The sequence below is a fragment of the Suncus etruscus genome, chromosome 19 (genome assembly GCF_024139225.1).
Source record: "Suncus etruscus isolate mSunEtr1 chromosome 19, mSunEtr1.pri.cur, whole genome shotgun sequence".
Taxonomy (NCBI): Eukaryota; Metazoa; Chordata; class Mammalia; order Eulipotyphla; family Soricidae; genus Suncus; species Suncus etruscus.
This window is the reverse complement of record NC_064866.1, coordinates 10,068,340-10,211,924: the sequence shown is the minus strand read 5'-3', so window position 1 is coordinate 10,211,924 and position 143,585 is coordinate 10,068,340. Positions and strand designations below refer to the sequence as shown.

General features: G+C 42.8%; 3 protein-coding genes, 2 non-coding genes and 1 pseudogene across 6 annotated transcripts; 4 read left to right on the top strand and 2 right to left on the bottom strand.

The window, feature by feature from the left end:
* Positions 1 to 651: 651 nt before the first annotated feature.
* On the top strand, positions 652 to 8,094 carry DCLRE1B (DNA cross-link repair 1B). The gene is made up of 4 exons (XM_049765715.1): positions 652 to 904; positions 3,198 to 3,363; positions 4,161 to 4,343; positions 6,870 to 8,094. Exons 1-4 carry the CDS (start codon positions 716 to 718, stop codon positions 7,979 to 7,981), a joined length of 1,650 nt encoding a protein of 549 aa, XP_049621672.1. The 5' UTR covers positions 652 to 715; the 3' UTR covers positions 7,982 to 8,094.
* Positions 8,095 to 8,747: 653 nt separating this feature from the next.
* On the bottom strand, positions 8,748 to 8,960 carry LOC125997859 (small nucleolar RNA U3). Its single transcript, XR_007491858.1, has one exon. It is a non-coding gene; the product is annotated as a small nucleolar RNA U3 (small nucleolar RNA).
* A 4,376-nt stretch (positions 8,961 to 13,336) lies between these two features.
* Positions 13,337 to 13,494, top strand: LOC125997845 (U1 spliceosomal RNA). Its single transcript, XR_007491848.1, has one exon. It is a non-coding gene; the product is annotated as a U1 spliceosomal RNA (small nuclear RNA).
* A 16,090-nt stretch (positions 13,495 to 29,584) lies between these two features.
* HIPK1 (homeodomain interacting protein kinase 1) lies at positions 29,585 to 92,967 on the top strand. Of its 2 annotated transcripts, none has more exons than XM_049765659.1 (16): positions 29,585 to 29,748; positions 49,242 to 50,319; positions 58,891 to 59,014; positions 66,200 to 66,319; positions 68,323 to 68,409; positions 71,089 to 71,273; positions 71,561 to 71,723; positions 73,648 to 73,873; positions 78,619 to 78,740; positions 79,628 to 79,762; positions 82,538 to 82,680; positions 83,047 to 83,229; positions 83,703 to 83,909; positions 88,223 to 88,461; positions 91,247 to 91,377; positions 92,700 to 92,967. In XM_049765659.1, the coding sequence occupies exons 2-16, from the start codon at positions 49,244 to 49,246 to the stop codon at positions 92,922 to 92,924; spliced, it is 3,366 nt and encodes a 1,121-aa protein (XP_049621616.1). In that variant the 5' UTR covers positions 29,585 to 29,748; positions 49,242 to 49,243; the 3' UTR covers positions 92,925 to 92,967. The 2 variants fall into 2 exon arrangements, with proteins under 2 accessions (XP_049621616.1, XP_049621615.1); XM_049765658.1 differs by having other exon boundaries at positions 29,586 to 29,748; positions 92,433 to 92,967.
* On the bottom strand, positions 46,123 to 46,242 carry LOC125997839 (uncharacterized; annotated as a pseudogene).
* Positions 92,968 to 100,045: 7,078 nt separating the features above from the next.
* On the top strand, positions 100,046 to 102,308 carry OLFML3 (olfactomedin like 3). Its single transcript, XM_049765849.1, has 3 exons — positions 100,046 to 100,159; positions 100,790 to 101,078; positions 101,475 to 102,308. Exons 1-3 carry the CDS (start codon positions 100,046 to 100,048, stop codon positions 102,293 to 102,295), a joined length of 1,224 nt encoding a protein of 407 aa, XP_049621806.1. The 3' UTR covers positions 102,296 to 102,308.
* Positions 102,309 to 143,585: the final 41,277 nt, after the last annotated feature.

Sequence of the window (143,585 nt, the reverse complement as noted above, 5' to 3'; positions counted from 1 at the left end):
GGCTCATGAGCTCACTCTCGCCGGAAGTCCCGCCTTCATCTCGCCGGAAGTCCCGCTTTATTCAGAGTAGATGACAATTTATAAACTCAAAGCACACTCTTGCCGGAAATCCGCCTTTATTCTTGGTGAAGAACACTCATAGGTCCAAATTTTACTGTAGTCGGAAGTCCCGTCTGCTTCCGGTTTGGTAAACGCAGAAACCTTGGATCTGATTTTCGCCAGAAGTCCCGCCTCTGGGATATCTCATAGGCCCGAATGTCACTCTCGCCGGAAGTCCCGCCTTTATTCCGGGCGGGAGCCGCAAATTCCACCCTTGCTGGAAGTCCCGCCTTCACCCAGAATGGCGATACCCCATTGGCCCAAAAACCTCACCTTCGCCGGAAGCCCCGCCTTCATTCCGTGCGGGAGCCGCTGCCGCTCGCGAGGAGCGCCGAGCCGAGCCTGGCCCTGACCTTCGTGCCTGCCCTTCCCCCCACGTTCCCTTCCCATCAGCTCATTCGCGCTCTCGTCTCGGCAATCGGCTAGTCGCGCCTGACTCCGTCCACTCTGGCGTCCGCGCCGCTTTTCTGAACGTCGCGCTGCCCGACTTCCGCCCGCTTCGGGGCGTCGCCAAGCTGCGCGCGCAGCTGTCATCCGGTTTTCCGCGCTCCGCTCACTGAGCCATTGACCTAATGTCGGAGCCTTGTACTACGAGTCCTACGACCCCGCTGTCAACATGAACGGGGTCCTGATCCCGCACACGCCCATCGCAGTGGACTTCTGGAGCCTGCGCCGGGCCGGATCGGCTCGGCTCTTCTTCTTGACCCACATGCATTCGGATCACACGGTGGGCCTGTCCAGCACCTGGGCCAGGCCTCTCTATTGCTCCCCAATCAGTGCTCACCTCTTGCATCGACACCTGCAGGTACGGGATGCTCCAGCAGGCCTCTGAGAGCTGGTGCAGGCAGAGGCAGAGGAGTCCAGCCACAGACTTGCTGGGGTCCCCTGGAATCCTCAGGGGAGCTCGACTGGCTTGCATGGGTTCGATCCCCAGCACCCCGCATGCGACAGAGCCAGAAGATGCTTCTAAGCACCGGCTGGGAGTACACCAAAACGCAAAAATAAAGAACAAAAATAGTTGGCTTAGTTGTACCAACTGTCATTTGCATTCATTCATTCAGTTCCCACAGACTGGAACTCTTTTTGGAATTCAGTTTTGTTTGGTTTTATTTGGGGGGGTCACACTCCTGGCTCTGCACTCAGAAATTGCTCCTGGTTGATTGTCTACTTGCACCAACTGTCATTTGCATTCATTCAGTTCACGAAGATTGGAAGTCTTTTTGGAATTCAGTTTGGTTTGGTATTGGTTTTTTGGGGGAGTCACACTCCTGGCTCTGCACTCAGAAATCGCTCCTGGTTGGTTGTCTACTTGTACCAACTGTCATTTGCATTCATGCATTCATTCAGTTCACACAGATGAAACTCCTGTTGGAATTCAGTTTGGTTTGGTTTTGGGTTTTTTGGAGGCGTCACATTCCTGGCTCTGCACTCAGAAATCGCTCCTGGCAGGCTTTGGGGAACCATATGGGATGCCAGGGATCAAACCCGGAACCATTCCGATCAGCAGTGTATAAGGCAAACGCCCTACTGCTCTGGCCCCTGAAATTCAGTTTTTGTTTGTTTGTTTGTTTTTTATCCCCAGCTCCGTTTTGAATGATTTCCCATAATTTACAATGCTGTCAATAGTTTTATGCAGATATTGTTCATTTGGGGTTTTTTCTGTTTAGGTTCTTTTTGGGGGTGGGTGGGCATACGTTGAAATGCTCAGTGGTTGTTACTCCTAGCTTATCACTCATAAGCCACTCCAGACCAGGGTTTGGGAGACCGGAACACAAGTTGCCTCCCTGCAAAGAAAGTGCCCTACCTACTCTATAGCTCTTGCCTTTCATCTGGGATTGTTTGTTTGTTTGTTTGTTTTTGGGTCACACCCAGCAGTGCCAGGGGTTCCTCCTGGCTCAGAAATTGCTCCTGGCAGTCTCGGGGGACCATATGGGATGCCGGAATTCGAACCACTATCCTGCATACAAGACAAATATGCTATCTCTCCGGCCCCCATCTGGGATTTTTTTTTTTTTTTTTTTTTTTTGGTTTTTGGATCACATCTGGCAGCACTCAGAGGTTACTCCTGGCTCTACACTCAGAGGTCGCTCCTGGCAGGCACAGGGGACCATATGGGATGCTGGGATTTGAACCACCGTCCTTCTGTATGCAAGGCAAATGTCTACCCTCCAAGCTATATTTTCGGCCCCTCATCTGGGATTTTAATGTTGATTTATTTTCACTTTGTTGGAATGTTTTTTTTGTTTTTTGTTTTTTTTTTTTTTTGGGGGGGGGGTCACACCCTGTGGTGCTCGTTACTCCAGGTTCTGCACTCAGAAATCGCTCCTGGCAGGCTCAGGGGATCATATGAGATGGCAAAGATCGAACCAGGGTAGGCCATCTACAAGGCAAACTGCCTTACCAACTGTACTATCACTTAGTCCCTGGTCAGAATTTTTTTCTTTTTTAACTGAACTGCTATTCTCCCCTCCTCCTATCCCTACACCCCTATTGTCCTTATTCAAGGAAGTTTGATAATGACTGACCAGGCTCTTCTTTTAAAAGTATATTGATGGGGCCAGAGAGATAGCATGGAGGTAAGGTGTTTGCCTTTCATGCAGACGGATGGTGGTTCGAATCCGGGCATCCCATATGGTCCCCTGTGCCTGCCAGGGGCAATTTCTGAGCATAGAGACAGGAGTTGCCCCTGAGTGCTGCCGGGTGTGACCCAAAAAACAAACAAACAAAAAAAAGTATATTGATGGGCTGGAGTGATAACACAGTGGTAGGGCATTTGCATTGCATGAGGCTGACCCAGGATGGACCCCAGTTCGATCCCTGGCATCCCATATGGTCCCCCCAAGCCTACCAGGAGAAATTTCTGAGCCTAGAGCCAGGAGTAACCCCTGAGCACCGCCGGGTGTGACTCAAAAGTCAAAAAAAAAAAAAAAATTATATTGAGGGTGGAATTGGGAGGAGGAAGGGTAGTCGTTTGGGGGTCCCCATTTGATAGCAGCTACAAAAGTGGCTCTGGGTTTGACCTTTATTGCTATTTTGGGAAGGGACGATTGAGTGGGAACCTAGAGTCTGTGAGTAAACTTTACTGGGTATTTTTTCAGGTCTCCAAACAGTGGATTCACGCCCTGGAGGTTGGTGAGAGTCATGTCCTGCCTCTAGATGAATTGGGCCGAGAGACCATGACTGTCACCCTCATGGATGCCAATCACTGCCCAGGTTCTGTCATGTTTCTCTTTGAGGGCTACTTTGGAACCATCCTTTATACAGGTAGGCTCTCTCATGGCTTCCTGCCATCTTCCTAGCCCAGATAGCTGGTCTGTTTTTTATTTTTTTCATTTTGGTTTTGGGCCACACCTGATGCTGCTCAGTTCTTACTTAGTCCTGAGGGTTCAGGGACCATGTAGAGTGCTGAAATCAAATCTGACCCAATGGCTGCAAGGCAAGCACTGTACTAACCACTGTACTATCTCTCTGGTCCCCTAGACACTGTTTATGAACAGCTTTAAGTGGTCTTAGAAGTCTGGAGGCCTCCTAACTGTGACGAGGGCCCTGATGCTCTTTCAAATGGGTTCCTTTCTTCTTTCTTTCTTTTGTTTTTGTTTGTTTGTTTGTTTTTTGGGTCATACCCAGCAGCGTTCAGGGGTTACTCCTGACTCTATGCTCAGAAATCACTCCTGGCAGGTTAGGGGGACCATATGGGATGCCGGGGATCGAACCTGGGTCCATCCTGGGTTGGCCTCATGCAAGGCCGTATGGGACCATATGGGATGCCAGGATTTTAACCACCATCCTTTTTTATGCAAGGCAAACACCCTACCTCCATGCTATCTTTCCAGCCCCCACGGGTTCCTTCTTTCTAAGCCTCTTAATCTTCTAAAGAATGATCTAGAAAATCAAGAACAGGATAAAGATATTTCCACAGAGAAGCAATATTACTACCTTGTTCAATGCCAGACTCCATGATTATTTTTCCACCCCATGGCTATCTTTTTAAAATGGTCAAGTCCTACTTCTATCCTTTTATCTCTCTCACCCTCTGTACCTTCCCATATATTCTTTTCTAGGTGATTTCCGGTATACGCCATCCATGCTCAAGGAGCCAGCACTGGCAGTGGGGAAACAGATTGATATTTTATATCTAGACAACACCAATTGCAACCCAGCCCTGGTTCTGCCATCCCAAGAAGAAGCTGCCCACCAGATTGTCGAACTAATTCGAAAGCACCCACGGCATACTGTAAAGATTGGTGAGTGAGTGTCCGGAGAGGTGGCGTTTGTCTTGCACACACTAACCCAGGACGGACTGCAGTTTGATCCCCTGGCATCCCATTTGGTCCCTTAAGCTGGGAGCAATTTCTGAGCATATAGCCAGGAGTAACCCCTAAGCGTCACCAGGTGTGGCCCAAAAATCATAAATAAAATAGAATAAAATAAAACCATGATTGGATCTGGGGGCAGAGAGAGTACAAAGGACTGAGCACATGCTTTGTACATAGTAGGCCAAGGTTCGATCCTTGGCATGCATAGTTCCTCAAAATCTCCAAGAGTGTCTCCACAGGGGCCAGAGAGATAGCATGGAGGTAGGGCGTTTGTCTTGCATGCAGAAGGACGGTGGTTCGAATCCCGGCATCCCATATGGTCCCCTGAGCCTGCCAGGAGCGATTTCTGAGCATAGAGCCAGGAGTGGCCCCTGAGTGCTGCCGGGTGTGACCCCCCCCAAATAAAAACAAAAACAAAAGTATCTTTATAAAGCACTGAACTTGAAGTAACCCCGAGCACCACTAGGAAATGTCAGTTATGATGGGAAATGGCTCAGAGGATTCAAATGCATGTTTTGCATGTGGGAAGCCCTGGTTAGACCATCACTTCATGGCCCCCTGCACACTGCTTCGGTGTGGCCAAAATATATTAGTCCTGGGCCAGCAAGTTGGGCTAAAAAACATAATGTAATTCACAGGACCTAGAGAAGGTTGGAAAGAAGAAAGGAATGGATAGAATTGGAAATTTGGAGGGACCAGAGAGAGCACAGAGGTAGGGTGTTTGCCTTGCATGCGGCCAACCTAGGACGGACCTAGGTTTGATTCCCCGCATCCCAGATGGTCCCCCGAGCCTGTCCCTGAGCACTGCTGGGTGTGCCCCCCCCCAAAAAAATAGAATTGGAAAGAAGGATAGAGAGATAGTATAGTTGATAGGCCCGTTGCTTTCATGCAACAAACTTCAGTTTATTCTGGTACCTATATGGTCCCGTGAACACTTGTTCCAGGAGTAATCCCTGAGCACTGTGGAAAATGGCTCAAAAATGCAGAACATAGAGGCCGGAGAGTTAGCACAGCAGTTGGGCGTTTGCCTTGCATGTGGCCCACCCAGGAGGGACCCGGTTTGATTCTTGGCACTCATATGGTCCCCCAGCCTGCCAGGGGCGGTCTTTTTTATTTTTTTTTCCCCAGGGGTGATTCTGAGTGCAGAGCCAAGAGTGACCCCTGAGAGTCGATGGGTGTAGTCCAACAACCAATCAATCAATCAATCAATCAATAAAGTTTTAAAAAAAAATGGCAGACCATAAAAACAAGAAAAAGGAACTGGCAGGAGAGATGGTTCAGGGGTCAAGGTACTTGTCAAGTACGTGGTCAACCTCAGGTTGATCCCTGCCAGTCAGGAATGACCACTGAAGACATCTAGCTGTGTGTGACCTATCCCGCACCCCCACAAAGTGTCCAGGGAGAATTACTACCAGTAGTAATTCCTGTTCAGAGAGCCAAGAGTAAGTAACCCCTTAGCATCACCAGGTGTGGCCCTTAAAGAAAAGATTCTCAGCTATCTACTTCCCATGACAGTTGAACTCACACCTGAACTTTAAAATAATTGGCTCAGTTGTATTTTCAGGAAACTGTTTCCTAATTCCATCAACGAAGAGATCCTTTTTCCTTTTTGGTTTTGGGTCACACCTGATGATGCTCAGGGCTTATTCCTGGCTCTTTTCTCAGGAATCACTCCTGGTGGGTTCAGGGGATCATATTGGATGCTGGGGATTGAACCCAGTTTGGCCTTCTGCGAGGCAAATATACTACCCAGTGTACTATCTCTCTGGACACAGAGACCCTTTAGAATGCTCACCTGGAGCCAGAGAGATAGCACAACGGTAAGGCATTTGCCTTGCACGCGGCCAACCCAGGACAAATCTGGGTTTGATTTCCAGCATCCCGTATGGTTCCCTGAGCCTGCCATGGGTGATTTCTGAGCGCAGAGCCAGGAGTAACCCCTGAGTGCCGCCGGCTGTGACCCAAAGACAAACAGACACAAAATAAACTTAAGAAAAATAGAATGCTCACCTAAAGAATATAATCTGAGATTTTGTTTTCTCAGTGCCTAGCACTTGGTAGTTGGTCTCTATTGTACTGGATGGATGGGTGGATGGATGGATGGATGGATGGATGGATGGATGGATGGATGGATGGATGGATGGATGGATTCTCTGTCACCCCTCTCCTCATTCTCTATATAATTTTTTTGCAAATATTACTTACTCACTGCAATCCCCCTTATTTTGGGAATTTGTTTTTATTTACTTATTTAGGTTTGGGGCCACACCCAGCAGTGATCAAGGATGACTCCTGGCTCTGCTCAAGGAGCTCTGGGAATCAACTATGGTGCCAAGGATTGAACCTTTGGGGTCAACACTGTCTGAGCCCAATTTTGTGCATTTTTGTTAAACATGTAGTTGATGTAGCTTCCTGTAGCTTCCTTTATTCATTTCTTTCACTGTCCCATTTCAGGGCTCTATAGCCTGGGGAAAGAAGTGCTGCTTGAACGCCTGGCCTTCGAGTTCCAAACCTGGGTGGTGTTGACCCCTCGGCGTCTGGAGGTGGTACAACTGCTGGGCCTGGCCAATGTGTTCACCGCGGAGCCAGAGGCAGGCCGCATCCATGCTGTGGACCACATGGACATAAACCACTCAACCATGCTCTGCTGGAACCATATCCACCCCACCATTGCCATCCTTCCCACCAGTCGCAAGATCCGCCGTTCGCACCCCGATATCCACGTCGTCCCTTACTCTGACCATTCTTCCTACTCGGAACTCCATGCCTTTGTCACGGCCTTGAAGCCCAGTCGAGTAGTACCCATTGTGCAGCGACAGCCCTTTCAGGATTACTTCAGCGACAGCCTGAGCCCCAAGTTCTCGGTCCCTCAGATTCCTGACTCTGTGCTGCAATGCATGAGTTCCTCCTCTTCCCAGAAACCAGACTTCCTCTGCTCCTGGTTAGAAAAGAGGCTGAAGAGGCCAAGGACTCCCGGGGTCATATTTGAGTCCCTGGAGGAAGCTGCTGAACAATCTGAAACCCACAACAACCCCCAGGAGGCCAAAACTGTGCAGAAGAACTTCTGTGAGTACCTAGAAATGCAGTTCTCCTTTCTTCCCAGGCAAATCCAGAAGCAAGTGTCATCCAACTGCTGCAACAGAGAATTAGGGGATGCCCCTCCTTCTTCCAAATGCCAGAAAATAAGTTCTGTCCGGATTTCCCCCTTGGTACAGGACGTTTCGGAACACATCAAGTCTACAGATGAGGGATTGGGCACTCTGGAAACCAAAGAGGAAACTAGTGCTAAACCTCCCTTGGGATTTAGGGGAGACATTGATGGCCCTGGAGTCTCAAGAAGCCATAGAGCTTGGTTGGGCCAGAATTCTTGGCTATTTCATGAAAAGTGTGCCCCTGTTCTGAGTTCTGAGTTCCAGGGCCTGGCATTGAAATACCTCCTGACTCCAGCGAATGATTTCCAGGCAAGGTTCTGTTCCAGGGAGTTTGACCAGCAAGTTCAAAAGTACCATGAATCTTTGCTGAAGTGCAGCCAAGAGAGAACTGAACTGACATCTTGTTTGACTTAACACTGCACTATGGGAGAGAATGACTGATGGCTGATCAGTGGTTTTGTTGGGGGCTTTACATTCCTGTCTTTTTAATTTTCTCATGGGCTCATCCCAGCTTCATTCATTCATTCCTCAATTCATTCATTGATAGCCTACTGCCAGGAAATCCTTAGTGTCTTTTATGATTAATTAATTTATTATTTTTTCTTTAATACATATCTTTATTTAAGAGTCATGATTACAAACATGTTTGTACTTGGGTTTCAATTATATTAAAAATAAAAAAGGTCTTCACCAGTGCATCTTTCCCACCACCAATGCTCTCCATCTCTCTCCTCCCACACCTCTTGCCTGCATTCAAGACAGACATTCTATTTCTCTCACTCACTACCATTGTCCTGGTAGTTCTCAGCGTACTTATTTCTCTAACTGAACTCACCACTCTTGGTGGTAAGCTTTGTATCATGGGCCAGACCTTCCAACCCTCATCTCTATTATTACAATAATGTTTTTTACTTTCTTAAAATCCATAGATGAGAGAGACTATTCTGTGTCTATCTCTCTCCTTACGACTTATTTCACTCAGCATAATAGATTCTATGTCCAACCAAGAATAAGAAAATTTCATGACCTCATCACTTCTGACGGCTACATAATATTCCATTGTGTAAATGTACCACAGTTTCTTTAGCCACTCATCTGTTATCGGGCATTGAATTCTTAGTGTCTTATTGTGTTTATGAACTGCTTTTCACTATAGACTTTTTTTTTTCCCTTAAAATCTTCTTCTCTTCTGCATCCTCTCCCTCTACCCCTTCCAAAGGAAGGGAAGAACGATCATCAGTGGCAAAAGGCAGTCGCAGAAGCGACACCTAGAGCCGGCTTCACGCTCAGGAGAGGACGCTCTGACTCCTCCTCATGGCTTCGGGTGCTCTACACGATCAGAGAAACTTCTCTAGTCACATACTATAGAAATGATCCCTGAAAGTATAGTCTTCACTATAGACCTTCCCAGTATTTTTTTAGTTTGGTTTATTTTTTATTCTTGTGTTGGAGCCACACCCATCCATGCTCGATGGTTGTTTCTGGCTCTACACTCAAGAATCACTCCTGGGGGCTGGGTAGGTGGCACTGGAGGTAAGGTGTCTGCCTTGCAAGCGCTAGCCAAGGAAGGACCGCGGTTCGATCCCCCGGCGTCCCATATGGTCCCCCCAAGCCAGGGGCGATTTCTGAGCACATAGCCAGGAGTAACCCCTGAGCGTCAAACGGGTGTGGCCCAAAAACAAAAAAAAAAAAAAAAAAAAAAAAAGAATCACTCCTGGTGGTAGAAAGGAGAAGAGATGGGATGCCAGGGATTGAACCCAGGTCAGCTGTGTGAAAGACAAAGGCCCTGCTTGCTCTAGCCTCTCTTCCCAATATTAAGTATAATAAAGGCTATTGTTATACTACTAATAATACAGCTAGTCCCAAAGATGGAGCTCTGCAGCGAGGAAGACACTTGAATGTTGGAGGCCCAGGGTTCTACCCCTAGCACTGAAAAGATATGGGGAGAGGACCCAAAGGGGTGAATTTGATACTGATTGGAGATGTGACTCAGGTGGCAGATCACTTCCCTTGCAAGAAGCTAGGGAGATCATTCAGAGGATTGAATGCAACACACATATATTGCATGCTGAAAGCCCAGACTTGATTTCAGAGCCCTACCTGATCCCCTGAGCACCAGCAGGTATGGCCCCAAAGCAAAGAAACTAGAGTATTCTTTTATTTTGGGTTTTGGGCCACAACCCGGCAGTGCTCAGCGGTTACTCCTGGCTCTGTGCTCAGAAATTGCTCCAGGTAGGCTCGGGGGACCATATGGGATGCCAGGGGTTGAACCGTGTCCATCCTGGGTCAGCCACGTGAAGACAAACACCCTACCGATGTACTATCGCTCTGGCCTCAGAGTATTTTTATCTTCAGCACTAGCATGGCCCCTAAGACCACCCCCACAAAATCATTCTGATAAGTCTTAGAGTAATCTTTTTAGCTATGCTCAACCCAATTTTGAACATACAATTATGTGTTTTGTATATCTACTATCTATATATATTTTTTTTTCTTTTTCTGATAGACTACTAGCTTTTTACTTGTTTACTGGAGCTATTTTGGAATTGGTGTGGTTTGGTTTTGTGATGTCAAGGATCAACCCCAGAGGATCCTACATGTGAGACATTCTTTTCCACTTGATCTTTAACCCCAACCCCGTGCGGTCCTTTTCTGTGGATACAGAGAGAGATCAAAATTCTGCAGAAAGGACCAGGTTCTTCCCAGATGTACCAAGCACTATTCTCTATGTCGCCTGCTTCTCTTACTAGATAAAAGTCCCTAGGAAGTGCTGTTTTTAAAGTTAGAAAGGAGCTGGGAAATGACTCAAAAAGCAAGAGTACGTACATACATACACACACACACACACACACACACACACACACACACACACACACACACACATCTCACAGCACTGAGCGGGTGTGGTCCAGAAGCACACAACAGAACACAAAGTTAGGAAGCTTGAACTGTGGTACTGAAGGCTAAGTGCCTGATCTTGAATGTGACTTGCGGTGACCCCATCCAAGTGACTTCCTGTCTCTGCCTCTGGGAGGGAACAGGAAGCTATGAAGAACCCTGGAACAGTCAAAAATTCCACTTCTTCCTCCATGAGAGTTTGTAGAGTCCCTAGGGGCCTCTCTGGATCAAACCTCACTAGGGGGTTGGGCACCCTTCACCATAGCAGTACCTGGAAGCCAAATAAACATGAAGTCTTAGGATGCAAGTGGCCTCACAGCTGCCTGGAAGCTCTGACTTCTTTGGCTGAAATAGACTTAGAAAAGATCAAATGTGCTGCCAGATATGCCTGATTGTTCACATAGCTGAGATGTTTGCTGGCCTCCCCCACTCCCCCTACTTTAACTAGAACACCAGACACAGCCTGTCTGTTGTAGTGCCCAGGGCAGAGACCAGGGAGCCAGCTGGGAGAAGGGGTGGGGTGTGCAGTTAGTTCTGTCCTGTCCTGCTCACAGTTGAACAAAACATCAAATCAGTAAGATGGCGGAAACCATAGGATTGGAAGCCATAGGTCCTCTTGCCTGCCAGGGGCGATTTCTGAGCATAGAGCCAGGAGTAACCCCTGAGTGCTGCTGGGTGTGACCCAAAAACAAAAATAAAACAAAAAAAAGGAAGCCATTGGTATGTAGCAATGAGCACTCGGATACGAATTACTTTTTTTTTTTTTTTTTTTTTTAGTTTTTGGGTCACACCGAGCAGAGCTCAGAGGTTACTCCTGGCTCTAAATTCAGAAATCGCTCCTGGCAGGCTCAGGGGACTATATGAGATGCCGGGATTCGAACCACTGTCCTTCTGCATGCAAGGCCTACCTCCATGCCATCTCTCCGGCCCCAAGAATTACTTTTGAATATAGCCAGGAGCTTTTGCAATGAAGCAGATTCTTGGAGGCAAGACTGGAGTGTTCTTTTGTTAGAAATATGAATTTATTTGAGGTCGGAGTGGTGCGCAAGCTGTAGGGTGTTTGCCTTGCACATGCTAACCTAGGATGGACCACAGTTCAATCCCCCGGCATCCCATATGGTCCCCCAAGCCAGGAGCAACTTCTGAGTGCATGGCCAGGAGTAACCCCTGAGCATCACCGGGTGTGGTCCAAAAAGCAAATATATATATATATATATATATATATATATATACATACATACATAAATATATGAGTTTATTTATTTGGGGGGTGAGGAGAGGCCATAGCCAGCAGTACTCAGAACCTACTTTTTTTTTTTTTTTTGGTGTTTGGGCCACACCCATTTGACGCTCAGGGGTTACTCCTGGCTATGCGCTCAGAAATTGCCCCTGCTTGGGGGGACCATGTGGGACACCGGGGGATCGAACCGCGGTTCATCCTACACTAGCACTTGCAAGGCAGACACCTTACCTCTAGCGCCACCTTCCTGGCCCCTAGGGCCTACTTCTAACTCTATACTCAGGAATCACTTCTGGTGTGCCTGGGCACCACTGGGCTGCCCTGTATCCAAACTCTGGCTGTCTTTGCAAAGCAGATACCTTACCCACTACACTATCTCTCCAGCCCCAAATGTGAGGAGTCTAAAGAGCAAGATAAGTCTTGACCTTGGGGGAAGTTGTACACAGGTCTTTTTTTATCAGAGGCCTTCCCTAAAAATCTTCAATGAGCTTAGGGAGGCTCATGGGGGAGCAGAGAGAATGTCTCTACTTCTAAGCATTGGACCACAGCTTCTGATATAAATATATATATATATAAACATTGACATCCCTGCCATTCACAACTGGTCTGGGGCTTAGACGATTGGTAAAATTCCTAGCTCAGTGCCTGCCATCTGATGAATATTTTTAATCTGATGTTCTTAGTTTGGTTATTAAAAACAACAAAACTAAAACATTCTAAAATAAACCTAAAGCATTCTGGGACTGAGAAGAATGCTCAAAGGACTGCTTTGAATATGGGAGACCCAAGTTTGATCACCTAAGGACTATTAGGTGTGGTTCACTCCAGTCCCCCACAATCAAACACACACACACACACACACACACACACACACACACACACACACACACAAATAAGATGATTCCGGGGGTGGGGAGATGACCCAGAGGACTGAAGCATAAGATCTGTGTGTGGGAGATTTATATCTCTGAGAACCATTGGACAGTTCCCATAAGCACTAAGCTTGGAGTAGTTTCCAACCACTAAGTAACCCAACTCCCCCAATAATAAAAAGCATCTGTTCGTAAAATAATAAACTTTAAATCATAAATAAAAATTACAGGATTCCTGGGGGTGGAACGATAGCACACAGCGATAGGGCATTTGCCTTGCACGTGGCTGGGACTGATCCAGGTTTGATCCTTGGCATCCCATATGGTCCCCCGAGCCTGCCAGGAGCGATTTCTGAGTGCAGAGCCAGGAGTAACCCTGAGCACCGCCGGGTGTGGCCCCAAAACAAAAACAACAAAAATTCTAGGACTCCTGGGGCTGAAGCTATAGTATAGTGAGTAGGACACTTGCCTTACATGCAACCGACGTAGGTTATTTCCCTGCATCCCATATGGTCCCCTAAGCACTGCCAGGAGTAACCCCCGAGTATTTCCAGGTATGGCCAAAAAAAGTAAAAATAAATAATTACAGCACGTCGTGTGGATCAATTATATGTATAATTTTATCTTTAAAAATTCAGGTAATTACATAATTTTACATCCTGTATTTTACTTAATATATTAAACATTTTGTCATGCAATTAAATATTATTAAAAATAATAATAATTACGCTTCTTCAAAATATGTATATATGTTTTGATATACTTACCTGGCAGGGGACATACCATGATCACGAAGGTGGTTTTCCCAGGGTGAGGCTTATCCATTGCACTCCGGATGTGCTGACCCCGGCGATTTCCCCAATTTAAAGAAAAAAATATATCTGTATATATGTTTTGGGACTTGGACCATACCTGGTAGTATGGTAGGTACTCAGAACTTGCTCTTGGCTCTGTGATCCTGGTGAGGTTCAGAGAACCATGCAAGACAAGTTCCTTAACCTCTGCATTATATCTCGAGACCCCAACAATACCATTTTTAGGTGATAAAATAGCTTAAAGGGCTGCTGAACATACACAAGGCCCTGTGTTTGATGTGTTTGGTTGGTATGGTTCAGCCACCCTAGCACTACTGGATTAAAAATAGCACTATTAAAATGGGGCCGGGCGGTGGCGCTGGAGGTAAGGTGCCTGCCTTGCCTGCGCTAGCCGAGGACGGACTGCGGTTCGATCCCCCGGTGTCCCATATGGTCCCCCAAGAAGCCAGGAGCAACTTCTGAGCGCATAGCCAGGAGTAACCCCTGAGCGTCACAGGGTGTGGCCCAAAAACCAAAAAAAAACATTATTTTTGGGCCCGGAGAGATAGCACTGCGGCGTTTGCCATGCAAGCAGCCGATTCAGGACCAAAGGTGGTTGGTTCGAATCCCGGTGTCCCATATGATCCCCCGTGCCTGCCAGGAGCTACTTCTGAGCAGACAGCCAGGAGTAACCCCTGAGCACTGCCGGGTGTGCCCCCCCCCCAAAAAAAAACATTTTTAATAGTTGTATGTTACTCTAATTGCCTTATTGAATAGACTCCCATCCTTTTTCCATAGAGGATTACGATATCAAAATTCATTATATTCAAACAGTCTAAGAGCAGTACATATTATGACACAACCTCTTCTCTTAAGTTAATGAATATTTACTAAACTGTGTGAGCCAGACTGAGTCCAACTTCTAGGAACCACTGACATTGCTGCACTGTGGGCATGTGGCTAAGGGAGATAGCTTGTCTTCAGTGCAAGGGCCCCCAGACTGTTGCTATCTCTTTGGCAGCATGGGAGTTGTTGACTCCTAACCAAGCAAAGTCACACATACTCCCTGAAGTGAATCTAGACGGAGTCAGACAGGGAAGTCAAGCCAAGGGCTTTGAGGAGTTGAGTGTTGGTGGCAATGTTTTATCATTTATTTATTTATTTTGGTTTTGGGTCACACCCAGCAGCACTCAGGGGTTATTCCTGGCTCTGTGCTCAGAAGTCACTCCTGGCAGGCTCGGGGGACCATATGGAATGCCGGGATTCGAATCACCCTCTTTTTGCATGCAAGGCAAATGCCCTACCTCCATGCTATCTCTCTGGCCCCATGTTTTATCTTTTAATAATGGGGAAATTCCCTACAATTCCAAAGCACATGTGTTCCAATTTTTAAGAAAAGGGATTGACCAGTTTTTAAAAACTTTGTATTGATTAACTGGTTTCTGGGCCACACCCAATGGTGCTCAGGGGTTATTCCTGGCTCTACACTCAGAAATCACCCCTGGCAGGCCAGGGGCCCACATGGGATACCAAGAATCAAACTGACTTCCTCCCAGGTCAGCTGCATGCAAGGCAAATACCCTACTGTTGTGCTATCTCTCCGGCCCCTGATCTTTATTATTATTTACTTTCTAAACACTGGTAGAAAAGTGCTACATCCCATCTCTTTCTTTCTTTTTTGTTTTTTGGATCACACCCGACAGTGCTCAGGGGTTACTCCTGGCCGTACACTCAGAAATCGCTCCTGGCAGGCTCGGGGGGGGGGGGCTGTATGAGATGCCGGGATTTGAACCACCATCCTTCTACATGCAAGGCAAACACCTTACCTCCATGTTATCTCTCCAGCCCCATCCCATCTATTTCTAAGAAATCGGTTTGTTTTTAGAAACTAGACATGACCCCTAGAGATCTAGCAAGATCTAGCATCTAAGCATGAAGAAGAAAGTTCCCTAAGGATCAATTATTTACTTGTTTCATGATCATCAGGAAAACTTGTACTTTTCCACAAGGAGACTGAAAATGGCTTAAATTCCCTTAGGGGGGAAAATGTCTGGCTGACAGACTTTGGGGACTATTTGTGAGTCAAGACTCAGACTGTCCTTTATTCTAGGAAGTAGATTAGTCTATTTCTTTTCTTTTTCTCTCTTCTTTTTCTCCTCTTCTCCCTTCTCTTCTTCTTTGCATCTATCATGGGGCTACTCATGGTTCTGTGTTTTGGGGATCACTCCCAGTGCTGCAAATGGAACACAGATTTCCTGAAATATTAATACGAAGTTAATCATTCTGACAATTCCTAGAGGCAAGTATACTTTCAGATGATTGTAAGGATGATCAAGATGGAACAACAGGAGGTCCTTGGGAAGAGAATTAGGAAAGTATCATGAACGAAAGAAAAAACAAATTATCCAAGTGGTGGCTGGGGACTGGGGGAAGAGGAAGTCGACAGCTTCTCTCTAGTGGTAGTGAGGATTGAGATATTAGTTGTCAGCCTGGACTGACAGGCTGAAAGAAAGTGTAAAGGAGTTGGGCCAGATGATAATACAGTGGGAGGCCGTTTCCTCAAGCAACACCAGGAGTGATCCCTAAGCACAGAGCCAGGAATAAAACCAGAGCATGGCCAGATGTGGTCCTCCATATGTATTTTATTAGCCATCATGCCAGCACACTGACTCCTCCCATTAATTTATAGTAACTTTGGTGAGTAGTAGATGAAGAGTTGGACCCCCATGCTATGATTCCATCCTTCTTAATCTTTCTAAAACTTTCTTGAGTATCCCAAATTGCCATTTGATTTTTGCATCAGGTTTGTCGTTTCAACAACATCAGTTGTTAGCTAATATAGTAATTCAAACAATTATGCCAAAAAGTGTTGGTACTTTATTTTCACGTGCTAGAGATTTAATTTTCTTTTTTTCATAAATAGTTTGAATTACTGTGAGATACACTGTTACAAATTCATCATGGAGCTGGAGCAGTGGCACAAGCGGTAGGGCGTTTACCTTGCACACACTAACCTAGGATGGACCTCAATTCAATCCCCTGGCATACCATAGGGTCCCCCAAGCCAGGAGCAATTTCTGAGTGCATAACCAGAAGTAACCCCTGAGCATCACCAGGTGTGGCCCAAAAACCAAACCCCCCCCCAAAAAAAAGTTGTTCATAATTGTCAGTCATACAATATACAGTGGTCCTTTCTCTGCCCTAACTATATGTATTACCCAATTCTTTGTGGCATGCTTCCTACCATAGACTGGTCCTTCTGGCCCTCATTTCACTCTTTGAATATTAATATCATTCTATCTTTTTTTTATATCTCAAAAGTGAGTGCAGTCATTTTTATGTCTATCCTTCTCCCTCTGACTCATATTGCTTAATATAATATATTCTTCTTCATATCTATCCATGTATTAGCAAATTTCATGATTTTATTTTTTCCTAACAGCTGTGTAACATTCCATTGTGTAGATGTACCACTGATTTTTATCCATTCATCTATTCTAAGGTACTTGGGTTATTTCCAGATTCTGGCTCTTGTGAATAGTGCTGTGACGAACATAGGAATGCAGAGAGCTTTTCTGCATTGTTTCTGCAGCCTAGGAATGGCTTTCTGGGTTACATGGAAGCTCAATTTCTAGTTATCTGAGGAGTATCCTAAGGTTGAACCAGTCAACATTCCCACCAGCAGTGAATAAGGATCCCCTTTTCCCTGCATCTATGCCAATACATTTTGTTCTTGTTCTTTTTGATGTGTGCCAGTCTTTGTGGAATGAGATTATATCTCATTGTTGTTTTGACTTGCCTTTCTCAGAAGATTAATGATGTGTAGTATTTTTTTTTATGTGTAGTATTTTTTATGTGCCTTTTGATCCTCTGTATTTCCTCTCTGGGGAAGTTTCTGTACATTTCCTCTTCCCATTTTTGTACGATGTTAGGTGCTTTTTTCTTATTAAGTTCTAACAATGCCTTATATATTTATATATTAATTCCTTATTATATGAGTATTGGATAAATAGTTTCTTCCATTTTGTGGGTAGTCTTTGTTACTAGTCACTATTTCCTTTGAGTGCAAAAACTTCTTAGCTTAATGTGGTTCCATGTATTTATCTTTGCTTACACTTGCTTGGTCAGTGGTGTTTCATCCTTGAAGATGCCATTAGCTTTGATGTCATGGAGAATTCTGCTTATGTTTTTCTCTAAGTATTTTATGGTGTTAGGCTATATATCAAGGTCTTTAATCCATTTAATTTGACTTTTGTGCACAGTGTTAAAGAGAGGTCTCAGTTCACTTTTTTGCATGTACTTGAAGTTTTCCCAATACCACTTATTGAAGAGGCTTCCTTGCTCCACTTCATATTTTATTTCTTGCCCCTTTAACAAATACTAATTGATTATATACCTGAGGGTCAGTCTCAGGATACTCAAGTCTATTCCACTAATCTGAGGGTCTTTCTTTATTCCAGTACCATTCTATTTTTTGCTTTTGTTTTTGGTCACACCCTGCCGCGCTCGGGGGGGGGTTACTCTTGGCTCTATGCTCAGAAATTGCTCCTGGCAGGCTAAGGGGACCATATGGGATGCCAGGATTCGAACCACTAACCTTCTGCATGCAAGGCAAATGCCTTACCTTCGTGCTATCTCTCCGGCCCCAGTACCATGCTATTTTAATGACTACGACTTTAAGGTAACAGTTTGAAGTTGGGGAAAGTGATACCTCCCATCTTCTTTTTCCCAAGGATTGCTTTAGAATTCATGGAGGTTTGTTGTTCCATTTAAATTTCAGAAGTGTTTTTATCTATTTCTTTGAAAAATGTCATGGGTATCTTTATAGGGATTGCATTATATCTGTACAATGCTTTCGGAAGTGTCGCTATTTTAATGTGATTCTTGCAGGCAGCAGAATGTTGGATTCAATTTTCTTTTTTTGTTTTTGTTTTTGGGCCACACCCAGCGATGCTCAGGGGTTACTTCTGGCTGTCTGCTCAGAAATAGCTCCTGGCAGGCACGGGGGACCATATGGGACACTGGGATTCGAACCAACCACCTTTGGTCCTGGATTGGCTGCTTGCAAGGCAAACGCCGCTGTGCTATCTTCCCGGGCCCAGGATTCAATTTTCTGATCTATTTTGCCACCACTCTGTGTCTCTTAATTGGTGCATTTAGTCCATTAACATTCAAAGAGATGTTATGCAATTTTGTGCCATTTTTGTAGAAGTTTTGTGTGCTTTTAGGGTTTTTCTTGCTGTAAAGTAGCTTCTTCAGTTCTTCTTTTAAAGTTGGTTTTGAGTCTGTAAAGTCCCTGAGCTGTTGTTTATCCCTGAAGCTGTGTATCATGCCTTCAAACCTGAATGAGAAGTCTGGCTGGGTGAAGTATGATTGTGAGATGTTCATTGATTTTTTTTTTCACTAGATGTCACAATTGTCTTTGGGCCTGAAGTGTTGCTTGTGAAAAATATACTGTAAAATAAATATACTGTAGGGCCCGGAGAGATAGCACAGCGGCGTTTGCCTTGCAAGCAGCCGATCCAGGATCAAAGGTGGTTGGTTCGAATCCCGGTGTCCCATATGGTCCCCCATGCCTGCCAGGAGCTATTTCTGAGCAGACAGCCAGGAGTAACCCCTGAGCAAAAACTAAAAATAAATAAATAAATATATAAATATAATATATTTATAAATAAATATAAATAAATAAATATACTGTATATAAATATGTAAATAAAATATACTGTAATATACTTTAAATCTTATGGAGTGTTGCTCCATAGTGTCTAGATTGTGTCTTGTGGTGCTTTAATTTAGGTTTCTTATAGCTGGTACTCTTCAGACATCCAGGATGTGGGACCAAGCACTCTTAGGCTCTGGAAACGTCTCAGCAATGATGCCTTTTACTATTGTTTTCCTAGAGATTTTCTTCCTGGGTCTCTGAGACTCTAGTAATTCCTATGTTGTTTTTGTTGAGTTTATCCCAAAATTCTATGTTTGTTTTTTGTATGTTTGTTAACCCATGTGACGCTCAGGGGTTACTCCTGGCTATCCTAGTTGGGTCTTCAGAGCTATCACTAAGCATGGTGCTTTTCTGCATTGCTTTCCCATTGGGACTCTGTTATATCGTGGTGTTTTTTAATGTATTGCAGTATGGATCTTTGACTAGAGGAAATGCATGGCCACTCCCCTTCACTCTGTGCTCTTCTCAGGGTGCACTGACCTAGAGGATAAATTGCTCTTCTGAATCATAAAGAAGCCCCGCTACAGATCTGTCTGTCCACCTCAGTTTCTTAGAACTGTGTGGGCCACAGATTTAATTTTCAATGGGTTGCCTCAGTAAATACATCATTCAGAATCTAATCTTTCTTTCAAGCAGAGGAAGGAACAAGGGTGAATTTAAAAATGTTTACTTAGGGGCTGGGAAGGTGGCGCTAGAGGTAAGGTGTCTACCTTGCAAGCGCTAGCGTAGGACCGCGGTTCGATCCCCCGGCGTCCCATATGGTCCCCCCAAGCCAGGGGTGATTTCTGAGTGCATAGCCAGGAATAACCCCTGAGCGTCAAATGGGTATGGCCCAAAAACCAAAAAAAAAAAAAAAAAAAATGTTTACTTAACATGACCAAGGATATAGCTCAAAAGTCTACAGAGTAGGAGGGAATCTTGGGCTCACTTTTTTTTTTTTTTTTTTTTGGTTTTTAGGCCACACCCGGCGGTGCTCAGGGGTTACTCCTAGCTGTCTGCTCAGAAATAGTTCCTGGCAGGCATGGGGGACCATATGGGACACCGGGATTCGAATCAACCACCTTTGGTCCTGGATCGGCTGCTTGCAAGGCAAATGCCGCTGTGCTATCTCTCCCGGCCCGGGTTCACTTTTTAATACTCAGTTTTGAAGCACCCTCCAACCATCTCTAACCACTGCCATTGTGGTCAAAAAATGTAAAACAAGGGCCGGAGAGAGAGCATGGAGATAAGGTGTTTGCCTTGCATGCAGGAGGAGGGTGGTTTGAATCCTGGCATCCCATATGGTCCCCCGAGCCTGCCAGGAGCGATTTCTGAGCATAGAGCCAGGAGGAACCCCTGAGCACTGCCGGGTGTGACCCAAAAAACAAACAAAATTTAAAAACAAAAACAAAAAGGGGCCGGAGAGATAGCATGGAGGTAAGGCGTTTGCCTTTCATGCAAGAGGTCATCGGTTCAAATCCCGGGCGCCCCATATGGTCCCCCGTGCCTGCCAGGAGCAATTTCTGAGCCTGGAGCCAGGAATAACCCCCTGAGCACTGCCGGGTATGACCCAAAAACCAAAAAAAAAAAAAAAAAAAAAGATATAACAGCAATCATCCCATAGCTCTGCACTCAGGGATCACTTCTGGTGGTGCTCAGGGGAGTTAAAAAGTGCTGAAGAACTATCTAAGTGGGGTAAGTCACATGCCATGCCACTGGCTAATTAATTCTTAATTAACCTAATTAACTGGCTAATTAACCCCTTTACTAACTCTATCACCACTGAGCATATGCTTTGCAGCAGCCCCCGGGTTTCAGCTTCTACAGCATGGTTCCTTTAAGAATCTCTAAGAGTGGGCCGGGAGAGATAGCACAGGGCATTTGCCTTGCAAACAGCCGATCCAGGACCAAAGGTGGTTGGTTCGAATCCTGGTGTCCCATTTGGGCCCCCCCCCGGCCCCCCCCCCCCCCCCCCCGTGCCTGCCAGGAGCTATTTCTGAGCAGACAGCCAGGAGTAACCCCTGAGCAATGCCGGGTGTGACCCAAAAAACCAAAAAAAAAAAAAAAGGAATCTCTAAGAGTGGGTTTGCCTTGCATGCAGAAGGTCAGTGGTTCGAATCCCGGCATCCCATGTGGTCCCGAGCCTGCCACGAGCGATTTCTGAGCATAGAGCCAGGAGGAACTCCTGAGCGCTGATGGGTGTGAACCAAAAACAAAAAACAAAGCAAAACAAAAAGAATCTCTAAGTGTGATCCCTAGGAAAAGCCAAAGTAAGCCCTGAGCACTGGTTATGACCACCATAAAAATGAAGAAAGCAAAGAAGGAGAAAGGAAGAAAGTTAGAGAAGGAAGGTAATGCATAAGTAAGGCACTTGTCTTGCATGTGATAAGTCCTTATTTGATTCCTGATACGATCCCCATGCCCTGCCAGGAGTAATGCCTGAGTACAGAGCCAAGAGAAAGTACTGATGGGTGTAGCTCCCCAAAACAAGCAAAACAAAACAAAAAAGAAAAAATAGCAGATAATGAATGGGGCAAAATTGAAAATAAGAATGCCCAACTAGAATGGCCTTGCAACAGTGAGAGGTAGTGGCGAGTTAATCTAATGTTTTTGGAAGAATGAGACTGCATCATGTTTGGCTATTGTAGTATAAGCAGTTAGAGAACAGCAAAGTAAAAAAAAATTTTTTTTTTGGGTCACACCCGGCAGTGCTCAGGGGTTACTCCTGCTCTACACTCAGAAATCGCTCCTGGTAGGCTCAGGGGACCATATGCGATGCCAGGATTCGAACCACTGTCCTGCATGCAAGGCAAACACCCTATCTCCATGCTATCTCTCCAGCCCCTAAAGTCAAATTTATTTTTACAAAGAAAAAGGGTATATGTCACAGTCACATATTTGGGAAAATGAAGAAAGGAAGAAACAAGTGAGTTTGTTTACAATACAAATAACTGGAATGTTTTATGAATTAACACTATTTCCTATACTAGACATGTCTTCTAACTAAGAACTTAAGAGGAAAACATGTTTTTCTGGCTTTGGAGTCAACAAAGCCATTAGGTTAAAGGTTGCATTTCCTGAGAGACTGGGATTTTTCGGTTAAAAAATAAATTCATTTACCAGTGAATAGTTTGAAAACTATTTCAAGTGCTTTGTAGGTCCACAGTTCGATCCCTGACACTGTAGGCCCTGATCCCAGAATCTCTGGGTTTAGGCCTGAAGTCTCCCCTAAGAACTACTGAGTATTCTGGGGGTCCTTGGCACCATAGGGCCTGACAAATGCTGCGATGTCCTCACATCCCCCAACAAAGCACAGAACTGACCAATCTAGCTGACTGACTGATATGGTGAGTAGAGACCCCAGATTCCATAAGCATAACTGGGGAGCCCTCTTCTTCCAAGATATTTCAATTATAATGAAGTTTTGGGGATTTGGGTGGGGTCCACATCAGGCTGTGCTCAGGGCTTACTCCTGGCTCTGCTCCTGATGGTGCTCAGAGGATTGCATAGTGACTGAACAGAACCTGGCTCCTTTCAGTCACTACATATATATGCATAGCAAACACTCTAGCCCCTTGATCTCTCCACTCTGAAGTTTGTGCAGGGAGAGAAGCTTAGGTACACTCTGTAATGCTGGAGAATTACTCCTAATAGTGCTCAAGGGGTCTTGCAATGCCAGGGTCTGACCCAGTGGTCCTCAAACTATGGCCCACGGGCCACATATTGTATTTGTATCTGTTTTGTTTCTTCATTGCAAAATAAGATATATGCAGTGTGCATAAGAATTAGTTCATAAGTTTTGTTTTTACTATAGTCAGACCCTCCAATGGTCTGAGGGACAGTGAACTGGCCCCCTGTTTAAAAAGTTTGGGGACCCCTGGACCCCTCTACTTTGCAAGCCATGTACCCAGCCTGTTGAGTTTTTCTCTAGCCTCTATTATGAAGTTTTAGTAATCAATGTTTACAGAAAAGAACATTAGTCTTGTAAGCTGTATAACAGAATACAGCCAAATTCAGAACTTTCTTTTTCTTTTGAATTGGGTTTGACCACAACTGGGTGTGTTTAGGATTTACTTTTAGCACTAAGTTATCACTTCTGGCATGGATCTGAAAATTATTATGGGGTGTTGGGAACTGAACTGAGTTGGGGGGCTGGAGCAATAGCATAGTAGTAGGACGTTTGCCTTACATGTGGATGACCCGGGATGGACCTGGCTTGGCAGCTTGCAAGGCAAATGTACCCACTATAATTCTCTGGGTCTACAAATTCAGAATGGACTGGGGAATGTTAGTGGTAAAGAACTTTGATTCCCCAAGTTAAAAAAAAAAAATCAAAATGATGGGGCCGGAAAGATAACATGGAGGTAGAGCATTTGCCTTGCATGCAGAAGGACGGTGGTTCAAATCCTGGCATCCCATATAGTCCCCCAAGCCTGCCAGGAGTGATTTCTGAGAGTAGAGTCAGGAGTAACCCCTGAGTACTGCTGGGTGTGACCCAAAAACCAAAAAAAAAAAAGTATTGGATTTTTGTTTATTCACTCAAGAATATTCTACATCCATGGGGGCCGGGCGGTGGCGCTAAAGGTAAGGTGCCTGCCTTCCCTGCGCTAGCCTTGGACGGACCGCGGTTCGATCCCCCGGTGTCCCATATGGTCCCCCAAGCCAGGAGCAACTTCTGAGCACATAGCCAGGAGTAACCCCTGAGCGTCACAGGGTGTGGCCCAAAAACCAAAAAAAAAAAAAAAAAAAAAAAGAATATTCTACATCCTAATAAGCACCCAAGTAAATGAGGCGTCGTTATGTTCATGAGCCTGTGTCCTCTGCTAATTAAAAAAAATATTACTTAAACCTTGTATCCTCTTTTAGTCAATATAAAACTGAAGAAGTCCTACTTTTGATTCTACACAGTCACTGATAATATCGGCAAAAATGGATGGAAGTAGAGTCAGGATATTTGGGGAAAGTGATAGAATTTTTCTTATACATTTTTCTGATGAAGTGAGGAAAGGTATCAGTTATTTCTTAAGCATGAAGAAAGCCGAATGCCTAAGTTACACTTTTGTGACACTTTTGTCACACTCCAGTAAAAAAGTCAGGAGACCTATCCACATCTCCTACAAAGTCTTTGTGTGCTTTGTTAATCTTTTTATTTATTTTGATTTTTGGGTCACACCTGGCAGCACTCAGGGGCTACTCCTGGCTCCACGCTCAGAAATCGCTCCTGGCAGGCTCGGGGAACCATAGGGGATGCTGGGATTCGAGCCAATGACCATTTGCATGAACGGCAAATGCCTTACCTTCTTGCTCTCTCTCCGGCCCCTCAGCTACTCTTGATTGGCCTCTCCTAATCCAATGAGTTCTTGCCTGCATCTCTGTATCTAGGTCCTCAGCCCTTGGGATTTCTGGTTTTTGAGCCACACTTGGTGATGCTCAGGGGTGACTCCTGGCTATGCTCTTAGAAATTGCTCCTGGCTTAGAGGGACCATATGGGACACCAGGGGATCAAACCATGATTCACCCTAGGTTAGCACGTGCAAGGCAGACGCCCTCCTGCTTGCACCACTGCTCCGGGCCCAGGGATATCTTATACTTGACAACACTTCAGTGTTTCCAACTGACAGTAACTTCCTCTCCCTCTGCTGCTGACCTGATATCTGCCCCTTTCCTCCACGTTCTGTGCTTGATCACACTCTCATTGTGCTTTTTGAATTGAATGTTCTTTCACTCCAATCACTCCAGTCTGCCAAATCCTCCCTGCTATCAGTTTTCTTCTGGAAGTACAGATTTCTTTTAAACTGTCTGAGGGGCCAACGAGATTGCTTACAAAGGATTGAGGGCATACCTTATACATGCGAGGCCTGGTACAATCCTCAGCATCATAAAGTCTCTCAAGTACCATAGGGAATGATTCCTGACTCTTGAGCACAGTGTGAGGAGTAGCTCATGAGCGCTGTTGGATATGGGCCCACAAAACAGGGCTAGAGAGATAGATAGTAAAGATGTTAGCCTTGTACAAGACAGCTGACCGTGGTTTGAAACTTGGCACTGTATATGGCTCCATCCAGAGCATTTTGGGAATGATACCCGGGACACAACTGAGCACAGTTGAGGTGCCCCCCACCCCCGCATAAAAAAATGCTCTCACAGGCCTGGAGAGATAGCACAGCAGCGTTTGCCTTGCAAGCAGCCGATCCAGGACCAAAGGTGGTTGGTTCGAATCCCGGTGTCCCATAAGGTCCCCCGTGCCTGCCAGGAGCTATTTCTGAGCAGACAGCCAGGAGTGACCCCTGAGCAATGCCGGGTGTGGCCCAAGAACCAAAAAACCAAAAAAAAAAAAAAAGCTCTCACTAAACAGTCTTCTTACACCTCTAGTAGCACTTTATTGACTTTTTTTTTGGGGGGGGGGTCACACCCGGCAGCGCTGAGGGGTCACTCCTAGCTCCACGCTCAGAAATCGCTCCTGGCAGGCTCGGGGGACCATATGGGATGCCGGGATTCGAACCACCGACCTTCTGCGTGAAAGGCAAATGCCTTATCTCCATGCTATCTCTCCGGCCCCATTTTATTGACTTTCTTATTTTGTTTTTTGGGTCACATTGGGCAGTGCTCAGGGTTTAGTCCTGACTCTGTGCTCAGAAATTACTCCTGGCAGGCTTGGGGGACCATATGGGATGCCCAAAATCAACCCAGGTTTGTCCTGGGTCAGCCCCATGCAAGGCAAACACCCTACCACTGTGCTATCATTCTGGTCCCACTTTATTGACTTTCAAAATCTAATTTATCTCTTCTAACTAGTGGATTTCATATTGTTTCACTCCTCTACTGGAATAGAAGCTCCTTTAGGTTAGCCCAAATGCTTTCTACTTTGCAGCTTTTTGGAAGGGTTTGTTTTGGGCTACTCCTAGGGGTCCTTGGGGGCTTGAGGCTCTGGTTTTCCTATTCAAGTGGTAATCAAGCATTACTGAAGATTGAGCCTGAACTTTCAGCTTGTAAAGCAGTCACTTAACCTTCTAAGCTATTTCTCTGGCCCCTTTTCTTTGTATCTTTAATTTATTGGCTTTATTGTTTTTTTTTTTTTTTTTTTTTTTTTGGTTTTTGGGTCACACCTGGCAGTACTCAGGGATTACTCCTGGCTCTACGCTCAGAAATCGCCCCTGGCAGGCTCGGGAGACCATATGGGATGCTGGGATTCGAACCACCGTCCTTCTGCATGACACCTTTCTTCCATGCTATCTCTCCAGCCCCAGGCTTTATTGTTTTTGCCAGGCAAGATAGTACTCCGGGTTACCCCTAGCGAACACAGCTGGTGGTGTGACCATGTGGTGCCAGAAAATGAACCCGGGACTTTTGCATGCAAAGCATGCACCTAGTGTATTCATTGAGTTCTTTCTTGGGACCCTGTAGCATCAGTTTCTACCATCCTATATAGCATACTAGGTACTCAAGAGATAGTTGATGAATAGCTACATTAAACCCTGAAGCTTAGTGCTGGAACAATAGTACAGTGGATAGGGTGTTGGCCTTACACAAGGCCAACTAGGCTTAATCCCCAGCACCTCATATGCTCCCCCAAACCCTGCCGAGTGATTCCTGAACGCAGAGCCAGGAGTCATCCCTGTACATTTCTGGGTGTGGCAAACTAAACCAAACCAAAGCAAACATCTGAAGCTATTCTTATGCTTTAATATTATCTTTGAAAGTCTTTCCTGATTCCACTCGTATATATCTGTCTGCATTTGATCATTATTTTGGGGTGGTGAAGGAGGCTTGGGTTTCACTCATGATACTTGGCCAACCTGACTTCATGGTTCAATGCTAGAGCCTGACCATGCAGGGCTGCTGAGGCCCATAGGAGCTTAGGGAATCCCAGGTATGTTTCCATCCTTTTGCGGGAGCCCTACAGGGATTGAACAGAAGACACTGTAAACCTGACCTAGCTCTATAGTCCTTCATGCATTCCTCACTCCGCTTTTCCCCCAGAGACTGAGCACTCTGATCTTCTATTTGACTGTCTAGACAGGGGTCGGCAACATGCGGCTCTTTTGAAGCTTTGCTCCAACATCAGGGCCCATAGCGGGGGGGGGGGGGGGGCGGGATCACTTAAATATTTTAATTGGCTATTAATTTGCACAAATATATTTTACATTTTTGGGGGCCACACCAGTGTCGCTCAGTGGTTACTCCTAGCTATGTGCTCAGAATTGCTCCTGGTTTGGGGGACCATATGGGACACTGGGAAACTGAACCATGGTCAGTCCTAGGTTAGTGCGTGCAAGGCAAATGCTCTACAGCTTGCTCCACTGCTTCGGCCCCATATTTTACATTGTTAAGTGAAAAAGTTCTTTTTTTTTTCTTCAGATCGACAGCTCACTGCAGGATCCTGTATATAGCATTAAGGTAAGAAACAATGTATGCAATGCTATATTTGTTTTAAATATCGAGATGGTTTTGTTGCTCCCAGGTTTTTTTTTCCTTCAGAAACGAGTTCAAGTAGCTCTTTATGTCTTTTTTTTTTTTGGTTTTTGGGCCACACCCTGTGACGCTCAGGGGTTACTCCTGGCTATGCACTCAGAAGTTGCTCCTGGCTTCTTGGGGGACCATATGGGACGCCGGGGGATCGAACCGCGGTCCATCCTAGGCTAGCGCAGGCAAGGCAGGCACCTTACCTCCAGCGCCACCGCCCGGCCCCGCTCTTTATGTCTTAAAGGTTGCAGACCCCTGGTCTAGGAGAATGTCTGATACAAAGCATACACACATACAGTTTCTTGGATGATTGACTGAATGATATTACTGAGAGGAAAGATTGGATGGAGGTTGGTTAATTAAGAAAGGATCCCTGGGGCCGGAGAGATAGCATTGTCGTAGGGCGTTTGCCATGCATGTAGCTGACCCAGGACAGGCAGTGGTTCAAATCCTGGCACCCCATATGGTTCCCCCCCCCCAGCCTGCCAGGGGTGATTTCTGAGTGCAGAGCCAGGAGTGACCCCTGAGCACTGCTGGGTGTGGCTCAAAAACCATCTGAACTCAATCCAATCCAGCCCAACCAACCAACCAACTGGTTGTGGCCCAAAAGCCAACCCAACCCAACCCACCACCAACCAACCAACTGGCCCCCAAAACGAACCCCAAACCAACCTACCTACCCCCAAAACCAACCCCAAATCAAATACCTACTTATCTATCCCAAAAACCAATCAACCTCCCTACCCCCAAAACCAACCAAACAACCAATGTACCTATCTACCTACCTACTTACCTACCCCCCAAAACCAGCCCCAAACCAACCAACCTACCTACCTATCTATCCCCAAAACCAGCCCCAAACCAACCTACCTACCTACTTACCTACCCCCAAAATCAACCAACCTAAAAACAACCTACCTACCCCCAAAACCAACTGAAAATCAACCTACCTACCTATCCACACAACCCAACCAACCCACCAACCAACCAACCAACTGGATGTGGGCCAAAAAGCAACTCAAAACCAACCTACCTACCTACCTACCTACCCACCCAACCCACCGGGTTTGGGCCAAAAAGCAACTCAAAACTAACCAACCTACCTATGTCCCCACCCAAAGCCTACCTACCTGTACCTAACCCAAAAACCAACCCAAAACCAACCTACCTACCAACCAACTAGGGTATGGCCACCAAATCAGTCTACCCACCTACTACCTACTTACCTACCTACCTACTTACCTACCTACCTACCTACCTATTTACCTACCTACGTACATACCTACCTACCTAGTGTGGCCAAAAACCAACCCCAAACCAACCAACCTACCTACCTACCTAAAAAAAAAAAAGCTTAAACCCAACCCAACCCAACTCAACCTAAACCGAGCTCATTCCTTTCATTCCTTTCAGCATGGGCGACCAGGCAACCCCCTCAGGAGGGTGCAGGGTTCTGTCCCTCCCCTCCCCTTCCCAGGCCCACTCAGTCACACTACACCGATGACGTCACACAGGCGTGACATCACCTGATGTCACATTTGGCAACAAGATCACTTCAGCCTTTCCCTCACAGACCTTCCCCCTCAGGGCCAAAAAACCCAAAACAAAACACCAGCACGCCTAGGCCTGCTCGGCCCTGAGGAAGAGGAGGGGGCGGGGGTCGAGCCCGCCAAACCAGCCATTCCACCCTGGCGCCCTCAGGCGGCCCCCCCGCCCCCAGGGGCCCGATCAGCATGAAGACGCCGTAGCGCGCATGCGCAGGAGCACGAGCTCGAGCTGGAGGACGTACATGCGCAGGAGCACGAGCACGAGCACGAACAGGAGGACTGCGCATGCGCAGTCGCCCTCGCGCGCTCTGCGGGCACTTCCGCCTCAGTAGGTGTCATGGCGCGGGGGGCTGGGCTGGGCTGGGCTGGGCTCGATCGATCGCTCGGCGCTCGGCTCGGCGGGCCTGGAGCGGCTGCGGGAGACCCGGGCGGCGGCGGCGGCGGCGGCGGGAGGGGGCAGGCGGCCGAGGCGGAAGTGAGCGCGACCCGGGCGGCTGAAGCGACGTTGGCGGCGGCGGCGCACACGGGCGCGGAGCCGGCTCCGGGCGGCGGGAGCCGGTTCGCGCCGGGGGGAGGATGACCCGCCGCCGCCTCCTCCTGCTCCTCCTGCTGCTCCTGCTGCTCAGGGTCGCGCCCGCGCGCGGCTGAGCCCCCCACACACCGGCGGTGAGTGTTTGGGAGGGCGGGGGCATAGCCCGAGGGTCCCGGATGTCCCCTGGGTACCCGGATGTCCCGGGGTCTCCCTAAGGTGAGCAGCCGGTGGCTGGCTGGCTGGCTGGGCGGTGGGTGGGTGTGGACGGCGGCGCCGGCGACGCTCTCGGTGGAGGCTCGGGGAGGGGGAGGGCGGAGGGGATGCGGACGGACAGACAGACGGACGGGCAGATGGACGGACAAGACCAGACCGACGGACGAACGGACAGACTGATGGACGGACAGACAGATGGACAGACGGACAAGACAGACAGATGAACGGACAGACTGATGGACGGACAGATGGACAGACGGACAAGACAGACATAAGGACAGGCAGATGGACAGGCGGACAAGATAGACAAGACAGAGACAGACAGACATAAGGACAGGCGGACAGACAGACAAATGAACAGACAAGACAAACTGACAGACAAGGCAAAGACAGACAGACAAACGGACAGACTGACAGACAAGACTGACGGATGGGGGGCCGGAGAGATAGCATGGAGGTAAGGCGTTTGCCTCTCATGCAGGAGGTCATCGGTTCGAATCCCGGCGTCCCATATATGGTCCTCCCGTGCCTGCCAGGAGCAATTTCTGAGCCTGGAGCCAGGAATAACCCCTGAGCACTGCCGGGTGTGACCCAAAAACCACAAAAAAAAAAAAAAAAAAAAAAAAAGACTGACGGATGGACAAGACAGACAAAAGGAGAGACAGACAAGACAGACAGGTATAGGGACAGACAGACAAGATAAGACAAGACAAAATAGACGGACAAACAAGACTGACAAGACAAGACAAACGGACAAATAGACAAGACAGAGACAGACCAGACAAGACAGACAGACATAAGGACAGACAGACAGATGGACAAACAAGTTAGACAACTGGACAGACAGACGAGAAGACAGACAAGACAGACAAACGGACGGACAAGACAAGACAGACTAAAGGACAGACGAGACAGACAAGATAAAACAAGACTGATGGACAGACAAGACAGACACAGAGACAAGACAGACAGACGGACATAGAGGGACAGGCTGATGGACAGACAAACAGACGGACAGACAGAGGGACTGACAGAGTGACTCACTGGCATACGACGGACAGACAGATAGGGACAGAGGCAGGTTCCCCCCCCAGTTCTGGACTCACTTCACTCCCAGGGAAACTTTTATTTTTTGGTCTCCCCCCTCATCGCCCCGTTTATTTTATCTATTTATTTATTTTATTCCCCTCCCCCCATGCTTGGGGTTGATTTTAATTCATTCATTCATTTATTGATTCATGAATTAATTTATTCAGTTAATTAAAAAAAACAGCTCCCAACTCTCTGATAAAGAGGCTCTCCTCTAAGTACCCCCAATGGGGTCACTACAGCCTCCCTTCATAAGGGGTGTCTGGGTCTGACCAACTTCCCTCCTTCCTTCCCTCCTTCCCTCTGGCTCAGCTTGAGCACTGTTTCCAGGAGCAAGGGGAAGGGGAAAGGGGAAGGGGTGTGGGGTCCTAAGGACTGAACCCCAAAGAGCTCCAGGGACTGGGACTAGGACTGGGACTGGTCCTCTTCGTCATGCTCCATGCACTTCCTTCCTCAGCCATGTAACTCTTCTTTTTTTTTTAGATTTTATTTTAAAATATTTTATTTTTAAATTTATTTTACTTAATTTTATTATTTTATATCATGCGCTCTTTTTCTTTGATGTTTTAAAATGTTTTATTTAAATTTTTTATTTTACATTTTTATGCCATGCACTCTTTTTTTGCACTCTTTTTTTCTTTAATGTTTTAAAATACTTTCATTAAAATTTTTTTTATATTATTTTATTTTATTTTTTATACCAGGCACTCTGTTTGAGGCAGGTTTTTTTCGTGTTTGTTTGTGTGTCGTGGCCTCCCCTTTCCACACCCCCCCCACTTCCCTCCCAGTGACACACTGGGGAATTTTTAGGAATTGCATCAAGATATTCTTAATTTCAACTCTTAAGAAGACTCTGTCCCGGTCTGTCTTCTTCTTCTTCTTCTTTTTTTTTTTAAATTTTATTTATTTATTTTTATCTTGTGGGTTTCCTAGAAACTGATGAAAACAAGCCGAGATGAAGGTGGAGTCCAGTTGAACTGGCTCATACATAACCCCTCTCAGCAAACCCTGCAATTTGGTGCATTTGTGTATGAGGCTATTTTGGATTTCTGGTCTGTAGTTTTTTTTATTTAAACAGGTTCTAGAGAATGCAAAAAAGCATCAACAGTTTAAAAGATGTGTGAGTCTGTGTGGTGTGGTGTGGTGTGTGTGTGTGTGTGTGTGTGTGTGTATACGTATATATGGCTAATTTTTTTTTTTTTTTTGCAAACCATTTAAAATTTACCAGTGAGTCATTTTTCCAAAGGGTTGACTCGGCTGGTGATTTTTGAATCATTATCTTCCACCACGTTCTTTTTTTGTCATACTGCTTCGATGAAAGATATTATTGACGTGTATGACACAGTTGTTTGCTCCAGTCATATTTTGGTCAAGTGCTTGCGGTGGAAACTAGAGGCAGTGAGGCCAGAAAAGGCATTTGAAGAGCAAAAAGTGGTAAATGAGATTTTATGAACATTGCTGCTTCTGGTTGGCAAGTTGGAATTTTTTATTTATTTTTTATTTCAGGGTGATATTTTCAGAGTCGTTCACTCCTATCCTTGGGCATGATAATTTCTTTTTTTTTTTGGTAACTTGAGCTTTAAAAACTCCTATCCTTGGGCATGATAATTTCTTTTTTTTTTTGGTAACTTGAGCTTTAAAAACTAAGCCAGAACTATCTCCTGAAGGAAAGGAAAAAAGCTCAAAGTTCACAATTCACTGGAAAATAGAATTCTTTCGTTCCGTGGTTTCGTTTGTGTAAGTTTATGTAAAGTTTGGCGGTATTGGTAGAAGGCAGTGAGCTGAGCCTGCCTTGTAAAACTTCGTCTGCTTGGAACTTGAGTAACTTGTTCTGTATCGTAAAAGGTGTTTTTTTTGCCATTTGAATTTTGCATATGTAAGCTTCCTGATTTGCTTTCTGATTTTCATCTTGTTTTCTGACGACGTAAAACGACTTTTTTTTTAGTTTGGTAAATTCCTCTTTTTTAAAAGTTAAAGTCATTGATTCTATTTCAGTTTCTTTCCTCTCTTTTAGTGCCATTCTGGACATGAGATATCAAACTAATTCCCTCCCCTCTCCCCTTATATACTTCATCCATAGTCACTGATTTGCTTTTGGGTATTTTTTTTCTTTTTTTTAAACACAGCAAAACGAAGCTAACATATTTTTTATTATATGAGCAACAAATTAAAGATAAAGCAAACACAGAAATTACTTTGCAGATTCATCTATAAAGGAATCACTTTCTTTAGCTTTGTTTTCATGTTTTTGTTGTTTTTAATTTACCTTGTCGCTGTTAACTCGCCCTCCCCAATCTTATTTATTTGTTCCAAATCTTATATTTTATATGTATGGAGCAAGAGCTCTAACCCAGGACCTCACATATGCAAGACAAGTGCTTTCTACTGCTGAGCTGTATGCATCCTGTTCACTTTATGTTATTTTTATAGAGCATAACTTGGCACTTAAAATAATTTGTATTCTGTTTTTTATCTTTTTCTTTTTTCGTGTGTGTCCTGTCACCCAAGAAGTGGTACCATCAGAACTTGGAAGATAGACAACATATATTTCTTTTGAATTCTTTTTGTTTTTTGTTTTTTGGGCCACACCCAGCAGTGCTCAGGGGTTACTCCTGGCTGTCTGCTCAGAAATAGCTCCTGGCAGGCACGGGGGACCATATGGGACACCGGGATTCGAACCAACCACCTTTGGTCCTGGATTGGCTGCTTGCAAGGCAAACGCCGCTGTGCTATCTCTCCGGGCCCTCTTTTGAATTCTTGAAGTGTATCTGGTACAGTGTTTTTCCACAGTGCTTAATGAGAAAGAATCCAAATATAAGAATTCTTTGCTAGCAGTGCAACTCAGGAATTCTGTTGAAAGCTTCTTTGAGGCCAGAGAGATAATTCAGTAGGTGTCTGCTTGCTTGCAAGCCCCTGATCCAGTTTAATCTTCGTTACCACATTATGGTCCTGTATCCCATCAGTGAGCATTTAGACCCAGAAATAGTCTCTGAGTACTGCGGGGTGTGGCCCCCAAACCCTCCCTTAAAAAAAAAACAGAAATCTGTGTCTCCTTTTTTTTTCCCTTTGGGAATTTGTGCTCTAAGAATGCTTTTTTATTTTCTTCCAGATTTTGGGCCACACGTAGTGGTTGGTGCTCAGGGCTTATTTCTGACTCCATTCTTAGGGTCACTTCCTGGCATTAATCAAGGGACCACATGTTGAGCTGTGAATTGAATCAGGTTGGGAATGTGTAAATTAAGTTCCTTATCTTCTATTCTATCTCTATATACTTTCTTTTTGAACCCGTGTCTTGTCCAATAAAACATATCTTTTACTTTAGGGTTTTGTTGTTGTTGTTGTTGTTTTTGTTATGGGGCTACCCTCGGCAGCACTTGGGTTACTCCTGGCTCTGTGCCCAGAAATCACTCTTGGCAGGCTCAATGGGACCCTCTGGGAATGCTGGAGATCGAACCCAGATTGGTTGCATGCAAAGCAAACGTCCTACCCGCTGTGCTATCACTCCGGCCCCTACTTTAGTTTTTAAATTATTTTAGATTCCCTGTCAAATCGGCAGAAGTCTTCTCATTCATCTCAAGGAGCTTTTCCACCTTCCATCTGCCAAACTATTTTTATTAAGTCCTAATTTCTTAGGCTTTCGCTTGTTCATTTAAACTATTCCTGTCAGTGTTGTATTTTATCTTGCTTTTGTTTGACATTTTCCTTATGCTAGACACTTCTCAATACATAGCTTTTCTTTTTTTATAAACCTTCAAGCATGCACCATCTATTTTTCTCTTCTGTAGTTTTTAACAATGTCTAATAAATTTATTAGGAACTGTTAAATTAAGTGAACTGTTAAAATTTAGGACAAAATGCCCTACCTAGAAAGAAAATACCTCCTTTAACCAGATTGTGAAAATGCTTTATGTCTCTGTATGTTTTTGCTGTTTTGGGCCACATTAGGGCTAATTTCTCCTGGCTTCGTGCTCAGGGATCACTTACTCCTCCTAGGGTTGGCCATATGTGGTGCTAGGGATTGAACGCTGGTTAGCTGCATGCAAGGCAATCACCTTACCTGTTAGACTATCTCCAGCCTTAGAAATTTTGTTTTAAGTGGATTGAAATTACGTAGAATTATAATAGAGTAATCAGTTTCTTTAGTTTTGTTTTTATATCTTTGTTGTTCTTAGTTTACCTTGTAGTTACTAACTCTCTCCAAAAATCTATTCCATATTCTCTATGCTGCCTTTAAAAAATTTTTTTTTTTTTTTTTTTTTTTTATTGGTTTATGGGCCACACCAGCCGTGTTCAGAGTTTAAGGCTCTGAACTTAGGAATCATTCCCGGAAAGATCACAGGACCATATGGGATGCTGGGCATTGAAACTAGTTTGGCCACATACTAGGCAACAATCATTAAACTTATTCTCCAGCCCTGCTTTTCTTTCTTCCTTTTGTTAAATCTAATTGGGGAACTGGCTTAGTTCGTGCTTGCCTGACTTGTTTCACATGATGCAAAGGGGATGGAGAACTTGGATTACAATCCTTTGGGTTGAAGTTTCAATTGGTGTGTGGAGTGCACCCAGCAGTGCCCTCCCTATTCTTCTCCCACCTAGGTGCTGAGGGGACTCCTTAATAGGAGTTAGGGGTACTGGGATTGAACCCAACCCTCCCCCATGAAGATTCCATATTCAATCTGTTGATCTTTCTTTTCCACCCATCAGGTTTATTATTTTATTTTATAGAAACTAGAACCAAATGCATATATTTTCTTAAGACAGAACTATAAATTTTCTTTTCTTTTCTGTCTGTCTGTCTCTCTTTTTTTGGTTTGTTTTTAGGTCACACCCGGCAGGGGTTACTTCTGGCTCTATGCTCAGAAATTGCTCCTGGTAGGCTCGGGGGACCTGCCAGGATTCGAACCACCGACCTTCTGCACGCAAGGCAAACACCCTACCTCCATGCTATCTCTCCAGCCCCTATATTTTCTTTTTGTGAATACTCATTTAATCAAGTGATGCTTCAGTCTCCCTTTATTTCTTTTTTTCCCCTTTATTTCTATATGCATACGTGATATCTTCTTGTAGCTATTTATTTTGGCTAACATTTGGAATATTCCAAAAATAAAATCAAACCAGAAATGCCCACTTTGTTTTGAGGTTTGATCTTAAGGAACTTAGCAGATAAGTCAACTTTTATATATTTTTATATTTTGGTTTTTGCTTCACATCTAGCAGTGCTCAGGGCTTACTCCTGTTTCTGTGTTGAGGGTCACTCCTGGCAGGGTATTGGTACCATAGCAGTGCTGAGGATTAAACCTGGATAAACCTCATCATGCAAGGCAAGTACCTTACCCACTGTAGTCTTCCTTCCTTCCTTCCTTCCTTCCTTCCTTCCTTCCTTCCTTCCTTCCTTCCTTCCTTCCTTCCTTCCTTCCTTCCTTCCTTCCTTCCTTCCTTCCTTCCTTCTTTCTTTTTTTTTTTTGTGGTTTTTGGGTCTCACCCGGCAGTGCTCAGGGGTTACTCCTGGCTCCAGAAATTGCTCCTGACAAACATGGCGGACCATATGGGACGCCAGGATTCGAACCGATGACCTTCTGCATGAAAGGCAAATGCCTTACCTCCATGCTATCTCTCCGCCCCCCCCCCACTGTAGTCTTTCTGCCTGAAAAAACTACTTTCAAGTAAATCATTATGAATTAATAAATTTCAGAGGAGTGCAAGTCAGTATCTGGTCTGTGTCTGATTCTTTGGGTCTGCTTCTAGTATGTCCTCCCTGTTCATTCCATCTCTATTTAGATTGGCCTTTTCTTCAGATAGGTCAAGAATATATATTTGTATTGTTGTCTTTTACTGGAATGGTTCCTTTTGTTCATTTAGGTTTGAGCTTAGTGTTACCTCCTTACAAAGTCTTCCCTGACCACTAAACCTAGACTGTTTCCTCCCCTTCCTCATTTCTGTCATGTAATTTGTGTTTCCGCATCATAGTATCTACCAATTTCTGTTTGTGTATGATACAGGTACATGCAAAATTAGCCTTCCATGTCTCCCCACTGGAAAGTAAATTCCAGAAGTTAAGGGCTCTTGTTCATTTTGAACGCCTCTATTAAATCATGCCTAGAAGATATAGTAGGTACTTAATAGTTGTTAAATAAATAACTAAGTACATAAATACAAGTGTGTTAAGTGCTAAGTAGTAGAAGATATCATTAGTATGTATGAAGTGGTTCAAGTATTGGGTTACTGACAAGAGTCTGATCTTTCGTTAACCTGGGAATGATTTGCACATGACTTCCCTAAACCCCAGACCCAGCCATACCCAACCCATGTTGTAAGTGTTAATGGACTTTTAGATTGATTGTTGTCGTAGCTTATTTGTCAGCATAATGTTAAAATTATAGCCCTACCTGAGGCCAGGCAGTTCTATGTACCTACCTACTTGACCAAAGTTCAGGTTAAAATGAATATTCCTCTTCAGCAGGCAGCTTTGCTCATCATGATCTTCTAAGGCAGGGGTCCTCAAACTTTTTAAACAGGGGGCCAGTTCACTGTCCTTCAGACTGTTGGAGGGCCAGATTATAGTAAAAACAAAAATTATGAACACATTTCTATGCACACTGCATATATCTTATTTAGAAGTGAAGAAACAAAATGGGAATAAATACAATATGTGGCCCGCGGGCCGTAGTTTGAAGACCCCTGTTCTAAGGCAGTCGAGACGGCTTCATCCTGTTTGTCTTCTATGATTTGGTTGTGGTCTCATGGTGAAAGGTGGATCTCATGGCTACCTTCTAGTGGAAACAAAGGAACCAGAAAAGCTCACCCACATATCACTTAGCAGTGGTGAGAGGGACTGGCTACCGTTTTGTATGCCAGGGTGAAAGGGAATGTTGATTTTGATGTAAACCAATAGCTTCTGCCCACACTGGGTAAGGTGAGATTTAGATAGAGACAAGTGTTAAGCAGCCTTCTCTTTTCCTAACTAAACTCAGAATGAAGTTTGGAAAATGAGTGTAATGTGTGAAGGATTAAGGCAGGAGAAAGAAAGCCTTACCTTTAGAAATCCAGAGAAATTTAGTACTTCGAGCGAGTGCTCTGGGAAAAGATGGAGTGAGTCGAAGCAGTAAAAATCAAGGTCCAGATCTTATTACTATTCTGGAAATACAAATTGTAGTTTTGGGAGTTTATCCTAAAATTCTAAGCAAGGGAAGGGAAGAGACATTTAGAAAGCTTCAGTTGTAAGATGAAGAATGAAAGAAAGCTTAAAAAAGAAAGAAGGGAAGAACTTCAGGATTAGGGGTGCTGGTCCAACTACATTGGAAGTCAGTTGCTAGGCCCGTGGCCTTGGTGTCATCTTTGGCCTCAGTTGTTCCCCCAGTTAACAACAACAGCCACTAAAAGCCAGAAGCAAAAGGGGGCTTGAGAGCATTTCTTTGAGGGACGGATTATGATGTTGAAGAACATAAAAGTAGTCCAAGATTATTCGAGAGTATAGAAAAATGGGTGCAGTAGAGGTTTATTTGGTTTTTACAAATGTGTCTTTATTTTTTACAGAACATGTATTATTATTTGCCTACTTTAATGACTTGAATAATATATATGCGTGTGCTGCAAAATATGTACATTTCGGGCCGGAGAGATAATAGCACAGTGGTAAGGCATTTATTTGCCTTGCACGTAGCTGATTCATACAGATGATGTTTGAATCCTGGCATCCCATATGGTCCCCCGAGCTTGCTAGGAGCAACTTCTGAGCACAAAGCCAGGAGAAACCCCTGAGCGCCACCGGGTGTGATCCCCCCCAAAAAATGTACATCTCAGATTACATATCAACAGAGGATATAATTTGGAGGAACAAATCAATGTTTTCTATTGGTTTTAAGTCTTTTTGTGTTACCAATTACTCAACTGAATCAAAGGAGCAAAGATGGCATTGTACATAGAAGCAGTTGGAGATTCTTATTGGCATATTAGATAGAAGAAATTACTCTTAAAGATAAAATATTGAAACACGATTATCTTGGTATATCCATCTATCAGATCACATTATAATATTGGTAGTTTAAGTTTAGTTTCCATAGTGTCGGTCCTACACTGTAGGGACTCAGCAGATGTTGGATGAATATGGCAGGAGTGGAGAAACAGTTGATTTGATTCTCCAGAAAATGTTGGAGAGCTGAGGAGATAGCTCCACATTTTCTTTTAAGCAACTAGTAAAATACCAGTAGCCTTTTTTTATGTACTTACTAATTTGAGATTAACATTTGTTATATTTGGTTAAATCCTTGGAAAGCCAGGTTTGAGATGAAAAGGTTAGTTTATTGCTAGAATCCAGAGTTGTAACATTTTCAGGAAGTCAGATAGTTTATTGGGAGAGTTTTCTTGTACATTTAAATGTTTGTAATTTGCTTACCAGAGCCTGCTATCTAGTAAGTTTTTAACAGATGTTAATTCTGTTTCATGTTTTCATTTGGGAGGTCTCAGCCTAGAAAGAGAATTTCTTTCATTTGCTAGTTTTGTGGAACATCGTATCTCTAGCTTGCTTGAAAATGTCAGTTCTCAGCTGAATTTCAAAGTGCCATATAAATAAGAATGTAGGTTTTTCTTTTTCTGTAGTTTTTGGGTCACACCCTGTAATGCTCAGAAATCACTCCTGGAGATCCTCTGGAAATCACAGGGGATGCCAGGAATTGAACCTGGGTTGACAGCATGTAAGGCAAGTCCCTTTCCTGCTGCACTCTCTCCAGCCCCAAGAATGTTAACTTTTCTAGGCTGTTCTGATTCTGTACTTTTAACTTTGGCTAGTTAAAGTCACTTACACTGTGAGGGTCCTGATATCCGATTCTGACTTCAGAGCAGCACATCTGGGGGTGGTAAATGTTGGGTTACTGATCCTACCCTAATCAATAATTGTGCCCCGCCCTAGAGTGTGACCTGGTGATAGTATATTGGATTATTCCTTACTTGGTTTTCTGCTCCCACCCTAAAGTGGTATCTGATTCTTATATATAAAAACTAGGGTCTGAGGAAGGCTGGGGGTCATTCTGAGACTGAATAAGAATAAAGCTGATATCTTCTGAAGCCTGACTGCCTGTGAGTTTTCTACCCACTGTCCTGAACCCTCCGACCAGCCGGCTGAACAGAGTGGCAGACGAGTGGTCCGAGTTGGAGGAGAAAGACCTCATTCTCTATCCCATCACCTTCCAGCCCCATCCAGGGCTGATCTGCAACAGTAAAGACCAGTGAAATTTTGGAGTGTTCCTTTGGACTATGGGTAATCTTTTTTTTTTTTTTTTTTTAGTTTTTGGGTCACACCCGGCAGCACTCAGGGGTTTCTTCTGGCTCTATGCTCAGAAATCGCTCCTGGCAGGCTCGGGGAACCATGTGGGATGCCGGGATTCGAACCGCCATCCTTCTGCATGCATGGCAAATGCCTTACCTCCATGCTATCTCTCCGGCCCCTGGACTGTGGGTAATCTTAGTTGTGTACCTCCTCTTCCTCTATGTCCTTCTACCTCCCTTGCTGGGAACTGATCCAGCAAGCCACCACACATGACATGAGGCTGATATAAGTTTGTCTTACTAAAACGAGTTGTAGTTGTTTGTTCACTTATCCCAGTCTTCCTGGAAATGGACATGCAGTCTGCTTTTGCAAAACTGGCTTTACAGTAATTTTTCTTAGTGCCTTGCCTTGGGCTCCAGTGTTAGGCATTGTCAAGAATTCACTGCTTGTTGTCTCCCATCAAGAACTAACCAGGTCTGACCCTGCTGGGCCACAGAGATAGGATAGATAGTAGGTAGATAGGGTGCTTACCTTGCACCTGACGGTGTGTAGGGGTTACTCCTGGCTTTGCACTTAGGAATCACACCTGGTAGGCTTGGGGACCATATTTGGTGCCAGGGATTGAACCCAGATCTGCCGTGTGCAAAGGAAGCACCCTACACGCTGTGCCCTTTCTCTGGCTTCTTGGATGAGTTCTTGATGGACTCAAATTGGTTCTGACTGAATGCATGTCCCCTTTTTTTTGGGGGGGGGACACATCCAGTGGCACTCAGGGGTTACTTCTGGCTCTGTATTCAGAAATCGCTCCTGACAGGCTCAGAGGACCATATAGGATGCTGGGATCAAATCCAGTTTGGCCACGTGAAGGTAAAAGTCCTACCTGTTGTGCTATCGCTGGATGCATGTCCTTTGAAATTCATTGCCAAGGGACTGCTTGCCTTCTTTTTTTTCTTTCTTTGGGATGGGTGGGGTGGGGGGGTTGTGGCACACCCTAGTGCTCGGATTTTACTCATGACTGCTCAGGGATCACTCCTGGCTGGGGCTTGGGGACCATATGTGGTTTTGAGGATCAAACCTGGTTTGGCCCATGCGCATGCACCTTTCTCCCCTATGCTATTACTTGGCTCCATCTGCTTGCTTTTCTGTGAAAGTTATTAGAGATGACATGCTGGCTAATGTTGTCTTTTTAAAACAGATTTTATTCTACTTATAAACTTAACTGAAATTTATTAATACTTTTTTAGTATTAGGTATTGTGGATTCTTCCCATTATTATTACGTAAAGCCCCCATATTCTTAGGCATGCTTGCAAACTAAATTTTGTGTCCCTATTCTTTTACTAGCTACTTTATAGGTCTATAAAGGTTGTGTTTTGTGATCTTTGATAGATGGAAGATACTAATGCAATGGAAAACAAATTTAGAAAAATTCTTTTTCCTTTTGTTTTTGTTTTTGGGCCATGCCTGGTGGTGCTTAGGGGTTACTCCTGGCTCTGTGCTCAGGAATTATTCCTGCTGGTGCTCAGAGGACTGTATAGGATGCTGAGGATTGAACCCAGGTTGGCCTCATGCAAGGCAAACGCCCAACCCACTGTGCTATCACTTCAGACCCAAATTTAGAAAATTTCTTATCAGGACTGGAAAGATAGCTCAGGGGGCTGGTACGTGTGCTTATGTAGCAGCATCCCTGCCCCTTTCCTTCCACCAAGCTGGGAGTAGTAAGTACTTGAGCACCACATCCTGCCAGGTGTAGTTAAAAAAAAAACAAAACAAGAAAAAGAAAAATTGATTCCTTTCATTGTTAACAATGAGGTCAAATTTTATGCTGGCAAGAAATAATCTTATTTTATAGGCAAAGTTTATAAAGACACTACTTAATTTTAGTTTTTGTTGTTGTTTGTTGCTTGGGGGTTATTTCTGGCTTTTCGTTCAGGGGTCATATTTGGAGTTGCTGGGGGACTTTATGGAATACCAGGCATCAAATCTGGGTTGCCACATGCAAGGCCTCCCTACTGTGCTGTCGTCGTTCCAGCCCCGGTTTCAGATTTTTCTTTTGACTATTTGGTTTTATGACAGTGATATATTAGAACAAAGTGAAATGTAAATTAGAAGCTTCAGAATTAAATTGTTCTGACTTTAGTTTTTAATTTATACTTTCTCCTCCTCAAGGCTCCTATAAATTATAGGAACTCTTGCTTCAAGTATAGCCAGATCTCATTTTAGAAATGAAAGGCCAAGGGTTTGTTTTTTCCAGCTGACTACTTTAGCAGCAGGATTTTAGTGGCTTTCAGGCGCAAAGAAATGTGCACATTGTTTTTCATGTTTTGTAACATCCTTTGTCATGCTTCCTTCCTTTTTAGTTGTGTGTTTATTGTCTCATGACAAGTAAAATTAACATTGTGAGTGTTGGAGTGGACATTCTCCCATATCTTTAGGAACACACAGATGAAACAAATGAACATTTAAAAATAAAACCAAGCCGGGCCCAGAGAGAGCACAGCGGCGTTTGCCTTGCAAGCAGCCGATCCAGGACCAAAGGTGGTTGGTTCGAATCCCGGTGTCCCATTTGGTCCCCCGTGCCTACCAGGAGTTATTTCTGAGCAGTCAGCCAGGAATAACCTCTGAGCACCGCCGGGTGTGGCCCAAAAACCAAAAAATAAAATAAAACCAAGCCAAGCCTCATAAAATTTTGCCATATAATACAATGGTAGGGAGGCCGGCGAGGTGGTGCAAGAGGTAAGCCTTGCAAGCGCTAGCCAAGGATCAGGACCAGGTTTGATCCCCCGTGTCCCATATGGTCCCCCCAAGCCAGGGGCAATTTCTGAGCGCTAAGCCAGGGGCAATTTCTGAGCGCTTAGCCAGGAGCAATTTCTGAGCGCTTAGCCAGGAGTAACCCCTGAGCATCAAACAGGTGTGGCCTGAAAAAACAAAAAACAAACAAAAAAAAATAATACAATGGTAGGGAGTAGATGTAAGCTTGGCCTGCAGGTCAAATCATCCAACAGATGGAACGTTTTTTGATGACTCAAGCAAAGAATAGGACAGGGAGGCTAACTGTAGTTTGCAATGTAGAATTAAAGAAACTTAATTTCAGTATAAAGGAAGGCCAAGATACTGTGGGGAATTCATGGTGAAGGGAGGCAGTCTTGATGGTATTGATTGTGGGGAGGGGAGGGAAAGTTTGTGTATTCTCTATCACAGATGAGTTTTCCAGCAGAAAATCTTCAGAATATTAGGATCTGAAGGTAAGAGAAGTGGGAATGGGATTCCAAGAACTCACTAGGGCAATATAATTGGAATAGAGAAATTAGGTGAAACTTTTGTATGGCAACGATTTTTTTTTTTTTGGGCCACACCTGGCGTTGCTCAGGGGTTACTCCTGGCTGTCTGCTCAGAAATAGCTCCTGGCAGGCACGGGGGACCATATGGGACACTGGGATTCGAACCAACCACCTTTGGTCCTGGATCGGCTGCTTGCAAGGCAAACGCCACTGTGCTGTCTCTCTGGGCCCTGTATGGCAACGATTTTGGGAGAATATTCTAAGGAAGGCTTTGAAGATTTTGGACTCTCTCCCCAAAGCAGTGGAAAACTGGGGTCAGGTGGTGTTGGCATAGTGAAGTGGTTAAGAAAGAGTAGCTCTGACCAAAAGAAGTGGGCAGGAGAGAGGGAGGGAAAGAGAGGAGGAGGATTCAGGATTGGGGGGGGGGGGAGGGACAGCACATATCCAGCTGTGCTTAGGGCTACTCCTGGCTCTCCATTTAGGGATTACTCTTAGCAGGACTCAGGGAACCCCCTGGGGTGTTGAGGATTGAATTTGGGCCAGATGTATGCAGAACAAGCATTATGCCAGCTCTACTCAAGTCTCTACTCCAAGATCTCCGATTTGTGCAGTTACAAAATAAAGATGCAATCAAAATCATTTTAGAGACTCCTGTGAGTGCTTTGAGTTACACTTAAGAGGTATTAGATATGGGGGAACAAGGGAGAGGAATGGGTCAGGAGAGTAATAATAATGAGGGCCAGTATGCAAATATTACCCTGGTCACCACAGCACCCCAAGTTTAGTCCTCAGCACCACATGGTCTCCTGATTGGCTGTAGGTGTAGGGCAGTCCAATAACAAAAATAAGTATATAAATTCTTGGCACTACGCACTTTTCTTATGCTAAATCATTTTGTTGATAGAGCAATCCCACAAAGTATAGGTATTAATATAGGTATTGATTAATAAGATTAATATAGGTATTAATAAGAATAGATGATAATAATAATAATAATAATATTTAGTCTCTGTAGTTTTATAGATGAGAAACCAGCTCATTTCCTCTGAATTTTGATTTGAAATTATGGGCATATATGGTGGTGTCTCATAACCAAGAAACAAAATTGGGGGTAGGATGGAGACTGCTGACTTTATTTTTGCATATGTTGAATTTGAGATGTTTACTAGATATCTAACTAAATTGTATCATGGAGAGGGATATTTGACTGAGGATTTGAAATTCAAGAGAAAAATGTGAAGAAGGAGATGAGGGCATTGGTAATGGGAAAGTTGCACTGGTGAAGGGGGAGTGTTCTTTTTATGACTGAAACCGAACTACTATGATCATGTTTGTAATCACGGTGTTTAACTAAAGATATTATTATTTAAAAAAAAAGAAACATTAGGGAATCTTTTGCAGGTAACTAGTTCTGGAAAGGAATTAGTTAAGGAAAAGTGGAAAATCACAGGCTAAGATAAGGGTAAGATAATTCAGGGCCCAAGGATTTATGGTTTGATAGTGGAGAAGCTAAATATGAAATTATTGCTGTGACTGTATTTTATTCTGAAGGGAGTTCCTCAGGGGTTATTGAGCTTGAGTGTCAATCGGGCTGTTCTCACTCCTTCTTTTTCCTTATTTTTTTCTTTTTTTTTTGGTTTTTGGGCCACACCCGGCGGTGCTCAGGGGTTACTCTTGGCTGTCTGCTCAGAAATAGCTCCTGGCAGGCACTGGGGACCATATGGGACACCAGGATTCGAACCAACCACCTTTGGTCCTGGATCGGCTGCTTGCAAGGCAAACGCCGCTGTGCTATCTCTCCGGGCCCTTTTGATTAGTTTTTGATAGTTCTTCTTACAATATAGTGGGTAGAACTGAACACTAATTTATGTGTGACCTGGGCATAGCGACTAATTTTCAATTTGCTCACTGTTTTGGCCATTATTTTTATGAATGTAGTTTAAAATTGAATTGACTTTTTAACATTTATGCTTTTTGAGAGAAGGAATATTATCATACCTCTTTCACCAGTTGAACTTACTGTTAAGCCCTGCTTCTCTTGTTTTTGTGCTGTCTTCTCATATTTTGGACTTAAGCAGGAGTCTCTATATTTTTGGCATTATTCTATTTTTTTTGGGGGGCACACCTTGTTTGCTGTTCAGGGTTACTCCTGGCTATGTGCTCAGAAATCGCCCCTGGCTTGGGGGCACCATATGGGACACCTAGGATCCAACCAGGTCCGTTCTGGTTTGTCCGAGGCTAGCGCTTGCAAGGCAGACGCCTTACCTCTAGTGCCACCTCTCTGGCCCCTATTGGTGTTATTCTTAGTGTTTTTTTTTTTTTTTTTTTGTGCCACACCTATGGTTCTCAGGGCTTATTGCTGGCTGTGTGGCTAGTGGTCACTCCTGGCAGAGCTTACTGTATGCAGTTCTGGGACTGACTGCATGCATGCAAGATAAGTGCCTTAACTTGATACTGTCTCTGGCCGTTTGCTACCCATTATCTCTTTGGACATTACTTAGCTAGGGGAGTATCATGCCCATATTTGGCTCATTTATCATCATTATATTTTTGTCTAAATTAGGTTTTAGGGACATACCCTGTACTACTTGGGGGGTGGTGATGTTTCTGCTGTCTTTGATATTGGGTGGTACTCATTGAAGTCTTTTTTATTTTATTTTTTTAAGCCTCCAGCACCCAGTATTCCCAGTCAGTCTTCCATCCAAGTACTAACCAGGCCCGACCCTGCTTAGCTTCTGAGATCAGACGAGATCAGGCGGCGTTCAGGGTGATATGGCCGTAGACACCATTGAAGTCTTGAACTCAACTCAGTTCTTTTTTGGGGGGAACACATCAGCAGTAGTTAGGTTTCTCCTGGTCCTGCTCTCAGAAATTACTCCTGGTAGGCTTGGGATGCTGGGGCTCAAACCTGGGTCAGCCTTGTGCAAGACAGTTGCCTTATTTCCTATATATCACTCTGGCCCATCAACCCAGCTAAGGGTTTTTTGCATAAAAAGCAAAAGCTTTCACAACAAAGCATGTGCTCAGCTTGCTATGCCATTTCTCTTCTAATTAAAATTTTTAATAAAATTTTATTTACTAAGACTGAAGAGATAACAGGGGTCATGATACATATGTCATACGTAGTCAATCCTGGTTCTAGCCACAAAGATCCTCCATTACCTGGTGTAGCCCTGAAGCACTTTAACTTTCATCACCAAGTATGACCCTAAGACTTCCAGCTCTGTTGAGGTGGTTCATGCAATCTTAGCCAGGCCAAATAGTACTCAGAATATAATAATATTAAACTACTAACATAGTTGGCTGAGAGCACTGCTTAGGAGCCCCCTTTTGATTAATTTACTTTTAGTCCCTCCCTTCCTGCTTCCTTGCGTGGTGGTTAATGTTACCGTAACTGGGGGTAGGACATACATCTATCTAACTATGGTTCTCGAACATACATATATTTCTTAAATGCTGTAATGCTTATGGGAGGTATGTGTGTGTGTGTGTGTGTGTGTGTGTGTGTGTGTGTGTGTGTGTGAGAGAGAGAGAGAGAGAGACAGACAGACAGACAGACAGACAGACAGACTCATTGAGTTGCTTATATACCCTGTCATATTGTTGTTCTCTGGGTTGGAGACTCCTTTATTTGACGTGCCTGCTCATTTCATCAGAGATTGTGCTTTATTCTTTTGATAATTGGCCACACTCTCTGTTGCTCACTATTTACTAGTTCTGTACTCAGGAATCATTTCTGATGGGGCTTGGGGTACCCTCTAGGGTACTGGGGATTGAACTTGGTATTCACTTGCAAGGCAAGCACCCCACCCACAATGTACTATTTTTCCAGCCCCTGATTGAACCTTATGACTGTTGCACTTGCACATTTTTAAAATTACAATACTTGCCAGGGGTATGTATACCCTTTGTAGTGTTTACATGCCAGCTATATAGTATGGCTGAGGAATGTTTGGGTGCTCGCAGAGCAGCCAGGCTCCTGCTCCTTTATCTGGTGTTTTAAGCCCCTGAGCTACTTTTCTGGGCCCTTTATGTCTAAAATCACATATTTTAAGTAATTAAAAAGTTAGGGACAGGAGAGATAGCATGGGGGTAAGGCGTTTGCCTTGCATCCAGAAGGATGGTGGTTCAAATCCCGGCATCCCATATGGTCCCCCAAGCCTGCTAGTGCTGATTTCTGAGTGTAGAGCCAGGTGTAACTCCTAAGCACTGCTGAGTGTGACCCAAAAATCAAAAAAAAAAAAAAATTAATCAGACAGAATGAAGACAGATGTAGAATGAGCTCTGGTGCCAAAGAGCTCGGAATGGTGCCATTCAATAGTCATGTTATTTTGGACAAATTACTTTAGCCTCTCGGTGCTTTAGTTCTTTCATCTCTAAAATGGAAATAATGGTAGTATTTTTTTCTAAAGTACTGTGGTATGGATTCAGTGAGTAATGCAGAGGAAGTGCTTGACTCTGATTTTCCATATTGTAAGTGATCAGTCATCTGAGCTGTTTTTGCTACTGTTGTTATTTTAGGAGCCATTGTAGATTGTCATACTTACTGTATGTATGTCATATACATATGTAGATATACACATATGTCTATTTTAAACGACATCCAGTGGTTACCCGGACTCCATCTAGCTCAGTGATTGGGTGGGCCATTTGATGGTACTGAGTGCAGAGATCTGACCGGGGCTCAGTGTCTTTAGCTGTTTCTCTGACTTCATTCATTTTTATTTTTTAACAATATGTATTGTTTTAAAGTCCGCATAATTGCTAATTCTTAAAGAGTTAGTAAGGATGTGTAGTTAAACCCAAAAGGTCTGTCCTATAACAGGAAATGTTTTGGAAACATATGGAATTCTAGATTAGAGATATACTTCCTAGTGCTTTTTCTAAGCTAAGAATTTTTTTAAATTTTTTTGTGGGGGTAGGGAGGGCATACACCTAGTGATTCTCAGAGGTTACTCCTAGTTCTGCACTCAAGAGTTACTCATGGGGGCCAGAGAGATAGCATGGAGGTAAAACGGCAGAAGGATGGTGGTTCAAATCCCGGCATCCCATATGGTCCTCTGAGCCTGCCAGGAGCAATTTTCTGAGCATAGAACCAGAAGTAACCCCTGAGGGCCCGGAGAGATAGCACAGCAGCATCCTGGTGTCCCATATGGTTCCCAGTGCCTGCCAGGAGCTATTTCTGAGCAGACAGCCAGGAGTAACCCCTGAGCAATGCTGGGTGTGGCCTAAAACCAAAAACAAAAAAGTAACCCAGCGCTGCTGGGTGTGACCCAAAAACCAAAAACAAACAAACAAACAAAAAAAAGTTAACTCCTGGCAGTTCTTGGAATACTAAATGGAATAGTATATATATATATAATTTAGTGTGTGTGTGTGTGTGTGTGTGTGTGTGTGTATATATATATATATATATATACACATACATATATATATTATGGAATATACTATATAGAATATCAGGGATTGAACTTGGTTCAGCCACATGCATGGCAAGTGCCCTACCCACTGTACGATTACTCCGACCCCACTAAAAGTTGAGTTTTAGGGGCTGGAGTGTTAGCACAGCAGTAGGGCATTTGCAGACCTGGGACGGACCCGGGTTCGATCTCTGGCCTCTCCTATGGTCCCTTGAGCCAGCCAGGAGTTACTTCTGAGCATAGAACCAGTAATCACATAAGCCCTGAGCACTTCTGGGTGTATGGAACCCCCCCCCCAAAAGAAAAAAAAAAGTTGAGTTGTATATGAATTGACGGTCTGATCCTTCCTTTCTCTCATTGTAGGTATGGCATCACAGCTGCAGGTGTTTTCCCCCCCATCAGTGTCGTCGAGTGCCTTCTGCAGTGCAAAGAAATTGAAAATAGAACCGTCTGGCTGGGATGTGTCAGGACAGAGCAGCAACGACAAATATTTTACCCACAGCAAAACCCTCCCAGCCGCACAAGGCCAAGCCAACTCCTCTCACCAGGTAGCAAATTTCAACCTTCCTGGTTACGACCAGAGTCTCCTCCTCCCGGCGCCCGCCGTGGAGCACATCGTGGTCACAGCTGCCGATAGCTCGGCCAGTGCTGCTCCCTCCACCTTTCAAAGCAGCCAGACCCTGACCCACAGAAGCAACGTTTCTTTACTTGAGCCATATCAAAAATGCGGACTGAAAAGAAAAAGTGAGGAAGTCGACAGCAACGGTAGTGTGCAGATCATAGAAGAACATCCCCCTCTCATGCTTCAAAACAGGACTGTGGTGGGTGCTGCTGCCACGACCACCACGGTGACCACCAAGAGTAGTAGTTCCAGCGGAGAAGGGGATTACCAGCTGGTCCAGCATGAAATCCTTTGCTCTATGACCAACAGCTATGAAGTCTTGGAGTTTCTAGGCCGGGGTACCTTTGGGCAAGTGGCCAAGTGCTGGAAGCGGAGCACCAAGGAAATTGTGGCTATTAAGATCTTGAAAAACCATCCCTCTTATGCCAGGCAAGGACAGATCGAAGTGAGCATCCTCTCCCGCCTAAGCAGCGAAAATGCCGATGAGTATAATTTCGTTCGTTCTTACGAGTGCTTTCAGCATAAGAATCACACCTGCCTTGTGTTTGAGATGCTGGAGCAGAACTTATATGACTTTCTAAAGCAGAACAAGTTTAGTCCACTGCCACTCAAATACATCAGACCCATCTTGCAGCAGGTGGCCACGGCCCTGATGAAGCTCAAAAGTCTTGGTCTAATTCATGCTGACCTCAAACCTGAAAACATAATGCTTGTTGATCCAGTGCGTCAGCCCTACCGAGTGAAGGTCATTGACTTTGGTTCTGCTAGTCACGTTTCCAAAGCTGTGTGTTCAACCTACTTGCAGTCACGTTACTACAGGCAAGTGGTAAATGCTGAAAAGTCTATCTTCCTTTAGAAAGCTGCTCTTCTGATTAATTTACATTACATATGTACATACTGATTTATGGATATATGATTTGTATCCATAAAATCATCCATAAATGTCCATTTATATTCAAAAATCATCCATTAAAATAATACATTTATGGATATACTGTTTTAAATCATACATAAATCATACATACATATTGATTTATGTATATATATTGATTTATGGATATCACGCTAGAAAATAGAATGATGAGTTTAGTTCTTTACTATTAGAAAATTTAATTCAGTCTGATTTGGAAGGTTGTTTCTTCTTCTAGTTTTTACTTTTTAGTTCCTACTAAAAATGCTCTCATTCTAAATATGCAAAGATGTTTGCTTATTTGTAATGAGTTTGGGCATATGCTGTTATTTTTCCCAAGTTCTTCATCTTGGCAGGTAGAATGCCTTGGGAATAACTCCAAACTTAACTCTAGCAGCATCTTCTTTAATATTTTCTTTCTTGCATAATAATCAGAATTTGATAAAAATGATAGCTTTGTTTTAACGTTTTCTATTTACTTTGAACTTACTTGGTTGCGAGCTTATTTGATATTTTAGAATGACATTGATCCAGGTACTGTATACTTGACTGATTTTTATTTCTAGATTGCATCTTCTAACATGACCGTCTTTTTGACATATTAATTATTGAGAACAGTACTTAAGTGGTGATTAAATAAAATTTTGACTTTTATAATTAAACATTACTGAAAAAAAGAAGGGAAAAGGACTTTTTCTTTTGGCCATACCTGGTGGCGCTCAGGGGTTACTCTTGGCTCTGTGCTCAGAAATTGCTCCTGGCAGGCACAGAGGACCATATGGGATGCTGAGATTCAAACCACTGTTGGTCCGGGGTTGGCCTGTGCAGGGCAAATGGCCTACCTCTGTGCTATCTCTCTGGCCCCGGGAAAAAGACTTTCTAAGTGAGCTTTTTTTCTCAGTAATAATTTTAAGGAATTTAAAGGAATTTGGTATTTATTTATTTATTTATTTATTTATTTATTTATTTATTTATTTATTTTGGTGTTATGGGCCACACCTAGTGATGTGATTGGTTCTTCCTAGGTCAGCTGTGTGCAGGGCAACCGCCCTACTGCTGCGCCACTGCTCTGGCCCAAATTTGCTATTTAATTTTAACAGAAAAGTATGAAATACAAGACTTATACTTACTCAATCACGAAATAAAACAATAAACAAAGAAAACAGACGACCTACAGAATATGCCTTTTAAGAATTATGTCCATGTTGGCAAATGCCTGATAAATTTGGAAGAACTAGAACTTTGAACTAAAGTTTTATATTATTTGTGAAAATAGCATGATAACATATTTCAGGACTAGCGAGGTATTACAGTAGGTAATATGCTTGCCTAGCATGCCATGCCACTTACCTGGTTTCAGTTCCTGGCACCACATGGTTTCTTGAACCCTACATAGTGATCCCTGAGCACTAGAAATAGTTCCTGGGTCACATGGTAGCTTGCTTTGTATTAAGTTACTTTTTGAGGAATGGTGTTTTATAAGGTAATCAAACCATTTCTTCATTCGTCTCAGTATTGCATAAGGATTCTAGTTTCTTTAGATCATCACCAATACTTGCTTTTTAAAATTTTAATAACAGTCATCTTTGTAGAGTGAAATTATATCTCTTTTGTTTGTTTTTTGGGGTCACACCCGGCGGCGCTCAGGGGTTACTCTTGGCTCTATGCTCAGAAATCACTCCTGGCATGCTCAGGGGACCATATGGGATGCTAGGATTTGAACCACTGACCTTCTGCATGCAAGGCAAATGCCTTACCTCCATGCTATTTCTCCCCATATCTCATATTTTTGATTTGCATTTCCCTAATAGTTAGTGCCTGTATATGCTTACTTGGCCATATACATACATTTGTTCTTTTGAGAAACTTGAAGTCCTTTGTCCTTTTAGTTTATTTGTTTGGTTTTTGGACCATATCTGATGATGCTCAGAAGTTAGTACTGGCTCTGCACTCAGGAATCACTTCTGGAAGACTTGGGACCATATGGGATGCTGGAGATTGAACCTGGGCACATACAAGACAAGAGCCCAACCCACTGTGCTATCACTGTGGCCCCCTTTGTCCTTTTTGAATTGATTTTATGTTGTTAAGGTGTAGGAACTTTTTACATAGTCCACTTCTCACTTATCAGGATTTGCAATTTATAAATCCTTGTACTATTTTAGAAGTATTCTTTTTGTTCTGTTGATAGGATAATTTGTACAAAAGTTTTAAAACTTGGGCCCGGAGAGATAGCACAGTGGCGTTTGTCTTGCAAGCAGCCGATCCAGGACCAAAGGTGGTTGGTTCGAATCCCGGTGTCCCATATGGTCCCCAGTGCCTGCCAGGAGCTATTTCTGAGCAGACAGCCAGGAGTAACCCCTGAGCACCACCGGGTGTGACCCAAAAACCAAAAACCAAAAAAAAAAAAAAAAAAAAAAAAAAGTTTTAAAACTTGAATAAGTCCAGTTTTTTTCTTTCATTGTTGTTTGCCTTTGTTCAAGAAATCATTGCCAAATAAAGGTTATGAAATTTGCCCCTCCATCCCCAGTGTTTTCTTTTCTCTTACTTTTTGGGGGACCATATATCATTGTTTTTTAGGATTTACTCCTGTCTTTGCTCAAGGATTACTCTTGGCAGTATCCAGGGAACTAACTGTATGTCATGCTGGGGATTGAATCAGGACCTGATGTTTGCAGAGTCCCTGTGTGTTCTAACAGTTTTCTAGTTTTAGCTTTTATAAAGATCTGTGATCCAGTTTTGTTTTAATTTTAGAATATGGTATAAAGTTAGGATCAAGTTTCCCTTTTTGGCTTTTGCTTTTTCTGTTTTCCAAGCACTATTTGCTGAAAAGAACCTTTCTCCATTGTCTTGGCAACCTTTCTCCATTGTTTTGGCACCTTGGATAAAATCCTTTGTACATTGAAGTGTACATTTCTGGGTATCTGTCCTGTTCCCTAAGTCTATATGTTTGTTTGCAAGTCTGTACTACACTGTTTTATATATTTGTCGTTTTATAGTATTCTCTTGCAGTTATTTAGCTATTTTATTTAGCTACTTAAGATTCCATAAACATTTTAGGATTGATTTATTATTGTGAAAAACTTACTGGCTTTTGATAGGGATTGCACTGATTATTTTGGGTGGAATTATTTTAACGTTAAATCTTTTAATACACTCTTACTTACTTTTTTTTTTTTTATTTAGTTTTATAAGATGTCAGTCAGATGGACTAATGAAACTGAGCTTTTAGGTTTTGGTTTTATGCTGCCTGTGGTATCTTGGCAATTTTGAGAATCTCTCCTTTATTTGCTTATTCATGGTTTGGAAATTCTAATTGCTTTTCTTCTGACATTCTTTCTATTGAGCAACACCACAGCACCCACTCACATGCAGATATACAGCACTTCCACAGGTGCACTGAAAAGTTCAGTTGTGCATATGATTCTGAGCACTGGGGAAGTAAGAAGGAGATTGCAGCTGAGGTTCAATGACTCTTGCTTTCTTAGGTTTTCCTGTAGCCAGTTCCTGCAGGTGTTCTGTAACTAATTTTCTGCTCTGTCAAAAGCATTGAATTATCTTATGTGGCAGCAGAAATAATTAAAACACTGAACAATAGCAGAACAGTATAAATAAGATTTTATGAAGTTACATTTTGCGGCACTGGGTTGAGTATGGGTATAGATTGAGCCAGACCCATATATGTTTTAAGGACTATTCCCAGCTCTGTATTCATGTATTCTTATTACTTAGAGGACCATAGAGTTCTGGTGATTATATCAGAGGAAACAATCATCTTAAATCCCAAGTGTTTTTGTTTTTCTTTGGACCACACCCAGCTGTGCTCAGGGCCTATCCTGGCTCTCTTTTCAAGGGATCACAATAGCTCCCTGGGGGATTTTCTTTTAAAGGATTTTAGTGATAAATAATTCTGACTGCTTAACTTTCTCTAGTATGTAATTAATCAGAATAGTTTTCAGTGTTTGGTTGCTAGTATTTGCTCCTTCCTTATTTAAATAGAAATCATTCGAATATTTTGGTTCTGTGCTTAGAGGCTATTTTTGAGCATCTGTTGCTACTTGGGACTGGGCCTGGGTGCCAGGGATTGAACTCTTGCACTCGAGACATGTGTTCCTTCCTATTCTGAGATCTAATCTCGTTGGCTTTCTGATTTTCTTTTACAGTAAAATGAAATAATTTATAAGATTTTTTTTGGGCCACATCCGTTTGACGCTCAGGGGTTAACTCCTGGCTATGCGCTCAGAAATCACCCCTGGCTTGGGGGGGACCATATGGGATGCTGGGAATCGAATCCAGGTCAGTCCTGGGTTGGCCGTGTGCAAGGCAAATGCCCTACCACTGTGCTATCTCTCTGGCCCTTGTATTTTGTTTTAAAACTTCATTCTTTTCATGACTGATCCTGGAGAATGCACCTAAACATCAATGGGGTTTTTTTGGAGGGGGACGGTTGGCTGCCCAACTGTGCTCATGGCTTACACCTGGCTCTTTTTTCAAGGATACCTGTTGGCATGCCAGGTATTGAACCCAGGTCAGCACCATACAAGATAGCACCCGACCCACTGCACAGTATCTTTGGTTCCTAAAAATTTGTGGTCCACTGGTATTTAATTTTCTTTAGAGCCTTTAAAATTTTTTAATTTATTTTTAGGTTTTTGACTTTTGTACACCAGTGGTACTAGGGTTTATTCCTAATTCTGTGCTCAAGAGTTCACTTCTGACTAAGTTGAGGGGTCCCTGTAGGGTGCTTGGAATCAAACCCATCTTGGCCACATAGGAGTTCGTTAAAATTTTATCCTTTCAGAAAATCTTTGTTTAGTCCCTTTGAGTGAGTCTAACTTTGATGCTGGCTTTTTTTTTTTTTTTTTGTGGTTTTTGGGTCTCACCCGGCAGTGCTCAGGGGTTACTCCTGGCTCCATGCTCAGAAATTGCTCCTGGCAGGCACGGGGGACCATATGGGACGCCGGAATTCGAACCGATGACCTTCTGCATGAAAGGCAAATGCCTTACCTCCATGCTATCTCTCCGGCCCCAATCTTTCTTATTAATGTTTTTTGTTTTATTTTGCTGATAATATGCCAAAATATTAAGAGTTAACATAAATTTTTGCTACCATCCTGTGTTTATCGGCTCTGGTCATGGCTAAATGACCCAGGTAATGGAAATGTTATTTCTTTCCTGGCTTGGCATAAATGTAAATGACGACTACTTCCAAGAAAAGTTGCTGTCTTTAGGGCTTGTGGTTTGGCGACAGATTTGCCATATCTACAAGTTAGTGCATTTCCATCCTGAACAAACTTTCTTGTCTTAAAGCTGAACTCACTTTATTATGCATGGAAAGGCAGGGCTTAGAGAATGAAACTGTATTTCAGATCAGTTCTAAGAAAGCAATCTAATTTTGTGAGTGTGGAATTGCAGTTCCACTTCACCTACAGATGCAAGAAGTTAAACTGTGTAACTGTTCCCTTCTACTAGGTAGATCTGATGCTCTAAGATGGGCAGGAAGAGGAACTGGGTTGTAGGTGAAAATGTCTGGGTGAAGTTATTTTACATCAGTTTGCCCTGGGTTCCATTGAACTAGACTTTGTATCTTTGGAGAAATTCTTCAATTTAAAAAACTTGTGAGGGCCGGTGAGATAGCACAGCAGGAGGGTGTTTGCCCTGCACATAGCTGACCCAAGTCGGACCTGGGTTTGATTCCCAGCATCCCATATGGTCCCCTTAGTCTGCCAGGAGCGATTTCTGAGCACAGAGCCAGGAGTAATTCCTGAGCACTGCTGGGTGTGGCCCCAAAACCAAGAAACAAACAAAAAGAAATTTTGAAGCTGGGAAATTAAACAGCATTGATTGTTTTTTGTTCCATCTACCTATACAAATTAAGTTCTATTTTGTATTTCTTTAGGAATGAAACTAGGCTTTAGATATCCCACTGATTATATATATTTACCACCTTTAAAATAAAATAAATTATTAGAGGCTTGACTCCTTCCTATGACCTATGTTTTTGGGCTTTTTTCTTTTTGGTTTTTGGGTCACACCCGGCAGTGCTCAGGGGTTACTTCTGGCTCTATGCTCAGAAATTGCCCCTGGCAGGCTCGGGGGACCATATGGGATGCTGGGATTCGAACCACCATCCTTCTGCATGCAAAGCAAATGCCTTACCTCCATGCTATCTCTCCGGCCCCATGTTTTTGGGGTTTATTTAATTCTCTTCTGTAATATGGGAATAGCAAAATTAATCAACTTCCTATCAATTGATCCTTAGTAATGTTTTAAAGCCAGTTTTTATTTTTACTGTCATGATCGTGGAAATGACTTCTGCTCACTAAATTCCCTTTCAGTTTTAGAAGAGTTTTTATGTTCTCTCTCTCTCTCTCTCTCTCTCTCTCTCTCTCTCGGAGCTTTTATGTTTCTAAGTACTCCTACTCATCTAGTTTATTATTGTTGTCTTAAAAAATAATGCTGTAGTAGTTCAGGTTTAATTGAAATCTGAAATTAAGATTTAGCCACCTGTAATAGGATATTACTTTTTTGTTTGTTTTTATTTTTGTTTTTTGGGCTACCCCAAGTTGGACACTCAGAGATCACTCCTGGCTATATGCTCAGAAATCGCTCCTGGCTTGGGGGGACCATATGGGACGCCAGGGGATCGAACCGTGGTTCGTCCTATGCTAGCGCTTGCAAGGCAGACACCTTACCTCTCCGGCCCCTTACTGTTGTTTCTTTAGCTAACAAAATCACAAGCTCTTATCAGATAGTACTAAAGATGGTGGCATCAGTGACTCCACCCACAGATGCCAAATAAGTAAGTTTTAACAAGCCTAGCTTTGATGCTTTTCCTGTCTGAACATTCCATTCAGAAAGCTGGTAGACCCTGTGGCGTCTTCTAATTTCTGACCCCTGTTTTCTAAGGTCTAGCTGCTGTAATTACTTAGGGGAATCTTTTTTTCTTTGTAAAGAAACAGACACTTTCTGGGGCCTGAGCGGTGGCGCAAGTGGTAGGGCATTTGCCTTGCATGCACTGACCTGGGATAGATAGAGGTTCAATCCCCCCGCATCCCATATGGTCCCCCAAGCCAGGACCGATTTCTGAGCACATATCCAGGAGTAACCCCTGAGTGTCACTGGGTGTGGCCCAAAAAGCCAAAAAAAAAAAAAAAAGAAGAAGAAGAAGTAACAGATAGTTTCTTTTTATAGCCTCAATTTAAGATTGTTTAAATTTTTTATTTTGGGCCATGCCTGGCAATGCTCAGGGCCGACTGACTCCAGACTGTACTCAGGGATTAGTTCTGGTTAGGCTTGAACTATGTGTCCTACTAGAGATCAAACCTGGGTCAACAACGTGCAAGGCAAACACTTAAGGTTAGTATTAGAATATTCAGCTTTTCCACCAGACTGCTAGATTCAGATTCTAATTTTTCATTTAATTACCTTGATTTTGATGAGTTTCTTTCTTCTATAAATGACAATTATAATTTTGCATTAGATCTGTTAAAATATGTACACACATATATTCATAGTATTTCTTTGGTTCTTAAGATTCATGAGTAGGCATCTTACTTGGATTACTAATGAGAATGAATACTCTAACATAAACAAAATTCAAAGGTTTTGAGGTTTATTGGGCATGTTTTCGTTTTGGGGTTTTCAGGGGCACCCCCAAACATGAGCGAAGTACTAGTGAGAGCATTACTATTTGTACGTCAGTATCATAATAATAGCTGCCATTATTATTAATTTATTTTAAATTAAAAAAATCCTACACAGTAGGTATTCTTTGGGCCACATCCAACTGTATTCAGGGCCTACTCCTGGCTCTTTGCTCAGGGAGACTTTGGCGTACCATATGGTGTACCATGGATGAAACCTGGGTGAGGCCCTTTTTTATGGAGATGTGCATATCTTGCGATATTCAGGAGTTACTCCTGGCTCTGCACTCAGGAATCACTCCTGGCCGGCTCAGGGGACCAAATGGGATGCCAGGATTGAACCAAGGTTGCCTGTGTCCTACCTGGCTATTGCTCCTACCCCCCTTATAGATCTTAAATGATGGAACTAAGATTGAACCCTAATAAATCAGATCTATAGTCTGTAGTTTGTGCTGAAGACTAAAAAAGAATCTGAGCCTTTATTATTTCAAAATTCAGAAAGCTCTCAATTAAAAATAATTTTCTGAATTTGATATAAATGTATTGATTGGCAAGACTGGAAATGACCTAAGCATTTAAAAGCCCTTACTTAGACTGTAGCACATATGACTGCTTATATATTTTGTTTCAGGAATATTAATGTGTATAGGAATGGGGAAAATTCTGAACTCTAAACCCTTTCTGCTCCCATGAGTTCTGGGTGATAGGTTTTATACCAAAGAATGTTTTGGTCTCAAATCAATGAACTTGATATTAAGAAACTACAGTTAACAAATTTGGTATTTAACCTAATTTTCCCAAAATATGTTTAATGTTTACTTTTTTTTTTTCTAGAGCCCCTGAAATTGTTCTTGGATTGCCATTTTGCGAAGCTATTGATATGTGGTCGTTGGGCTGTGTGATAGCTGAGCTGTTCTTGGGATGGCCACTGTATCCTGGTGCTTCCGAATATGATCAGGTAAGTGTGTTCATGGGAATGGAAATGGAAAGCAAGAAGTTACTAATGAAGTAGTATGAAATGAAGAAGATACTAAGAAAGCATTTTTTTGTTTTGTTTTGTTTTTTGTTTTTGGGCCACACCCGGCGGTGCTCAGGGGTTATTCCTGGTTATCTGCTCAGAAATAGCTCCTGGCAGGCATGGGGGACCATATGGGACACCGGGATTCGAACCAACCACCTTTGGTCCTGGATCGGCTGCTTGCAAGGCAAACGCCACTGTGCTATCTCTCCGGACCCAGCATTTTTTAAATAGTAAAGAATGCATAGAATTTTCTCTACCTGCTTAGAGTTGCATTGGAATTTTCTAATATATTACTTTACTGTCTTGGGGGTTGGGGACCACGTCTCGTGGTTCTCTGTACTTAGGGATCAGTCCTGGCAGGGGCCTGAAGAAGGCTATATGTGGTACCAGGAAATAGAACACTGGTAGGCTTCATCCAAGGTAAACAACACTTTACCTACTGTACTCTCCAGCCTGATGGCTAGATTTTCTGGCAGATGTTCGTGAGTCTTGAAATCTAATGTATATACTCTCTAGCTAATTAGACTTCAAATTTGTTGGGAATGTTTATGTTCAATTTGCAGTCTTTGATTCCCTCTCTCTTCATTGTAGGTGATGATGTTACTGTTGCCATGATTAGGGTTCACACACATACCTGGCTGCAACGCTCACACTTTTTTAGTTGTGTAATTGTGTTGCTTACTAGGGTACGCCATCCTCTGCAGAGAGGCTCACTGAGGTTTGCACTTTTTTGTAAGTGTTGCATTCTCAGTCATTGGGTCTTGTGTTCTTATTGGAGATATTCATGAATGCCTGGGAGGGCCTCTGTGGTGCTCACTGTTGGTTGCACCTTATGGCAGTGGCACATTTTTTCTAGTGGTGATGCTTGTTTCCATTGTGTGTGTGTGTGTGTGTGTGTGTGTTTGTGAATTTTGATACACCTTCCTGGTGTGTGGCTGGAAATGACACCATCTGAATCATAGACTGAAGGCTATGAAACTCAAAACAGCAGAGATACTGGGATATTGGAGCATATAGGACAAGATGGCTTGACCACTTTCAAAAGGTACTCTAACCCCCCATGCTACACCTTTGGACCTTTAGTTGTTCATATAATAACTTACTATAGTCCTTTTTATTTACATATATGTGGGGCTTTATTGTGGCTTTATTTTATGTGAAAGCAGTTTTTGTTAACTTTTCATTGTGCCTTCATAATTAATTTCTTTTTTTGGGGGGGGGGTTTACACCTGGCGACGCTCAGGGATTACTCCTGGCCATGTGCTCAGAAATCGCTCCTGGCTTTGGGGATCATATGGTACTCCAGAGGATCGAACCGCAGTTCATTTTAGACTAGCACTGGCAAGGCAGATGCCTTACTGCTCTGCGCCACTGCTCCGGCCCCTTGATTTCTTTCTTTCTTTTTTTTTTTTACCTGTCCTATTAAGATATTTGTATTTTCATCCCCTAAGTGTATCACTGTAGGAAAATTAGAAAATAAAAAGTGAACCGGGGCTGGAGAGAGTATAAGGCTGCTGAGGAACCCTGCACCCATCGCTCTTCGTGGCAAGCTTCCTACCCTGGTCAGGTTCTCTTGGCCCTCATCTCTATTGTCTGGGTATTATTACCATACTACCTTTTGTTTTTCTTATATCCCACAAATGAGTGAAATGATTTTATGTCTATCCTCCCTCTGACTCATTTCACTCAGTATAATAATATTCATTATATTCATCCATGTATAATATAATAATATATGTATAATATTCATATCCATCCATGACTTTACTTTTTTCCTAATAGATGCATCATATTCTGTTTCCTAGATATACCACAGTTTCCTTAGCCACTCCTCTGTTCTTGGGCACTTGGGTTGTTTCCAAATACTGTCTGTTATAAATAGTGCTTTGACGAACATAGGAATGCAGATGACTTCTGCATGGTATTTTTGTTCCTAGGGTTTATTCCTAGGAATAGTATTGCTGGATAATATAGGAGCTCAATTTCTAGATTATTTTTGAATTTTTTAAAATATTTTTGGTTTTTGGGCCACACCTGGTGACGCTCGGGGGTTATTCTTGGCTATGCGCTCAGAAATCTCTCCTGGCTTGGGGGACCATATGGGATGCTGGGGGATGGAACTGTAGTCCATCCTAGGCTAGCTCATGCAAGGCAAATGCCCTACCACTTGCGCCACCATTCTGGCCCCATCAATTTCTAGTTTTTTGAGAAATAATCCATGTTGTTTCCCAAAAAGGCTGAACCAGTTGACATTCCCATCAGCACTGAATGAGTCTCTTTTTCCTGAGTTCGTGCCAGCACTGGTTGTTCTTGTTTTTTGTGGTGTGTGCCAGTCACTGTGGTGTGAGATGATACTCATTGTTTTGATTTGCATCTCCCTGATGATTAATTATGTGGAACATTTTTTTTTGTATCTTTTGGCCATCTATTTCTTGAGGAAATGTCTTCATTTCTTTTCTCATTTCTTTTCCCCATTTTTGAATGGGTTAGATGGTTTTTTTTTCTTGCTAAGTTTTATCAGACCTTGTATATCTTAGATATTAAGTTCTTATCAGATAGGACTGTGAATGGTTTTCCTGATTCTGTAGCTAGTCTTTGTTTGCTATCACTGTTTCCTTTAAAGTGCAAAAGCTTCTAAATTTAATGTAGTACCATTTATTTATTTTTTCTTCCACTTGCTTGGACAGTGATGTTTCATCCTTGAAGACGTCTTTAGTTTCAATGTCATGGAGTGTTGTTGTCTATGTTTCCCCTATGTACTTTATAGTTTCAGGTCTGATAATCAAGGTCTTTAATCCATTTTGATTTGACCTTTGTGCCTGGTATTAAAGAGAGTCTGAGTTCATGTTTTGCATGTAGTTGACCAGTTTTCCCAACATCACTTGTTGAAGAGGCTTTCCTTGCTCCACTTTGTATTTTTTGCCCCTTTATCAAAGATAAATTGATTATATACCTGGGGTCAGTCTCAGAATACTTAAGTCAATTCCTTTGATCTGAGAGTCTGTCTTTATTCCAATGTCATGTTTTTGTTTGTTTGTTTGTTTGTTTTTGGGTTACACCCTGCAGCGCTCAGGAGTTACTCCTGGCTCTACACTCAGAAATCGCCTCTGGTGGGTTCCAGGGACCATATAGGATGCCAGGATTCGAACCACCGTCCTTCTGCTGCATGCGAGGCAAATGCCTTACCTCCATGCTATCTCTCCGGCCCCCACTGTCCTCTTTCATGCAAAGCAAATGCCTTGCCGTTGTACTATCTCTCTGGCCCCCCATATCATGATGTTTTAATCACTACTGTTTTACAGTATTCCTTCCTTCCTTCCTTCCTTCCTTCCTTCCTTCCTTCCTTCCTTCCTTCCTTCCTTCCTTCCTTCCTTCCTTCCTTCCTTCCTTCCTTCCTTCCTTCCTTCCTCCCTCCCTCCCTCCCTCCCTCCCTCCCTCCCTCCCTCCCTCCCTCCCTCCCTCCCTCCCTTCTGTTCTTCTTTTCCTTCTTTCTTTTTATTTTTTCCTTTTGTCATACTCAGTGGTGCTCAGGGATTATTTCTGGCTGTAAACTCAGGATTACTCATGGTAGACGCAGGAGGGCCATATATGATGCTGGGCATCGAACTCAGATTGGCTCTATACAGGGCAAGCATCCTACATGCTATAGAATTGAACTCTGGTCAGCCACGTACAAGGCAAACACCTTATCTGCTATTATCTCTCTGGCCCACTTCTTTTCCTGTAGAACATTTTTTTTTTATATAGAATAAGGCTACAAACCTTATTGGCTTCATTTGAGCACAGGTTAAGAATATGCATTGGTGGCTAGAGAAGAGAGCACAGGAAATAGAGCATTTACCTTGTATAGGGCTGACCTGGGTTCAATCCTCAGCATCTATTTCATCCTCTCAGCCTTACTGGGACTACTAATACCTAATGCAGAGCCAGGAGTAAACCCTGTGCACTTCTTTGTGTGGCCCCCAAATCAAAAAAATTATTAAAAAGAGAAAATGTTTCCTTCCATCACAACTGTTTATGTCTTACTCCTTTGTTAAACATGCTATGTGAGTAGACAAGAATGCTGCTTCAGGGCCCGGAGAGATAGCACAGCGGCGTTGGTTGCCTTGCAAGCAGCCGATCCAGGACCAAAGGTGGTTGGTTCGAATCCCGGTGTCCCATATGGTCCCCCGTGCCTGCCAGGAGCTATTTCTGAGCAGACAGCCAGGAGTAACCCCTGAGCACCGCCGGGTGTGGCCCAAAAAACAAAAACAAAAACAAACAAAAAAATAAAGAATGCTGCCTCACCTATCATTCAATCAGTCACACAATCATCTCATATCACTTCCTCATGAAGCTAGGTGTTTTTACTACTGGTATAGGCCACTTTAGTTCCTTATTTTGTATATTTTTATATAAGCCTATTTTTTTTTATAATGTCAATTCTGTTTGAATTATATGTTTATTACATGTCTCCTTTATTGGACTGCATTGTCTATAAAGAGAACAAGAACCATGTCATTAAAAATTTACTACCGCTTGGCTTAATAAATATTTATTGAAAGGTTGAATGTATATGTGCTGTATGTAGTTATATTTTAAATAAAAATAGGAGGCTGTAGAGAGTACATCTATTATATTTCATGAAATCTCAGGCCCTGTTGGTTGAAAGGTGCCTTATACTTGGGCCTGGCAGATGGTCATCTCCCCGGAATGTAGGAGATAGGAATTGAAGTCAGGCAGCTAAGCATTATCTCTACCTCTTGGGCTATCTGCCAGCTTTATTCTTACCATTTTAATTGTGATAGTATTTCATAGATAACAATATAAATACAGGAGGGAAGATATGTAGGGTGAGATTGGCCCAAAGAGAATGGTCCCAGAGAAAAATTCCTGGATGGAATGACATGAAATGGGTCCAGAATATGTCTCTAAGTTATATAGCAGACATTTGGAGCTCCCTGCTGTTCCTCAAGTCCTTGTTTTACTATCTTGCATGCCTTACACTCAATGTAAAGTGCTCAGATGATACAAAAGGAGGTTTTTCACTCTTTCAGTTTATCCATCCGATTTAAAGGCAGCTATATATTCCAGCCTCCTGTTCCTTCCCTTTCTCTCTTTACATAAGGTTTCTTTGAAATTTAGCCATCTAGTTTACTGTCCTGTTTTCAGTCTTGACTGCCTGAAGACAAGATCTTGAATGCTCTATAATAAAAGTACAGATTTTATCCTAATTAAAAAAAATTCCTCTTGTATGAAAAAGATACTTATATTTTAGATATTTAGCCACACTTTTGTTTTGTATAAATGCCAAATAGCTCTCAAAGATTTGAAGCAATATTTTGTTATTAGTTAAATTTGTCTCTTATAACAGGCCAATTTTGGCTTGTAAGCTGATTTTTGTTTTATACTCTTCAATGTGAAGGATCCCAAAAGCTCTATCCATATAACTTACATCTATTACTATATGTATCTACATTAGAAATAAGAATGGGAATGGTCTCAATAGTTAAAAATTCAAAAAGAAAAAAGAAATAAGAATAAAGGGCCCAGAGAGAAAACTGGCTAGAGCATGTGCTTTGCAGCCAGAAGACCCAAGATTTGATCCCTAGCAGAAAATGTATCCATGTACCACCAGGATCACCCCTGAGCACTGAGCTGGGAATAACCTCCAGTATCACTGGGTATGACACCAAAATAAAAAGACTGATGATTTTTGTGAGGAGAGATGGAAATTAAGATGTTTACATATTTAGAAGTTTTTTTTTTATTTCATTGTAATTAGAGTCATTTGTATATGGAGGGAGAACAGTAAAAACAAAACAACAAAAAACCCCATGTATTGTTCTTATAAAGTAGGGGAAAGAAGCCTACCACCTCCTTTGTTCCTCTTATGGGTAGAAAGAGTTGCAGAAGCAAGTAAATATGTGAACAATAGGGCCCGGAGGAGATAGCACAGCGGCATTGCCTTGCAAGCAGCCGATCCAGGACCTAAGGTGATTGGTTCGAATCCCGGTGTCCCATATGGTCCCCCGTGCGTGCCAGGAGTAACCCCTGAGCACCACCGGGTGTGGCCCAGAAACCAAAAAAAAAAAAAAAATAAAAAATAAAAAAATGTCAACAATAAAATTGGGACATTTTTAAGATACAGGAAAATACAAGTAGATGTTAACTTAGCTGTCAGAGCAGTGACATCATCACCTATCACCTCGGGAAATCTATACCCATGAGAAAAGAATAAAATATGAAGATAACGTCTTAGTGTTATAAAATTATTTTTTTACTTCTAGACCTGGGATATCCGGATAATGGGAACCTCCAGTTTCCTAGGGCTTCACTTTGAAAACTGCTGGCCTTGTTTCTAGGGTTATTTTTTAATTTAATAAATCCATATCTATTTTGTTAGCTGCATAATTTTTCAAATGTGTTTTATATTTTTAAATATCTTTATTTATGCGATTTGATTACAAACATGATTGTAGTTGGGTTTCAGTCATGTAAAGAACACTCCTCTTCACCAGGGCAACATTCCCATCACCAATGCCCCAAATCTCCCACCTCCCTACCCCCCTAGATTTTCAGTAAAAGTTGGATGAACAAAGTAACTGCCCTTTGACAGCAGAATTAAAAGAACTATAGTTAGTGCTTAATTCTATGTTATGAAAGGTAAATTAATAACAGTTTATTTAAGGAAGAATTGACAAGAGCTGAAATAACCAAGGGAAAGAATAGATTGATGGAAATTTTTTTTTTGATCTTTTAAAGTGATCCTGTATCAGAAACCAAAACAAACATTGGTAAGCATGAAACAGTGTTTGTTGGAAATTATTCTGTACTGGAAATGTCCTAGTTTTCTGGACTTAGTATTGGAAAGTCTATAAATAAACAAAAATCACTCTATTTTTCTAAGTGAGCTTTCCTTGCAACTAACAGATGGAGTAACAATGAAGTCAAGGAATAAATAGTTGTGAATTAATTATCATGTTTTAACAGATATTTTCAGTCATACATACATTGAGGAGTAGCTAATAATAATGTTTTTCTGTAAATGTTTCTTGAATCATTTAGCTTTCACTTCAATAGAGAACTGGGCATTTTTTGATTTCTTTTTTTATAAGTATTTTGATGATTTTGATTTTTCAGATTCGTTACATTTCACAAACCCAAGGCTTGCCAGCGGAGTATCTTCTTAGTGCTGGGACGAAAACGACGAGATTTTTCAACAGAGATCCTAATTTGGGATATCCACTCTGGAGGCTTAAGGTAAGTCTACCCTGTTAGCTTTCCTGCATTCCTCACTCCTAACTTTGGATTTAGAGTCCAGTTATGAAATTCTTGAGGTTCATAAGGGAAACGGAAGAGAAGATGTATGTTTAGAAGAGGAATACTTTGAAAAGTCTTTTCCTCCTTATCTTTAGCCTTAGAAACAAGGCATTCATAGGGCATGGAGAGGGCTCATCTGGTGATCACATGCTTTGCCTGCAGGAGCTGTGCCAAGAGTATTCCAAGTGGCCCAACAAAAACAAAATGAAACATCAACTACCAGTTCTGGTGACAGAGATCATGTTGTATATTTATTTCAAAAGGGACAAGCAGAGTAATGCTCAGTAATCAGTCTTAGGAAGAATGGAATGATTTAATAATAACTTTCTTGTTTGGGAGCCTGCCTACACTTATCGGCCTCAGGGCTGACTCCTCGCCCTGCGCAGGAATTACTCCTGACAGGCTCTGCAGACCTTATAGGTACCAGGAATTGAACCCAGTCAGTTGTGTGCAAAGCAAACCCAGCAGGAGCTTTTTTTCCTCTTTTTTTTTTTTTAATTGTTTTGGACCATACCCAGCAATGCTCAGGGGTTACTCCTGGTGGCTCGGCACTCAGAAATCATTCCTGGTGGTCTTGGGAGACCTTAGGAGAGGCTGGGGAGTGGGGAACTATACATCTTGTTGTGTGCAAGACAAGTAACCTACCCACTGTGCTGTCACTCTGACCCGAGCAGTGCCAAATCTTATTTATTTATTTATTTATTGATTGGTTTTTGGGCCACACCTGGTGATGCTCAGGGGTTACTCCTGGCTATGTGCTCAGAAATCGCTCGTGGCTTGGGGGACCGTATGGGCATGCAAGGCAGATGCCTTACTGCCACACCCGGCAGTGCTCAGGGGTTACTCCTGGCTGTCTGCTCAGAAATAGCTCCTGGCAGGCACGAGGGACCATATGGGACAAGGGATTCAAACCAACCACCTTTGGTCCTGGATCGGCTGCTTGCAAGGCAAACACCGCTGTGCTATCTCTCCGGCCTGAGAATTCTTTTTTTTTTTTTGCCGGGGGATTGAGCCGCGGTCCATCCAAGGCTAGTGCAGGCAAGGCAGGCACCTTACCTCTAGCGCCACCACCAGGCCCTGAGAATTCTTTTTTTTTTTTTTTTTGGTGTTTGGGCCACACCCGGTGTTGCTCAGAGGTTACTCCTGGCTGTCTTCTCAGAAATAGCTCCTGGCAGGCACGGGGGACACCGGGATTCAAACCAACCACCTTTGGTCCTGGATCGGCTGCTTGCAAGGCAAACGCCGCTGTGCTATCTCTATGGGCCCGAGAATTCTTTTTTTTTTTTTTTGGTTTTTGGGCCACACCCTGTGACGCTCAGGGGTTACTCCTGGCTATGCGCTCAGAAGTTGCTCCTGGCTTCTTGGGGGACCATATGGGACGCCGGGGGATCGAACCGCGGTCCGTCCTAGGCTAGCGCAGGCAAGGCAGGCACCTTACCTCCAGCGCCACCGCCCGGCCCCTGAGAATTCTTAATATTACAAAAGCCATGGTTTTCTATGCCAAGAGTGTGTCCTGCCTACCAGCTAGCATTTGCAATATCATTATATTTGGAAGTTGCTTTCTCTTACCAACCATTAAGGATTTTTTTTATTGAATCACCTTGAGATAAGGTCTAAAAAATTGTTGATGATTGTTTCTGTCGTACATTGTTTCCAATAGTCACATCAGTGTCCATTTCCCTTCGGTCTGTTCTTCCCCATGCTCTGCCAACCCTAGCCTGCCTCTATGGCAAGTAATTCTCATTCTCTCTCAGATATTCTGTATTGCTGCTTATGTATTTATTTTATCATTGTTGAAGAGGTGGTGGGCTAGTGAGGTCACATTCTTGAATAAAAGCTTTTCTGGTTATGTATTATTTGGTGGTGGCACTTGTTTTTGTAACCTTTGATTTAGAATGAAATATGAATGTAACATGCAAATGATACTTAAATTTTTTTTATAGACACCTGAAGAACATGAAATGGAGACTGGAATCAAATCAAAAGAAGCTCGAAAGTACATTTTTAATTGCTTAGATGACATGGCTCAAGTGAGTAAAGAAAGTTTCAGGGAGGGGCAAATGAAATACTGTGGCAAGTAGCGTGCCTGCTCCCTTTACATGCAGCCGACCTGAGTTTGACCCTTGGCACCATGATATGATCCCCAGAGCACCTCCAGGGGTGGCCTAAAACCCACAAAAGTAAAGTTTCAGAAAGCCATATAATTATTTCTTAAATTAGAGACACTGCTTTTGGTTATATTACAGATTTAATCTCTGATCTTTATGTTTTCATTTTTTGTGGGGATAATGCATTTGCAAGCTATTATTGATTCAACAAGCTATTGGTTATTGGTTATTGGTTCAGCAAAGGCTACTTTAAGGATTCTATGTTTTGCTTTAGCTTACTGGTTTGTTGAAGTATTTTGAAATATTGCTTAAAGAATTTTTTTCCTGTTCATTTTATGGGCTAAATATTTACATAGCCACTTTATATTCATGTTCATGTTTCAAACTCTTTAAATGCTTTGCGTATTATTATTGTTATTTCAGTTTTTGGTTATTGGATCACACCTGGCAGCACTCTGGAGTTGTTCCTGGCTCTTTGCTCAGAAAAGAGCCTTAACCTTAACCTTAACCTGGCAAGTTTGGGGCGGGGAGCATATGGGATGCCTGGAATTGAACCTGAGTATTCCAAGTGGGCTGTGCGTTTCAAGGCAAACACCCTACTGCTGTGCTCATTCTCCGGCCCCTGAATATTATTATTTAATATTTTCAGTATTAATAACTTAAAAATAGCTGTTATTTCTGCTTGTGTGAGCCAAATATTGAAGACTAAAATTTTTGCATTCAACTTTTTTCTACCAACAAATGCTACTAAATGAAAGTTCTTAATTAGGTGGTATAAGAGCTTCTACCTGTCAAGATAATTATACTGGTGTAGAATATATTGTTTCAGATTTTTCTCTTGAACACTATGTAGTTTTTTAAAATAATTTTTATTGAGACCAATGTAAATTACAAGTCTTTTACAGTAGTATTTCAGGTACATAGTGACAATGAATTAGGGCCACTACCAATGTTGATCTCCCTCCTCCATAGTTCTCAGCTTGTCTCCCCTACCTCCACCCTTAGCCCCCTGGACTGCTAGTGTAACAAGTTCCTTTTGTGTATAAGTTGGGTCTCTTGATTCTGTTGTTGTTGACTTTGGCTTGGGTACTTAGGTTTGACCATTTTTGATTTCCACTCAGTGCTCCTGAGACAGCTTGGCCCATGCATTCCATCCACTTTTTTTTCCCCCTCAGTTTGTAGGAAGACATAGAAATATGAGGCAGAGGGCCTGGAGAGATAGCACAGTGGCGTTTGCCTTGCAAGCAGCCCATCCAGGACCAAAGGTGGTTGGTTCGAATCCCAGTGTCCCATATGGTCCCCTGGGCCTGCCAGGAGCTATTTCTGAGTAGACAGCCAGGAGTATCCCCTGAGCACTTCCGGGTGTGGCCCAAAAACAAAAACAAAACAAAAAAAAAAGAAATTTGAGGCAGAACAAAATGACTCATGTTCTATGGTTCTGTAAAAATAAAGTAGGTGGGAGCTTCTGTCTAGAAATTATAAACCCCAAGGTCTTTATGGTACCAGGAAACATTCTACTCAGTTGTGGTTATCATCAAAGTCAATCCTCTATGTAGAGATCTTGGATTTTGTACAGATCCTAGCTCAAAGCCTAGGCTTGAGTCTTTCTTTATGGTCCCAGGAAAAGTTCTGCTCAGTCATGGTTATTGTAGTCCGTCTTCTGTAATTAGTGATCTTGGGTTTTGCACAGATCCTAGGACGGAGGGTCTTCTGATATCATCTCACCATAAGGTGATGAGCTAGGGCAACCTGCCCTTAGATCAAAATTGTTGCTGTTTTCTCATCATCAGGGTATCATATGAACCTACCCTGGCTCAATTTGGTGCCAGAGCTGATATTAGGGCCTCCCCCCCAACCCCCCCCCCCCCGTGTGTGTGTGTGTGTGTGTGTGTGTGTGTGTGTGTGTGTGTGTGTGTGTTGATTCCTGGTGTTGGTGTAGGAAACTGTGCCAGTTCTAATGTTGGGATCCGGGGTTTGGGGTTGGATAGTTGATGTTTAAACACTTGAGGTCTAAGTCGAGTCCTCATGACAACTGTTCAGAGTGGAAGGCACACCTGTATTATAAGATTTATGGGTTCTTATCCTTATTAGATAAGATATTAGATATGTTTCTATACCTAAGTTTTTCCCATTTTAATGTGCCTATGCAAAAAGGAACGATGCCATATTATTAGTGCTTTTGGGGGTAAAAATGACAAGCTATACAATCTCTGTGCTCTGGTTTTGACTTGAGCTCTTATCCCAAGCAAGACTTTTCTACTAGAATTTCTTACTAAGCAGAATCAAAACAAGCCAAAAACAAGGGGTGGGAGGATGGAGGAGGCTACCTCTACATATGGAAATAAATGCACTAATAGTTATAACTATTAAGGAAATAAACATAAAAAGATAATATTGATATCCCAATTAAGTCTTCTGAGATAGTCTGAGGGGAGTCTAAAATCCAGGGCACATTTTTGTCCTGCACCATGGCCTTATGGAGTCTTAGAAATTATTTGCAGCAGTAAGGGACAAGGTAACACTGTATAGTTTGTAAAGAAAATGTAGATCATGTCAGCATTAAAGGTTAAGTGTGTAATACTTGTCAATTTTCTTTGGAAGGTGAATATGTCTACAGACTTAGAGGGAACAGACATGTTGGCAGAGAAGGCAGATCGAAGAGAATATATTGATCTGTTAAAAAAAATGCTAACAATTGATGCAGATAAGAGAATCACTCCTCTGAAAACTCTGAATCATCAGTTTGTGACAATGGCTCACCTTTTGGATTTTCCACACAGCAATCAGTGAGTATGATATGGTTTGGGGCATTTTGCCATGACCTAGTTTTCTGTTGAGAAACCATCTTATAAATAAGTGACTACCACTGAGCAGCCCCTTTTTGCTTGCATATTTTGCTCACTGGTGTTTCTTTTTCATTGATTAAGAATTAGATCTGTTTATTTTGGTCACAAAATATTTATTTTAAGTACTTGGGGAAAATGATCCTGATTTGTATTAATTTTGAATTTCAAGCTGTGAATTTCATTCTCATTCATTTCAATGAATTTTCCATCTCTTTTTTTTTTTTCAGTGTTAAGTCTTGTTTTCAGAACATGGAGATCTGCAAGCGGAGGGTTCACATGTACGATACAGTGAGTCAGATCAAGAGCCCATTCACTACTCACGTTGCCCCCAATACAAGCACAAATCTAACCATGAGCTTCAGCAACCAACTCAATACAGTGCACAATCAGGTATTCAATATATGATTTTGGGATCTTAAAACTGAATGAGGTAGAAATTAGCCAGAGCATCAGGCAAGGCAAAGCAAAAGTCTTTACTTTTGGTGGTCTTGTTGCTAAGAATTCTTTTGGAGAAAAATAAAAGGAAAATTTCTCGGGTTATTGTGAGGAAAGGGAAGGAAATATGTTGTCAGGCAGTGCTTAGGAGGTCCTGGGGCCTGTCCATCGATACTTGGTCAGCCAGGCCAGATGATTCAAGGCTTGGATCCTACGATGTACTGTTTTAGTTCAGCAGTGCCAAAGGGCTTCCAGTTTTGGGGGAAAAATTTATTTTGAAGTTTCGGTTGTGTGGACATACCTAGCAGTATTCTTGGCTTTCTCCTGGCTCTGCTTGGGAGGACTATATATTACCAAAATCATAGATCCTTGAGCCAGGATTTACTACCATGCAAGGCAAGTGCCTTAACCCTCCCATACTTTCTCTGTTCTATCAAGAAGAATATTCAGTGAGGCTAAAATGGACAGGGTGGGTTGATAGTACCTATATTATATGCTCCAAAAATTAAGTATAAGAACCACATCTTTGGCTGGATAGTCCTTTGCATAGTGAAATCAATGAAACTTGGCTGTGCTTATTATTGCAGTTAGTTGGATTTGCCTTTTCTACGTTGGTTATTTACCTAATTATAAAATTTACTACCTGAGACATTATGGGGTTAAATTAATGTTTCCTTTATTAAACTAATGAGAGAGGTCCCTCACCCTCATTGAGACTTGGTACCTGTGTCATTGATCTTATATAATCATGTATCGTTTTTTTTTTAAATACATACAATCATATATCTCAATTTTCAGAATACATATATTTGACTTTTGTAAATGATTTATTCTCCATTATATGTCTCATATTTTTTGGAGGATATATTCAATATTTTTCTTTCTGTGCTATAATTTTAAAAATATTAAAAAATTTGGGGCCAGAAAGATAGCACAGCGGTAAGGGTGTTTGCCTTGCAAGCAGCTGATCTGGTATGAATCCGGGGATCCCCCGAGCCTGCCAGGAGCGATTTCTGAGCACAGACTCAGGAGTAACGCCTGAGCGCTTCTGGGTGTGACCCAAAACTCCCCCCAAAATAAAAAATTTTTTTTTATTTAAATAATTTTTTTATTTTTAATCCTTTGAACTTCACTCATTCTATCTTTTTTTTTTTTTTTTTTGGTTTTTGGTTTTTGGGCCACACCCAGCGTTGCTCAGGGGTTACTCCTGGCTGTCTGCTCAAAAATAGCTCCTGGCAGGAACGGGGGACCATATGGGACACTGGGATTCGAACCAACCACCTTTGGTCCTGGATCGGCTGCTTGCAAGGCCTGTGCTATCTCTCCGGGCCCCACTCATTCTATCTTTGCACGAAACTACCAGTCTACTCTATTTTTGGGTTTGGTCAGGTGTACCCAATTGTTAATCTTAAGGATTTTGCAATTTATTTGCTAAACAGTGATATTTATATTTATCTTAGTTTCTGAAGAACTTAAGAAGGCTTCCTAATTTGGGGCCAGAATCTACTTCCCTTTGCTTTTTCTTAGTAGTTGTTACCATCTACACTACTATCTAGTCAAGCAAGCCTTTTAAAATGAAAGAGTATATAAGGTGTTGGTGGGCTTGTATATCCACAGCCTTTTAACTGAAAAAAGTGTAGACATTTATATAGCCCTCACCAATGCAAGGCCATTTTTCAGTTTGTTTTCTTACTCAGCTTATACTTTGCCCTGAATGGAGAGATTTGAACTATTTTAAAAATCATTTCTAAAACAGCTAATGTCACATTTTTATAGTTTTCTTGACTAGGTATTAAATATCTATTTAATCGAAGAAATATTGTGACTTACACATTGGATCAGTCTGTAGCTGTCATTCTTTTTGTTTTATATTTTTTAGGCCAGTGTTCTAGCTTCCAGTTCTACGGCAGCAGCGGCTACTCTCTCTTTGGCCAATTCAGATGTCTCACTGCTCAACTACCAATCAGCTTTATATCCGTCATCTGCAGCACCAGTTCCTGGAGTTGCCCAGCAGGGTGTTTCCTTGCAGCCGGGAACAACCCAGATTTGCACTCAAACAGATCCGTTCCAACAAACATTTATAGTGTGTCCACCCACTTTCCAAAGTGAGTAAGGAAATTCCTGTTTCTTATGATATTGTAGTATTATATCAGATCTCCCTGCTTTTTTGTTTTATTATCTAGCTATTTACCTTTGACATTGTTCAATTTCGATGCTGAAATAACGAAAATGAACAGAGTGGATATAATCCTTTCACTTTATCTTTATGCTACTCCCTAACATAGGACATGAATTTAATTCATGCTTTCTTAGCTCATTGAGATCTTGAACTGATGTCTTGCTTCTTTTAGAGCCTTGTATCTTACACTATGCAGATTACAACTTGAGAAAAGTTGAAAGCATATTGCTGTATTTTAAGTCTTATTTACACTATTAACCCATTTTTAGATAAAAATAGTTTTTCAAATAGCAGGTAATTTTATTCTAAAATATAATTATGTGGACCTTTTTAGGCCTCTTAAAATTTTTTGTTTTTTTGTTTTTTGTTTTTTGTTTTTGGGCCACACCCGGTAACGCTCAGGGGTTACTCCTGGCTATGTGCTCAGAAGTTGCTCCTGGCTTGGGGGACCATATGGGACACCGGGGGATCGAACCGCGGTCCGTCCAAGGCTAGTGCAGGCAAGGCAGGCACCTTACCTTTAGCGCCACCAAAATTTTTTAAGTTAAAAAATCTAGATCGGGGCCAGTGAGGTGGCGCTAGAGGTAAGGTGTCTGCCTTGCAAGCTCTAGCCAAGGAAGGACCGCAGTTCAATCCCCCGGCGTCCCATAGGGTCCCCCCAAGCCAGGGGCAATTTCTGAGCGCTTAGCCAGGAGTAACCCCTGAGCATCAAACGGGTGTGGCCGAAAAACAAACAAAAAAATCAAGATCATTTTTATTGAACTGAAAAAAATCTATACATTGAGTTACTTGTATGGGTAAGGCATTATGATTATGTTCTTCAGCCTATAAATAATATTGTTCCTATATACTTTTCTGAACAGAGGAATAGACTAGCTAAAGCGGGAGGCTCTGGCCCAGCTGTTGCTTTAAGATTTTAAGTTTTACAATCCCATCCTTCATCATTTTTTCATGTATAATCCATTTTGTTCCAGATCCTTTTCTCCCTGAAATATAGGAACATTTTTATTTAAGGAGCTGGTGAGGCCACTTAAAAGGCTACATAATTTTAAGGATATTTTGAAATTTTGGACTTTCCCAAAGTCAAGGGCAATACCCTATGAATTAAAATTGGGATTCAGGCTTTTTATATCTCTTTTTACATAGAAGTCGGTAACATTTTTAACTTTTTACTTTAGGTACTGATTGACTGTGACTCATTTGTTTGTTTGGTTTCTGACAGAGTTGGAGCAAGCAGAAGGAAAAGGGGGGTTAGGGGAGTCTGAGTACAGGAGAGCGATAGCGATGTAAACCAGGGAGAAACAACAGGGAGAGCGGAAGAGCAGATGCAAAGCCTGTAAATGCAAATTTAGCACATTTAGCATAATTTATCAAATTATTTCTATGTTCACTTTATTTATAATAGTAACTTCTATACTTGGATTACCTATGTTTAGTGGCTTTTCTATTGAATTTAGGATAGCAACCCCTTCCCTGTAGCCTTTTAGAAAGTAAGTTTCATTAGAACAGTTTTTTGTTTTTTTTTTTGTTTGTTTTTTGGGCCATACCCAGTGACACTAAGGGTTTACTCATGGCTATGTGTTCAGAAATCTCTCCTGGTTTGGGGGATCATATGGGATGCTGGGGATCAAACCAAGGTCTGTCCTGAGTCAGCCGCGTGCAAGGCTATTGCTCTGGCTCCTCATTAGGAGCTCCTCATTTATGTGGAATTTTGAAGTTCTCTGGTTCTTCTCAGATGACATTCAAGAGCTAAGACAAATTTTTGAGTTCCATTAACTCAGGAATGGGGAATGCACAACGCATGGGCCACATAGGCTTGCAAGCTCATTTAGTCTGACCCTGGTACAAAATAGAACAGACACATATGCTTTTAGTCACTTGTCCATGACCTGTCTATATTGAATGGCTGGTGAATAAAGTTAAAAATATCCAAATGGGGGCCCAGAGAGATAGCATGGAAATAAGGCGTTTCTTGAATGCAGAAGGATGGTGGTTCGAATCCCGGCATCACATGTGGGCCCCAGAGCCTGCCAGGAGTGATTTCTGAGCGTAGAGCCAGGAGTAACCCCTGAGCGCTGCTTGATGTGACCCAAAAAATACCAAAAAAAAAAAAAAAAAAAAAATCCAAATGACCCAAAAAATAGCAAAACAAAAAAAAAAATTCCAAATGGTTCTTTACCCTTGTTTTAACAAAACAAGCTGAAGAGTTAAAGTAGGAAGAGTTAGAATAAGTTTATTTTGGATTATTAGGCAAGTATAAACCTTGACAGAATTTTTCCCATCTAAGAAGTCTAAATAACCTAAGTTGAGAAATATGGGGCCGGGCGGTGGCGCTAGAGGTAAAGTGCCTGCCTTGCCTGCGCTAGCCTAGGACGGACCGTGGTTCGATCCCCCGGTGTCCCATATGGTCCCCCAAGCCAGGAGTGACTTCTGAGTGCATAGCCAGGAGTAACCCCTGAGCGTTACCGGGTGTGGCCCAAAAACCAAAAAAAAAAAAAAAAAAAGAGAGAAATAGAGCAAATTTAAACGTTCCCAATTTTTTCAAGTAATTTTGAAGTTAAGGGGGTAGATAATGATGATAACAAATAGATATTAACTATATAACAATTAATGTTCTTTATGCCTTTGTATGTACCAATCACAAACAATCCTAGAAGCCTAATTTGACTAGCCCCAATTAAAATTGATCACAATTCCCTTACATATACAAAATCTTGATGGTTAGTAGAACCTAGCTTTGAACCCAGGCATTGGGTCCTATGGCCATTGTATTTTTAAGTACCTTTATACTATTTTTCAGTATTTAAATTCAAGTGGCTGCAGAGAGCTGCTCATTGATTTGCCAATCACAGCCATATGGTGCTTTTTGCCCAATAGACTCCTATTTGTTTTTCTTTCACTAGCTGCTCTTTGACAAAATTCATGTACTTAGAGGAGGATAGGCCCTCACTGATTTGTCGGTTTGAGCTTTCTTTATATAATTCCATGATCTCTCGTGTGTGTGTGTGTGTGTGTGTGTGTGTGTGTAAGCAAATGAATCATTTGAGTTTTGAATTTAGGGAGCATTTTCTAGAAGTGTTGTCTTTGTTTTATTGATGCCCCCCCAAAATAGTTTTTTGGAGGTTTTCTATTTTGGTGGGGATTGGTTTTTGGGCCACACCAGCAGTGCTCAGGGGTTACTCCTGGCTCTGTGTTCAGAAATTACTCTTGGCAGGCTCAGGGGATCGTATGGGATGTTGGGGATTGAACCCAGTTGTCTCTGTGCAAGGCAAATGCTCTACCTGTGTGCTATCGCTCTGGCTCAAAAGCTAGCTGAAACTAGCACGAGTGCTGTGGCTTAGTTCTAAGTTGCTATAGCAGTGCTTATTAGAGTTACATTAATAGGTCAGTACTATAAAGTACTACTTTCTGTTCTATTCCAGTTGACTAAAATGGATACCTGTTTTGCTCAGCTCTAACTATTATTCTGTACTTTTTACTTCATCTTTGAACTCATAGATAAGTCATAGGAAAGTGAATGAGACTTGATTCTTCTAAATGTTCCCTCCCTTTGGTTCTTAACAGTTATAAGGGGGCTTTTAGATTTAGTCTGGGATTGTAGACAGGAATTTAAATTTTGGGGGGGGGGTTTGGGCCACACCCGGTGGTACTCAGGGGTTACTCCTGGCTGTCTGCTCAGAAATAGCTCCTGGCAGGCACGGGGAACCATATGGGACACCGGGATTCGAACCAACCACCTTTGGTCCTGGATCGGGTGCTTGCAAGGCAAATGCCGCTGTGCTATCTCTCCGGGCCCAGGAATTTTAATATTATCTAAATTTCCTATTAGATATAAAATTATAAACCTGCCGAGTTTGTTACTTTTTATGTAGCACTTGAATTGCTACTTAAGTAGCACTTTAAAGAGTTACAGTGTGTTTTTATTTTTTCCTTTTTGGCTTACATCTTGCTATCATACTTAGTGCTTAATCCTTACTGCACTTTGGAACTACTCCTGGAGGTTCTTGCATTCTGAGATGCAAGGGAGCAAACATAAACATGTAAGGAAACATATAAGGGAAAGCTCCTACCCAGTGTTCGATTGATCTAGTCTGAGTCTCAGTTTTAGTAATTCTAGCTTTTTCCCCCTGTATTATGGGGCTTTTCTGACAGTACTCACACACAAAATAATAAATAATAAATAAAAAATAAAATATTTCAAACAGAAGTATAACTTAGATGAAAGTTTGCTTTTTAAATCTATAATTAGCCAAAAGTTAATGATTATATTTAAGATTGTTTTTAATATATTACATTTAAAATTCTTTGAGATGTTAACCCTTCTGCTTCTCAGTAGATTGAAAACATATAACTTAGTAAGTGAATGTTTTTGAGTTGTTGACTTTGGCCTGTGCTATAAGTTGTGTTTTAAGTTTTGTAGGACAAAGAGGAAATTAGAGTTTCCTTTAATCAAACATATCTCAATTACTCTTAACTTTCAAAGCGTCAAGTTTCTGTTTTCCTAACTCCCATGATTTCTACAAAAGTTCTTTGGTCTTGTTTCGAACTAAAACCCAAGTGTTGGCTTATTTGAACAGAAAAGTTAAAATAAAACAATAAAAAGCAGTAAAAGAGATCAAAAACACCACCATCAGATTTAACAAAGCAATGTAACTTTGTGATTTTCTATAGCTGGACTACAAGCAACCACAAAGCATTCTGGATTCCCTGTGAGGATGGATAACGCTGTGCCAATTGTACCACAGGCACCAGCTGCTCAGCCACTGCAGATACAGTCAGGAGTACTGGCACAGGTAAAAACCTCTAACAGTTGGGGTACTCGATACTGCCAAATCACTATTGACAATCAGATATTTTGTCCTAGCAAATGCTATTTGCTTGGATTCTAAGGTCTTTTGTGGTCATGCTTCAGAACAGTGTCCTTCCTACTAATACTAGCACAACTGCCAGTGTTTTCCTAAGACTTGTAGGCATGAATCAGAACTTTGAGAAATTGTCTTCTGAGTGAGTTTGCTCTTTGTGGGACGAAGTTCATTTATCTTGGTGTTTTCAAAGATCTAGTACACATACAGTAACATTTTGATTCGAAAATAAAAGGTTCCCCCTTTCGTTCCTTTAGTGTTCCCCTTTGCTCACTCTTTAGAAGTTAATCATGTTTGAGAGGCTGGATCATATCTTGATTCCTCTTCAATTAGTAGTCTTTTTTTCTCCGTATGTTTAGCCAAGCAGTAGTAAACTCTAAAGGTTTTATACTTGTCACGAAACCTAAAACTAACATGGTCAAATCATGAAGTATTTATACAAATGATAGATACTATCTTTTAGTTCTATATGTCAATATGCTTGTAACATGACCAGGAAATTTTGAAGTCCTAAAACCCCTGTGAGTAGGAAGAGGAGAAATTCATAATAGACTTCCTGTTTTATAGAATAGCCCAAAAAGGATTCCTGGGATTTTTTTTTTTTTTTTTTTTTTTTGGCTTTAGGCTGTTGATGTTTGACCTAAGGGACCGATGCTGTGCAGAATATTAAAGGGGAAGTTGTGTTTGGTGCATGTATTTTAGGTAACAGGAAGTAATGTCTATTATTGGCCAGAACTTGGGGGGAAGGAGAAACCCTTCTGAATCCAGATAACCTGCCTCCGTGTTTGTTTCACTCACCTGCCTAATCTACGTTTCAGGGAAGCTGTACACCACTAATGGTAGCAACTCTCCACCCTCAAGTAGCCACCATCACACCGCAGTATGCGGTGCCCTTTACTCTGAGCTGCGCAGCCGGCCGGCCGGCACTGGTTGAACAGACTGCCGCTGTACTGGTAATTTCCCTCACTTGATTGTGTTACTAACGGAGTTTCTTTGGTTTCCTTTTTTTATTTTTTCCTGTTTGTTTTTGTTTTATTTTATTCTGGTTTCCTCATTTTGCCAAACCAAAAAAAAAATTGAGTTTAGTTTTGCTGTTTTTTTAAAAAAAAAAAAAAAACTTAAGTCTTCACAGAGGGCATGGAAGCATGTGCCATCTTGTGGCTGTGTCCTTGCTACATCTTTAATGTCTCATTGTTTTCCTCCCCAACATTTGCTCAAGCACTGTTTGCTTCTGATGTTCAGTGTGGTTCTGTTAAGGAGCCAGATTCCTTTTCTTTGCCAGCTTAGTGTGATAAAAGCTCTAGGTATAGCCTCATCAGAGCTGCAGCACTGACCTGTTTACTGTCCTTTGACCCTCTCCTCTGATCCTTGAGAATGAAGGAAGTGACCTGTAGTTTGGCTCAGCTACAGGCACTGCTCAGCTGGCCAAAATTTGAACTCTTGGCAAGTTAGCTTCCTTGTTTGTTCTCTTTAGTTTCTCAAGCTGCGTGTAGAACTGTTTAAGAAACTCTTATTCTATTGCTGTGTCCCTTGTTACTAACTTTTCTTCTATGAACACATAAAGATAAGTGTTTTTTTTGACACCTGTGATCATTGGTAGCCTCTACTTTCCACTTAAAGATGTTACCTTTAGAGTACTTTTAGACCAGATTTCATTTGTTCGTTGAAATTAAAGGTGAACTTACTTTTTTTTGTAGGAGATTTTAGAAGAATTAATTACTTTACAGATAGGCCTTGATACAAAGGTAAAAATATGAGTGAAAACTTGACGCAGATATAATCATCTTTGGAATAAAATGTCACATCGAAAGGCTGCTAAACATAGCGGCAAATGTTTTATTCTGGAGCTTACTTAGCGATAGGAAAAACAACAGAACTTTAAAGTGTATTTTAGGCCACATAAAATTAGGTAAGCATTTAAAAACCTAATGACCTATTGAATTCCGATATTTTTATATTTTCAAAGGGCTTTAAAATCTCTTATTGTTCCTTAAGGGCTCATATGGGTAAAACACATTCAGAAAGATACTTTGGTTGCCAGAATCAGTTCATTTTTCAGTTTAAAAGTCTCCATCATCTTCACATTAATTGCATCCTAAACTCAAAACTCTGTGTACAAGGGAGTCAGATATATTCTTGCCTTGATTGCTCCAAGTTCATGATTTTCACTTACTCACCTATAATTTTGAGGTTGGAATGTTAGTTGACTCTCCTCTGCTGCTGCTTCTCCTCCTAAGTTTGCACTAGCCATTTGCTAAGCTTTGCATATTTTTGTTCTTTCTCTGTCAAAACAGTTCGTCGCTTGGAACTCCAGATTTCTGCCTCACGTTGGAATGTTATTTCTCGCTCTCTATTAAACTACATGCTTTGTCTTGTGCAGGTGTTGGCTTATGGAAAGACGCATGGTGTGACTTAACATACTTCTCTTATTTTTTTGTTTTGCTTTGTTTTCAATTCTGCTTATGGTAGCAGAAGTGTGTGCAGTTTTCACTGCTTTTTAAAGGCTCTTGTTTGGAACCAGTATTGTAGCAAGTGGATCTGTTACTTGCAGAAATGTTTTTAAAACAGTGGCCTTGCACTTTGAAATTCAAGAAACAGAACCAACCATATGTACCCAAGTGTTGTAGGTGATTGTACTGTAGAATTCGTTTTAAAAAAGGAAACTTTCAAATCTGTTCCCATAATTTTTCAGAAAAATGCCAGAATTTCTGTACAAAGTACAGAAAACATTTCTCTTGCTGTCTTTAGTAAGTGACATGGCTTGTTAAAGACTTAAAAATATTCTTATCGTGATTAATCAAAAATATTTCCAGTAATTAATGTCATTATTTATAAACATTTCCAACATGTTGAAATGCTTCTATTAATACATAAAGCAATATAATTTAGATAATATATGAATTTTGTGTCTAATATTTTACTTACTGGCTAATTTTTTAATTTTCATGGGCAATGAAGAATGGCATTATTTTGGTTTCTCTTGCTGGCATAAGTTTGTTTGCCAAAGAGTTTTGGCTGCGGTCATTCATATCTGGATTACCCTTTAATTTTTTTTATTTTTATTTATTTATTTTGTTTGTTTTGGGGCCACACCCCTGAGTGCTGCTCCTGACTCTGCACTCAGAAATTGCTCCTAGCAGGCTCCGAGGACCATATGGGATACCAGCAATCAAACCCAGGTCTGTCCCAGGTTGGTCGTGTGCAAGGCAAATGCCCTACTGCTGTGCTATCGCCTGACCCGTGGGTTACCCTTGTAAAATCAATCTTTTCTCCCCTTTGTTTAATGGCTGGGTTGACCTGATGTCATATCTTATTGGCATTCAAATTTTTCCTATTTTGAATATGGGAGCTTTCTTAACTCTTTCTAGTGATATATTTTGGCGTCTTGGCAAACATGACATTTCAGCAGTTAACCAGAGTTTACCTCTGAACTTTCAGGTTCCTTTTCTGTACAGTATCATAGAAACTCTTAACCACTTGGATCTTTTCTTTAATGTCCTGGTGGTCAGGTTATGGAGGTGGCAAAGAAAAAAAACACTGTTTTGCCTTCCTTGTTCACGACTTTTAACTCTGAGCCCCTCTGACTTTTTCTTTTTTCAATCTCTGCAAGTTAACAATCTACAAGCAACTTCTTTTAAGATACGAATTTTCGTTCATCAGAGACTTTAAAGAATAAAAACAAGAATAAATCAAGTCTGGGTCTTTTTTTTGTGTGTGTTTCCTTACAGCAGGCTTGGCCTGGCGGAACCCAACAAATTCTCCTGCCTTCAACTTGGCAACAGTTGCCTGGAGTAGCTCTTCACAACTCTGTCCAACCCACAGCAGTGATTCCAGAGGCCATGGGCAGTGGCCAGCAGCTCACAGACTGGAGGCAAGTGCCTTGTGTTCCTTTGAGGGATATTTATTTGTAAGGATGCTTAATGATTTGGGGGAAGTGGGGAAAATCATTAAGGGAAGGAATTTATCTTTGAAATCCTAATAGGAGATGACAATCTAAGGAAATTCCAAACATAGGAAAATAGTAGATTTTATATGGTCAAGAATAAAACAGTTTGAGGAAAGTCTCAAATTTAAAAGCAGGCAGCGAGAACCTAAAACCTTGATATCCAAGGATCACTTGTGAAAATAATAGACAACTGTCATTTTGTTCTAATTTTTTAAATCTATATTGGATGCAGATTTCTAAGTGTTTGGGGCCTTCATCCATTCATTGGTTCATTCATTGTTCTTTCTGTAGGAATGCTCACTCTCACGGTAACCAGTACAGCACTATCATGCAGCAGCCCTCCTTGCTGACTAACCATGTGACATTAGCCACTGCCCAACCCCTGAATGTTGGTGTTGCCCACGTTGTCAGACAACAGCAATCTAGTTCTCTCCCTTCCAAGAAGAACAAGCAGTCTGCTTCCATCTCTTCCAAGTAAGCCTATGCCATAACTGAGAATACTAGGCATCTTTGCGGGAAATGTTGCTGGCTTGTAGTGTTCTGGTGTGAGATGTTTAGTCTAGATACAGTAACTTCTAAATTGAGGTAGAACCTTTATCATTTGGACCCCTGAATATTAGGTCTGTCCTGATTCTGTTAGGTTTTTTGCTCTTTGTTCCCATTTTGAATTGGCCCCTGTTAGGTTTTGATAGTCATCTTATTTTACAGAATGATGTTTTACCGAAGCATGCAGAAATAAAATTGATGTTGGCTTTTGCTGTTTTGCTTGTCCCTTAAATCTTGACTAGAGGGGCTTATATTTGATTGAACTTATATAGTTAAGTACTGTAGATTACTTACTAATGAGGCAAAAAATAAAAGGGAGAGAGCAAGTTGGGAAGAGTTTTGGGTAGTTGGGTTGGGGAGGACATCCATTGAACGGTCTTTCTTGTGACTTTTCCTCCCAGGTCCTCTCTGGATGTTCTGCCTTCTCAAGTCTACTCTCTGGTTGGGAGCAGTCCCCTCCGCAACACATCTTCTTATAATTCCTTAGTCCCTGTCCAAGATCAACATCAGCCAATCATCATTCCAGATACTCCCAGCCCTCCTGTAAGTGTCATCACTATTCGTAGTGACACTGATGAGGAAGAGGACAACAAATATAAGCCCAATAGGTAAGACAGTGTGTAGTTCCTTGGCTTTTCAGAGTTGACTTTAGCATAGCTTTGTTTTTATTTGTCTCATTTGTTTCAAATGAGAGGAACTAGAAAAATGTTTTTTGGATTTTTGGTGAGGAGATTCTTGTTTTGGGGCCATGGTGTAGTCCTCTCTACACTCAGAAATCACTGTTGATGGTTCTTGGGGAGATCATATGTGGTTCTGGGACATGTTTGTATGCCAGGCAAGTGCCCTATCCTCTGTAATCTCTCTCTGGCTCCTGAAAAAGGTATCTTGGTGGCATGGTTTTGGATGAGTAAGCGAAAGCACTTTCTTCAAGTTTCTATAACTGGCCATTATTAAGTTTTTTAAATAAACATATCAATTTAAACTTTGATCTACACTGCTAAAGAAGGGAAGGGAAGGCCGAATATGCCACATTTAACGGTCCTTCAGGGTTAGTCCTGCCTCTTTGTCAGGAATTGGAACGGGGTTGATTACATATAAAGCAAGTGCCTAACCCCTGAACAAATTATCTGAATCCTTTACATTCCCATATGAATTTCTGTTTATATTCCACCAAAAATTGAAGTTCCACTCAATTTTTGAAAAGTGAAAATCGGGTCAGTTGAATGCAAGGCAAGTGCCCTACCTACTGTACTATCATTCTGACTCAAGAAAATTTATTTGAAATTTCAGATTTTGACCACACCTCATTGTGCTTGGAGACTATTCTTGGCTATGTGCTTAAGAGTCACTCCTGGTTTACTGGGGGGCCCACGTGGTGCTAGGTTATCGAATCAGTGTCACCCACATTCAAGGTCTTACTTCTGTACCATCTCTCTGCCTTCATTTTTATTTAATTTATATGTGCATGAAGGAAATTAGAAACAAAACACATATAGTCAGAAGTTTGAATAGGTGGGGCCGGAGAGATAGCACGGAGGTAAGGCATTTGCCTTTCATGCAGAAGGACGATGGTTCAAATCCCGGAATCCCATATGGTCCCCCAAGCCTGCCAGGAGCAATTTCTGAGCATAGAGCCAGGACTAACCCCTGAGCACTGCTGGGTGTGACCCAAAAACCAAAAAACAAACCAAAAAAAGAAGTTTGAATAGGTATAAGGAACTATTTATAGCCCATTAGGACAATATGAGAAATGTTTGCATGGAGCTTGAAGGCAGGAGACACGGCTCAACTTGTAGAGCACATGTCTTGCATAGTCAAAGAGCTCGGTTTAATCTTTGGTACCACTTAGCATCCAGGGTGTGCTCCTCAACTCCTGCACCTTTGTTTAGAGAATATTATTGAGGGGCCGGGCGGTGGCGCTGGAGGTAAGGTGCCTGCCTTGCCTGCGCTAGCCTAGGACGGACCGCGGTTCGATCCCCCGGCGCCCCATATGGTCCCCCAAGAAGCCAGGAGCAACTTCTGAGCGCATAGCCAGGAGTAACCCCTGAGCGTCACAGGGTGTGGCCCAAAAACCAAAAAAAAAAAAAAAAAAAAAGAATATTATTGAAATAATTGGCAGTGGCTCAGAGGCAACATAGAATAGTTAGGTATATGACTGGAGACATATTTTTTTTCTGGCCTTGAATCCTGTCTTTATGACTTTTGGGATTTGGGTCAGGTACTTTAGTCTCCCTATACCATAGTTTTCTCATCTGGAAAATGAAGAGAATAATACTGACTTTGTAGAAGTGTTGTGATGAGTCACTTAGATACATGTAGCTCATATGAATAGTGCCTACGGGGTTGGAGTGGGCTTGCAGTGGTCGGCAACCTGCGGCTCGCTAGCCACATGCGGCTCTTGACACTTTTAATTTGGCTCTTCTGTGTGCCGGGCGGCCGCTCCTGGAGTCAGGACTCTGCCCCTAGTCTCTGTCAGTGCGTGCCTTGTGTGGCTCTCAAGATAAATTTCAATCGTGGTTTTGGCGAGATTTGGCTCAGTTGAAAAAAAAGGTTGCCAACAACTGGGCTAGAGCAATAGTACAGGGGATAAGATAGGACAATTGCATATGAATGACCCAGGTTTGATCCCTGGCACCCATATGGTCCTCTGAGTCTTGCCAGGAGAAATCCTTGGGAACAAAGCTGGGAGTAATCCCTCAGTACCATCAGGGATGGCTCAAAATCCAAAAAATTAAAAAAAAAAAAAAAAAAAGAGAGAAAAACAAAGTACCTTGGGACCAGAGAGATCATACAGCAGGTAGGGCACTTACTTGTCAAGCACATAGTTGACCCAGGTTTGATCTCCAGCACCCCTGAAATGAGGGGTTCCCTGAACCCTGCTAGGAGTGATCCCTGAACACAGTCAGGAATAAACCTTAAGCACTTCTGGTGTGGCTCAGATATGCCACCCACTCTAAATTCAGGTATTTACTACTGTAATTAATTAAAAAAGGTCAAATTGCATTTAGTTTTTAAACTTAACTTTAATTGATTGAGGCATCCTAGTTTGCAATAGTTTTTTGTTTTGTTTTTGGGCCACACCGGGCAGTGCTAAGGGTTACTCCTGGCTCTGCGCTCAGAAATCACTCCTGGCAGGCTCAGGGGACCATATATGATGTCAGCGATCGAACCTGGATTGGCCCCATGCCAGGAAATTTCACCCTATTTGCTATGCTATCACTTCAGCCCCTACAATAGTTTTAAAATGGTTGTATTATAGTTGTAGAGTGCTGTGCCCATCCCTAATAGTGATTTCAAGTTCCTTCACCATTGCCCCACTGTCCCTTTTCTCTCCATCTATCCCTCAGTTCCCAGTTTTAATATTTCAACTAAATTACTTTATTTAAAGATGATATATTACATAGTTGTTAATAATATATTTGTTTCTGCCATTCACGATCCAACACCAATCCCATCATTAATATAAAATTCCCTCCACCAATTTCCTAGTTCTGTTAATCAGACAAGAATTTGTTTTGGGGCCGGAGAGATAGCATGGAGGTAAGGTGTTTGCTTGCATGCAGAAGGACGGTGGTTCGAATCCCAGCATCCCGTATGGTCCCCTGAGCCTGCCAGAAGCTAGAACCAGGAGGAACCCCTGAGTGCTGCCGGGTGTGACATTCCCCCCCCTCCCAAAATAAAATAATTTGTTTCCACTGGGGATTGTCTAATCCCTTTGTTTCTTTAAACTCTACATGTGAGGGAGACTGTCTGATATTTATCTCATTTTGTTTTGGGGCCACACCTGACACTGCTCAGGGGTTACTCTTAGCTCTGCACTCAGAAAATTCACCTGGCAGGCTCAGGAGACCATCTAGGATGCCGGGGATTAAACCTGGGTTGGCTGCGTGCAAGGCAAAAGTCCTAACTGCTGTGCTATCCTTCTGGCCCTGGATAAATATTAATCTTTTACTTTCTGCTCACTTCATAGCACAATGCCCAAGAATGTCAACAACATAATAATTTGTACCATCAAAGTTACAACAGATTGTAAAATCTCATCTTTTCTCGTAGCTGAATAGTATTTCATTCTGTATACATATATTAATTTCTTCATTCACTCTTCTGTTGTTGGGTACTGCGTTATTCTCAGATCTTGACCATTATCAGTAGTGCTGCAGTGAACATTAATGTACATATGTCCTTTCAAATTGCTTTTGCATTATTGGAGTAGACTTCCAGGAGTGGAATCATATATGGAAATTCTATTCATAATTTTACAAAGTCTACAAATAGTTTATCTGGGAAGCTCGATCCTGCAGCAGTGCCAGCAATAGTGAATGAGTTTCTTCACACCCCGACCAGCACTTACTTTTTTCAGACTTTGTTACATAGACCAACCATTCTGACTGGTGTGAGGAGTCAGAACATCCTTTTGATACTTTTTTATAAAAACTTCAGGGGTGGGGTGGGGAGCGGAGAGATAGCATGGAAGTAGGGCATTTGCCTTGCATGCAGAAGGATGGTGATTTGAATCCTGGCATCCCATATGGTCCCCCGAGCCTGCTAGGAGCGATTTCTTGAGCATAGAGCCAGGAGTAACCCAGGAGCACTGCCGGGTGTGACCCAAAAACCAAAAACAAAACAACAAAAAACTTCTGGTGGGGGGGGAAGGTTTGCCACGCCTGGTGGCATTCAAAGGTTACTCTTGGCTGTGTGCTCAGAAATTCCTCACGGAAGACTTGGGGGACCATATGAGATGCTGGGGAGTCAAACCTGGGTTGACTGCAAGCAAGGCAAATGCCCCACCTGCTGTGCTATCACTCTGGCCCATAAAAACATTTATTTTTAAATCATTGTCATTGTTACCATCGGGAAGGATCAGAGACCATCAAACACTACTGAAAGAGTGCTGAGTTTTCATGTATTTTTTTTCCCTCAGCTCTGGCCTGAAGCCAAGATCTAACGTCATCAGTTACGTCACTGTCAATGATTCTCCAGACTCGGAGGCTTCCCTGAGCAGCCCTTACTCCACGGATAACCTGAATGCACTCCGGGGCAGCAATGGTCCCGTGGCGGAGGGACCCAACAGAATTGGGGATAGCACTAGCACCCGCACCATCATTGTGCCTCCACTGAAAACACAGCTTGGTGACTGCACTGTAGCAACCCAGGCCTCCGGTGAGTGCTTGCACGCCTAGAGTTGAAATCTTTGTGTGCATGCTTAATAATATTGCTAAGATCTACGTAGACCAATGACAGCCTCCCTATGGAACAGCGATCTTAAAAAACAGTTAATTCAGTTAATGAGTTTCTTGCGACACGACGTTATGTTTGGCTATCAGCTTATCTTCCTATATTTATTTTACTTCAATCGATGTAAGAAATTTTCAAATATATTCATTGTTTATGGGGTGGTCAACTGTTTAAAGGGAGAATTAACATGCAGCATTTTGCCACTGATTCAGATACATATTCCAGAAGTAGACATGACTTAAGTTTTTTTTTTTTTTTTTTTTTGTTTGTTTTTGGGCCACACCCGGCGGTGCTCAGGGGTTATTCCTGGCTGTCAGCTCAGAAACAGCTCCTGGCAGGCACGGGGGACCATATGGGACACCGGGATTCGAACCAACCACCTTTGGTCCTGGATCGGCTGCTTGCAAGGCAAACGCCGCTGTGCTATCTCTTCGGGCCCTTAAGTTTTTTTTTTAAAAAGATTTTTTTTGTTTGTTTGTTTTTTGGGCCACACCCGGCAGTGCTCAGGGTTACTCCTGGCTCTCTGCTCAGAAATAGCTCTTGGCAGGCATGGGGAACCATATGGGACGCCGGGATTCGAACCAACCACCTTAGGTCCTGGATCGGCTGCTTGCAAGGCAAACGCCGCTGTGCTATCTCTCCGGGCCCTAGATATATTTTCTTAATAGATATAATTTATATTATGTATTTCCTATGTAGATATAGTTTATTTTAAATGACTTCATTTTCCCTAACAGCTACATAGTATTCCATTGTATAGATATACCATCATTTCGTTTTGCATTTATCTGCTTTTGGGTACTTGGATCGAAAACAACATATATTTTGCATCTTTTCTTAATTTTTTTACCCAGTGTCAATGATAGTTATGAGGTCTTTTTATCAGATGAAATAACTCTATCTTTTTTGTCATATTAGAGGCTAGGCCTAGGCTCCCAGCTTTCGTTACTCTTATTAGGTGGGCAACACTAACTGCAGCAGCAAACCTCAGATTTTCATGACTTAATAACTGAAATTTACTTCTTTCTTAAGTGACTTACCAGTGCAGTGCTCCTAGTTGGAGGTTCTGCATTAAATTATGGATCAGAACTCTGGAATCCTTGGTGTCAGAAGGAGAAGGAAGATTTAGTAGAATTGCACATGATTTTTTTTTTAACCTCTTTTGCCTAATGAATAATGAAAACTAATAATGGCCTACCAAGGGTGCCAGAGAAATGTGATAATCTAGATTATAGGTGCTAGAGAAAGGCAATTCTATATATGAAAGAAGGGAACATGAAATTTTGGTGTCAATTTAACGATCTCTGCTCTATTTGTATAGATTAAGATTTTACAATGTTATTGCGTATCACATATAGGAATCTAGTTTGAGATCTATCTATCTATCTATCTATCTATCTATCTATCTATCTATCTATCTATCTATCTATCTATCTATCTATCTATCTATCTATCTATCTATCTATCTATCTATCTATCTATCTATCTATCTATCTATCTATCTATCTATCTATCTATCTTTTTATTTTGGCTTTTGGGTCACACCTTGCTGTGCTCAGAAATCGCTCCTGGCAGGTTCGTGGGACCATATGGGATGCCAGGATTCGAACCACTGACCTTCTGCATGCAAGGCAAATGCCTTACCTCCATGCTATCTTTTTGGCCCCCTACTTTGAGAATATTATATTATATTACATTTTAGTGAAATTCTTCTTAGAAAGTAGTCAATTTTTTCCCACTGCTGACAAAGCAAAACTGATGCCAAACTACTGAAAGATACTACTAGGAACTCTGTTACTGGGCCCAGAATTTTTTTTTTTGTTTGTTTTATTTTGTTTTTGGTTTTTGGGCCACACCCGGTGACGCTCAGGGGTTACTCCTGGCTATGCGCTCAGAAGTTGCTCCTGCCTTGGGGGACCATATGGAACGCCGGGGGATCGAACCGTGGTTTGTCCAAGGTTTGCGCAGGCAAGGCAGGCACCTTACCTCTAGCGCCACGGCCTGGCCCCTGGCCCAGAATTTTTTGTATCATTTTGTTTTTGTTTTTGGGTCCCACCCAGTGGCATTTGATGGCATTTGAACACCTGTCAGAGCTCAGGTGTTAAGGATTGAACAGGGATTGGCCACATCTGAGGGCGAGCTCTGTAGTTCCTTTTTTAGCTCTCTGGCCCTGGGCCCAAAATCTGTAAACCAGTCTCCAACTCACCGATGGAAGCAGAAGTTTGAAAATCAATTTTGCTTTTTATTCAGGTGTCCTGTAGTTGCTTAGAATTAAAAATGCCCAGCATAATGTAATCTACCTGCCTTCAACCCTTTATGAAACATGTGTTGTGAAATTTGCCATTATCTTGGTTTCACACGGTCATTTCTATCCTGTTTTCTCTGTTTCTTCATAAAGCACTAAACTCCATGGCCATATGGACTGTCTTACGTGTATATAATTTGTATTTCTAGTAGTTCCTTTGTATATGACTGATTAGAGAATATTTACCGAAGTGGAACTTTTGAGGATCCTTGATGGAGTGTGTGGCAAGACAGAAAGGTGATAGATAATGCAGCTTCTGTTCTGGCATAAGTGTCAATGAAATAAGATGCTCGTGAAATCTTAAGTCTTGTGTACTACATGAAAACATGACCTAGTGTGATTTCATTTGATGTTTTACTATGGAGTAAACTACCTAATATTAATTAAGCCTTTAATCTTTTATAGGCCTCCTGAGCAGTAAGACCAAGCCAGTGGCATCAGTGAGTGGACAGTCTTCTGGATGCTGCATCACCCCCTCAGGGTATCGAAGTCAGCGTGGGGGGACCAATACAGCACAGCCACTTAATCTTAGCCAGGTAAGAGCTAGAGGCTGCTGCCTTCAGATTAGGGTCCCTCCATTGTTCCTCTCTGGAAAGCCCTGCTGAATGGTCAGACTGCTGAATAAAGTCAGTTAAGACCCTCTGTCTCAAGCAAGTTTGTGTTTTGTGGCCTGCGTCCTATTTGCCTATTTTCATTCTTTTTATTAAGTCTGTTTAGTTAGGATCGACTTTCCATGTTTTCTGTCAGGCCGGCCTGACAGATGAGAAGATGAGAGAAACGCCTGGAATTTGAAAAGGGCCTGGGGTGCTTGCGTCTGTTTCTGGTTCTGCGCCACCGCATGCTTTTGACGCTAGATTTTCTTCCTTTATCTCCCAGGTCATAAATAACCCGAATCTATATTCTTGGCACACGAGACAGTTGAAAAACTTTGTGGCCACTTAGCTGATTATCGCTCAAATCTGGAGCTTTTCCCTCCATCCAATCCTTTGATGGACTGTATAGGTTCATTCATTTTTCTGTTCACTTTTTCCTCAGCTAAAGGTTTGGCTTGACTGGTCTCTAGTACTAAAGAAGTGGAAATTTAGGAGCCTGAGTAAGTAAAAGAGAGAGAGAATGCAGATCTGTATATCTATAAATAGAAAAAAGAGAAGATTGAGAGAATCCAAATGCAAATGTAAGTTCAAGTTTAAATGTTTTAGGCTCTATATTTCCAGAGGGACATGAAGAAGTTGGAGGACAAAAGAAATGGTGACAAGCAAGAAGTATTAGGACAGAAATCACATTCACTGATTGACAGAATAGGGTGAAGTTGAGTCAACAATTCCTAACTTTGGGGAGTGGTAGCCTTATGAACTTAGGATCTTTTTTCTTTTTTCACAGAATGGTATGAGCAGACCACTACTAGCTGGATTAGGGCTGAGTTAGGATGTGTTCTGCTAGGGTGACTGACTTCTGACATTTCCATTCTGGGGAGGTTTTGTGCATTGGCAGCCCAGAAATACAAGTGTGAACCTCTCCGCTCAATTCGGTCTTGGGTGCCCTGAACTTAGAATGGCCTCGAGATTCCTCATTCCCTTCTTCCTTCTTCCAGAACCAGCAGTCATCATCGGCAGCTCCCACCTCCCAGGAGAGAAGCAGCAACCCTGCGCCCCGCAGGCAGCAGGCCTTTGTGGCCCCGCTCTCCCAGGCCCCCTACGCCTTCCAGCACAGCAGCCCACTGCACTCAACAGGCCACCCACACCTGGCCCCTGCCCCTGCTCACCTGTCAAGCCAGCCTCACCTGTACACGTATGCTGCTCCCACCTCCGCTGCTGCATTGGGCTCCACCAGCTCCATTGCTCATCTCTTTTCCCCCCAGGGTTCCTCGAGACACGCTGCAACCTATACCACCCACCCCAGCACTCTGGTGCACCAGGTCCCTGTCAGTGTTGGGCCTAGCCTCCTCACTTCTGCCAGTGTGGCCCCTGCTCAGTACCAACACCAGTTTGCCACCCAGTCCTACATCGGGTCTTCCCGAGGCTCAACAATTTACACTGGATATCCACTGAGTCCTACCAAGATCAGCCAGTATTCCTACTTGTAGCTGGCAAGAGTGAGGAAGGAAAGAAAGAAGGAATGGTCGGAAGGGTCATGAGTGCCTGACCCTGGGCCCCTAGCTTGTAACAATGACCTAGGCTGCGTTCTTCCACCCCCAGCACCTCGGTTTGCAGGGGCCCACTGATACAGATTTTTCTTTGGGGAGCCTGTATCAGTGTTGGCTGCATTATTGTAGTCTCCCAAAGTCTCTGCCCTGTTTTTTAAATTCTTTATTTTCACGACAGCGTTTTTTTGGTATTTGGAAGAGTTTTGGGTCCCATCTTCTTCAGTTGCTTAAAGGAGATGTATGATTCTGAAGTTGTCCTCTGAAAAATACTGCATTGAAAAATATCTTGTCACTTTGACTTCTAGAAGTGCTTTTAAAAAATGAGCCCTTTTTAATATTTCATTTTTGTTTATTATAATTGCTGGTCAGAGGAAAAATGCTGATAGAACTATGGACTTGAAATTTGCCAATGACTTCTGGTTCTGGAAGAAGGAAGCAAGTAATTGTTGCTTTTTGATTAAAAAAAAAAAGCAAGAATTAATACTTTTTTGCTTACTTAACAATGATACTTGTTTTCAAGCAGCTTATGTAAGTCTGTTTTTTTTTTTTTTTTTTTGGTTTTTCGGGCCACACCCATTTGATGCTCAGGGGTTACTCCTGGCTAAGGCTCAGAAATTGCCCCTGGCTTGGGGGGACTATATGGGACGCTGCATGTCCTTCCTTGGCTAGCGCTTGCAAGGCAGACACCTTACCTCTAGCGCCACCTCGAGGCCTGTAAGTCTGTATTTTACTATCAGGCATTTCTCCTCAAAAATTTACCTTTGTTTATGGGACATTTAAACTCAAATGTGTTCATTCTGTTTTCATATTACATGAAACTTAACGGGCGATTGTTATCGTTTGTGAAACTGGCTACATACTACTTTGTGTTGCTATTGGGATTCTCTCAGTTACTTTTGTGTTTATTATAAAGTAATGTTAAAAAAAGCACTTGCCAATGACTGAGTAACGTAGTGTGAAAGATACCCACATCTACCGTGAATGCGCCGGGTATTCTTTTTAGATGAAGCACCGGTGCAGTCTTTTAAGCTTATATTTTAAAAGCCCTTTTCTCTGAATGAATTTAAATTTTATGATTGGAAAAGCCATTAAGATGGTTATTATTGTGCGGTGGTTTTATTATATGCAAGAAAAAAATCTCTGTATTATGTGATATTGGCATTGATAAGCTTTGTCTACAGATTAGTATGAAATTTCATTAACACACCAGTCTCTCTTCTCTCCTCTTTCTCTCGGCTTCATCTCTCCATTCTGTCCTGTGTGATTTCTTTGGGGGAGAAAAGCTAAAGAATCCGAAACCAGATAAGAACGTTGTTTGTGCATAGCTTTTATACTTTAAAGTAGCTTCCTTTGTATGCCAGCAGCAAATGAAATGATCTCTTATTAAGACTTATACGATAAGTGCATGTAGGAATTGCAAAAAAAAAAAAATATTTTAAAAATTTATTACTGAATTTAAAACTATTTTAGAAGTTTTGTAATGGTGGTGTTTTAATATTTTGCATAATGAAATATGTACATACCGATTAGAAAATATAACAAGCAATTTCCTCCCCCCCCCCCCGGCCCCCCGCTCACCCCAAATGTTATTTGTAATCAAATGTGTAGTGATATTACACTTGAATTGTGTATTTAGTGTGTTTCTGATCCTCCAGTGTTACCCCGGAGATGGATTTGATGTCTCCATTGTATTTAAACCAAAATGAACTGATACCTGTTGGAATGTATGTGAACTAATTGCAATTTTAGCGCCTATTACTGTAGTGCCGAATGAGCAGGAGCATCGCCTGCAAGGAGAACAGACCCTTGGACTTGTTTTTGCACAGGTGTGTCTGGTGAAGAGTTGTTTCATGTGTCTCTCCCTTCCCTCTCTCTCCCTTCCCCTATTGTAGTGCCTTATATGATAACGTGTGAGCTTGCCTTAGAATGGACCAGCAAGCTCTAGTGGACCCTAAGCTGTTTACTGGGATGTATCAGAACGGGATTAGTAGCTGTGTTGTGTAAATACATTGTTCTCAGTTTCCCTGCTGGCATTGAAAAATTAAAAACAGCATTTTTTTTTCCCCTCCTTTTCTGCCACCTGTCCCTTTCCATTTTGGAATCGCAGCCGAGTTCTCGCAGAAGCATATCCCCTGCCGTGGCTCTCCCACTGGGCACTGCTACCTTTCTTCTGTGAGAATTCAGGAAGCAGGCGAGAGAAGTCAAGCCAATAGTATATCTGCAATTTTTTTTTTTTGTTTAAGTATGTGCAATCATTTTTAGAACGAGAGGTGTTTTTGTTTTGTTTCCACTCTCCCTTTTCCCATGTGGTAGTCCTTCCTGCAAATAGTTGACATTCCTAGTAACATACTCGCTTGTTGAAAAAGCAGATAGCAGATGTGTTTATACCAAAGAGCCTGTTGTATTGCTTACCACGTCCCCATACTATGAGGAGGAGTTTTGTCATGCTGCTGGTGACAGGGAACTCACAGAAAGATTTCTCAGCCAGTGAAGAACATGAAGAAAGAACCTAAGCCCGCTGAGTCATTGGGCTTTTGTGGCTTCTCTTTAACAACCTGTATATTCTTGGGGCCCTTCACCTGTGAAATTGTCCTTGTACTCTTGGCTCCTGCACGGATCTGGGTCAAGTAGAGGATAGATACTGAGGGTTGGGGTGTGTGTCCCTGACCCGGAAGAGACTTTGGGGGAAGAAGGTAAACTCTAAGATACTAATGTGTTCCACCTGAATTGAAAACGTCATATTTGAGGGGTAAGTCTAGGACTGGTTCTTTGTAGAGATGGTGTCAGGGAGGTGCAGGATGGAGATGGGAGATTTCATGGAGCCTGGTCAGCACACTGTACCAGGGTGAACATCGAGGAACTGTCTAGGGTTTTGGAGTTTCTTCTTTGTCAGAAGAAAGGACTTCCAAGATGGGGTGGATAGTCAGTACAGCCTGCCAGGAACATGTTGGTGTTTTCAAAATTCTTTTTAAAAAATACCATTATATTGACTTGTGTTTTTGCAGCGCTCTACTTGTCAAGATACCCAAGCAGTCCTGTATAGCTTTTGTCACTAGTATTACAGTTTTGCAGTCAACATGTATAATTTGTGTCTCATTTTTGTGAAGCACATTCAGATTTCTTTGCTTAAAGACAAATTTTTCAATTTTAATAAAACATTTTGTTTCTTATTCTTCCCCTATAAGGGATAGATAAGATTTTTTTTAAACGAGATGTAGAGGAAAAAAAATCCTAAACACACCACTTGCCCCATAATCCATTAAGTGTCCCCAAAAGATAGGAATTTTATCTTCATACAATGAAAAGACAAAATCAAGAGCTATTGGCTTACTAGCAAGTGTGTGACTTTAAGTTTAGACTTTTGTCTGTCTTGGCCCGCAAATTGATGTTTTACATTTACCATGATAAGAATCTACCTGTGTCTGCTAGATGTGTGCTGCTCAGTGTCACTTTAGATTCTGTCCCTGGGACTTTGAACATTGCCAGCCATGACCAGAAGTGAGAGAAGCTCTGCGAATTTAGCGAGCTGGTCTGGTCAACTGTAGTCTGACCGTAGACCAGGTTAAAACTTCAGGGCCTCTCAAAACTTGGCGTTTCCAACTTTTTCACCCTTCAGGGTGAGAGAGACAGTGGGGAAGGGTTAAGTATAGCCACTGCAGGCTCTTCAGGACACTTGATCCTCCAGAATTCAGAATTGTTCCCAGGAGGTGATAGGACTACTATTAGTGCTCAGCTTATTACCAGGAATAAGATCTTCAGACATAGTCCTGGCCATCCATTATTCTCCACTAGAGGGGCTCAGTTTGACAGCCCTCAGTTTGGCAAGCACAGTTGTGTGTGTTTAACTCAGCATTCTTATGCAAAAACCCACTGAATGGTTTGTTTAGGATAGGAAATGAAATTGCCTCTCAGTGACTGGAATGGCCCAAGTCTGCTTCCTGTTTTGATTTTCTTTTCTTTTTTGTTTTTAACTGATGGATGGTGCGGCATGTCTACATGGTAGTTTGTTGCTCAACTTTATATAATGTGTGGTTTTGATTCCGCTTGAAAAAAATAATCTCACTACATGTAGCGCAGTACATTATATGTAATGTTAGTATTTCTGCTTTGAATCCTTGATATTGCAGTGGAATTACAACCTTATTAAATGTAATTTGATAAGCTAGTTCAATGTGTGCGATTTAATTTTTTTTTCTGTTTTTGCTTTCTTCCTTTTCTGATTGTGCGCTTCCTTTTACAACAAGCCTCTAGAAACAGTTTCTGAGAATTACTGAGCTATGTTTGTAATGCAGATGTACTTAGGGAGTATGTAAAATAATCATTTTAATAAAAAAATAGATATTTAAAATTTAATACTAACTATGGGAAAAAGGGTCCATTGTGTAAAACATAGTTTATCTTTGGATTCAATGTTTGTCTTTGGTTTTACAAAGTAGCTTGTATTTTCAGTATTTTCTACATAATATGGTAAAATGTAGAGCAATTGCAATGCATCAATAAAATGGGTAAATTTTCTGATCTTTGTGCCTGTTTGTTTTTGACATCTGTCTTAGGGGCTGGGAAGGGGAAGGGCACGATGACATTTTGGGAGTGATTAAATACATTGCATCTGAGTAAATAAGTAGAATGTTAGAGACAATTTGTTCTTCAATAGACTTTCAATAGGGTTTGATAGGAGACATTCCCCCAAAATGGGATGAATGACTAGGGTCCTAACTTAGTATCATCTGGGGCTGGTCCTTGAAGAGATGCAGAAACTTCTGACAATAATCATGAGGTCACTTTTGCCTCTCCATTCAGAAAAAAAGAATCCATGCTGTTAGAAATATAACACTTTCTAGAGAAATACGTATGGTCAGATTTCTCTTAATTCTTTTTGTTGTTGTTGTTGTTGTTGTTTTTTGGGTCACACCCGGCAGCGCTCAGGGGTTCCTCCTGGCTCTACGCTCAGAAATCGCTCCTGGCAGGCTCCGGGGACCATATGGGATGCTGGGATTCGAACCAACATCCTTCTGCATGCAAACGCCTTACCTCCATGCTATCTCTCCAGCCCCAGATTTCTCTTAATTCTAAAATGAATACAACCTTTCTCAGTAAAGACCTAGAGATTTGGACTAGTGATATAGCTCAATGGTAGAGCATTGTCTTGCATGTTTGAGGCCTTGCATTCAGTCTCTGGCCCTGTCCAAAAGGAAAAAAAACACATTTTTTTTTAACTGATGGGGGTGAAGTAGTACAACAGGTAAGGTGCTTGCGTACATGGCTGACCTGAGTTCGATCCTTGGCATCCTTTATAATCTGAGCACTGCTAGGAGTGATGCCTGACCTGAGTACCACCAATGTGGCCCCAAACCCATGTTCTACCCCCAAAAAGACTTGTCTAGATGAGTGTTTCTTAATCTTTTTCTCATGACCTCTTTTTTTTTTTTTTTTTTTTTTTGGTTTTTGGGCCACAGGGGTTACTCCTGGTTCTCTGCTCAGAAATAGCTTTTGGCAGGCACCGGGGACCACATGGGACGCCGGGAATCGAACCAACCACCTTAGGTCCTGGGTTGGCTGCTTGCAAGGCAAATGCCACTGTGCTATCTCTCTGGCCCCAATATTTTCATTTCTTATTTTTGTTTTGCCTTTTTTTTTGGGGGGGGGGGTCACACTCGGCAGCGATCAGGGGTTACTCCTGGCTCCATGCTCAGAAATTGCTCCTGGGAGGCTTGGGGGGCCACACGGGGATGCCGGGATTCGAACCAATGACCTTCTGTATGAAAGGTAAACGCCTTAACTCCATGCTATCTCTTCGGCCTTCCCGTGACCTCTTTCTAACCTTTCTTTACCTCCTACTGCCACCTCTCATCCTACCAGTTGCCCCCATTGACATGATAACACTTCTGGCCCCTCTGGGATATGCTTGGTTCCACAGAGAGCCATGTTTCTTCTGAATGAGAAATGGTGGTCTAGATTGATGACCACTGGCCTTTAAACACTAGATTCATTTACTTCTTTTGACAAAAGTTCTGCAGTAGCAGTTAGAAAAGAAAAATGAGAAACATTTAGAGAAACATCCTTTGGACTAAGAGAAATTAAGCATTGTTCTCTTTCCTCCCATTAGTAGCGAAGTGAAGACTTTGATTAAGGCCATAACAAATACTTCCACATTTTTTTTCTAAGTGAATAAAACGTGTACAAGAATATACCTCAAGCATTTCTGGTAAAGGAGAACCAAAAAGAATGGCTCTACTGATAGTCTTAGTTCCTGGGAATAGGGATTAATTCTCTTAATTTATCCATGATTTAAAAAAGTATTTCTAATCTCAGTGGTTTTTTTTTTTCTCAGAGGCTATATCAGAAAGAGATTGAGGTAGCCCCTAAGGTAATTGTATAGTCTGAGGAATCTTTTAATGATAAGATCCTCTGTAAAGGTAATCTCCATTTGCATTGAGGAAAAAATTGGTTCAGGCAGTGAAGATCTATTCTAGGCCTTGGTTCCCTGTTAACCCTGAGAGGACAGAGGCACAATTCTTAGCACAAGATGGCGCCAGTGAGCTATAGAACATGCAACAGAAAATCATTGTGGCCTTGTCCCCACCTCTTCCCTGTACTCCCCTCCCTGCTTTCTACATCCACTGGACTAGACAGAAAGCAATTCATGCTATGATAGTTGGGGAAAAGAATAGGTCAACGACTTATTTCTTAAGAAGGCAACCCAAAGAAGTCTAAAATCAAGAGTTTGCTCTGGAGCCTGTCTCCCCCAGTTAGCTCTTTTCTGGTGACTGCCCAGGCCTCTACCATAGGGGTTTCATCTCTTTCTCCTCTCTTGGGAAGCCGGGAGCCTAGGCAGGACATGGTTAAGGCTTTCTGGCTGCTCTGCAATAGGCCATCTGTGTTTGATCAGTCCTAGCGGAAAGGGGATAGGGGGTGTAAAGAGAGGGAAAGCATTCCAGGGTAGTGAGAGAGCCTCAGAGATCCAGGGGAGACCCCGCCCCCACCCCGCCTCCTACACTAACTTGGGCCCAAGTGCTGGAGCCACAGCTGCTCACTCAGACGCTGTCCCCATTCCCGCTGCCATGGGGCCTAGCATTCCTCTCCTCCTGTGGTTGCTTTTATCCTGGTCCTGCTCCCTTCAGGGACAGTACCCCGACTATATGGCATACTTGGAGCGCCAGCTGGCTACCTTGGAGGTGAGTGGACAGACTTCCTCTTACATGCCTGGAAGGATTCTCCATTCCTGAGAGTAGATAGAAAGAACAGAGGAGAAATGAGAGCTCAGGTTGGGCATAGATGCATCTGGGGCTGATAATTCTGTTGAAGCTAGAAGTTTCCAGAAACTGCAACTTTCTGTCTTTGCTATCTTTAAAAACGGTGTAGGGGACTTGAACCCAAGGCTCCTGCTTGCAAGGCACACATTTTACCCTTGCGCCATATTCCCAGTTCATACTGTCTGCCTTTGGAATACTTGGGTATCCATCCATCGCCATTAATTTCTAGGAGGCAAACTGTCTCATGGAGAAAGCAGAGATTCAACTCTTGCCCTCAAGCCTACCTGCAAGCTCACTCAGGGGCAGCTTGAAGAGAACATGCAGAGTATGCATTGGAGAACATGAAGGACTTGGGGGGTGAACCAGGCTCTTGACATTGCGTCTCTAGACATACGGTGTCCTATAGGAGGGGTGCAGGGAATGGGGAAGCCTGCCTGAGGTGGTGTCAGTCTATTTCCAACTCCCTGCTTGGGCCTCTCTTTGTGTGGGTTGGAAGCCTCAGCCCTCTGCCTGCCCCCCTCATCCTTCTGCCTGCCCCCCTCATCCCCACAGGAGCGGATGGCCCAGTGCCAAGACCAGACAAGTCGGCATGCGGCAGAGCTGCGGGACTTCAAAAACAAGATGTTGCCACTGCTGGATGTGGCTGAGAAGGAACGGGAGGCCCTCAGGATTGAGGCAGACTCCATCTCAGGGAGGGTAGACAGTTTGGAACGGGAGGTGGACTATCTAGAGAGCCAGAACCCCACACTCCCCTGTGTAGAGGTGGACGAGAAGGGAACCGGAGTAGGCCCAGGGAACAAAAGCAAGGGCCGAAGAAATGAGAAATATGACATGATGACAGGTAATAGGTTCTGAGAGCAAGCTCTGAACTTCGAACCAGTGTGATCTCTCCATCCTAATGCTTCCCCACCCACCTCATCTCACCCCTCCACTTACCCCTAAACCCCCTCTCTACCTCCACATCCCAGTCCACATTGGCTCTATTTTTCAGAATCTGATTTTGGGAACTTTCTGTGATGAGAGATTCATGAAGAAAATTTGGGGATGGGGGATCCAGGCATTTGTGGTACCTTTCCTCCTCCTCCTCCTCCTTCACCCCCTCTTTCCCTGTCAGTGCAGGTGTCCCAGGGCTAGAATTAGGGTTAGGGTTGGGTTGAAGGTTCCTGGGTTAGACATGGAACTCTTAACCTGATTTAGCTTGTCTTGTGCTTTCTTCCCTTCCTCCTTCACCCCCCAGACTGCGGCTACACTATCTCTCAGGTGAGATCCATGAAGATCCTAAAGCGGTTTGGCGGGCCCACTGGTCTGTGGACCAAGGATCCCTTGGGTCCTACCGAGAAGATCTTCGTGTTGGATGGGACCCACAACGACACAGTTTTCATATTCCCAAGACCTCGTGACTTCACCTTGGCCAGGACTGCTAGGAAGGCCATCCGGGTTCGAGTGCCCTTCCCCTGGAAGGGCACAGGCCAACTGGTGTATGGCGGCTTTCTCTATTATGCCAGGAGGCCCCCCGGAGGCCCTGGCGGGGGTGACAAGTTGGAAAACACTTTGCAGCTCATCAAGTTTCATCTGGCCAACCGCACGGTGGTGGACAGCTCCGTGTTCCCGGCCGAAGGCTTGATCCCCCCATATGGTCTCACTGCTGATACCTATATTGACCTGGCGGCCGATGAGGAGGGCCTTTGGGCTGTCTATGCCACCCAGGAGGACGACAGACACTTATGTTTGGCCAAGTTAGACCCACACACACTGGGCACGGAGCAGCAGTGGGACACGCCGTGTCCCCGAGAGAATGCAGAAGCTGCCTTTGTCATCTGTGGGACTCTCTATGTGGTCTACAACACACGGCCTGCCAGTCGGGCCCGCATCCAGTGTTCCTTTGATGCCAGTGGCACGCTAAGCCCCGAAAGGGCGGCCCTCCCTTATTTCCCCCGTCGGTACGGTGCCCATGCCAGCCTCCGCTATAATCCCCGTGAGCAGCAACTGTATGCCTGGGATGATGGCTATCAGATTCTTTATAAGCTGGAGATGAAGAAGAAAGAGGAAGAGATCTGAAGAGCAAGCCTTGTTTTTTGTCCTAATCTCTCTTGTCTTCCTTTCCTATCCCACGTCATTGCCCGCTCTTCCTTCTCTGAAGATGGGCCACTTGTAGTTCCAAGCCCCTTGTTTTTAGTCTCTGGAAGCCAAGTTTTCACAGCCCTGTCAACTCCTGGGGACTCCAGTTCTTGGGTCTTTCCATAAGAGCTGAAAGAGCAAAGCAAAATGTTTCTTCCTCTCTGGGCCTGGGTCAGCACATTTGGGGTCCCTGATGCTGAGACCCAAAGCTCTGTCCCCTGGCCGGGAGTGACTCCAGGGAACAGGACAGAACATATCTCGTCTTGTCATGAATCACAGGAGAGAGGACTCGGAGACTCTGAGCATTGCCCTCTCGCCCTTCTCCCTGCAGGGCCCTTGAGAGTGGGCTTTGTCCAGCTCATTTTGTACGGCAACATTTCTCATTAAACAGAAAATCCACGGCTTTTCCTTGTGTGTGTGGGGTAGCCCTCAGATCAGATTTCTCCCCCTGGCCCTCATTTTCCTCCTTTGCCCACCCCTTTCCGAGCTCCCATTAAGGACTTGGCTGGGAGAGGGAATTTCTCCGGTTACAGATTTTGCTGTGAGGCACTCCAGAGATCCCGCCAAAGCAGGAGGTTCAAGAGAAGCTCCAGAGAGGCCTCCCTCCTGGTTTTTGGCATACTGCCTCTAGCCTCCAGAGGCCTGGCCCAGGGGAAGCATTTCCAGTCCAGCTCAGCTCTTAGAGGTTTGCAACCAGAAAAAATGGAGTTTCGTCCTTTTTTTTTTTTTTTTTTTTTTTTTTTTTTTTTTTTTGCCTTGCATGGAGACCAGGGTCCTTGCAACCTTGTGTTTTCAGAATCTTCATTCTGGTATAGACAGTGGCCTTTTTCTAGCCACCCCCTGTGCTCCCCCTTCCCCTTTGGGTCAGGAGCTAGGTTGCACAATTGTTCTTGGTCTGAGCAGCTCCAGTTTCCCGATGCCACAGTGTCTGCGGTTTCATGGGAGAAGGAGCAATGACCAATTCCCCAGTGTTGTTTTGACCATTTTCCCAGCATGCCTTTTTTTTTCTCCACCCTCCCTCACCCTTCTCAGTCTCCCCAACTACCCACCCCAGTCCTGGAACTGACTGATTGATGTCTGTTCAGGGGTCCAGGCAATTTAACCCCTTCTGGACTGCTTTCCTAGCCTCTGGGTCTGAATTGCAGAAGGACCATCTAGGAGTTGGATTTTCACATACACTTCTCAGATTTTGGAGCTGGGACCAGGGACAAGGGCCCTTATTTGATGGCCACACTGGTAGCTTCTCTGGCAACATGGACTTCAGGCAGCTCCTGGAAGTTCTCATGAATTCTTTGCTCCATGGGTGGCAGGGGTGGGATGGTGGAGGGAAGGAATATGCTACACCCCACCTTCCCATCACCCTTCCCCTCAGCCCTCAGCTAGGCTAGGGTGGAACAGCCAGTCCCTGCCACCCTCCTTTTGTCTTCCTTTCTTCGCCCTTCAGCAGAGCTGCTCCTGACGTAGGTTGGTGGAGAAAGGGAAGAGAAAGGCGCCTCACAGAGGTGCTATTGTGGGGAGCCTGAGAGGTGGGGGTTGTACCCATTCAATTCTCTCCTAATGTGGGGCTGGCAACCGTAATCACTGCCTGTCAGCCCACGGTGGGGTCTGCCCACGGAACATCTGGCTCCAGCGCACGGATTCGGGGAGGGGGACCGTGGAGGGGGGAGATCTCCCCTGGAGAGAAAAGGGGTCTGGGCCTCAAAGGGATGTCAGTGTGGGCCCGTGATGGCATCTCCAGGAGTATACGTGGGCGAGCTCGTCTCCCTCCGACTGAGATATTGCATTGCGTGTCGCGTCTGATCCCAAGCCACTAGGGTTGGATCTGGGCTGTCTGCATTGGAGTCAAGAAGGGCTTTCTGGTGTCGGGGGAGAAAATTGCTTCAGGCTCAGGATATGTCACTGACACAGCCAGCCAGGAACAGGTATAAATACTCGGGATGTGATTCAATGGGAGAACACATGCCTTGCTTGCTTATGTGAGGTCCCTGCTTCCACCCATGCCCCACCAACAGTTTCTCCTTCGCCCTCTGTTGTTTGTGGCTCTATTTTAGCTAAGCCACTTTAACATTTTAGACATTCCGGAAAATTCTTCTGCATTCGGGTAGTTTACTCTTCCCAGACAATAAATTCTGCCCCAGCTCTTGGGCTCACAGGAGACCAAGACATAATGGACAAACCTGGGGCTGGAGCGGTGGTGCAAGTGGTAAGGCATTTACTTTGCATGCACTAACCTAGGATGGTCTGCAGTTCGATCCCCCAGCATCTCCCATATGGTCCCCCAAGCCAGGATCGATTTCTGAGTGCAGAGCCAGGAGTAACCCCTGAGTGTGGCCCCAAAACAAAAACCAAAAAACCTCACAAACCTGGTCTGTCTGTTTGCTTGTTTTTAGTTTGGGATCACATTCAGCTGTGCTAGGGACTTACTCCTGACTCTATGGTCAGGGATGACTGTTGGGAGGCTTTGAGGGACCATGTTAGTGAAAGAGGAAGCCTCAGTTTCCCCTTTGCCCCCTGTTGTTTGTGGCTCTATTTTAGCTAGCCACTTCTACATTTTAGACATTTCGGAAAATTCCTCTGAGTTTGGGTAGTTTACTCTTCTCAGACAATAAATTCTGCCCCAGCTTTTGGGCTCACAGGAGACCAAGACATAATGGACAAGACCTGCTGAGATGGTTGAATAAATAACCTAAAGGGCTCTAACTACATACAGATATTTATCTTATCTTAACAGCACAGATGGACCCTAAAAATAATCAGACATCTCTGGGAAACACATGGAAATCCTCTTATATTTGGTTTGATAAGTAACACAAAGAACCTTTTTTTCTATATTTATTTATTTATTTAGTTTGTTTTTGGGTCACAACTGGTGACACTCAGGAGTTACTCCTGGCTCTACACTCAGAAATCAGAAATCGCTCCTGGCAGGCTCGGGGACCATATGGGATGCCGGGAATCGAACCACCATCCGTCCTGCGTTGGCTACCTGCAAGGCAAACACCCTACCACTGTGCCATCTCTCTGTTCCCCTGTTTTCCTGTTTGTTTTTTTTTTTTTTAAAGCACATAAGTCCTTAGTCCTCTACTATGTTCCTTTCTTACAGGGGAGTTTCTTTTTCTTCTATATCTTCTCCAATGAACTTTATTTTGTAATTCTGAATCTGAGAATCTTTATTACTCAATTTTATTCTTGAAAATATTGAAGATCCTGGGAACCATCAATAAACACAGATCTGCTGTCTCCATTCCTACATCGTGTGGTGCCGGGGACCAAACCAGGATTGGCTATATGTGAGGGAAGCTCCCTAACCACTGTACTATCTGATTCCCAAACTTGGTCTTCCTCCTCTATCAGTGTCTTGTCTTGGTGGCATCATTTTTAGCCAGATTCCTACAGAAGAAAGGGAAAAGCAGCCTTAAAATTTGGTGTGTGGGTGGAGGTGTGGGAAGGGGAGTGGGGAAGTGGAGAGATAATACAGTGGGTAGGGCACCTGTTTTGCACCCAGCCAACCCAACTTCGATCCCCAGCACCCTGTAGGGCCCCCTGAGCACAGCCAGGAGAGATCTTTGAGCACTACCATGTGAGGTGTAAAACATATCTGGAAAAGTTCACTCAGAGTTTTCTGAAAGGATAGAAATCTATGGGGCCTTGTTACTAGATCGCTTTTCACTTTCTTCTTGGGGTTCCTGCATATCAGTAACTGCTGTTTTGGAAGGTATATGAAGTATATGAGTAGATATCATGAACTGTTCCCATTCATTAGACAAAACGACCTGAGGAGGGCCTCAGCAACCAAATCCTCCGATGCCACTTATCCCACCTGGAAATCCCGTCACAGGTTTGAGTTGAACCAACGATGGTGGGAAGCAAAAGCCACCTTGAGATGTGGGAGGTGTCCAAGGATTTAGAATACCAAGGATAAGTGACCTTCTACAATACCTGGCCCTGAAAAATAAGAAGCCAAGGATGGGGGTGTGGTGGAGCACCTAACCAGGAACAGGAGGACTTGCTTGCAGGAGGATTCAGCAAGGAACTGATCTCTATACCAGATGTCTAAGATCTATAGACAGTCTCTAGTACTTTGGTCATAAATAGTCTTTTACTCTGTTTCTTTCTTTAGTTCACATATAGAAGAGTTTTGTTTTTTTGTTTGGTATAATTGATATCCCCTATGCATGCAGAACTAAATACCCGAAATTCTGCAAAATTGTAAGTCAAGGGGTCAGAGAGATAGTGCAGCGGTAGGGCATTTGCTTTGCATGCAGCTGACCCAGGAGGGACCCGGTTTGATTCCCGGCATTCCATATGGTCCCCTAGCCTGCCAGGGGCAATTTCTTTCATATATATATATATATATACATATATATGTATATATATATATAAACACCTTGATTACATACATGATTGTGTTTGAGTTTCAGTCATGTAAAGAACACCACCCATCACCAGTGCAACATTCCCATCACCAATGTCCCAAATCTCCCTCCTCCCCACCCGACCCCTGCCTGTACTCTAGACAGGCTTTCCATTTCCCTCATACATTCTCATTATTAGGATAGTTCAAAATGTAGTTATTTCTCTAACTGAACTCATCACTCTGTGGTGAGCTTCCTGAGATGAGCTATAACTTCCAGCTCTTCTCTTTTGTGTCTGAAAATTATTATTGCAAGAATGTCTTTCATTTTTCTTAAAACCCATAGATGAGTGAGACCATTCTGTGTTTCTCTCTCTCTCTCTCTCTCTCTCTCTCTCTCTCTCTCTCTCTCTGACTTATTTCACTCAGCATAATAGATTCCGTGTACATCCATGTATAGGAACATTTCATGACTTCATCTCTCCTGACAGCTGCATAATATTCCATTGTGTATATGTACCACAGTTTCTTTAGCCATTCGTCTGTTGAAGGGCATCTTGGTTGTTTCCAGAGTCTTGCTATGGTAAATAGTGCTGCAATGAATATAGGTGTAAGGAAGGGGTTTTTGTATTGTATTTTTGTGTTCCTAGGGTATATTCTTAGGAGTGGTATAGCTGGATCGTATGGGAGCTCGATTTCCAGTTTTTGGAGGACTCTCCATATCACTTTCCATAAAGGTTGAACTAGACGGCATTCCCACCAACAGTGGATAAGAGTTCCTTTCTCTCCACATCCCCGGTTCCTTTCTCTCCACATCCCCGGCCAGGGGCAATTTCTGAGTGCAGGGCCAGGAGGACCCCTGAGCTCTGCTGGGTATGGCCCAAAAACCAATCAATGAATCAATTGATAAATAAAGTTTTAAGAAAAAAATTGTAAGTCAATGAACTAAATTTTTTCAGAAATGATTTTTTACAGCCATGTACATAAAATGTAATATTAGAAATATTTTTGTGCTAGTACATTACAAATTACATGTAATAAGTCCTGCAAATGTAAAATTTAATAGAAATGAAAGAAATTAAGGAAACATTTGTGGGTAGAAAATCTGAACTGAGGACTGTGTTCTTTGCTTTCAGTGCTTCCACTCTGATATTGGCTTCTGTCTCCTGACCTTTTCCTTTTCCTGGAGCCATCATTGATGAGCTCTTGGGAATAAGGAAAGGGTGGTAGAAATCTAAGAAGTGAAGTTGTAGACGCAGCTGTGAATCATTTCCTGGGGTGCTGAACTAAACCCTAACGTTCTTCCCTGCCCTTTCTGCCTCCATTTGCGGGTCACCCTGGGTTCTTTCTTCAGCTTTCTCTGGGCCTCTTCTCTAGGGCCTCGAAGCAGCTGTATCCTCTCTCCTTTTTGAGTCACTTGAAGTACAGAACCTCTCCTTGGCTTTCACCCAGGGACTGTTCAGTCAGTGTGGACTGCTTTCTCCGTGTTTTGATCCCTGAAGCTTTTCCTCTATCAATCAGTATCTATCTGTTGCTGCAATCTCAGGCCTGGAAACTTCCTCCGCAACCCCAGGCCAACAGGCCTGGTGAGCCCTGTCTGCTCTTTAACCATTGGCTCTCATAATACAGAGCTTAAAAGATGAAATCTGTATTTATGGATTTAATAACTGCTGAAGAATTATTCATGTGGAAGCCGGTGCATTCCTTCAAGGGCAGAAAATAAAATAAAAACAAAAACGTCCGCACTTCCTGTGCACAACTGGGGAGCCATGTCTAGAGATGAATGCTTCTTCTGACACTTAGGCAAGACCTTCAGGGTTGCCCCAGCTCAAAACCCACACTCCTGGAGACTGGAACCCCTGACCCTGGCAAGTAAATTGGGTTCTCCTGGCAGTTTGGATGGCAGATCTGAGACTTCAGATGTGAAGACATTGGAAGCTGTTTGGCCCTGCTCTGGGCTGGCAGGCTGACAGAAGAGAGGTCATGGTAGATTGGGGAGGGCTTTCAGCCTCTGACTAGTTCAACCAAGTCCAGTTTCTTTTCTTTTTTCTTTTTCTTTTTTGGTTTTTAGGTCACACCCAGCTGCGCTCAAGGGTTATTCCTGGCTCTGCTATCAGAAATTGCCCCTGGCAGGCTCGGAGGACCAAATGGGATGCTGGGATTCGAACCAGGGTCCATCCTGTGTTGGCAGCATGCAAGGCAAACACCCTATTGCTGTGCTATCTCTCCAGCCCCCTGAGTCTATTTTCCCTGTAACATGTCTGGTTCCCTGAATACCACCAGAAGTGATCCCTGAGCATAGAGTTGGGAAGAGTTGCTACACAACTGGGTATATCTTAAACTCCTCGATTCCACACCGCCTTAATTCCCCCCCCCTTCCAAGAATGAGTTGGACACTGAAGAGAAGCAAAATTGAGAGATGGGCAGTAGAGTGGAGCAAGTGGCCAAGTCCTTCATCATCCCTCTTGGTCCCGTTCTAGGTCATTGTGCTGAATTCTGCTGAATGCCGAATCCTTTGGTGAACAGCTTTCTTCGCTTATTATTATTTCATTTATTTTGGATTTGGTGATATTCCTGGAAGTGCTCAGGGCTTTCTCCTGGCTCTGTGTCAGAGATCATTCCTGGTGGTGTCAGCGGGATCCTACATGGTGGTGGTGGTAATCTAACTCAGGTCAGTCACTTCCTCATTCTACTAGCTCTTTGAGATGTTAATTTTATTCTTGTTTATTTACTTATTTAACAATAAGAGGTGCCTACGCATTGATGTTGGGGGTCTTTCAGTGACTCCTGGAAGTCTTCAGCCTGGTGGTGCAGGTCTGATTATTCTAAGCTTGGCCAAGTAATGTGGGACTTGGGGTAGGAATGGAGACACAGAACTGGGGAGCAGAGTCTGGGACCTCATATAATACAGCTTTAGATCTCCCTTTCCCAACCCCCCTTTTTATTTTTGATTAATTTAGGTTCATTTCTCACCTAACTTCCCTTCTGGAAGGAATTACCTCAGCCCTGCAGATTATTCCAATGCCTCAGCCTTGCAAATATTCCCTGCAAGGGAGCCAGCGGAACTCACTAGAACAATGCATCACCTGACTTGTCTGACTTGACTTGCCCCAGTCATGCCTCTTCTTCGACACCTTCCAGGGGGCCTGGTTAACAGGTTAACCTCCTAGTTCCTTCCATAGTTGCTCACTCACGAAGGGTACTTAAATGCCACAACCAGCTCAGTGGGCAGCAGTTTTCTCACAATAGGTTTTGGCTGCCAGAGCTGCTGACCTAAAGCCCTATATAGCCTTGGCCTACAAAGGACATTGCAAGAGTTGCTTTCTGCCTTTTCTATACCTCAGCCTCTGAATTCAGAAGAAATGCAGTGGTGCAGGGCTTGCTTTGACTCTGTGAAGTTTGGGGTTTCAGCCCCACCATCAGAACTTCAAAGTATAATTATTTTTATTTATTTATTTATTTAGTTAGTTAGTTATTTCTATATTTATTTTTTTACCATACCCAGGCTCTGGAATTACTCCTGGAAGGTCTAAGGGGACTATAAGTGGTACCAGGGATCAAACCCAGTTAGACTATATGCAAGACAAACGTCCTATCCACTGTACTATTGCTCTATCTCCAGTGAAATGGTATCTATAAAACAATAAGCCCAGGGCCTGACACATAGTAGGTGCTTAATAAATATTGTGGGCTGCAGAGATAGCAGGCAAAGCACATGGATGTAGGAGGCCCAGGTTCAATTCTCAGAACTGAGTGGTCCCTTGAGCACCACCAGGAGGAACCCCCAAACACCCCAACCCAAAATAGCTATCAACATATCCGCATAACTCTTTTTTTTATAATATAATTTTTATTTTGATCATAGTGGCTTACATATTGTTGACAATAATATTTTAGGTACATATTTACATAAAATCAGGGGGGATTCCCATCACCAAATTGTCCTCCCTACCCGTCCGTTTTTATCTTCCCTCCCATTTCTTCTTCCCTCACCCCCAGGGCGGCTAGAATATGTGGTCCCCTCTGTATCTAACCTACTACTTAGTAGTCTTGCACCTGTTTGGTCTTGAGGCCTCCCTTATTTCCCCCTCTAACTGGAGGCAAGACTAGCTATTTCAAGTTACGTGGTTTTGCCTGAAAAAGAGAAAAGTAATAAATTGGGGTAAGAGTCTAATACCCCGAAAATGGGCAGAATCCTTCTAGTGGCTCTCATCATCGATTTGGGAGGTGAAGGAGAAAGAGAAGGTGAAATACCACACCAGTACCAAAAGAAGTGTCAAATATCCAGTGAGGACCCCAGCTATATCGATAAGCACCACAAAAAACAAACAAAAAACAAAACAAAACAAACAAAAAACCAACAAGAACAAGCACACAAACAAAAAACACGCCATGGTCTTGAAATAAGAAACATGGCATAGCACATAATGAAAGAAAAGAGAGGAAGAGGAAAAATAAGTATAACTGGGGACAACAGTTTCAATAATCACACCCAAACATATTCGCATAACTCTTTAGTTAACCAAGCTCTTGTGCATTTTCTTTCCTTTGATCATGACAGCACTTCCTTCCAGAAGGGCAGGTCTCTATAATCTGAAGATGACAGAGAGAACAAATGATTTAACTAAGAGCTGAGGGTGTCATGTCGCTTCTTGGGGTAGGAATGTGTTGTCAGACACCTTCCTCATATGTGAACAACCCAGATTGTCAGGTACCATTGGTACTGAGATTAGATGCCCACTGAGATTAGAGATGATAGCTTCTAGGAACCACCACTTTGGCTACATCCTGTTGGAGGTGAGACCACTGTTAAATGGCTCAGGACTTTTCATTGTAGGACCCATGGCTGGAGATTGCAGAGGAGTAGAAAGAGCTGGTATGTTCCAGAGTTTTCTTTTTTGTTTTCTCAGATGACAATGCTCCCAAACTGCCTTTTTTCTGCCACATTTTTTCTTAGTTAATTTTTGAGATGGCTTATTGGTGTCTCTGGTCACCACCATTATGGACTTTTTGGATTTGTGGTTGATTCATCAACTGCAATACTGCTTCTGTTGCCCGTGATCTTACAAGGGTTATTTTGGGGGTGTATGTGAAGTTTCAAGTCACACCTGACTGTGCTCAGGACTTTCTCCTGGTTCTGCATGAAGGAACAATCCTGATGGGACTTGGAAAAATATTTGGGGTGCTGGAGATGGAACCCAGGCCAGCTCCATGAAAGACAAGTACTATTTTGCAAGCTCCAGAAATTTATTACCATCCTGAATATACCTGGTTTTGGTTTTGCAGTTGCTGAGTGTTGCATCCCAAACCTGTGAGTCTGCAGTCATCAAATACCTGAGTTATTCCCCATTTATTCTGATTGCCCTTTTGGGGGAAGAAAGAGAGTGGCAAGAGCCAGTGATGGGAGCTTAAAGGCTTTCTGTTCTGGTCGTGTAAGTTTAAGAAGTCATGGTCTGGGGCCAGTGAGGTGGCGCTAGAGGTAAGGTGTCTGCCTTGCAAGCGCTAGCCAAGGAAGGACCGTGGTTCGATCCCCCCTGGCATCCCATATGGTCCCCCCAAGCCTGGGGCAATTTCTGAGCTCTTAGCCAGGAGTAACCCCTGAGCATCAAATGGGTGTGGCTCAAAAAAAAAAACAAAAAAAAAAGAAGTCATGGTCTGAATCTGCTTCTCTTTAGTCGAGCGTGGGTGTGCCTGCTCATAACACTGGAGTTCATGCCCTGTTGCAGCAAGTTTTAGAACCTGCAGCTAGAAATTTGAGAATCTATTGCCTTGGTCCATTCACTAACACTGAAGTAACTAAAGTGCAGAAAGAGTTCCTGAGGCAGGGATTTTGCCTTATCTGTCGTTCCATCCCTGAGCTAGGATCAGGCCCATTCTAGGCGATCCTGTCTGATCAATACTGTCTAGTGATATGTTCCTACTGACATCTGGGCTTTAGCCTCTTCATGAGGGGACTCAGAGTTTGGGTTCAACAGCACTTTCAAGGCCTCCAGAACTAATCACAACACAGGCAATGTGTCCTTCTTTCCCCCTTGGCATTCCTTCTCTCTCTTCTTTCACCCATCACTTCTCACTGTAGCCACTGCATCCATTTTTTCTGAGAGAACTCTGTCCCTATTTCAAACTGGCTGTTTGCTGGAGGTGGAAACAGTAAAAGAGTGAAAAGGCTGAAAAATTTGAAGTTGGCACATGCCTGCCAGGTGCCTTTATTTGAAGACACAGGAGTTCACAGATCACACTGAGAGTTCACAAATCACAGCTGGGAGATGCCTTCAGGCATCTAGTCCAGTCCCTGAAGTCATGGCAGCATGAACTAATCTCCTGCATCTTTTTCAGTGTCTGCTCCATATATGTCATCTCTTAACTTGGTGCCCAGGGAGACAAGTGCTTGGTTTATGTTGCTGCCAGCTGAGGACATGATAAGGGACCTGAATTCTTTTCACAAACCCAGTAACCTGCATTCATTTTTTTTTTAAATTGGGACACGGTGATTTACAATATAATTCATAATAGGGTTTGAGACTAACAAGATTCCAACACCACAACCAATTCCACTGTCAGTGTGTCTCCATCCACGTCTCAAGGTTCGACTCCCCACTCTCCTCCCACCTCTTGGCAAACTCATTTAAAACATTACTATAGTTTGGGGCTCATTTTTATAACATGTAAACAATTACGGTTTGGCTGATGCTAAAGTGTCCACGATCCTTGAGCAATGTCCTTATTCAAGAATGTGTATTTTTTTAAATTTTTACTTTTTTTTGGGGGGGCCACACCCATTGACGATCAGGGGTTACTCCTGGCTATGTGTTCAGAAGTTGCTCCTGGCTTGGGGGACCATATGGGACACCGGGGGATCGAACCGTGGTCCGTCCAAGGCTAGCGCAGGCAAGGCAGGCACCTTACCTCTTGCGCCACCGCCCGGCCCCTAAAATTTTTACTTTTTGATTTATTTTTACTTAATTAAAGAGCCATGATGTATAAAGTTATTGATAGGTGAATCTTATGTATGCAATATTCCAAGACCAATTCTACCACCAGTGTCAACTCCCTACACTAGTGTTCCCATGCTTCCTCCTGTCCCGAAATAGGCAAATTTCAAAATTCAGTGAATAATCTGAATTTGTTTTTGTTTGTTTGTTTTTGTTTTTTTTGGGGGCCACACCAGGTGATGCTCAGGGGTTACTCCTGACTCTGAACTCAGAAATTACTCCTGATTCAGGGGAACATATGCAAGGCAAGCGCCCTACTACTGTGCCACCACTCTGGCCCAACCTGAATTTTTGTTGCTGTTGTTTTTGGGTCACACCCGGCAGCACTCAGGGGTTACTTCTGGCTCTACGCCCAGAAATCGCTCCTGGCAGGGTTGGGGGACCATATGGGATGCTGGGAGTCAAACTATTATTATTCTGCATGCAAGGCAAACGCTCTACCTCCATGTTATCTCTCCGGCTCCCCAACCTGAATTCTTTTTTTTTTTTTTTGTGGTTTTTGGGTCACACCCGGCAGTGCTCAGGGGTTATTCCTGGCTCCAGGCTCAGAAATTGCTACTGGCAGGCACGGGGGACCATATGGGGCGCTGGGATTCAAACCGATGACCTCCTGCATGAAAGGCAAACGCCTTACCTCCATGCTATCTCTCCGGCCCCCCAACCTGAATTCTTAAGCATTATTTCTTCCATCACTGAAGAGGCGATGCACATAGAAGTTTTTGTTGCTTTTGTTTTTGGACCACATCCAATGTTGCTGACCGGCTTACTCCTGGCTTTGTTCTTAGGGATCAGTTCTGATAGGCTTGGGAGCCCTTTTAGGTGTTCTGGGGATTGAATCCAGGTCAGCTACATACAAGGCAAGCTTCTCTAGTCCCTATTCTCATAGGATTTCTTTTTCCATTCCGGATTCTGACCTGCAAAATCCCCTCTCTTCTCCTCTCTATGCTTTTCAGCCCTTCTAAGTCTTGAGTGAGGTAAAAAATATTGTGACTGTCATACAGTATTTAGATGCTGAGGGAAGCCTTAGGGATGTAAATAAGAGACAGACTTGCAGAAGCCATAAGGGAAGACTTAAAAAAATAAAGTTAGTTGCAGCACCAGATTTTAAATTGAGATAGGAGTAATCTTATTTAAAGAAACCAAGCTTCAGGATGCATTGGCGAGCTTTTAAAAATGGCTGACAAATTATCAGCCATACATTGTGATTTATGCTCTTTGGGTTTTTAATGAAAGCCAGTGAAGTAGCTCAGTGTGCTATTGATTCATGGTTTGAAAAAGATGAGCCCTTTTACGAAGGACAGACATCTGTGTTCAGAAATTGTAGCTCAGCTCCGTGCTGCCTCCGTATGATCTCAGGCCCCTCACCTGTAAGATAACAGCAATATTAGCATCTCCTTCCCAGAGGAGGGGATGATAAAAGGAGATTAGTGGCTATTTGTGAATCAGACAGTTCCACCAATGCTGCCTTTGTTCCTCATTTAATACCAGCCCTAGCATGTCACTGCGCTCTGTGTGTGTGTGTGTGTGTGTGTGAGAGTGTGTGTGTGTGTGTGTGTGTGTGTGTGTGTGTGTGTGAGCTTCATGTGGTGCAGACTTGGGGAAGAACAAAAGTCTGACGAGGAGTCAAAGGATCTTGTGTACAAATGCGAAAATTGGACCGTACAAAATAAAGAAGCTTGCAGACACTCTAGACTTTTTAGAAGGGAGATGGAATTAATGACTTGAAATCCGGTGATAGAATTGAACTACTGTGATGAAGGCTAGGAAAGCTTAAGTCCGAGTTGGTGTTCCGGCTACAAAATGGCACCATCACTGTAGTGTTGAATAAGGCTCCTAGTGGGGCAGGAAGGAAATAGGAGCCAAGGAAGGCTGTTCGAGACTATGAAGGAAATGTGGGAGATGTGCCTCTGTGAGCACACTGCAGTGTCAAAGCCACCTGGGACAGAAAATGGAATCATTAAGAAGTTATTGAATATTGATAAAGCGTTTACTAGGTACTTATTCACAATACCGAATAACATCAACGTTGACTTGTTTTTATGACTGGTGGAGTGCTGGGAGAGATTTGAGTCAACAGATCCATATTGCATTATGGAGGTGGTGCTGAGGTGGCAGGAAGACCTTTACCTCTGAATTTGGGGTGTGTCAGAGCCAGAATTCCTCAGTCTAAGCCAGGGAGGGGGACTTGCCATGCTGCCATGAGTGCTTCTTGGCCATTGAAGGAAGTGGCTACTGATATTCCTCACCCACTGTCTTAAGACACTCTGCTGGCTCCAATTCACACGCTATTAACTGTCCATGTTGAGAGCTGTTATTATTATTTGTTAGCAGACACAATTCTCCCCACTAGACCCTGAAATCTCCCTTCCAGTGTGCATTGGACCTTGAGGCCAGGACAGTACTTCATGCCTCAGGAAAGTATCTCCTAAAATTACTTTGGTTTTTTTTTTGGGGGGGAGTGGTCCTTTCTGGTTTGGGGCTACACCCAATGGTGATTAGGCTTACTTCTGACACTGTGCTTGGGGATTATTCTTGGTGGTCTTGGGTATACTTGGGATCAAATCCAGATTTGCTGCACTATAGGTCTGGCCCCAAATTATTTCTTAAGAAAAATGCAACTTGGGTCCATCTTGATATTGTTTCTGAGTCTGCTGTGAGGTTCCTTCACTTGAACAATCCATGTATTTCTTTCTTTCTTTTTTTTTTTTTTGTTTTTTGTTTTTTGGGTCACACCCGGAGTTGCTCAGGGGTGACTCCTGGCTGTCTGCTCAGAAATAGCTCCTGGCAGACACGGGGGACCATATGGGACACCGGGATTCGAACCAACCGCCTTTGGTCCTAGATCGGCTGCTTGCAAGGCAAACGTTACTGTGCTATCTCTCCGGGCCCAACAATCCATGTATTTTTAATAAAAAAGCCACATTTTCGGTCAACCTGAGTTTAATCTGCAGCATTTTTTATGGTCCTTGAACATTGCCTCGAACTGAGTGGTTCCTGAGTGCAAAGCCAGGAGTAACCCTGTAGCATTGCTGTGTGTGGCCCAAAACCAAACAAACAAAAAATAAAGAGCCACATCCTTCCCAGACTGCTGGGCATCAGGATCCCCCCCACCCCCATTTCTTAGGGGCAGCACTGTAAAGACATTCTAATTTGCCTGTGGGACAGTCCACCCACTTTACTGGAAAGACTGACATCTCTCCCACTTCAGTAGCTCTGCCACAGACTTTCAAAGGCCAGAGTCCCTCTTTCCTCCCATTGCCAGTGAACCTGGAACCATTCAGAGTGTGATGACTACTAGTGATCAGCCAGATGGGCACCACCTCAAATCTCACTACTGTATTAAATAGCCACTGAGAGAAGGAATTTGAGGGCCAGGGAACCCCCCACCCCCTTTTTTCTGAGGGGACATGATAGGATAAGAGAGAATGGCAATGAGTGGAGAGAGGTCCAGAGGACGGTAGAAGTGGGGTAAGGTATTTTGGAGCTCAGAACCCGGGACAATGAATGACATCTCTGCACCATCCAGCACAGTCTTTGAGCAAGCCTTGTTCCAGCATCTCTCCTTCTCCTCTGGAGGATCTGGCAGTTGGGACCCCCAACACCCACTTGCATTTTGATTTTGTAATAGAGGCCACACCCAGTGCTGCTGGGCGGGGACACACTGGAGCCATCGTGGCACTGCTGGGGTGGGAGGTGGGAACCCCACGGGGCAGGGGATTGAATTTGAGGGCTCTTTCCTGACCCCTGCTTGCCTTGGGGAGGGTTTAGTTTATGTCCTTGACTGGCATCTCCCCATTTCACAAGCCTCTTATGTCAGGAAAGGTTTAATGTAAAAAGTCTGAAGGGTTTTGGTTGAGGTAAGGTTCTAAGTGACTTGGCATCCCCAAGATGAGAGCCTTGACCACGGAGGGGCTTACTCCTGGCTCTGTGTTCGATGATCAATTCTGGAGATGCTTAAGGGGACCAAAGGATGCTGGGGATGGACCAGGGTTGGCCGTTTGCAAGGGCAAGTGCTTTAACCCTTGTACTCTTATCCCCAGCCCCAACTCTTGTGTTTATCAACCTCCAGAATGCAGACAAAGCTGCTCAAGACAGGTAAATTCATAAAATGAGAGGCGGTCCCAGCCCATAAAATGGGGAAAGATTAGAAGAATGTGGCAAAGGTTAGATGAATGTTGAGGGGTGTGTGTGTGAGGGCTTTGCAAAAGGTGCAAATGTTAGAGAACAACTCGAGGCAAACTCAGTTACATTTTCAACAGAATAACAAAGAGGAAAAGTTGAGAGGAAAGAGGTCCAAAGGTATTGCGATGGCCAATTTTGGAGGGGAGTAGTTGGTCACACCGGGTGGCTCTCAGGGGTTACTCCTGGCTCTTCTGAGCTCAGAAAATTGCTCCTGGCAGGCTCGGGGCATCTTTTGGGATGCCAGGATTCAAAACACTGACAACGCCCTACGGCTGTGCTATCTCTCCAGCCTTGCAATGGCCAATCTTGACTCTAACCTCTCATTTCCTAAAAGAGTGTTTTATTTTAGGAAATGAGAAGTTTATTTAGGTTTTTGAGCTGGGGAACAGAAGGAGTTCTGCCCCTTTCCACCCTAGCGTGGCCTCAGGAAATGCTCCTGGTGATGGAAGATGTAAGTGTGTATGCTATTCCTAGTCAAGCAACCCTGTGTACATTTTTCCACTGCTCTCACCCTGGCAGGTGTCTGGCTGTGGCTTGAATCTGATTTGTTTGCATTTCTGTGGCGGGCAGCTGCTGTGGTTGGTTGCAAAGGGAGAGATTTGCTCTGCACGAAATTTAATCCAAGTGTTAGTTAATGAGTGAGCTCCCTGCAGACCCAGGGAATCGACGGTTTCTTCCAACCTTGGCTTCCTTGGGTCATTCGTAAGGATGCTGCTGGGGGGTGCCTTGTTAGATTTATCTGATCACAATACAGGGTGATTTACTCTAATGCCTAATATTGAAAACCGCTGCAGGAACCGCACAGAGTGAAGTGTTTGGGAGTGAACTTGTTAATTTCCTCTCTTGCTTTCAAATAAATAAATGAATAAATAAATAAAAGGTGGTGTGTGTGTGTGTGTGTGTGTGTGTGTGTGTGTGTGTGTGTGTGTGTGTGTGTGTGTGGTGGGGGGACTGAAGGAAACAAAAATTCTCTGACCAAGAAAAGACCATGAGTAGTCAAGTCAGGGGATTCTTGATGATTCCAAAGCCGAAACAATCAGAAAATACTTTTTAAAAAAATTTCCTATTCTGTTCTCTGTTGGAACAGTCATTAATTTGGGGGGAAAGAAGCCTCGGCATCTTTTGAGAGTCTTAAAATAGAATAAATAAGCAGCCATTCTAATGGGAGTGGGAAGGCTGGGGTTATGATCCAGGGCTTAAGTAATCTTGACTGGCTTCTGATTTGCATATATATGATAAAGCAGGCTGCTGTTCTGGAGCCTGATTGCCAGGAAGACGGACTTGGGGAGAATGAAAATGTGGTGTAGAAGGAGCAGGAGAGATAGGACAAGGCTTAAGGCACAGAACTAACACTGGGTCCATTCCTGTCACTGCAGAGGGTCGCCTGAGCACCAAGAGGAGCTCAGTGATCCCGAGTTCCATCAGGTATGTCCCTCAAACAAAAACAAACAGAAAAGGAAAATCTGTCCCATAATAGGTGAAAAAAACTCTGACTTTTCTCAAGAGGCAAACTGATAAGTGGTTTTCCCTTCAAACATGTAATTAGGTAAAAGTATGTATAAAATATGAAATGCACAAAGAAAAAAATTATATATTTATCAACCACATAACAATTGATCTTTCAAGTCTTTTCTTTGACTTTTTTGTTTTGCTCTAATACTATATCTAATATCTAATACTGAAAACGTAGAAATAATGTTGAAAAGGATTTTTGGTTACTTTTGAGCCACACCTGGAGCTGCATAGAAACACTTCTGGGGTCCCTTCTGGCGATCATTTCTGGTTCAGTTGTGACGGACCAATGTGTTTTCCTCAATATTTAGCCCTCCCCAATATTTAAGGTATTCTGATGTACAAAGATACACATATTTTTTTCAATTCCTTTCTGTTAAGCCTTTACTCTTTTATAATTTTTAAAATTATAACACCACCATCTTCCAAGCTTTTCATATACAGTTGTTTCAGGCATTTAATATTCCATCACCAATCCCACCACCAGTATGACCTTCATGCCATCAGTGACCCCATTTTCCCACCTCCAGCTCTAGGTTGTCCCTATGCAGGTATAAACAAATTTACTTCAAATTGCTTGTTACAACAAACAGATAATATATGGTATTTAGAATAACTTCATGAAGAAATGAAATGGCTTAAATGGGGGTTGCAGAGAACATTTTAGGTTCCAGAATATAGTGAGGAGAAGGAAAGAAATTGAGTGGATGAGGAGAAAGACACATATGAAATGAAATGATGGGGGACAGGGGCTAAGGCATCTCAGGAGCATTGGTGGTGTTAAGGAAGGGCAGAACTGGGCCAGAGAGATAGCATGGAGGTAAGGCGTTTCCCTTGCATGCATAAGGTCGGTGGTTCGAATCCCGGCATCCCATATGGTCCCCTGAGCCTGCTAGGAGCGATTTCTGAGCATAGAGCCACAAGTAACTCCTGAGTGCTGCCAGGTGTGACCCCAAAAACAAAAACAAAAACAAACAAAAAAAGAAAGGGCAGAACTAAGTATCCAAACCAGAGTAAACAACAATGAAATTATGAGATCCAAACTTGAACATCCAAACTTAACAAGGTGCCTGGTATGTTGGCTGGGGTGGTGGGTAGTGGTACGGGATGGACTCTGGGAGCATTGGTGGAGGGAGGTTGACATTGGTGGTAGAATTGGTCCTAAACATCTTGAATCTAAAACACAACTCTGGATAACTTTTTAAATCACATTGCTTTAAATAAATAAAAAGCTAATGGAATAATCAACATTCAGATCAATTATAGTTTGTGATAATTATTATATCTGACAATTGTGTTACTGAAGTTATTATCTGATTATTTGTTTATTTTTTGGTTTTTGGGCCACACCTGGTGTGGGTTACTCCTGGCTATGCACTCAGAAATGGGTCCTGGCTTGGGGGACTATATGGGACGCCAGGGGTCCATCCTAGGCTAGTGCGGTATAGCAGACACCTTACTGCTTGTGCCATAGCTCTGGCCCCTATTATCTGATAATTTACTGTGCTTGTTGGGCTAGTCAAACCTTCTGTGTTATTGTTTAGACTTACTGAGCTCGGTGAACTTTTATGCAACTTTCCCATCAAGTGATCCTATTGAACTGACACTACTATGAAATTTGGAGGTAGAGTGTGTGGCTACATCAGGATCTATAGAGATAAAAAAAAATCTGATAGCTTGGCATTTTTATAAGGTTCAATTGTTGGAGCAAGACCATTTCTATGTCTTGGAAGTTATCGGTGTGTGCTGAGCTGCTTTTTCTTCAGGCAGAAAGGAGAATATGCTTCCACCTATTCTAAGAAGGCCCCAGAGTTGTCAGGGAACTGTGGAGGCATTCTGTTTTCTTTTTCAAGATTAGTTGTTGAGTCATTTACTCTTGTTTCAATTAACAACACAAGGAAAGTATTCATGGGTTTGATAGAGGTAAGAGACATGGGGCCCAGAGAGGAGAGTGCCACCACCTCCTGCTCAAGACCGACCCACCTTTGCCTCTGTGGAAAAGAGCTTGGGAGAGTGAGGATGGTGAAACCTGCCTGCTATGAATATTCAGATCCCACCAAGGTGCACTGAGCAGCTGTCAGGCTGCACCTGAAGTCCACTTGATCTACATGGTATGAGAACTGGTCCCTGCCAACTGAATTCCAAAGTGAGCTTTGGTCTCAGTTGGAGCAAGGATTGTTCTTTGCAAGAATAAAGAGCACCTTTACCCTGTTCTCAGCCTCACCTTCTTCCCTCATAGAAAATAATTAACCCCACCAAACCAATGCTAAGACACTCAGAGTTATGTGTAATATCCCCTATTTGTTATAGTTAGGGGCACAATAAAGAGTTTTGTGTAGGGGCTGGAGCAATAACACAGCAGTGGGGCATTTGCCTTGCATGCAGCTGACCCAGGTCGGGCCTCCGTTCGATCTTCAGCGTCCCATATGGTCCCCCAAGCCAGGAGTGATTTCTGAGTGCATAGCCAGAAGTAACCTCTGAGTGTCACTGAGTATGGCCCTTCCAAAAAAGAAAATAATTTTATAAAAGGGGGCCAGAGAGATAGTACAGTGGTAGGGCATTTGCTTTGCATGCAGCCAACCTGGGAGGGACCCAGTTCAGTTCCAGCATTCCATACGATCTCCTGTGCCTGCCAGGAGTGATTTCTGAGTGCAGAGCCAGGAGTAACCCCTGAGCCCTGCTGGGTGTGGCCCAGAAACAAATCAATCAATGAATTAATAAATAAAGGTTAAAAATATATTTAAAAACTTTAGAAAAATAATTTCATAAAAGAAGTCAAAGAGTTTTAATTCTGGAAGTTGGTGTGTTTGGGGAGGGAAGGAGAGAGGGAGAAAGAGACAGAGAGAGGAAGAGGGAGAGAGATTTGAAAAAATATGGCCTGGAATTTATATAGAAAGTTAACCAGGATGTTGTCAGAGAAGAGATTTGAACTCTTAATATTCATGATTTTTTTTTTAATCATATCCTTTTGTTTCTCTGGAAGATTTTCCTTTTTGAGGAGTCCACTCTTCTTGGGTGCCAGTTAGTATTTATAGCCTCATTCTGCATCTCTAAAGAGATGCCTTTGAGCTACTTAGGGACTGGTCATAAGGCAACTTCTTAAATTACATCTTGGCTTTATTACTTCCCTAAAACACTCATTGCCAGGGGCACCCTAGCTACCTGCCTGCAACCGATTTAAACTAAAACAAAACAGATGATATTCTTGGGAAAGATCCCTCAATGTCAGACTTACAGAGAGCTTTGGCAAACATTGCCAAACTGTCTCCTGGAAAATGGTTCCGATTAACCACGTGGAAGTTGACTGGAAGAGAGAGAAGGCAGTGACAGAAAAATCGAGCTCACTTTGGACCTTTAGACAGTGTAGAGTTTCTCTTTAAGTAACTAACATGGTGCATATAGCTCATTGAGTCCAGATCCCTTTCCCACCCCATGGAGTTCTGGTGGCAAACTTTTTTTTTCTGGGCACAGCTCCCTGCATCTTCTGTCTCCATTGATTTTGCCATTGGAGATACAGGAGTAAGGCTGCGAGCTCTTAACACTTTTGCACACTCATTGGCTCTAGCATAGTGCACTGGTGTGTCTGCAAAGGGCCATGAGAACTCTTTTAGGTGCAAGACATGGTTTAATGTAACCTTTTAATCCCAAAATTCTGTGAGGGGGAGGGAAAGGACTTAATAGGCTTGATAGTAAAGATTTGGTATCCCCAGCATGTCCTGAACAGACTTCCCCAGAAGCCTCACTTTGGCATCTGATGTGCATGGGGACCCTGCAGACTTCTGGGAAACATTTTTCACTTCCTCAACTACCTACAAATTTTTAAAGTGGATGCATCATGCAGAATTAAGAATTTACTCAGATGGGTCAAAGAGATACCACAGTGGTAGAGCTATTGCCTTGCATGCAGCCGATCCAGGATGAATGGTGGTTCGAATCTTGGCATCCCATATGGTCCCCTGAGCCTGCTAGGAGCGATTTCTGAGCACATAATCAGGAGTAATCTCTGAGCACTGCCGGGTGTGACCCAAAAGCCAAAAAAAATTTTTTTTTTCTCAGAAATAACCCTTTTAGTTTTGGGTTTTGAGGCAAAACTTAGTGGTGCTCAGGGGTTATTCCTGACTATTATGTTAATAACATAATAACGATGTTATTCCTGCACTCAGGAATCTCTCTTAGTAGTACAGGGCACCATATTGCATGAGGAATCAAAGTTGAGTCAGACACATGCAAGGCAAGTGTCCTATTCACTGTACTCTATCTCTAGCCCCGGAAGTAATCATTTGTTTGGTCAGAAAAACCTGTGAATGAGGCAGGACAACATGTAATGACAGAGCCTGTGTTTCCTGGGGAGGAGTCTCACTTTCCTGGTCTGGTGATTTGTCCTTATGCCCTGGGTCTCCAACCTGTTCCTAGCTCAGAACACAGCGTAGTTTTGCCTCATTGGTTTAGCATCCATATACATGAGCTTTTCCATTCATAGAAAGTTAAACATAGATTTTTCTCCTAATTTGATGGCAATTTGTCACCCAATCAATGCCTGTGGAACTCAGGGCCGAGGGATATTTTCCTTTCCTCAGGATCCCCAGGGAGAAGAAGGGAGCTCTGAAGGCAGACTCCTCTACAGATTCATTCTGACCAGGAATGGGCTCTGTTTGCTGCTACAGAGAAAGTCAGCCAGTTGCTCTCAGGATCACTTAGATTTAATTTCCGTTTTGGAGAGGAGGAATGGCGAGTGGTTCATGTGTTTGCTACTGAGGGCGCAGCCTCTCTCTCTTAACATTTTTCATTCAAAAATTAAAAAAAATTAGGTCACCTCCAAGTCAACCTGTCAAGTGGTGTCAATGGGCATTGCCTTAGTTTCTGCAAGTTCTCGAAAATAGTCTGAATTTTTACTTTTTTGCTGTATAATAGGCTTTTAAAAGTCCTCATGCCATTTATAAAGATACACACACACACACACATTTTTTTTTCAGGATGGGCCATGCCTGATGGTTTTACAGGGTCACTCCTGGCAGTACTAGGGAATCAAACATGCTCTGGCCCTTTTGAACCATGTTCCTGACTCCCAACATAACTGAGTTGAAGTCGATAGTTGTTTTTTTACTTGTATTCTCAGGGACCCGATGAAAAAAAAATTTTCTTTCAAAGGGCGAACTTGGGCTGCAGAGCTGATGCTGGGGTTAAGGCACTAGCCTTGCATGCAACCAGTCTCATCTCAACCCCTGCTAGGACATATTCTATCTCCCGAGCATGAAGCCAGGAATAACTTCTAAGCACTGCTGTGTGGTTCAAAACAAAATGAAAGCAAAAACTCCACACTGAAAACTCCAGAACGGAAACGAACTCAAGTTATGAGAAACACCGCCCACTGACAAGAGTTGCCTTTGCTGAACCTTTAATTGGAGGTGACCCTGGGAGATCCTCCTGTTTCTCCTTTGATAATGCTGTGAAATTGCCATCGCTGCTGTCATTTTCAAACATAGGTAGAGTTAAGCCAAGCAGGGAACTGGCCAATCATGGCTTCAGAGAACAGGAAGCCGAAATGCAGATGGCAACTGCTCCTAAAGCCTAGAATCTTAATTTTAGGAAGATATCACTGTGGGGGCCTTTCAGAGAAGTGTGATGGTTTGATATTGCTCTGCCCTGCAAGACTTCAGGAACTCTAGGGCTCCACCTGGTGTGTATTAAGGGCCGTGCAGAAACCTAAACTCAGGCCCTCACATGCTTTATGCTTGCTTGGGCCATGCATCTTGAGCCATAATCTCTCCATTCTGAAATGTGTCTGATTTCCTCACTGCTGTATACTCAGTGCTTAACATACAATAGTTCTCAAGAAATGTGGCTAGCTCTATGACATAGCTTTTTAATTATTTTTAAATCAAGGCACTGTGATTTACAAAAATTATTTAGAACTGAGTTTCAGGCATAGTGTTCTATCCCACACTACCAGTGTCCACATTTCCCTTCTCCTTAGCGTTCCACTTCAGTCAGCTACCTTGAGAGACATATTTTGGGGGTTATGCCACACCCAGCTGTCAGAGGGCTTACACTTGGGGCTAAGAAGCCTGGACTCAGATGTGGAGGAGATGGGAGGGTAGATCTGAAGGGCTGAGGTGGGACTGGGAAGCCTTCTTATTTCTTTGTTTTGGTGCCAAATCTGTTGGTGCTCAGGGCTTACTCCTGGCTCTGTGCTCAAGATCACACTTCAGGTTCAGGGGATCATATTGAAGAGCAGGGTTCAAACATGGGTCAACTGCATGGAAGGCAAATGCCCTACCCACAGAGGGAGAGAGACACACATAGTATAGTCTCACTCATCTATGGGTTTTAAGAAAAATAAAAGACATTGAAATAATTCCCAGAGATGAGGGCTGGAGGATAGGCTCAAGATATGAAGCTTGGGGCCAGAGAGATAGCATGGAAGTAAGGCGTTTGCATGCACTGGACAGCGGTTCGAATCCTGGCATCCCAATTGGTCCCTGAGCCTGCCAGGAGCGATTTCTGAGGGTAGAGCCAGGAGTAACCCCTGAGCGCTGCCGAGTGTGACCCCCCAAAAAACAACAAAACAAAACAAAAGATAGTAAGCTTACCACAAAGAGGGGTGAATGCAGTTAGAGGAATAACTATGCTAAGAACTATCATAACAATGTTAGTGAGTGAGGGATGTAGAAAGCCTATCTCGAATACAGGCAGGGGTGGGGATGGAAGAGATGGGGGCATTGGTAATAGGAAGGTTGCACAGTGAAGGGGGGGTGTTCTTGTTAGACTGAAACCTAACTATAACCAATCACAGTGTTTAAATAAAGATATTATACAAAAAAAAGAATTACATTTTGGTGGAATATTTGCTACTGAAAGATAAAATGCATCTTCAGTGTTTTCAAAGTTTATAGATATTTTGATTCTTATGAGCATTGATGCTGAAGATGCTGCTTTGAATACGTAGCACAAAATGAAGAGGGATATGTAGAACCATTTCAAAATAGTTGGAAATTCTGTCCTAATTCCAAATAAAAACTCATTTAACAATTTTTGTAGGAAACAAGTTTTAAACCTGTGTTGCTTGATAACTTGACAAAATCTTGAAAAATATTTGTTTATTTTGGTATTAGGGTCAGTTAATTTTCTGTTAGTTTTTTTGGGGCAGCACCTGTTAGTACTCAGGACTTACTTCAGGCACTACACCTATAGCAATCACTCCTGGCAGTGTTCAGGGAACCATGTGCGGTGTCTGGGATCGAATCCAGGTCAACAACATGCAAGGTAAGAGCCCTACCTACTGTATTATTGCTCTGGCCACTGATTTCTTTTTTGATCTCCCTTGCAGACCACTGAGCCTGGAATGATCAGGTTCAGTTTGGCACATCTTGGGTTTAACTTCCCACCAGACCCTTCTTGTAGGGTCATAGACATTATAAACAGCAGCTCCTGGTCATACAGCAGTGACTGAATTTGGACTCACAGCCTCGAGTTTGCCTGGTCAATGCTTTAATCTGTCGAGCTGCCTTCCAGGGCCCTGCTTTGGCCTTTCATTTTCCTCTTCATCTTGGCCATGTCAGGGAGTTGGGAGAAATACTAGAAATTTTATTTTGCTGAAGAGACTGTTGAGATTCGGTGAAGAAATCTCCTGCTTGCATCATTTAGCTACAACCCAACCCACATGAAACTCCTATTTTCTAAACTTGAGTTCAGCCTGGCAAAGAGCGCTCATCTTTGTAGCAAGAGGGTGGTTGTGCCATATGCAAGGAATGGGAGTTCTGAGCTTTCCATGAGCCTTAGGGGCAGAGATTCTGGTCAGCTTCCTCCTGCCTCCTCTAGCTTGGATTAAACCAGGGTCTGGGCTACTGGAGTGAGGAAGGAGGAGGAACTCTGAAAAGACTAAAACCTCACTTGCTGGAATCCCTGTGCACCAGGCCTGGGGCATCATTGCTGGGTGCAAAGGACCCTGGTTTCCTGCCACTTTATTTTACCTCTCTCAGCCATTGTTGAGTCCCCTACAGGAAAATGGTCCCCATATGCTGAACCTACCCCCCAGCCCGTTCCTGGAACTCTCCCACATGCCCCCATCACCTCTGTCTCAGGTACAGATGTCTGCTTGGCACATTCTAGTCAATGCCATCTGTGCTTGTTTTTCTGAATAAAGAACATTTGAATGGGTTGGAAATCAACTTCCTTAAAGCCAGGTGAACCCTTTGTAGGTTTAGCCAGAAGGGAGAGTTCCCCAGAGTTTAGGTCACTGCCTTTTACCTTTGTCCTCTTATCAGTAATGGAAAAATGAACACCATAACTGCTCTGTGTGATCAATCACAATTATATTGTTTTTAAAGGACCCAGTTTCTCTTTTAATACTCACATTCCCAACATATGTGACCACCATCCCTTTTGCAGGGAAGAGAATTTCAAGAAAGCAAATAATTTTCCAAGGTCACACAGCAAAGCTATAACATATTTGGAACTCAGTTTTAGATGTTCTAGCCACAGGGGTTTTGCTTTCTCCACCCTAATCGAGGACGGATGTCCTACTTCTCTCTAGGAGGATTCCTAGTCTGGACCCGAGGCTCAGCATGAAGATGATCCTCTAAAAGGAAATTGCTCAATCTCTCTAGTAGGTTCCTTAACTGGAGCCATAGTCTCATCTATCATTCAGCGACCATGTCTTGAGTCCCTGCTGGGCTTGCAACCAACCAGCTCTGAAAGTGAGAAGGTTCAAATCTCCTTCTGTTTTCAGAGTAACAAAGCCACTTCCTGGTGAATCAGAGATGAATCATGCAAATACAGGCTTTCCAGAGCTCCCTGGTTCATTCTTTCCCAAACTAAGCAGGAATGGGGATGATGGTGGGATTGGCGCAGAAAAGGAAGAAAGAAGAGGAAGAAGAAAAGAGGGATTCAAGAGACTGGAAGAGGAGAAAAGGAGAGAAGAGAAGGAAGACTGAAAATAAAAAAGAAGAGAGGAAGAAAAAAAAAGCTGGATTTTCTTTAGGAAAGAACAGGCACATTTTCTTAGCCTTTAGCAAATTTATATCATGATATTTTGCAAAGTGTCATCAGGCATGTGACCCTATGAATCCTCATCCAAATCTTACGTTTTAGGCAAAAACATATAATTATCTACTTTCAAAATTAGAGATTAGAGCCATTTTGATTAAGTGATATAGGCACAGGAGGAAAATATGTAGAGTGAGACTAGAAAGAACTCAGAATGGAATCAGGAAAATGGGTCTAAAGATATACACTTAGGATATGCAGAGATAATGGTCTCAATCATCCCAAAAACAAATCATTTGTCTGATCATCTGGCATGCCTTAAACCTAGTGCAAAGTGCTTCACCAATTTCATAGTAAGGAAGACATAAAAGGAGACCCCCATGGCCCAATCTCCATGCCTTCCTGTTCTTAAAGTAAATTTTCTATGGAATTTGGACTTCTCTCTGCTCTTCAACTTTCAGTTTTTGTTTTTGTTTTGTTTTGTTTGGGGAAGGTTACACCTGGTATAGGTCAGGTGTTACCCCTGGGCTCAGATATCACTTCTTGAAGGCTTGGGTACCATATAGGATGCAGGGATCAAACCCCAGTCAGTTGCATGCACAGCAAATGCCTTACCTACTGTGTTATCTCTTTGGCCCCATCTCTGTTTTCAATTTTGTCTGTTAGAAGAGGACTCACAAAGAACCTAGTGCACTATAGCAATTTAACTGGGAAACCATGAAGACAGCCTAAAATATCTAGAAAGACTGGGTTTTGATTACAATTGACCTGGATTCATATCTTGATAACTGTTGAAGTGCTAACTAATCTTCGTTGGTTTACTTATTTGTGAACTTTAGATTTCTGGGCTGTAAGAGAAAGATGCCAATCCTTTCAGGGTATTCTGAAGGTTGCATGTAATACTGCGTGCCACATAGGAAGAACTCAGTGGACACTGGCTCTCCTTTTCCCATTTGTCCTAATAACTGGTGTTTTGTGTTTCTAGGCGTTGTATTGCTGGATCATATGGGAGCTCAATTTCCAGTTTTTGGAGGAATCTCCATATTGTTTTTCATAAAGGCTGGACTAGACAGCATTCCCATCAGCAGTGAATGAGAGTTCCTTTCTCTCCATATCTCCACCAGCACTGGTTGTTCTTGTCCTTTGTGATGTTTGCCAGTCTCTGTGGCATGAGGTGAAACCTCATTGTTGTTTTGATTTACATCTTCCTGATGTTTAGTAAATAAATATGTGGAATATTTTTTCATGTGCCTTTTGGCCATCTGCATTTCTTCTTTTAGGAAGTGTCTGTTCATTTCTTCTTCCCATTTTTGATGGGGTTAATTGTTTTTGTCTTGTTAAGTTCTTTTAGTACCTTTTATATTTTGGATATTAGCTCCTTGTCAGATGGGTTTTGGGTGAATAGTTTCTTCCATTCCGTGGGTAGCCTTTGTATCCCACTCACTGTTTCCTTTAAGGTGCAGAAGTTTCTCAATTTAATGTACTTCTCAATTTAATGTACTTCTATTTGTTTATCTCTGCTTTCACTTGTTTGGAGAGTGGTGTTTTCTCCTTGGTGTTTCGTTTCCTTCCTGTAGTCTCAATATCATGGAGTGTTTTTGCCAACATTTTCTTCTATATACCTTATAGTTTTAGGTCTGATATCAAAGTCTGTAATCCATTTTGATTTGGCCTTTGTGCATGGGATAAGATGGAGGTCCAAGTTCACTTTTTTGCATGTGACTGACCAGTTGTCCTAATACACTTGTTGAAAAGGCTTTTCTTGATCCATTTTGTGGTTTTTGCCCCTTTATCAAAGATTAATTGATTGAATGTCTGGGGAACACTCTCTGAATACTCAAGTCTATTCCATTGATCTGAGGATCTGTCTTTATGTGAATGCCATGTTGTTGTGTTGACTATTCCTTTGTAATATAATTTAAATTTGGAAAAAATGATGCCTCCCATCTTTTATTTTACTTAGGATTGCTTTAGTAATTCGTGAATATTTGTTCTTCCAAATAGATTTTAGGAGTGTTTGATCCACTTCTTTGAAGAATGTCATAGGCGTCCTTAGAGGGATTGCATTAGGCTTGTACAATGCTTTGGAGAGTATTGCCATTTTAATAATGTTGATCATGGGGCCCGGGGAGATAGCACAGCGGCGTTTGCCTTGCAAGCAGCTGATCCAGAACCAAAGGTGGTTGGTTCGAATCCCGGTGTCCCATATGGTTCCCTGTGCATGCCAGGAGCTATTTCTGAGCAGACAGCCAGGAGTAATCCCTGAGCACCGCTGGGTGTGGCCCAAAAACTAAAAAAAAAAAAATAAAAAAAATAAAAAAAATAATGTTGATCATCCCAATCCATGAGCAAGGTATATGCCTCCATTTTTTTATGTCCTCTTTTATGTCTTTCCATTTAAGTTGTATTTTATTGAAACAATTGTGATCAACAGAATGCTTCATAGTTGAATTTGAGGTATACAATGAGTCAGGGTCCTTCCCACCACCAGTGTCAACCTCCCTCCATCAATGGCCCCAGAGTGCATCCTATACCACCACTCTATGCTTCTTGGCCTGCCAGTATAACAGGCCCCTTTAAATTTGGATTGTTAAAGTTTAAGCCCCTTGAATCTATTATTGTTGATGTTGGCTTGCATATTTAGTTCCTTTCTTATTTATTTCCCCACCAGTGCATCTGAGACCACTTGGCTCCTGGCACCCCAGCTTTTCTTTGATCCTTTCTTCTTAGTTTTATAGAAAAATGCAGGGATATGTGGTAAAATAAAACAATCCATGTCTCAAGGTTCTATGAAAAAGGTGGGAGCCTCAATTTAAAAGATAAGAGATGGGGCTGGAGAGATAGCATGGAGGTAAGGCGTTTGCCTTGCAAGCAGAAGGTCGGTGGTTCGAATCCCGGCATCCCATATGGTTTTCTGAGCCTGCCAGGAGCGATTTCTGAGCATAGAGCCAGGAGTAACCCCTGAGTGTTGCCAGGTGTGACCCAAACACCAAAAAAAAAAAAAAAAAAAGAGATTAAAAAATTCAATTTAAAAAATGATATGTGTGTATGTGGCAGATTTTTTTTTTTTTTTTTTTTGGTTTTTGGGCCATACCCGGCGGTGCTCAGGGGTTACTCCTGGCTGCTTCTCAGAAATAGCTCCTGGCATGCACGAGGAACCATATGGGACGCCGGGATTTGAACCAACCACCTTTGGTCCTGGGACGGCCGCCTGCAATGCAAATGCCACTGTGCTATCTCTCCGGCCCCGTGGCAGATTTTTTTGCTTGATTTGTTTGTTCACTAATTTCTGCTCTAAGCTTTATTACTTCCTTCTGTCGGCTTATTTTGGGTTCATTTTGCTGTTCTTTTTCCAAATTTTTAAGCAGTGCCATTAAATTATTTATGTAGGCTCCTTCTTTCTTCCTTGCTTGTAAAACTATAAATTTTCCTCTTAATACTGCTTTTGGTGTGTCTGATAATTTGTGTCTTCATTCTTGTTTGTTTCAAGGAATCTTTTGATTTCATCTTTGATTTTTTGTCTCTGACCATATAGGATACTATGAATTGAACTCAGGTTGGCCATGTGCAAGGCTGAACTATATCTTTAGCCCCAATCATTTTTTTTGTGTGTGTGCTACTCTTGATGGTTCTTGGGGGCCACTACCAGCTCATAGTTAACTCCTGGCTCTGTTTGGGGGTCTATGTGGCCCTAAAATTAAGTCTTGAGCTCTAACATGCAATCTATGTAGTCCAGCCCCTTGTGTCATCTCCCTGGCCCCATGTGAAAATTGATTCTTAAAAGGCTGGAGCAGTGGCGCAGCAGTAGGGTGTTTGCCTTGCATGCAGCTGACCTAGGATGGACCGCTGTTCAATCCTCCCATATGGTCCCTCAAGTCAGGTGTGATTTCTGAGTGCATAGCCAGGAGTAATCCCTGAGTGTCATTGGGTGTGGCCCCCCCCAAAAATAGTTCTGCTTTGTTACTTGGAGAAGGCCCTGTGCAACTTCTGTATAAGGACAGTAGTAACCTGGGACTTGTGGTTTCATACACACACACACACACACACACACACACACACACACATATATATATATACACAAACACACACACACACATATATGCCTTTTGGGCCACACCCAGCTGTGCTTAGGAGTAATTTCTGGCTCTGCACTCAGATATTACTCCTGGAAAGTTTGGGGAATTATACGGGATGCTGGGGATTGAACTTCAGTTGGCCGTGTGCAAGGCAAAAATACCCTACCCACTGTACTATCACTCCAGTCTGTTTCCTCTATTTTAAGTGTGAGTAGATAATCAATTATTCACAAACAATCTAATATGAAGTCTGAAAATAGCACACAGAGTTTAATATTGAAATTAATCCTAAAGCAAAGTTAATCAACACATAATCATCTTTGTGCAACAAGGTGATTAGGTGTAAATGAAAGCTATTTTGTGTAAATGAAAATAGTCAGTAATATTTTGTGCAATCAAATCAAATATTTGTAAAGGCACCTGAGGAGCAGAATCCTTATTGTGGGTGGTAATACAGTAATATCACCCAGGGAGTCTCATTGCATGAGGAAAACATTGTCCTCTGAGGTCCTGAGATGCTAACCCTGGGCCTGAATGCTCTATTAGTTCAGTGCAGAGTAAGTCCTGTCTATTTATTCCTTTTGCTCTTCTTCTTCTTCTTATTTTTTTTTTTAATTTAAGAGGGTACACCAGGGCCAGAGAGATAGCACAGCAGTAGGGCTTTTGGTTTCCATGTGGTCAACCCAGAATGAAGCTGGGTTTGATTCTGAGCATTCCATATGGTGCCCCCCCCCCCCCCCCCCCGAGCCTGCCAGGAGCAATTTCTGAGTACAGAGCCAGGAGTAACCCCCAAGCGCAGCTCAGTGTGGCCCAAAAACAAAATAAAAAAGAGGGGTTCACAATATTTAGTAGTTCTCAGGGAATACTCTGGGCTCTGGGCTCAGAATCCCTCCTGGGGGTGCAGGAAATAAAAGGAAAAGCTGTAAATAGAATGCCAACTTTTGGGGACTTTATTTTTTATTTATGATTTTGAGACTATACTGGTGGTGCTAAGGACTGACTCTGTGCTCTGTGCTCAGGGATCATTTCTGCTGGGACTCAGCATAATAAAAATGTTGGTTATCAAACCTGGGTTGGTTGTGTGCCAGTTAAACACCCCACCTGCCTGTACTATCTGCTCCTTGTCTCTTACCAACTTTATTAAATTTCTGAGGTTGATGGAGTGAAGAACAGAGGAGAGCAAAGAATGGTTGAGATGGAAAAATTGCTTTTTTGCTTATGGTGATCATGTGGAATGGGAATTTGGAAAATTACTACTGTCCTCAGGGACCCAGAGCACTTCCCTACTTCAACCTAATATTGACTTAGATAATTTTGTCATCTGTCCATGTGAGGACATCTTCAGTTAGCCTGACAGGAGAGTCTTGGCAGGGCACGCTTGGCTCCAGCTGAGTCTGTTGACTCATTCTAGGAACAATGTCTCTGATTCAGGGATGCTGAGTGAGAGTTCTGCGTGGGGCATGGAAATTTGGGGTTCAAATACATGCCTAGTCATGTACAGAGAGGAATGAGGGAGAGGAGAAAGAGAGAGGAGAAAGGAGAAAGAGAGGAGACACAGAAGAAAGAGTGAGAGATTGAAGCCTTGCAGACACCCAAGATAAGGTTCTATGAGATAAGAGAAAGAAGAGAGTAGATAACGTTAGATCGAGATAGATAGATAGATAGATAGATAGATAGCTTGGTTGATTGATTGATTAAAGCCTTGCAGAATCAGAGATGAGGTTCTATGAGATCTTGGGGTCGGGGAGAAGAATTGAATTCTTCAGGTTACTGTGTGGCCACCAGCTGCAGCTGTCATTTTCTCCCAAGATGCTGTTACTCTACTACATCTTGGGTTCCATGAAATGCTCTTAGATCCATAGAACCTAGGATCTAATTTTATTTAAGTAGCTCCAAAAAAAGGTCCCAGTACCTGCAACTATATAATCTTATCCAAAAATACAGTGCTTTGCTCTACTTACTTTCCAGTTCCTTTTACCAAAAAGAGGAGCAATTTGAAGAGTTTACTCAAATTCAATAGCCCTTACATTGAATAGCATGACCCATAATATTACCCCAAAGACACTACTTACTAATACTTTTTTTAGAGGTTACTCAAATGTCAAACTTACTTATTATTTTCTAGATGCCTTTGATCCTTTCCTTTGGTTTTGGAAAAAGTGATGCCACCTAAAGGGGTCTCAGGAGGCCCAGGGTGCCCCCTTCCAGGAATTCTTTTTTTGTTTGTTTGTTTGTTTTTGGTTTTCTGGGTCACCTCCTGCAGTGTGCTCAGGGGTTAACTCCTAGCTCTATGCTCAGAAACGCTCCTGAAGGCTCGGGGGGACCCCTTATGGGATGCCAGGATTCAAACCACCAACCTTCTGCATGCAAAGCAAACACCTTACCCTCCATGCTATCTCTCTGCCCCCCTTCCAGAAAATTCTTAACCAAGTGGACGGAGTGCTGTGGTATGTGTGAGGGGTATGACCGGACTGTGGGAATGTTAAGGCTCTACAGTACTCGTTGCCTTCTAGGGAGGCACATAACAATGTGGGAATGACTGGGGAAGCAAGCAAGGTGGGCATATGCAAGGAGTGAGGCCCTTCTCTTTCTGATCTGAAATGAAGAAGTCAGAATGGGCAGGGGTGGATACAGAGATGGGTCGGACAGGGTCCAGCTGCTGTGCTTTGGGTGAGGCATACTGAGAAAAGTCATCACTTTTCCAGGACTCATCTAAACCCTGTTTCCCCTCTGTCTCTGCTTCCTGTCTACGTTTCCAGGCTCCCAAGGAATCTTCAGTCTCAGTGCCCACTGTTGGCGCTGAGTATAGGAAACTACCCAGGGAATTCAGAGCTAAGAGCAACTTTTTAAATTAAGAGTGTCAAAGCTGATGGACCAGCAGAAACAAAATATTAAGGCAGCAGAAGAATCCACTTCCAAGAAATACCAGGCCACGTCCATTTGTTACAAATAGATGCAATGCACCTGAGAGCAGCACCAAATTTGAACTTAATTAAAAAAAATTCCCCAGTTTTCGTCTTCTGTGTCCCCTGTGGCAGAAAAACTCATTTCCCACAGCAGTTTGGAAGGATAAGAGAAGCAAAATGACTGGCAAGGGGTTCCAAATGTATTCTCTGTGTTGGGAGTAATTACAAATCCAGAAAATATTTGTACACGTGAGCTGAGTGAGGATTGCAAGATGCAGAGTTTGGGACAGGTCATATCTATGTGTTTGCATGTTCAGTATGTATGTGTGTAAATGTGTGGTGAGGGTGGCAGGAGGTGGTTCTATCTCCCTGAATATAGAATCTCTAGGGTGAAAATATGTGGACATATTTTTTTAATCATGTCTATGCTTATTGCGTGGTGAATTTCTGAATGCAAAACCTCAGAAACCCAGAAAATTCTTCAGTGTCAAAAATTCTCCAACCTCTCCAACGGAGTAACAGTGGCTGAGGATGGGGTCAGTGAGCCGGAGGATGAGATGCAGAACAACTTCAGAGAGCAGAAGAGATTGGAAAAGAACCTTAAAGCAAATGATCAGACAATGGATAAACTACTCAAAGAATGTGAACAGATGAAAATAGAAGTCTTTGATAAACTCAACAGAATCAGCATAGGAATCATTGGAGTCCCCCAGAGACTCAGGAAGAGAATAATAATAAGAGGAGTTGGAGGAAGAGTGAGAAGAGGAAGAGGAGGATGAAGAAGAGGAAGGAAAAAAGAGGAGGAGGAAGAAGAGGAGGAGGAAGAAGAAGAAGAAAAAGAAGGAGGAGGAAGAGAGGAAGAAGAAAAAGAAGGAGGAGGAGGGCTGGAGATGTGGTGCAAGCAGTAAGGCATTTGCCTTGCACATTTGTCCTAACCTAGGACAGACCGCGGTTCGATCCCTTGGGGTCCCATATGGTCCCTCTAGCCAGGAGAGATTTCTGAACACATAGCCAGGAGTAACCCTGGAGCATCACCGGGTGTGGTCCAAAAAGCAAAAAAAAAAACAACACACACACATATATATAAAAAGAAGAGAAAGAGGAAGAAGAAGAAAAAGAAGAAGAGGAGGAGGAGAAGGAGGAAGAAGAAAAAAGAAGACAAGACAAGAAAAGAGGAGGAGGAGGAAGCTAGGGATGTGGTTCAATACCGAGATTTGATCCCAGATATCTCATGTTCATGCATGAGATATTATTCTCATATTATAATATTCTCACAATTTGTGTAAGTTGTGTATATCTGTATGTATAAAATAAGTGATACACTTATGCCTGTTCACATCTAATAAAGCAACTGTAAGAAAAAAGAAATTCTACAATCATATTTTTGGTCACCCCATCAACAAGTGTTTAGTAAATCTCTGATAAGGCCACAACACTGAACTGGAGCAGCAAAGACAAAAGAATCTCTACAAGTCCACATTTTACTGAGTTTGAGTCTATTGGGGAATGCTACCCAGGGGAATGTTACCTCACAAATAAAGGGTGAGTGCTCTACTTTCTGAACTACACCCTAAATCTCCGCTTTCACTTTGAGAGTGTTTTATTCACATCTCTGAAAGCTTGTTTTGTGCATCACAAGGATTCTAGCCACTTATTAGAGTGGAAGAGGACCTTGAGCTTATAGAGTTCCATGTCCAATGCAAGACAAAAAAACAAACAGAAACAATGTAAGTTAAAAACTTCAATAGAGGGGCCAGAGTGGTGGCGCAAGCAGTAGGGCGTTTGCCTTGCATGCGCTGACCTAGGACAAACCGAGGTTCGATTCCCCAGTGTCCCATATGGTTCCCCAAGCCAGGAGCGATTTCTGAGTGCATAGCCAGAAGTAACCCCTGAGGGACACTGGATATGGTTCAAAAATAAAAAAAAGTCAAACCAAATCAAACCAAACCAACCAACCAACCAACCAACCAACCAACCAACCAACTAAACAACCAACCAACCAACCAACCAACTAAACAACCAACCAACCAACCAACCAACCAACTAAACAACCAACCAACCAACCAACTAAACAACCAACCAACCAACCAACCAACCGACTAAACAACCAACCAACCAACCAACCAGCCAACTAAACAACCAACCAACCAACCAACCAAACAAACAAACAAACAAAACCCCCCAAAACTTCAATAGAGCTGCAAATTTTCAGAGTATAAGGAAACAGTTGGGTTGAGAAGAGGCAATTTTTGGTGGTGGTGGTGGTACATCTGAGCCACACCTAAGTATGCTTTTTAAATCTTTAGAAAAAATTTTTGACCTTTGAGTAACACCTGGCTCTGCTCTCAGGATTTACTCCGGCTGATGCTCCAGGCACCTTATGAAATGCTGGGTATTGAACCTGGATGACTGTGTGTATGAGGCTAGTACCATCCCAGCTGTACCCACACTTCCCAGCCATTTTATGGGAAATAAACTCCAGGAGAAAAGGAATCTTCTAGAAGGAAGACCAATGAGGCTAGAAGCAATCAGCTTCTGGTGGTTCAAATAGTGAGGGAAGACGAGGTGAAGGACTGAATATATGCCCAAGGGGACAAAACTTGCTGGAAGTTCCTGAAGGAAGATAGGCAGAACAATAAAGAATGACACTTAAGATTTTGACATGACAAATGCTCAGTCATCAAATAAGACTAAAATGAAGGTGGAAGATGATCTCTTAGTGAGAAATTGAAGAGGTTGAGGAAGGTAATGTGATGAATACCATTTGAGTAATATTAAGTTTGAAGGGCTTGTTGGACAAACACATCACAAATAGATAAGATGACACAAGTATTAGAGAACTTGACATTTACTATATATATATATATGTTTAGTCATAACCTTGAGTACATAAAATCTGTTTAATACTTATAACCCCTATAACAAATATACCAAAATTTTATTTCTTGAATTCTATCATTTACCTGAATGATTTTGGACATAACCTTTTTAAAAATAAATTTAGAAAATCCATATTTATTTTTAAATTTATAAAGTGTTTGAGTCCCCCAATTTTTTGTGATTAATTTTCATTTTTAAAGCATCATAGTATCAGAGGATAGTTTAATATAATTTTTGGGGGGAGGGGTCACACCTGGCTCAGGGATTACTCCTGGCTCTACACTCAGAAATTGCCTCCTGGCTGGCTCAGGGGAACATATGGGGATGCCGGAATTTGAACCACCATCCTGCATGCAAGGCAAATGCCCTACCTCCATGCTATCTCTCCGGCCCCAGTTGATATGATTTTTATCTCCTCCTTCTCCTTCTCCTATTTCTTCTTCTCCTTCTCCTATTTCTTCTTCTCTTCTTCTTTTCTTCTTCTTCTTCTTCTCTTTTCTTCTTCTTTCTTCTTCTTCTTCTTCTTCTTCTTCTTCTTCTTCTTCTTCTTCTTCTTCTTCTTCTGGAGTTACTTCTGGCTCTGTGCTCAAAAATTACTCCTGGTACCCCTGGTGGTACTCAGGGTACCATACAAGATTCTGGGGATCCAATCTTGGTCAAGCTGCATGCAAGGCAAATGCCCTAAACACTGAGTGACCCCTTTGAGCCCTTCCCCACCATCTTGTCTATTTTTTCTTTCAAAACTTTCCCAGACCAGAAAGATAATACCATGGTAGGGTGCTTATCTTGCTTTTGACTGGCTGATCAGAGTTTTATCTCTGTACCTCATACAGTTCCCAAACACAGCTAGGACTGATTCCTGAGTGCAGAATCAGGAGTGAGTTTTGAGCACTTCCAGATGTGATTGCTTCAAAAACAAAACTACCAACCCAAGACTAGTGTTTCCTTGATCAAAATTTGCTGATTTGATCTATCCTTCAGTGCTAAAGGAGTGTTCAAGTCTCCCACTGCTATTACATTGTGTTCAGTATCTTCAAGGTCTGTTAGCAGTTTTTGTTTTGTTTTGGGCTGCTTACTGCAGTTCTCAAGGCTTAACCCTGGCTCTATGCTCAGGGATCTCTTTTTGGTAGTGTCTGGGGAACTATGTGTCCCTTATATCTTTTTAAAATTTGAAGTCTCTGTGTTTTGATATAAATATGGCCACCTCGATATTTAAAGGGAAATGGTTACCCGGACAATTGTTTTGACTTTGAATCAATATTTACTCTGACTGTTCAGGTGTGTCTCTTATAGGTTGCAGAAAGTTGGGCTCAGTTTTCTTTTTTGGGGGGAGGGGTCACACCTGGCAGCGTTCAGGGATTACTCCTGGCTCCATGTTCAGAAATCGCTCCTGGCAGGCTGGGGACCATATGGAATGCTGGGATTCAAACCACCGTCCTTCTGCATGGAAGGCAAATGCCTTATCTCCATGTTATCTCTCCGGCCCCTGGGCTCAGGTTTCTAATTAATCTTGCAACTCTGTGTCTTTTGGTTACTGAGGTCAGGTATTTGATTTTGAGAAATAGTATTGAGATAAAAAAATGTATTATAGGAGCCGGTGAGGGGCGCTAGAGGTAAGGTGTCTGCCTTGCAGGCACTAGCCAAGGAAGGACCGTGGTTCTATCCCCCGGTGTCCCATATGGTCCCCCAAGCCAGGGACAATTTCTTTTTTTTTTTTTCAGGGGCAATTTCTGAGCGCTTAGCCAGCAGTAACCCCTGAGCATCAAACGGGTGTGGCCCGAAAAACCAAAAAAAAAAAAAACAAAAAAATGTATTGCCACATCACTTTGTAGCAGTTATACATGTTTGTGAATTTTGTCCTATCTATAATGAAATATGATTTTGGCAAGACTGATTTCAAGGGAATGAATTTCCTAAGCTGTTGCTTGTCTGTTACATTGTAGTACTCTTTCAAAAATGAATGATTAACCTAGTTGGATAGAGTATACTTGGTGAGGTATTCATTTCATTAAGGTTTTTTTGCTTATTTTGTTTTCTAAATTGTTTTTATAACCCACTATTTTCTTTTGGTCCATTAGATTCTTAATAGATATGTTGTAAATTTTTGGGGAGTTCCATCTTTGATCTTTCTGTTTTTGTCCTCTGCCATTCTAATTATAGTATGTCTTGGGGATTTTTTTTTTACTTGAATCTATTTTTGCTAGAACCATTTGACCTCTTAGATCTGGGTGCCTGCATTCCTGAACTCAGGAATATTCCTAAGATTTCTTTGACTAATGGTTTTTCATAGAATTTTCCTTTATATTCCTAGAGACTCTAATTAGATTCTTATATTGTTTCTCATTAACTTATCCCATAATTCTATGCTATATTGTTAATTTACCCCATATCTACTATTTTCTTTTATTTTTATTTATTTCTATTTTTTGGTGGCACTCAGGACTTATTTATAGCTCTGATTTCAGAGATTAATCCTAGTGGTATATGAAGGAACATATAGGATGCAGAGGAACTAAGCCAGGTCAACTGCATACTTGGAAAGTGTCCTATACATTGTACTATTTGTCCATCTTCATTTCTGATGTTTTCTAGAGGTTTCTTGCATCTAATCTTAGAGCTCATTGACTGTTTTCTCAGTTGCTGTTATTCTGCTGTTCAACCTTTTATTGAGCTCTTTATTTACTTCCACGCTTTTCAGTTCTTTCACTTCTGATTATAGATTTCTATTTTCCACTCATCCTTTCTTGTGTTTTAATGCCTGTACTATCATTTCTTTGAGCTCATTAAACATTTTCAGCATGTTGTCTATAGTTATTGGATATTAGAGAGCTGGTTTCTATTGGTAGTGATTTCTGTGTTATCTTCACTCACTGAAATTGGGCTTCTACACAGTTTTCCTCTTGTGTTTGCTGTGTTTTGAGGGTAAATCTTTGTAGTTTGTCACACTAGTAATCACTAAGGGATTAAGTTGGGTGTTTATCTTTTTCTTTTATTTATTTTTTAAATAAAAATAGCTCCTGGCAGGCATGGGGGACCATATGGGACACTGGGATTCGAACCAACCACCTTTGGTCCTGGATCGGCTGCTTGCAAGGCAAACACCGCTGTGCTATCTCTCTGGGCCCTTTTTAATAATATTTTTTATTTAAACACCTTGGTTACAAACATGATTGTGGTTGGGTTTCAGTCATATAAGAGGACACCCCCCATCACCAGTGCAACATTCCCACCACCAATGTCCCAAATATCCCTCCTCCCCACCCTGCCCCCACTGCACTCTAGATAGGCTTTCTATTTCCCGCATACATTCTCATTGCTAGGATAGTTCGCAGGTGTTCATCTTTTTCTTCCCTGCTGGTCCTCACCCAGTGACAGGAGGTATAAGTGAATACAGTGAAAAGAGCTTCTGTGTGGTCATATAAATGGTTGTACAGTTCAGACAATAAATAGTGGAACTATGGCTGTTGGATGCAACTGTAGGCCTAGAGCAGGGGTCTCAAGCTCAATTTACCTGGGGGCCGCAGGAGGCAAAGTCGGGGTGAGGTAGGGCCGCATAAGGGATTTCACAAAAAAAAGTCCTCAAACGTCATTACTAACAGTTAATTATTTCTTCTGAACATGAATAGAACATTGAGTGAAGATCATGAACAGTTCTTCTGAACATGGCATCTTTTGCCTATTCCTTGCTGTAAGAGACTTGACAGCGCTTCTCACAAATCTGAACCACATTTGGCTTTAGAGAGGAAGCAGTTGAGACCCTCAGTATGACTTGAAGATGATCATCATTAAGTCTAGACCTGTACTTTGACTTATTGAAGTTCAATGTGGAGAATAACTTTTCACACAAATATATGCTCCCCAAAAGGCACATGGTGTGCTTGAACATTCGGGAAAGCTCAGGGAAGCTGGGGGGCAATTCTCTCAAAAGTTACCCATGCATGTCTGTTTTTCCACTAATCACCCTGAACTTGGCTTTAAGATCAGACTTGCATTGCAGGTCAATGAGCTCCGTTTGAAGCACAGGTTGGGCATCTTGCACATCAAAGGAAAAGGGGTCCACAAAAATTTGGAAAGTGGCTCTGTGCTTTTTGAAGTCTGCAAATCTGTGATCAAATTTCTTCTCTAGCTTAAAAATAGCATCAAGATATTTCTCACCACTGAATGGTATGCCTGCATCCACAAGTTCCTTGCATGCTGGGAAATGACAAAGGTTTGTCTGAGAGAGCTGGGATTTCCATAACACAAGTTTTGTGTCATGTTGTCATAGGCAGCACTGATAAGCTGCCCCCAGCCTTGTAACATCTTGTTTAGTACATTCAGTTTATGTGTGATGTCAACAAGAAAAGCTAAGTCCATGAGCCATTTGTGATCACTCAACTCAGAAACAGCATCCCCATCCTTCTCCATAAAGGCTCTCACTTCTTCTCTCAACTCAAAAAATCTTTTCAGGACATTTCCCCTGCCAACGTACCTTGGTGAAATAGAGCACATCTCCATATTCTGACTCCATTTCCTCTAAAAAAGCACGGAACCTCCTGTGCTTTAAGCCCCTGAATCTGATTTGGTTGATGCATTTCACAACAACAGACATCACATTGTCACACGGCAGGCATTTACTGCAAAGGGTCTGCTGATGGATAATGCAGTGAAGAGCAATGGCCTTCTCTACACCCTCCTCTTCAATTTTTTTTGAACAAGTGCCACCAGTCCATTTTTCCTCCCTGTCATCGATGGCACTCCACCGGTTATTATTCCAACAAACCTCTCCCATGGCAAACCTGCATTCTCAATGGCATCACACAGATGCTGAAATATCTTATTAGCAGTGGTCTGGCCATGCATTGGAATTATTGTGAGCAGTTCCTCTGTCAATTCAAAATTGCAATCAACACCACGAACATAAATTGTGAGCTGCGCAGTGTCTGTTATATCTGTGCCCTCGTCAAGAGCAACTGAGTATGCATCAAAACATTTGGCTTTTTCACACAGTTGATGATAAATGTCACCTGACATGTCAGAAATGCGCTCTGCCACAGTGTTGGCAGAAAGGCTGATTTTGCTAAACTGACTTTTCTTTTCTGGACAGATAATACTTGAAGCTTGTAACATGCATTTTTTTTTAACAAACTCTCCTTCTGTGAATGGTTTCCCTGCCTTAGCAATCATCTCACTAACCATGTAACTAGCTTCGACTGATGCAACATTCTCTGGTTGCTTTCTTGAAGAAATCTTGTTGCCTCATTAGACATGCTTTAAGACTGGCAACCCTCTTGGCTCTCTCATTTCCTTGATATTTTGCACATTCCTCAGCATGTTTAGTTGAATAATGGCGTTTCAAGTTGT

Excerpts from the sequence above, each read along its gene's own strand:
- HIPK1 (XM_049765658.1), top strand. The coding sequence starts at position 49,244 with ATGGCATCACAGCTGCAGGTGTTTTCCCCCCCATCAGTGTCGTCGAGT. Across the intron at positions 66,320-68,322 it reads ATCCACTCTGGAGGCTTAAG|ACACCTGAAGAACATGAAAT; the intron begins GTAAGTCTACCC and ends TTTTTTTTATAG. Across the intron at positions 79,763-82,537 it reads AACAGACTGCCGCTGTACTG|CAGGCTTGGCCTGGCGGAAC; the intron begins GTAATTTCCCTC and ends GTTTCCTTACAG.
- DCLRE1B (XM_049765715.1), top strand. The coding sequence starts at position 716 with ATGAACGGGGTCCTGATCCCGCACACGCCCATCGCAGTGGACTTCTGG. Across the intron at positions 905-3,197 it reads TCTTGCATCGACACCTGCAG|GTCTCCAAACAGTGGATTCA; the intron begins GTACGGGATGCT and ends GTATTTTTTCAG. Across the intron at positions 4,344-6,869 it reads ACGGCATACTGTAAAGATTG|GGCTCTATAGCCTGGGGAAA; the intron begins GTGAGTGAGTGT and ends GTCCCATTTCAG.
- OLFML3 (XM_049765849.1), top strand. The coding sequence starts at position 100,046 with ATGGGGCCTAGCATTCCTCTCCTCCTGTGGTTGCTTTTATCCTGGTCC. Across the intron at positions 100,160-100,789 it reads GCCAGCTGGCTACCTTGGAG|GAGCGGATGGCCCAGTGCCA; the intron begins GTGAGTGGACAG and ends TCATCCCCACAG. Across the intron at positions 101,079-101,474 it reads GAAATATGACATGATGACAG|ACTGCGGCTACACTATCTCT; the intron begins GTAATAGGTTCT and ends TTCACCCCCCAG.